This window comes from Trichosurus vulpecula, chromosome 5, assembly GCF_011100635.1.
Source record: "Trichosurus vulpecula isolate mTriVul1 chromosome 5, mTriVul1.pri, whole genome shotgun sequence".
NCBI lineage: Eukaryota > Metazoa > Chordata > Mammalia > Diprotodontia > Phalangeridae > Trichosurus > Trichosurus vulpecula.
This window is the reverse complement of record NC_050577.1, coordinates 127,951,975-128,096,153: the sequence shown is the minus strand read 5'-3', so window position 1 is coordinate 128,096,153 and position 144,179 is coordinate 127,951,975. Positions and strand designations below refer to the sequence as shown.

The following is a 144,179-nucleotide window of genomic DNA, read 5'->3' as shown; positions in this document are numbered from 1 at the left end:
GGTTTCATTTGTCAAAAAGAGGAGTTTGGATTTATCAGAGAGTCCATAGGGAACCACTGAAGATTTTGAGCCGAATAACATGGGCAGATTTGTGCTTGAGGAAAACCAATTTGGCAACCATTATAAAGGATGGACTGGAGACAAGAGAGACTGGAGCTCTGGGGACCAATTAGTTATTATAATAGTCCATGTGACAGTTGATGAGGGACTAAACTAGGCCTTATGAGTGATGAGGTAGATATGAGAGGTGTGGAATTATCATTGAACAGGATTTGGCAGTTGATTGGCTCTGGCAGGCAAAGATAGCAAAGAGCTGAGGGTTTCTTTAACTTTGCAACTTGGGTGACTGGAAGGGTTTTGATGATCTCAACAAAACTGAAGTGAGAGGAGTAGCTTTTATAGGGCAAAATAAAAAGTTCTCTTTTTTCTTTTGTTTTGTTTTTGGAGGGGGGAAGGCAGGGCAATTGGGGTTAAGTGACTTGCCCAAGGTCACACAGCTACTAAGTGTGTCAAGTGTCTGAGGCCAGATTTGAACTCAGGTCCTCCTGACTCCAGTGCTGGTGCTCTACTCACTGTGCCACCTAGCTGCCCAAAAAAGTTCTCTTTTGAGAAATCTAGCAGGTAGTTGTTGATGTAGATCTGGTACTTGAAAGAGAGATTAGAAAGCTTTATGTAGATATTTGGAGTCATTCACATAGAGATGATAATTGGACCCCTGACAGCTAATGAGATCCACTAATAAAAAAAATACAGATATATGAACCTCTTTTGAATGTGAAGTGTTCACACACAGTAAGTCCCAAGGCAGATTTGCTATAGAAATCCTTTTTTCCTTTTTTTACCCAGTAAAAGAAAGGTGATTTGGCCGTGCTACCGTTGGCTTTAATCCCTCACATCTAGTTTAATTAACTTTGTAAATGCTTTTCCTCAAATAAGGCTAGTGAGCTCATACTCAGTCAAAAGCCTTTTAAGGACTTTGATTACCTGTGGACCATACTATTCTTATATTGACTTCAGTCAGAATCGTTGTGCTTTTGGTCCAGACTTCAGATCCTGTCAGATTTAAATGTGAGGCAATATGTGCTTTTCTTGGTAGGTGTGAACTCTAAAGAAAGGGTTGTGCCATTTGAATTTCATAAAAAGGAACACCTCTCCTCTTTCTCTCTGCCAAGGGAGAGAGATAAAATCACTGATGTAAATAAAATACACTGACCTTACCTCCAGGCAAATTAGAGGGACTCCAGACTCTTTCTTTGTTCTTTGTTCTCAAAACGTTGGACAATAAGTTAGTATAAAAACTGAATTATCCGTGCTCAGTCAGTCTTGATTCTTGAACAAATATATCCTTGTTTCTGCCAAGGGTAGGTCAGTGGACTGTCCCATGGCACCACTCGTCATCCCTGGGACTCCCCAGACCAAAACAGCCTTCTCTATGTTTTCCTCTGTGTTTACTCCCCTCCATTAGAATGCAAGCTCCTTGCAGACAGGGATTGTCTTTTTTATTTTTGTATCTCTATTGTTTAGCGATGTATCTGTCATAGAAAGGCCTTAATAAATGCTTTTGATTGACTGACTGACTGATTCATTTATAATGTGGATTATTTTTCCATCTGTCATTTATTTTCTTTAGAAGAGGAAGAAGGGTTGCAAACAACGCTAGGCAGCTATTGTACTGTAATATGGCACCATTAGACTAATTTTCTATTGTATCTAAGTGAATTTTTAAATCATTTAAATGGAAGTCTTTCTTGGGCACAGTGTTATTTTCTCAGTCTTACATTTCTGTTTAATATTAATAGATTTACATGATTCAATATTGTGGAGAAGGACAGTTACATCTCTTCATCCAAATTATATCTAATTATGTTTTAAAGGGATTTTTTGGTTTGTTTTTAATGGGAAAAACACTTGGACATTGTTCACAAAATTAGAACATTGAGGAATTATATTACAGTATAAAGAAACTTGAACTTTTTCAGCTTAGTAGTGTGCTTTATTATCCTACAAGCCTTCTTTGAAATGTGTGGAATGATTTAATTAGGGCAGACATTGGATGCTTTTCTGTCTCATTTTTTTTTGTCTTGATAATCTTGAAGAAAGAATTGTAATTGCAAAAATTCCATTTGTGGACTGGGGATGTCTGGGATTTTTTTTTTTAAAGCTCTAGACAGTTACCCCTCTGTTTCTAAACAACTTCTCGGCTAAAAGCAAGCTTACTCATGGGCTTTACTTGAAGTTTATTTCAGTTTTGAAAGCAAATTGAGAGGAAAATGTTTTCAGTTTGGGGACTAGAAGAAGGGTACACACCAGTGTTGCACAATTATGAAATAAGGTCTAGGATTTTAAAATAGATTGGGAGGCAGAAGATGGGAAAGAGGGCATGACATTTAGGCAAAAATAGAAAGTCAACAAAGTGATTCATATATTCATATTTCTGGAAATAGACGGGATATCAGAGGATCATCTGGTCAAAATCCTTCATTTTACCGATGAAGAAAATGAGACCCAGGGAAGTTGTGACTTTAGAGGCAGCCAAGGTGGCCCAGTGGATAGAGTGCTGAACCTGCATTTTTTTTAATTGCATGTAAAGAAATAAAGTAGCAACAGGATTTATAACAGTTAATCACCACTCCTCCTTCCCCTACTCCCAGTCCTCTAGATAGGTAACCTTCTACCTGCTCCCCAGTTCATCACAGAAGGCCCATGCAACTCCATGGAATCAGTCAATCAAACATTTAAGCTAGAGAATAACAAATCCTTAGTTCATTTGAGAGAAATAAAGTGCTTTAATCTTTGGACAAAGATAGGTGAATCAGACACAACTTTGGACTGTATCTCAGAAGAGCAACTGCCCTCCTCCAGCATCTCTCTTAGGTAGAAATTGCTATCTTCCTTTGGACAGATTCAAGATCGGATAGGTCTCCAAATCACTTGTGGGCCAGCCAACCACACCTATCTGACAGCAGTTTTGAAGATAGAGTGACTGTTGACACTTCTAGCCTACAGTTTATCCTTAGCTGCTGATGATTAGAAGACAAAACCAGTGTTATGGTTTCAGTCACTCTATGGGCCAGAGAGGCAAGGTGCATAGATACTGGAAGATCTAGGTTCGGATTCCTCATGAGAAGCCAGTTGTGTGACAAGTAATAGTCACTTTAACCCCTCTGAACTGCAGATGACTCGTTAAGTTATATATACAGCAATACATACAAAATTCTATCAGTGTTCTCTCTAGAGCTGCTTGTTGGTGTGACCTTGCATACCTTAGGGATCTGGAACTTTGATCTTGTAGTCTATAAATGGTTGGTTGTCTAAAGTTGTTTGGAAAGGCAATGTTACCTAATGAAAAGCACCTGTGAAGAAGTGCGCTGGCAGAAGCTAGGTGGTACAGAGTGCAGGTTCCAGAGACAGGAGGACCTATGTTCAAATCCAGCCTCAGATGCTTATGATTTGTGTGACCCTGGGCAAGTCACTTAACCTGTTTGCCTCCCTCCCATTCCTCAACTGCAAAACGGGGATAATAACAGCACTTACTTTGCAGAGTTGTCGTAAAGATCAAATGAGATGATATTTGTAAAGCACTTAGCGCAGTACTATACACACAGACATATACAGGGGTATTGTGCTTTATTTTCATATATGTATGTATACACATGCATACATATGTATATATGTGCATGCATATATACATGTCTACAAAAGATTTGTCCCCATAAATGTTATTGCTTTCCCTTTTCCCCAGGTTCTAGCCCTAGCTAGCACATGTGGTCCTCTAGGTCCTCAAGTGTGGGCAAATTCTGTGATGTCTCTGAGCCTCAGTTTTCTTAAACTGTAAAATTTGCACTATCCCCTCCATGAGATTGCTGTGAATGCTTTGGAAACTGTGAAGTACCATACAAATGTGAGTAATTATTTGAAAATAAAAATATTGCCCTAAGCAAAATTATAAAATAAGCAAAGTCTCCAACCTCTTTCTGCCTACTTTTCTTTCCTCTTTGACACCCCTCGTTCCATTCCATTCCCTGTAAGTAGCTCAGTGCTCTTTCCTCGCCCCTCAGAACAAAGACTCATCTGACAGCTTCCATTTACACTTTATTGTGAATTTCACCTTTCAGGACTGGGGACTCACCTTTAGCTATCGTAAGTCTGCTCCCAGCAGCTGCTGGCATCAGAGAAGCACAAGCCTGGCTGTCACTGGCTTCTTCTAAATGAAGCTCAGGGATCTGACCCACCAAATCATGGTTTCTCTTGACCTTCCTCTCCAGCAAAAAATGGTTAAGAGAGATTATTGAGAAAGGGAATAGAATAATTAGAAGGGAAGTTTGAGGCTATGTATAGAAGGGGAGAGGTTCTCTGTAAAAGTATGCAACTCAGCCCTTCCTTTGTATGAATCTTTTTTGTTTCCCTCGTCTTCTTCTATCTTTTGTCTATCCCAAGGGTGGGGAACTTGTGGCCTTGACGACCTAGAAGGCCACATGTGGCCTCAAGGCCACAGGTACCCCACCCCTGGATCCTCATCCTCTGGCCCTCACAAGTATACTTCATCCACACATCCTATTCTGTCCATGTCTACTTCTAAACAACACTGTGGGTGTTGCAGGAACATAGTGTGCTAGGCTTGGAGTCAGGCAGGACTGAGTTCAATTCTCCCTTGCACATTTCTTAGCTGTGACCTTAGGCCAATCATTTAGCCTCTCTGAGGCTCGATTTCCTCATCTATAACATTAGGGAATTGAACTTGATGCCCTCAAAGCCCCCCTTTAGTGCTAAATCTATGATCCTATGACTGAAATCCTCAAACTCTCACCTTCGTGTGCCCCCTAAACCCTCTAAACATGTTAAATAGTTCCAGAAAACCCAACCTAAAGTTCAAATCTTAATGTTGGAAGAGATCTCACAGGTCTTCTAGGAAGTTCAACTCACACCTAAATAAAAATACCCTCTCTAAAAGTCCTGACAAGGAATTTACCTTTTATATTTAATGATTTACATTGACAGAAAATTCAGTGTTATCTCTTAGTGTAGCTCATTTTGGTTTCTTCATAAGTATTTCATCAATGATCAGAGAAAAGTAGATATTTCCCTTACCCTGCCCAATCTGGGTTTGAATCTCCTATGGCTGCTCACCCTGATTTCCAGTCTTGGGTCAACAATTGCTTATTTGACACGTGCATCTGGATGTCTTGAAGGGTATCTTAAATGTAACATGTCTACTACAGAACTCATTGTCTCCCACCCCAAGTCCTTTCTTCTTCCTAACTTTCCTATTTCTATTTGATACAATACCATCATTCCTGTCAACTGGGTTCCCAATTTAGGAGTCCTCGTTGACCCTTCATTTTTAATCATTTCCAAAGTCAGTCTCCACAACATATTTCAGATACAGCTCCTCTCTACTCAGCATCCACCACCCTGGTTCAGGCCCTCATCACCTCCAACCTCTCTTGTTGCAGTCACCTCCTAATTGGTCTCCTAGTCTCTAATCTCTCACCTGTCCAAGTCATCTTCCACACAGCAGCCAAGCATATAATCCCAGAAAACAGTTCTGACCGTGTCACTCCTGTGCTCACAGACTCCTTCATTTATTCCTTGTTACCTGTATCATCAAATGCAAATACCTCTGTTTAGATTTAAAGACCTTCATGAGATGACCTACTTTCCTGGTTTACTGCCTATCACTTTGTTCAACTTTCTCCCTCACTCCATAATCCTAATCACTCGCTAAACCTTTTTTGCCTCCACAGCATCTCTTGAAGTTGTCCCCTCTTCTCTATTCACATGGGCACTAGCCTAGTTCAGGCCCACATCACCTCTTAATTGGTTCCTGTTTCTCAAATTTGTCCCCTCTCTAATCTGCCCTCTACAGCAGCAAAAGAGATTTTCCTTACATGCAAGTGTGACCGTGTTGCTGTCCTATTTAATGTATTTCATGGCTCCCAGTTAACTTTTTTTTAGGAGGCAGTTAGGGTTAAGTGACTTGTCCAGGGTCACAAGCTAGTAAGTGTCTGAGGTCAAATTTGAAGTCTACTTGTCTTCAGGGCCACTATCAACTGTACCACCTAGCTGCTCCAAAAATTTATATAGAAAGGTGTGATCTTACTGAATAGATTAATTAGAGAATATATATGAATAGATTAATAGATGGTTCTTTTATATAGCTATATATTTAAATTTTATGCTTTTTTATCAGTTTTTATAAATTTTATCCATTTAAAATATTATTTAATTTATATGCATCTTGGCAGAGAAACATTTAATGCATGAGGCAAGTTAAGAGAGGAAGTGTAGCATGGGGAAGGTGGGGATGGCCTCAAAGACTATAGGATTCGGGTTAAAGCCCTGCCTCTGACATTTACAAGTCACCTGACCTCTCCGGGGATTGTCTGGTCAACTCTTTACAGCTCTGAGTCTTAGTGCTGGCCTACTTTGGTAGAATTCCTTTCCTGGGAACTCTCTATTCCAGCGAAATCACAGATCTAGAGCTTATCCCTATAAAGTCATGCATATAGATACGGTTCTTGCCCTTTGGAAATGTACATACTGAGACACATTAATGAAGAGATGATACAAGAGAAAAAGACATTAAGCCATTATTTCATTGAACAAATAAATAAAATAGACATGTAAATAAATCAGCACTAAAGTATAGGTCAAGAACAGGAATGTTTGAATAGGTACATAATTGAAGAAAGATTACTCACTCATTCACAGTCGACTGGAGAAGGAAATAGCAAGCTACTTCTGTATCTTTGCCAAGAAAACCCCGTGGGCCCTGAGGTCATGAAGAGTCAAACTCAAGTGAACAACTGAATAAAAACAGATATGCCAAGCACTGTGCTAAATGCTAGGGATACAAAAAGAGGCAAAAGACAGAGTTTAGACTGATTCTGCTTGGCCTCTGTGTAGAATTCAGAGCCACAGAAATAAATTGTAAAGAGGTCAATTTAGGCTTGATGTAAGATAAAACTTTCTACAATAAGAGCTATTTTAAAAATTGAATAGGTTGCCTTGAAGTAATTTGATCTCCCTCATTGGATATTTTCAAGTAAGATGATCACTCATCAGGCATAAGAAATTCTTAAGGTATTGGGGGTATTCTATGATGCACGTATCCATGGATATGGAAGATCCTTGTACCACATACATTTTTCTCCAGGTATATTTTTCATACTTTTTCTCTTGAGCAAGGGTTTTTGTTTGTTTGTGGTAATTTTTAAAAGTACTTATTCTAATGAAATAATAAATTTAAAACTTTGGTATGTTTTGTTGGATTGACGATTCCATTGTTTAAGTACTTCTATCAATAGAAATTCAGACCCCTTCAGTTTTCCTATCTTATTGAAGTGTTGCCCATTTTTACCCAGGAGTCATTAATAGAAAACCTATCCAGTATTCTAAAAGCCTTTTTCTTTTTCTTTTAATATGTTAATATTATCAGTATACCACTTGGGCAGCCCATTTTTTTTATTCCATTCTTACTACATGACCGATGTATATCCTTTTTAGTTCATATATTTCTTCAATAATTTCTCGACAGCAGGTAATCATTGCTAACATGCTGTAGCCTAGTTCTGTATTTCCATTGCCCTTTGAGTTATTTGTGATTTTGATATTTCTAAGACCATACTGTTTTGTGATTCACAAAAATCACTAGGAGAACATTGGTGTTAAAGAATGAGCTCCTGTGACAATGAGTGGTTTGGGGACATTGAGAGCATTGTGCAATTTTCACAATATAATTTAGAGCTCTCATTTCTTCCTAACTTCTGGGTTCAGCTTACTGTTCATTTAAATTACCTTCCTAGCATATAAGGCAATATGGTAAAGGAGAGTGAGAGAGACCTGAATTAGAGTCACAGAACCTCAGTTTGAATCCCAGCTCTTCTGCTGAACTTGTGTGATTTGTCAGAAGTCACTTAGCATTTCTGGGCCTCAGTTTATCTTTTCATTTATTTATCCATTCATTCATTCATTCATTCATTTTTAGTTTACAACATTCAATTCCACAAGCTCTTGAGTTTCAAATTTTCTCCCCCTCCCTTCCCTCCCCTCTCCCCAAAATGGCATGAAATCTGATATAGCCTGTACATATACATTCACATTAAACATATTTTCATATTAGTCATATTGCAAAGAAGAATTATGACCAATGAAATGAACCACAAGAAAAAAGAAACAAAGCAAAACAAAACAAAAAAGAGAGAGAGCTCACTCAGCATTAGTTCATGTAAGTCTTTGCAGGTTTTTCAGAAGTCTTGCCTGTTCATTTCTTACAGCACCATAGTATTCCATTACATTCACATACCACAACTTGTTCAGCCTTTCCCTAATTGATGGGCATCCCCTCAATTTCTAGTTCTTAGCCACCAGGAAAAGAGCTGCTATAAATATTTTTGTTCATGTGAGTTCTTTTCCCATTTGTATGATCTCTGGGATATAGCCTTAGAAGTGGTATCATAGGGTGAAAGGGTATGCACATTTTTATATGGGCCTCAGTTTATCTTAAAAAGATGGGATTGGATTAGATGCCCTTTAAGATTTTTTCCAACTCCTATCCAAATCCTTTTGTTACTTGTTCTGTGAAGTTTGGACTGAGTCAAAGGGCTGCACTTGAGGTACCCTAGAGGGCCACATGTGGCCAAAGTTTCTGCACCCCTACTGGTCAATCAAGGAGCCACTAGCCTTTCACCCCAAGCCCAGGGGAAATGGGGATAAGAATCATTCTGGCAGGACCTGGGAACATCAAATATTGACTACATTTTCCCCTTTCTGCTGTGGCCAGTGGTGAGCAGCTGGTTGATTCTGTAATTTAAGTTTTATCTGGCAAGAACAAAGCCTTTGCTGGCAGCAATTACTATTTTAAACCACGTTTTAAAAAATGTGGGGAGTGGAGGTGGGAAAAGAGAAGAATTGTACATGGAAAGTCATTTATATTAGGGTAAAAAAGGACATAGAAAGAGAAGAGGAAAAAGATGGGGAAAGAGAATATGGAGAATACATGAATAAACATGACAATAATAGTTCTGCCTTATCCCCATAGCCTTTTAATACAGTGAAGATACTTTCCTGACCATAAAAAATATTGCAATTTTGGTGGAATTACATAGAACAAAAACCATTATAAGATAAGGAATGTATATACACATGTAGGAAAATGTTATAACATTATTTTATACATATATGTGTACACATATATGTGAGTTTCTTTAAAGTTTGTTTATGCCATTTCTTTTTCAAACCAGAAGTATAGGAGGTCATTCATCCCACCCTCTCCCCAACAGTTCTAATCTGGGTAACTCTCTTCCCTGCCTTTCTCTCCTTCTTATGAGTGGTGATGAGGATCTTCCCTGCCATTTTCTCCATTTATTCTCCCAATTTATTTATTAATTTTTCTGTGGCTTGGATGCCCCCTTGTCTGTCATGGTGTAGTGATTCTTCTGATAGGGGTTAGACTTGATAATCTGGAAAGTTCCTTGCATTCCTTGAGACTGTCATTTTGATTCTAGAGTTACACCAGGAGAAGACTCAAGGAATCACTATTGCTGTCCCCAGAATTCTTAGTCCCCAGCAGTAGTTAGCGAACACCTAATCCATTGCTAATGCTGCCCCATGGAGAATTGGATTCCTGCATCCGTCAGCAGCTGGAGACCAAGAATGGCATTAATAGAGATCAACATCTTTCCCATCTACCTCCTATTCTTAAAGGTACAGACCTAGGCCTCTGTAGAGTCCAGATGCCCAAACCAAAAATCCTCTTCACAAAGACCCTCCCCAACTCCCAACTAATTCCCTCTCCAGTACCTATGTAGCCTCTCTCTGACCATGCCCACAGTGGGCAGAGACTTGGGGGAAGGGACTGACCTTAGAAGCACTGGGAGTCCCACTTTATAATACATTTCCGATCGTATCAAGAGGAAAAGAAGGGAAATGCCTGCACCCCCAGAGCTGAAAGTCTTTCAGTTAGAATTTCACAATATTTTCCCACTGAAATAATGTTATAAAAGCATATGGTTTCTATAGCACTGTTACTGAAAGACAGTAGTTTCTGGAATATGTATTAGAGTTAGGCTTTTGTGGGCTTGCCATGGGCTCAAACCATCCTTTCTATAGGAAAAGGTTTTCCCAAGTTCTAAATAACCAAATTACAAATAAGGCAGGGTGGCAAGATGGAAAAACCACTGGATTCAGACCTGGTTTAGAATTCTCTTTCCTGCTTACTTTCTGTATCACATTGGGCAAGTTATTTTAATCTCTTTAGACTTTATTCTTTGATCCGTAAAAAGAGAGAGTTTGGACTAAACAACTTAGAACATCCCTTGCAGCTTTAAATCCTGTTAAACTTTTAGAATACAACAGTCTGTGATTTTCTCTTGGTGGGTGAAGGACATTGTATTAATCTATATAAAAAGTAAATTGTTTCATCAAGTCTTAATTTAAACACAGATGGGATAGAAAGCATATGCCTTAATAATAGCATTTCTTTTCTTTAATGAACAACTCATTATCTTAGGCAAACTTTTGCAATTCTTTCTTCACATACAGTAAGTATGTGAAGGCTATTTTAGAAAAAAAAAAACCAGACCTTGATCTTTCACTCACATTTAACTTCCTGCCCAAGAAAAATTAAGATCTTCCTTAATGGTTTTATTGTTTCTAATAGCCAAGTACATGTAAATGGTACACATTCTTGGTTTTAAGGAAGCGTGGTCAAAACCCATTCTAATCTAATCACAGCTTCCTCTGCAAAGCTGCAACAGCAAAAGAAGTATTTCCACTCTACTTCCAAGCTTTCCTTGTTAATCATTTGCTGTCCAGGTTTGAAAAGGTTATGAATGCCTTTTCATGAGGCTACTGGATCAGGAGAGGTGTTTGCAAAACAACTGCATCATAATGGAGGCTTATTCAGGGCATATGTGGACCTGTCAATCAACAACTGTTGCAGAGGATAGGATAGGGATTGGACTTGTGATTTAATAACAATTAATAACAACTAATAATAATATAGTGTTTACTATGCACCAGTCACTGTGTTACGAGCTTTACAATTATTTTCTCACTTGTTCTTCACAACAACTCTGGGAGGTAAGTGCTATTATTATCCTTGTTTTTACAGATGGGAAAACTAGGGTCACATATAGTAAGTGTCTGAAGCTAGATTTGAACTCACATCTTCCTGACTCCAGCCCCAGCATTCTATCCACTGTATCACTCAGCAAACTCCATTTGTCAGTGCAGGTCAATGTCTTCTATGCAACTTAGAGTCTAAGAGAGGTAAAAAATTACTTCGTCAGAGTGAAACAGCCAGCATGGGTCAGAAACAGGGATTAAATTCGGGTTCCTGGTTTGCCATGTAGAGGATGAGGAGGTAGGAAAAAAAAAAACCTTCGAAGAGCTAGATAAGACCCTCCAAATTCAATTCAACATACATTTATTTAATCACATCAAAGGTCCTCATAAGGGAGGGTGGCAAAACATACGTAGAAAAATCAACACAAACTTCAGTAGTAAAATGTTTCTTAGCTGTTATGTGACTGGCACAAAACAGAGGCTTAAAAATTTTTATTGATTGATTTTATTTGACAAATGTCTATTACACTCCTACTATGTGCAAAGTTCTGTGCTAGGGATTAGAGATACAAAGACAAAAGCACCCTCCACCACCTTTTAGAACCTTATATTTTACCTGCATTGGGGAGAGGAAGGTGTTTAGGAGAAAAAAACATGTGATTTTGGAATGATGAGGGGAGATGACTGGCAGCTGGGGCATCAGGAAGAGCCTTGTTTAGGATGTAGCTGACCTTTGATGGGAGCTATGGTGAAAGTCCAAGGAGGAAAAGGGAGAAGAATCCTGGCGTGGAGCCTGCAGAAATGTCAAAGGCAGGAGATGAAATGTAATCAATAAGTAGACCAAGTGAAAAGGGCAGACACGGGTGTGGGTGTGGGTGTGTAATGCGAAACATCTAGAAAGGTAGGTTAGAGCCAGATTATGGTCTTTAAAATGCAAACAAAGAAATTATATTTCATCTTAGCGAAAATAGAGAGCAAAAGGCTTGTAGGATACACAGAAGCTGCACATCTCTATATCATGAATTTTATCTTAGAAGAGAGTCAGGACGCCTTGGATGCAATAAGTACCAATTAACATCAGATCAAATTAAATCGACTACATTTTAAGGGATAGGGAACAACTGGTACCTGATATGGGAATAATATCTAAATTAGTGGTCTTAGTCTAGTCAGGGTATTGGCTTGCTGGGGCAAAAAAATCAAAATCGATATCAACTTAAAGAAGGAAAACAATAAGATATAATAAGGCCAACTTCAATTGACCTCTTCAAGCAAAGTGCTGACGCCAAATAATAGTAAATGGCTTAAAGGACAGCGACACAGACTTACTCTATTTGCTAAGGAAATTTAACTGATGTTTACATTATGCCTAGAAACAAGCTTAGCCAGTAAGCATTTGATTTTCATGCCAAGCATAAGCTCATATATGATCATAGATTTGGCCTGAAGAAGACCTTTGAGGTCATTTCGTCTATACTCTTCATTTTACAGATGAGGAAACTGAAGTCCTGAGGTATTAAGTGACTTGCCTACAGCCATACAGGTATTATGTAACACACGGGTCAGCAAACTACTGCCAGAGGGCTGATCAGTTGTGTGTCTACAAGCTAAGAATGGTTTTTACATTTTTAAATAAACCCAAAAACCATCCTTAGCTGGGGACAAAAACAGACTTTGGGATCTGGACCAACAGAAGCACCAGTATAGAGTATAAACTCATTTGTAAAATCTTTTATATGAGCATAGAAATAGTATAGCCTCATAAAACCTAGGACAGGAAAAAGTAGTAGAGAGAAAAATGATTTTTTAGAAAACTTGATGAGAGATCCAATTAAGCCTGGTCATCCTGAGAGCTTTAAATTCTGAAACTATAAGGAGGACTACAAAAAGATAAAAAATGGAAAAGCTCTGTCAAGATTTCTATAACAAGTCTTTCCAGAACATACATTTGGACTGTCAAATCACAATCTGTGTACAGGGAAATAGAGGTGGCTCTAAAGAAAATGAATATGAGAACAACTTCTGGACTAGACCATTTTATACACAGAGGAAGTGTGAGATGACAAGAACAATTTTGAGGGCATTGAGAGGTTAATTTTCAAGACGTCTGAAAGAAGGGAAGTTACCAAATACAGTCAGTTCTGTTACAACTCATTTTGAAAATGAGACTTTGTTCCAATGTGATTGATATATTAAGGGAATGTTTTGAGAATAACTGGAAATTCAAATTTGTTTCTGCATGATCTCCTTGAGAAACAGTGAGAATTGCAGGATATTACCCTACTTCACAATAACCCACAAAGCAGCAAACCTTCCATGGCCCAATCCCACAAGCAAACTTTTGGTCTTTGTCAAGGTAAGTTGCCGTATTTATCATACAGGTTCTGGTGCAGTAGGAACTGTGAAGTGATAAGGTTTGGTTTTCACTATCCCTACCTCACCCTCACTCCTCCTCCTGAGGCCCAGAGTTGTCCAATTTACTACTGCATCCTGAGGGTTCAGGTCAAAGGGCAAGCCAGGCAGCAGTGAGAGGCCTTAGAGGCAGCCACTTTTTGCTGTAATATTTATGTATTTCTTAACCATGTAATGTTTTTACTACTTTTACTAACTTTTTTACTACTATTACTTTGCTACTTTACTACTACTACTTTTTTACTACTCTTACTAACATTTTTAATACTTTACTACTTTTACTACTACAGTTGCTACTGTTTTTCAGTAGGTTCCTTCTTTTCTTTTATTCTGTGATGAAGTTTTTGAGTGTTGTGCTCCTAATCCCATCTCTCCCATAGGCTCTGGGGTATTTATTGTGTAATTTTGCATGCTGTACAGTGCTTTTCAGTAAAGCATGTGTCCTGTAGCAGAACGGACTGTACTTGGAAAAGATTTGGGAACTTATTATAGAGAGACAGTGAAGATTTTCACGGGCAGAAGGTAGCACCAAAGTAGTAGGGCTTTGCCCCTGATCCATGTAGATTCTTATTAAAGTCGAGGGATGCAAATGGGTGGAGAACAATGACATTACTTCCTAAGTTTACTTTTCCTTCTGGCTGAAATTCATTTGCAGGAGAAACTATAAAGAATTTTGGGAATGCGTATTCTTATTTAGATAGTTATCCAGAACAGAGGGCCCCATTTCCCCACCAGAGAAATGATTTTAATCTTAGCCCGCAGTGTCCTTAGCCTGGCTTTTGTTAGATAGTGACCATAATTAAAGAGCTTATCAGGGCTTTCTACCCTAGCAGACTGGAACTGAGATGGCCAGTGAGTAGTCATGGAGAGATGGAATACAGGATCTCATAGCAGGGAGCAAATCCAGCAAAGACGACCACATCTAACAGCCACAACTGACCAATAAAGCGAGAGTCCATTGAGATGTGCTCAGTAGTCACCCAGAGATGAGCACACTAACTTTCCAGTTTGAAATGCCATATCCAGTGAGAAATAGACTCAGAGACAGCAGTGTGATGACATCATCAGGAGACGTTGGTGTTATCAGAGGCATGAGTTGTCCTTCTGTACATGCCCATACCCTATCATACAAGTGATATCATATGTTGTCTATATGTATATACCTTATGTGTGATTTCTGTGAACGTCTACTCTTCCCACAGGGAGTGTGTATTTGTAAGATAGTGTACTCTAGGTTTATGAGAAGAATGATTTACTTGAATCTTGGGCAGTTAGGTGGTGTTAGATAGAGCACTGGGCCTGACATCAGGAAGACCTGATCTAGCATCAGAGACTAGCTGCATGATCCTGCCCGAGTCATTTAGCTTCTGTTTGCCCCAGTTTCCTCATCTGGAAAAATGGTGCTAATAATAGCAACTGTTCTGCAGGGTCATTCTGAGGATCGAGTAAGATAATAATTATAAAGCATTTAGCATAATTCCTGGTACATAGTAAGCACTATGTAAATGTTAGCTAATATTATTATGTTATTTCATTCAGTGTGGTTGCTTTGACGAATCATGTCCTCTGGCTAAATAGGGAAAAAAATAAATACATTGTTGGGGCCTCTGTAACTGTGGCGGGGAGAAGATGTGAACCTATGGAATATCTTGATAGGGTGGTTATTCGGGGGTCTGTGTGTGGGAATGGAGTGTATCATGTGCTACGTATATTATTATTACTAAAAAAACAAACAGGAAAATATCAACAACTGTTGCCCACATACTTAATTTCTTATAGCTGTAAATTCTTTAGGAGTCTAATCTACATGCATATCAAGAACACCCTTGATGAAAGTATGAGAAGACTTTTACAAATGATATTTTACAGCAGAAAGCACAGAAAGTACAGGATCCCAGTGTAATTCCTGTTTGTTGACTATTAAAAAAAATCCAACCGTTTCAGAAAAATTTTTCCTTAAAAGTTTTCTTTCGGGGCAGCTAGGTGGTACAGTGAGTAGAGCACCGGCCCTGGAATCAGGAGGACCTGAGTTCAAATCCGACCTCTGACACTTGACACACTTACTAACGGTGTGACCTTGGGCAAGTCACTTAACCCCAATTGCCCTGCCTTCCCCCCTCAAAAAAAAACCCAAAAAAGTTTTCTTTCTAAAGTGTCAACATGCAAATGTTAAAGTCATTCAGGATTCCTTGAAAGATAAAACAACAGATAACTTTCTTCAATGATCTTCTGATTATTAATATCCACAGATCAACTGAGCCAGAAAAATGGGTAACATATGATTGCCCAAGATTTTTGTTTCCTTCATGGAAGATGTCCATCATGGAATCCAAAGAATACTTCTCTATAGATAGTGAAGTCCTCCAGACACCTTCATTGCAGATTACATTGTGCTAATGTAAGCCAGGCAGCTAGGTGTCACAATGTATGAGAGTGCTGGGTCTGGAGTCAGGAAGACTCATCTTCCTGAGTTCAAATCTGGCCTTAGACAGTTAATATCTATGTGACCCTGGGCAAGCCACTTAATAACCCTGTTTGCCTCAGTTTCCTAATCTGTTAAATGAGTTGAAGAAGGAAATGGCAAACCACTCTGGTATCCTTACCACGAAGACCCCAAAAGGGGTCACGGAGAGTTGGACATTACAGAAACAACTGAACAACAACAAACAAAAATGTCAGCCAGCTCTGGAACATTGTAAAATTTTCTAAAATCCATAGGCATTAAGAAGAGTTTGGCCCAACTAAGTACACTGGAAAAACCACCTGGATAAAGACTGCTAAATGTTCAGATTTTGAATTGCTGCTGAACAGACAGTCAATAGGGTTGAACATATACCTTGGACACAAAAAGTAGACCATTATTAGGACTCAGAATTAACTAGAATTAATTAATAACCAGAATTAACTAACAAGGAGGCAGCACTTGGAAAATTGTGCTTTTAATGACCTCCCAAGCTCCTCCTTGACACTAAAGTTCTATTTTTTTTAACTTTAATATTCTTCAGGTGATATTATACAGGTGCAAATCATAGAAGACTATGGTTCCCAAAAAATTAACACCATTAATTACTCAAAGGGTAATGGAAAGGAACATGGTGAGCTAGGCTAGAATATGAACTATTAACTATCAGAACAATTGTTCAGGAGAAGCAGTGTAAATGATATCATCACAGGATTATATGATTGCAAAAAAGAGGTAGGCCAGTCATGAAGCAGGAGCAAGGATTACTGTTGAACAGCCAGTATTCTTTATTGGTATCCGCACAATATCAATGGATCGAAAACAGCAGTTCTGAGGTCCATGAACTTGATTTTTTAAAAAAATATATATTTGATAATTGTATTTCAATATGATTTATTTCCTTTCTTGTCCTATATATTTTATTTTAGGTTTTTAAAAACTTTATTCTGGAAGGGATCCATGAACTTCACCAGACTTATACCATAACACAAAAACAGGTTAAGAACGCTTAAGGCCGAGCCTCAGCATATTTGGTGAACCCCTTAGGGAGGAATTACAGGAGTGAGTACTGGAGAAAAGTCACACAGGAAGAAAGGGCATAGATGGGAAACAATCCCCACTGACTGATACCTGTAGATCCATCAGAGTTCTAAAGTATGCACTTAATTATTTTCTAATTGGTGCTATAGTTAACATTCATATATATATATATATATATATATATATATATATATATATACACACACACACACACACACACACACACATACATACATACTATGTGTGTATACATATATGTATATACATTTCTCATCCCTCTAGATCAGCTGTGTCAAACTAAAATAGAAACAGGGCCACCAATCCATATATAAGAATCCCTGAAGGCCTGCTGCATATTCACTTAGTTTTAAAATGTAATGTTATCTATGTTTTATTGTATTTTTATTTACTTTTTGTTAAATATTACCCAGTTATATTTTAATTTGGTTCAGGGCACTGGGAAGTGTTGCCAACTTGGTTGTGTGTGTTTGACACCTCTACTCTAGACTGTAGCTTTCTTGAGGGGAAGGACTTTCTTATTTTTCAACTCTGTAAATGGCCCTTCCTCCTTCCCCTCCAGCTGCTAAAACAGCCCCTTGCACATGTTAGTTACTTCCCAAGTGTTTGTTGAACTGAATCAATCTATCTCTGTTTTTTCATAGCACACACTTCTATCCAAAAGAGTTTTATTGGGGATTAGCATAAAGCATCAGAACAAAAATTTTTAAAGTTCTAAGAGAAAAATCAGCATGGATTTCATGCAACTTTGTAAAGAAATTAAACCTTCAAGTTCCCATTATTTCTTGCTTCTGAATATTTCCCCAGACAGACATAAAATAAAATCGACATTTGTTGATTATTTCCGGTTTATGTCATGACTCTGCATGTTGGAATGGTTGCATAGCAGTTATTCAGGTTGGCAGTTATATTTGAAGTGTGGCAGAAGAAGAGGTATTAAAAGCTGGCAACTTCTCAAGCTACTGGTTGGAGATACTTGTGTGACCCAGAAGGGCAAGCTCAAAACCTAGACAATTCAAGGGCACAGACATAAAGGGAAACTAAACTGAGCCAAATGGAATACCCAGAAGAGAATACCAAGCTGGAACCAAGAACTTTGAATCCAAGTCATAGACAAATCACATGGAGATATGCAAAGCTAGGCAACTACAGACAGGTTGTCTTGTGACAAGTTTTGCTGGGCTGTAATCTCTTTTTAGCCAAGTGCTGTGGTACGGGGTCCCAATTGGGCCTGACCTATTAAGGGACTTCAATTGCTTGCCTTCTTGAGGAGGAGGAAAGGGAAGGAGAAAATAATTTGGAACTCAATATTAAAAAAAATTGTTAAAAAATATTTTTACATGTAATTGGAAAATAGTTAACAAAATAAATAAAAATAATTTTAAGAAAAAAGGGACTTCAACTTAGAAAACTAGGATTCTGACAGTGTATGCCTTAGAAAGGTCAGAGCTTCTTCTTGTGCTCCCCAGAAGAACAAGCATAACTTTAGCAGTGTTTTGCATTTTTACAAATAATATTTTTAATATATGTTTGAACACATTCACTTTGAAAATGTTTTGAGAAGAGAGACAGTAGCAAAATGAACTAAAAGAGAAAAACATAACTACAGAAAGGCAATGTGGGCACCGAGAAAGAAAGCAACTATAAAGTCAAACATACTCTTACAATTAAATCCATCAATTAAGGAATTATGACATTGGACAATTTTTCATCCAGAAAGGAAAAGAAAATGTATGTTTATATATTAATACTAAGGAAAAAAGTACACTCACTTTAAAAGTCTTCCACTAAAAGGAAAAGAAGAGCTATTCCCTGCTAACTTCTCTGCTGGATCGATCCACTAATTAATTCTGGCTTTCTGGATGCTTGAAAAACTCAACTCAGCAATACGTGAGTCCTAAAAATGTGGAATGAATTGAATTGAACTGGTCAAGTTTCACTTCATGGGTATCCTTAAATGTAGCCTCATTCTGCCAAGAAGCTTGTCTTTCATGGGTGAAGTGTTATACTGCCTTATGGTTTAGCACTACTGGTATGGGGTCTCCGTGAATGGTTGGAACCCAGTCTCTCCTTAGACTTTTGTTCTTTGCCAAATCACATTCACTGCCTATCTACCTACACTCTGATTTTGATGTTTATCCCATTTTGCTTTTTAAACAGCTCTTCAAAAACTTTACTGTTCTAGGCTAAGGGTTCTTTCTTGTCCCTATTAGCCTCAGGTCTTCTCTGCCTTGCCCCACCCCCTCACCTTTTGACCTTGCTACCCACCTCAAGCTTTCCCCTGTCTCTCTCATTACTTTCATTTTAATTATATTGTCAAACATCCAGAAACAGTAGGCTACATTGGGGCTTCTATTTCCTCATTGCCCAAGCCATTTTTCACCCTTTTTCTTCTGTTTTGTATGATCATTCTGCTACCATTCCACTGAAACTGTTCTCTCTGCAGTCATAAATACCATTCAAATCACTAAATGGCCTTTTCTCAGTTCTTATCATCTTTAACCTTTTTTTTATGCCATCAGATAAGACGGACTACTACCTCTTTGCTACTGCTTTCCTTTGACTTCTATGATTCTGTATTCTCAGGGAACTCCTGTCCCTCTGATCATTCCCTCTTAGTCCCCTCAGTTGGCTCCTCTTCTTCTCACCCCTTAAATGTAGATGTTGCTCCAAATTCTTCCACTGACTTTCTTCGTTGAAGGTCTGTGGCAGTCAGATAAGGTATTCAGCCAGGCTTTAGTGACTCCATCTGGTTGAGACTAGAGTCAAAGTGAAGCATAAAAACATACAGAACTTTCCTCATAATTACCCTATGAGGTAGGCATTCTAAAAATTAGTATTCCCATTATATAGATGAAGTAAAGTTTAGAGGACACCAAATGATTTTCTTACAGTTGCATACCTAGTTATTAAAGATCTAAACCTGGTCTCCTGACTTCCCATGCTAGCATACATTCTCTTCGCCAATGTTGCTTTAAAATTCTTTACTTACCATCTCCATGATGCTTCATAATTTTCTCCTGCAAGTATCCCTACCTTCTTCTCTATCCCCAATGCTACCAACCTTATCTAGGCAAATATGCCATGTTTGGATGACTACTTTGGAAGACTAATTCATTACTAGACTTTCAACTTATAATCCCTCCTTCCCTTCTCTGCCCTGTCTCAAGGCTAATCCAAAAACACTGACTTCATTAAGTCATTCTTCAATTCAAAAGCCTCCTCTAGCTCTCCATTATAAACTATATGTTTTTCAGACTTCTCATCCTGGCCTTCTAGGCCCATTATAATCTTATTTTTCACTTTCTCAGTATGAACCCCTCATTTTACCCAACCCACCCCCTTTACTGACCACCAAACATACCATAATTATATTCATATTCAAGTTATAGAATCATATTCAAGTTATAGTCATAGGTTCATAGATTTAGAGCTGGGAGTGACTTTAGGGATCATCTAGTCCAAGAATGGGGAACCTGAGGCCTCGAGGTAACATATGGCCTCAAATCTGCAGGTTCCTCACCCCTGATCTAGTCCAACCCCTCATTTAATGGATGAGGAAAACTGAAGGCCATTGAGGTTGAAGTGTCCTTCCCAAGGTCACAGAGGTAGTAACTGGCAGAAAGATACAAATTTCCCAATCAGATCATAAGTTCCTTGAGGGAATATGTCATATTCAGGTTTGAACACAGGTCCTTTGATAGGGCCAAAATTCTTTCTACCATAAATCCTTTGCTGCCTAAAATGTCCTTTCCCTTCCTTTCCGCCTATTCAAATCTTACTCATCTCTTAACGTCAAGCTCATGAACTATCCCTTCCACAAGGGTTTTTAATAATGATTCCAGTTCAAAGATTACTCACGCCTCTTAACTCTTTAAGTCAAAAATAATAGGAGTTAGTTCTGGACTTTTTCAGATCAACAAGTCTATACTTCTCACTTCCCTAATTTTACAGATAAGGAAAGGGAGATGGAAAGAAATTAAGTGATCTGCCCAAAGTCACACAAATATTAAATTGCATTGCTGAGAGTTGAACCTGGCTCTTCTGATTCTGAGACAGATGATCTTTCCATGATACCATATGGTGTAATAATAGCATATTATCAGGATATTTATTCATCTTTAAAATGCTTGGACCTTTAGATGAGTAGATTATAAAATGATTGAAGCTTTTGTACCCAAAGGAAAGAGCATTTAACATCACTATTAGAAAGATTCCTATATCACATGCCAAAAAGCCTATTATTTATACTGGGATCCTTGCATCATTTTCAGAAAATGAAAACATCTGAAATAAAATTATCATCTTAAAATATCCCCAGTATTTTGTATTGCAAATGTATGGTTTGCAGGCAAAGACAGTTTATCGGTGGTATCTTCTTCCCACTCAAAATCAGACTGACAGAGTATATTGCCTTCTGTTCAAGTATATACCTTTTTAAAAATGTATAATACTAGGGAGAACAGAAAACATGATGTTTCCATGTGGGAAGGTGTGGCTAGGTTGAACAATCCATGACAATTTTATTTTTAAATTTCTTTTATTCTCTAACTCTTAATCTAATTCCTTGAGATTGTCTTCTCAATTCATGACTAATCTTGCATAATACTTCTAAATCCAGGGAAAATGTTCATTAAATTTGCTGGATTAGGAAGACTTGGGCAAATGAAAAGAGTATAAGGAAAGAAGGATATCTAGTGTGAAAAAAGACTAGACAGCAAATGGGAAAGCTTTTGCCTTTAGATAGCAAATTTACTTGTGTAATAGAAGTCTGCTATAATTAGGTATAAAGTCAATTAGATTATTACTTATTACAAATATTACTATATTAACTAAATACTAATTACTAATACTATTAACTAAACTAATTACTATATTACTAAATAGTCTAGTGTGAAAGTTATAATGCTGGGAGGATACAACAAGAACTGTAATTTTGACAGATGAAAAAAGAGTTCCAGGGCCATCTTGAGATTCTAAGCCTCAGTAGCATTCCTTTTCAAACTAGAAAATTATACAGCGAAATTACATTTCAATTATTCAATTGTTTTTGCAGTGCTTATGCTTCCTTTGTCAATCAATCAACTAGCAAGCCCTTATTAAGTACCTAATATGTGCCAGGCATTATGCTAGGTACTGGGGATATGAAGGTACAAGGGAACAGTCCTTATCTTTAAGAATTTGCATTTTTCAGAGGAGACAAATACATACACAGATGTATAATCATACAAGATGATTTTTTTGTTTTTGAATGGAGGGAGGAAGACAATAGAAGCTGGAGCAGGTTCATCCAAGCTGGACTATTTAAATGTTCATTGAACACTAATCGAAAAGCCATACCTTCCGACATGGAAAGCTCATGTTTTCTGTTCTCCCTACAGAAGTATCTTTTTAAAGGTATGTACTTGAACTGAAAGCAATATACTATTAGTCTGATTTTGAGTGGGAAGAAGACACCATCAATAAAGTATCTTTGCCTGCAAACTGTACATTTTTTTAAAAATGCAAAGTGTAGAGAATATTTCAAAATGATAATTTTATTTCAGTTATTTTCATTTTCTGAAAAGGATGTAAGGATCTGAATATAAATGAGCTGCTTTATGGCATGTGATATAGGGATCTTTCTAATGGTGATGTTAGATGCTCTTTTCTTTGGGTACAAAACTTTCAAAATGTTCATCAATCATTGTATTTATTTTATAATCTACTCATCTAATGGTCTAAGCACTTTAAAGAGGAATACATATCCTGATACTATATGCTTATTTTATCATAAGAAATCATTGGAAAGAGTAATTACCTTAGAATCAGAAGTATCAGGTTCAACTCCCAGCAATACTGGGACTTCTTGTTGTTGTTGTTGCTGTCGTGTTTGTCCTTCATTGGCAAAAAGGACCATGATGTCAGGAAAATGATGACATCACTTGTAGTTGACTTTGATTTGAGTGAGGGAGGGCTGTGCAAAGTCACCAGCCTCACTTTCTCCTCCAGAGCCATCTGTGTCCTGTGACCTGATATTCACCAGAACTACTGGAGATGTCCCAGGATGCATTGTGAGACCCCTTTTCAGGCTAAGGTCTTTTCACATTCTCACTTTGAGTGAGGTAACACCCATTCAGTGCTGAATGGGTGTTACCTTACTCAAAGTTGGGACTTAATGAATATCTTGGAAGACTTTATGAACTGATTCAGAGTAAAACGAGAACCAGGAGAAGGATTAACAAAACCACATTTTAAAAACAAACTTTAGAAACAAAAAAGGGAGGTAAGAAGGGAGAAAGATTTGAAAGATTTAAGAACTTTAATTAGTATAGTGACTAGCAATGATTCCAGAGTTTTGAGGATGAAGCGTGCTACCCACCTCTTAAGAGAGAGGTGATTGACTCAGGGTGTAGAAGGAGACCTATACATTTTTTAATATGGCCAGTGGTGGGAATTGTTTTGTTTGACCACGCCATACCTTCCGACATGGAAAGCTCATGTTTTCTGTTCTCCCTACAGAAGTATCTTTTTAAAGGTATATACTTGAACTGAAGGCAATATACTATTAGTCTGATTTTGAGTGGGAAGAAGACACCATCAATAAAGTATCTTCGCCTGCAAACTATACATTTTTAAAAAAATGCAAAGTGTAGAGAATATTTCAAAATGATAATTTTATTTCAGTTATTTTCATTTTCTGAAAATGATGTAAAGATCTGAATATAAATGAGCTTGTTACAAAGGTTTTGTTCTCTCCCCCAGTACCCTTTGTCAGGGGGAAATGTGCACAGGGAGGTGGGAAGGAGAGAAAATAGATTCTTGTTAATTAAAATAAAATTTGCGTGTGTGTGTGTGTGTGCGTGTGTGTGTAAATCTATGTGTAGATAGAAAGATAGATAGATCCATCCATAGCTAATATGTTTTGTTCAGTTGTTTTTCAGTCATGTCTGACTCTTCATGACCCCATTTTGGTTTTATTGGCAGAGATACTGCTGTGTTTTGCCATTTCCTTTTCCAGTTCATTTTACAGATGAGGAAACTGAGGTAAATAGGTTTAAGTGACTTGCCTAGGGTCACACAGCTAGCAAGTGTCTGAGGAGAGATTTGTACTCAGGAAGATGAGTCTTCCTGACTTCAGGCCTAGCACTCTATCCACTGCATCTCCTAGCTGCCCAATATACATACATACATACATACATACATACATATGTATATATGTACATACATACATATGTATATATGTATGTATACATATATACACATACATACATATGTATATACGTACATATATATACATATATATGTATATATATAAAATATTGTTGGGATAGCACTAACAACTGGGAGAGGTGGGATCAGGAAAGTCCTCTTATAGGAAGGGGCATGTGAGCTGTGCTTTGACAAAAACCAAGGATTTTATTTTGGGGTTTTTTAATGAATTAATTTATTTTTAGTTTTCAACATTCACTTCCATAAATTTTAAATTTCCTCCACCACCCTTCCCTCCCTCCTCCCCAAGACAGCATGCAATCTGATATAGGCTCTACATATACATTCTTACTAAACATATTTTTACATTAGTCATGTTGTATAGAAGAATTAGAACGAATGGGAGGAACCATGAGAAAGAAAAAACAAAACAAAAAAAAGAGAGGAAATAGTGTTCTTCGATCTGCATTCAGACTCCATATTTATTTCTCTGGATATGGACACCATTTTCCATCAAGAGTCTTTTGGAGTTGAAAAACCAAAGATTTTAAGAAGCTGAGGTAAGATGGGAGAACATTCTAGGAATGGAGGATGAGCCTATGTAAAAAGGCAGGGAGGTGGGAAAAGGAATGTGAATGTCACATAGTCCAGTTTGGCTTAAATAGAAAGGGTGTCTGGGGAGGAGTATAAAATCATACTGGAAGCACAGATTGGAAAACTAGACTGTGAAAGATTTAAATACCAGAGGAGTTTGTATTTTATCCTAGAAGCAATAGGGAGCCAGTGAAGCTTCTTGAACAGGGGTTGACAAGGTCAGAGTGACCCGCTACTTTAGGAGTATCAGTTTGGTAGCTGTGTGGAAGATAGATCAGAGAGTGGAGAGATTGGAGGCAGGGAGACCAAGCAGGAGCAAATTGTAATAATCCAAATGACAGGTGATGAAGCCCAGAGCTACGGGTGTGGTCATGTGAGTGGAGAGAAGGAGACTGAGTCAAGAGATGTAGAGATACATTCAGTATGATCTGGTAACTGATTGAGTCTGGGAGAAGGAAGAGTCAAAGATGACACTGAGGTTGTAAACTTCATGACTGGAAAAATGGTGGTGCCTTTGACAGCAATACAGACATTAGGGAAAGGGGTGGATTTAACAAGGAATACAGTGAGTTCTGTTTTTGATATATTGAGTTTAAGGCATCTATGAGAAAAAGAGACTGGAAAAGAACAATCAGACAGGTAGGAGAAGAACACAGTGTCATAAAGACTCAAGCTGGAGATAGTACAAGGAGCCTTGGTGATGGCAGCAGAGAATGATCAACAGTGTCACAAGCAGCAGAAGAGTCAAAAAGGAAGGATGAGGACTAAAGAAAGGCCAATGGATTAAGCACAAGGTAGGCTTCTTGCTGTTAGGTAGAGGAGGGTAGGTTACACTAAAGAAGGGTCCAGTAAACAAAGCCACTCTGGGAAAAGATGAGTTAGTAAGATCTAGGCTCCTCCTTTTTGTCTTCTCTCTCCTTTCACCCTCTTCTTACTCAATAGTGTTTTGCTTTTGTCTAACACCTCCTCTGATCTGCCCTCCCTTCTGTCAGTCCCCTCCAACATTTATGTAATCTCCTCCCCTCCTACTTCCTTGTTTGGTAAAATAGATTTATATATTCAACTAATTATGTATCTTATTCCTTTTTTGAACCAATACTAAGGACAGTAAGGTTCAAGTGATGCCCATCATCTACCCTCCCATCTTCCTCTCCATTGTAATAAGTCTTTAGTGCCTCTTCATGTAAAATAATTTACCCCATTATACCTCTCTCTTCCTTCTGCACCCAGTGTACTCCTCTTTCTCATCCTTTAATTTTTTTTATTCTGTTATTCCCTCAAATTCACCTTATACCTATACCTTCTATCAATGTATATTCCTTCTAGCTGTACTATTAATGATACGATTTTTAAGAATTACAAGTATCATCTTCCCATGTAGGGATGTAAACAGTTTAGCTCTATTGAATCCATTATGTTTTCTTTTCCCTTTTTACCTATTTATGCTTCTCTTGTGTCTTAATATTAAAGACTAAATTTTTTGGTTTAATTCTGGTCTTTTCCTTACGAGAACTTGAAATCCTATTTCATTGAATGACCATTTTTTCCCTTGATGTATTATGCTTAATTTTTTTCTTTTAATTCTTGGTTGTAGTCCTAACTCCTTTGCCTTCTGGAATATCATGTTCCATAACCTCTGATTCTTTAATGTTGCAGCTGCCAAGTCTGGTTTAATACTGATTGTGGCTCCCCGATATTTGGATTATTTCTTTCTGGCCGCATGTACTATTTTTATTCCTGGCCACTTGTAGTATTTTTTCCTTGACCTGATGACTCTGAAATTTGGCATTTGGCTATAATGTTCCCTGGGCTTTTTATTTTAGGATCTCTTTCCTGAGGTTATGGGTGGATTCTTTCAATGCCTATTTTGCCCTCTGGTTGCAGGACATCAGGGCAATTTTCCTTGATAATTTCTTGAAAGATGCTATCCAGGTCCTCCTCTTGATTGTGGCTTTCAGGTAGTGCAGTTTATCTGATATTGTCTCTCCTAGATCTATTTTCTAGGTTAGTTGTTTTTTCTGTGAGGTATTTTACATTTTCATCCATTTTTTTTTCATTCTTTTTAATTGTTTGATTGATTCTTGATGTCTTCTAGAGTCATTGGCTTCTACTAGCCCAATTCTGTCTTTTAAGGCATTGTTTTCCTCAATTAGCTTTTGTACTTCCTTTTCCATTTGGCCAATTGTACTCATTAAGGAGTTGTTTTCTTCAGTGGATTTTTGTATCTCCTTTTCCATTTGGCCAATCCTACTTTGTAAGTAGTTGCTTTCTTTTTCCAAGCTGTTGACTCTTTTTTTCTTCCTAATTCTCTTGTGTCATTCTCATTTCTTTTCCTGTTTTTTCTTCTCTCTCTCTTATATGATTTTAAAGTTTTTTTCTGAGTTCTTCCATGAGTTCTTTCAGGGCTTGAGACCACTTTCTGTTTTTCTTTGTGGTTTTACCCATAGGTGTTTTCACATTGTTATCATCTTCTGAGTTTGAGTCTTGATCTTCCTTGTCACCATAACTTTCTATGGTCAGATTCTTTTTTTGTTGTTTTTTTGCTCATCTCTTTTGGTCTTTTTCCTTTCTTTTAAATTTGAGCTCTGCTCCCAGGGTGGAAGATGCAGTATCTCAGGCTTCTTGTGCCAGGGGCTGCAGGCTCTTTTTACTTGGTGCTGCACTGATGTTGCCCTGAGGCCCATGGGGTACCCTGGTGTCTGGTGCTGGGGCTGGGCTGGGTTCTGGCTGGCACTGCTGGAGGCCATAGGGGTCTGGAAGCTTATCTGGTACTGAGCTAGGGTCCTGTTAATGGTGTTTGGCATGTGTTGAGGCCAGTGGGGTGTTTCTGTGTTTCCCCAAGGCTACACAGAAGTATGTGGCAGTCTGTCTGCTGGCAGCTGCCTGTTTGCTTAGGCACCTATAGGGATGGTTTATGTGTTTGCCCAGGGCTACACTGAAGCACGTGGAGGTCTGGTTGCTGGAGTTTGCCTCTTTGCCTGGGGCTATGCTGAAGTATGTGGTAGTTCTCTGGCTATGCTAAGGCAAGTGGGGAGTTCTGGTGTTGTTATTTGCCTTCTGCCACCTCACTGGGGCTCAGAACCTACCACTGGTGTGCTGAGGTGGGACTTACTGCTGGCTTTCTGGGACAATTCCTGTCCTAGACTGTGCTCCCCTTTCATCCAAGTGAGACAGACCTTCCCCGCTGATCTTCCAAGTTTCTTGGGCTCAAAGATTGTTTCACCCTGTCTTTGCTGGTTCTGCTGTTCTAGGATTTGCTTTGGGGCACTATCTGATGGTTGTTTAGAGATGAATATGGGAGAGTTATGGCGAATTACTACTTACTCCACCATCTTGGCTCCCAGAAGTCCAATTAACCTGCTCAATTATTTTTTGATAATATGCAGCAGTCTGTTCATGGTCATCATACACCTATACAATACCCTTTGGATAGTCTGAAATTCATTGCAACTTTAATTTTTGAACCTGTAGCATTCTGTGATTCCTCCTCACTGATGGAAAATTGGTTTTTGTATCAGGGGAGAAATTTGGTTTTATTAAACACACTATGCAGTTTCCCAGTGATCATCTAGCTCCTCTCTTCCTTCTGTTCAATTATGGACCCAGCACATTGTCCATTTGCATTGTCCAAGATATATAGAACAGCTCTATGTACTTTCTAGCCAACTGTACAGCATAGATTGAATAATAGCCTTTTTTCATTCACTTGGTTCTTCTAGGCAAAGAGTTAGGCCAAATTCTTTTGAGTGATGATCAAATTCATACAAGAAGCTCTGCAGTCAGCACTATGTCATCTTCAAACAAGAGCATCTGGACCCTCACAGTCTACAAGAAATTCCTCTTGAATTTGGACTCTGTGCTAAGCATCCTCTATGAGGATATACAGTTTTTAAAAGTCTGAGCTTCAAAAAATGGGGCAATACTATACTATATAATTTCTGTGGTTAATATTTTTCTTTTTCCATATAATTTTTGTACCTAAAAAATAGTTAGTGACTGTATCCAAAGTAGTTTTTAATTTTTGGATGGAAATAAGTTTTTTTCTGAGGCTCATCTTGCCCATAGCTATACTGAAGTAGTTTTCTAAATGTTAATTTTCTCCTGTAATGAATATTTTTAGTTATGGAAGAGTTCTTATTTATTTCTAAAATTGTATCGATATCTTTAGAGTTTAAATAAGTCATACTTGGGTTAATAAATATCTTAGAAACTCTAGCCCAATTGATAGACCAGTCCTTAACAATCATAATAGCTCTCTGTCACTAAACCAGCTGGGTGACCTTGGGTAAAATCACTTTCTTGTGGTGAAACAGGATGAATGTTGGATTTTCATTGTGCCAGTTGCTACTTCTATGACCTTAGTCAAATCACTTCTTTCTGGGCTTTGGTTTTCTCATCTGTAAAATGAAAGGACCAGACTAGAATGTCTTCTGAGATCCCTCATAGCTCTTAATCTATGACCCCATGATTTTATTCTATAATGTTCAGATATTGTAAATAATGGTCAATAGGGGGCAGAGCCAAGATGGTGGAGAAAAGGAAGAGACTTGCCTGGGCTCTCCCCAAAACCCTTCCAGTCACCTTTAAGTAATGCCTCAAAACAAATTCTGGAGCCATAGAACCCATAGAAGATGGGTTGAAACAATTTTCCTACCCAAGACAACTTAGACAGTTGACAAGAAAGTTCTGTTGCACCAGGGTAAGAGTGGAGTGCAGTTCAGAGCTGAACCCCAGCAAACCAGCAGCAAACCTTGGGGGCAACTGAATCAGTGGCAATAGTGGTGGTTTTATGGACCTCTCAGCCCACAGACAGTAAGAGGGTCAGACAACAGATTTACAGTGGTCCCTGTGCTGGCACTGGGGTCAGGACTCTGTTGCATAGCCCATAGTTGGTTCTGGGTTGCAGTACTGGGTTTCAGTTCCAGGGTGAGGAGGAGCACTAGCACAGAAGAGCTTGCAGTGGTAGGGGAGCAGGGACCCTGGTCACAATTCCAAGAATGCTCACAGAAGAGATCATAGGCCAGGAGAGTAGAAAACATATGTCTCCTTAGATCATATCCCCTTAGAAGAACCAAAAACTTAAAGGTCCCCAAAATTATCTCTGAAAACAGCAGCACAAAAAACCTGAAGCTTGGGACAGGGCTTCTTCCACTCTGGCAGCAGAACCCCACTTTAGCGTAGAGTTAAAAGTCAAGAAATAGGCTAGAAAAATGAGCAAGCAGCAGAAAAAGATCTTGACTATAGAAAGTTACCATGGTGACAAATGACTGTATCTCAAAGAGATAAAAAAACAAAAAGGGAAAGGACCTCAATCTACAAATATATTTATGGCAGCTCTTTTAGTGGTGGCAAAGAACTGGAAACTGAGGGAATGCCCATCAACTGGGGAATGATTGAACTAGTTGTTGTATATGATTTTGATGGAATATTATTGTACTATAAGAAATGACAAGCATGGGGCAGCTAGGTGGCGCAGTGAGTAGAGCACCAGCCTTGGAGTCAGGAGGACCTGACAGACACTTGACACATATAGCTGTTTGACCTTGGGCAAGTCACTTAACTCCAATTGCCCTGCCTTCCCACCTCAAAAAAAAAAAAAAAAGAAATGACAAGCAAGATGCTCTCAGAAAAACCTGGAAAGAGTTACATGAACTGATATAAAGTGAAATGAGAAGAACCACAAGAACATGTATATGGTAACAGCAATATTGTATGATGATAAACTGTGAATGACATAGCTCTTCTGAGCAGTACAATGATCCGAGACAATTCTGATAGACTTATGATGAAAAAATGCTATACATCTCCAGAGAAAGAACTGATAGAATCTAAATGCAGATCAAAGAATATTTTTTATTTACTTTATTTTTCTTTATTGTTGTTTTTTTATCTGTTTTCTTTCACAACATGATTAACATGGATATATGTTTTGCCTGACTGCACATATATAATCTATATCGAATTGCTTGCCTTCTCAGTGATGGGGGGCAGGGAGGGGAGAGAGAAGGGAAATAATTTGGAACTCAAAAAAATTTTTTAAAGGATGTTAAAATTGTTTTTACATGTAATTAGGGGAAAAATAAAATATAAAATAAGTAAATAAATAATGGCCAACATTTCAAAGGGCTCCAAATGTAAAAGTTTTCTCTCTTTTTTCTTTTTTTTTTCTTTTTCTTCCCTTTTTTCCCAGATAACTTTTTTAAAAAAAAATTAATGATTCTATAGACATGTTATAATTTATAATTTTATATTGACAAATGACTTTTTTTTTTAAAACCCCAACTATCTTAAATTTGTCCTACTTTTGTATCTGAAACAGACTAAGTAATGGGATGTTAACATTTGAGAAAATACTGCAGACTTTATTAACCGTTTTTGACAAGTTGCAAGAACTGTGTGAACAATCACCTGAAAATCTTGTAAAGGCTCTTTTAGCAAAGTGGAAAGGAGGTAGTCTGAAAATCCAGAGACCCAAGAGTTTCAATATCTTATCTCATTACACAGATGGAAAGATGCTCGAGACATTGTTTATTTCCTCTGCAGCTCTGTTGCTAGGTATCTCTAATACCCTCTCTCATGGGAATACTGAGAAACATTATACCATTTGGGGAATCTAGCAGTTTGCCTCAAAGCTACTCAACTCCCTAAAGGTGCTTGATAGACATGATTTGGTTCCCAAGATCAGACTTGCTAAAATGGAACATTTTCAAGTTTGGCCATTGTTTGGGTTACAAAACCCTTGAAAAACTTCTTTTCTCACTGATTGCAAGGGTTATTTGAAACTGCTACTTCTGACAACTTCCCACAATCATTTTTTCCCTCTGTGACTCAGAAAGAAATGTGACAAAGAAAGAAATAAGAATCCAGAGATTCAAAATTAATTTTATTTCTTTTTAATTTAAGAAGAGTATAAGAGCCTAAAGTCTTCCATTTCCTAGTGATATCTAGTTGAGGTAGCAGAGTGGCATCTTTGTCAATCAGTGAACTTTTTCCTGTGGCTTTTTCTTCTTCATCTTTTATTTCATCATGGTTTTATTCAATAGCAATTTATTCAATAGCAACAAGTACAGTGGTTGCTACTGCTGTATAGAGTGAACCACTTAGGTCAGACAGAGCATTTAGGGAACATTTTTGTTTCATAGAAAAAATCATTTAAATTGGACAAGGAAGTTCAAATAATGAGTATGTCAGATGATTAGGTGTCTCAGAGGTCTGAGTTTTCTAAGCATTTTGTACAGAGGCAAGATAGGGAAAATAGAAGGGGATTTCAAGACTTCAGTGAAGTAATGGACTTTAAGAAGGGGTTAGAAAATGAAGAATGAAGAAGTTATTTCTGTTTCTGAGTCTGTACACTATATCATTTAATTTACCTAGTTTGTTGTTGTAAAACTCCTGAAAGAAGATAACATTATTAATAATATTTATATGTAAGTATGCTTATATGTTACCTTATTTAATTTCACTCAAAGATTTATATACACACATATACAGGGTATCCATAAAGTCCGTGTGCAATTTAAAATAGTTGCAACTTCGTAACTATATGTGATAGAAAGAATCTGTTAAAAGCAAAAGAAAGAAGAAACACTTAATTTTTTAATTGTTCTTGCTAATTTTCAACATGTCCACCATCATTAGTAATACAAAGGGTAATACAATTCTGTAGTTCCTGGAAAACATTTTCAAGCTGATTTTCAGTAATGCCAGCAATCACATCACGTGTTTTCATCCACTTGGATATGGAATTCCTGTGTGGTGCTTCTTTCTTGTACTGGATTCTAAACCTTCTTTGGACCGGGGTGGTAGATTTTAGTTCAGCCAAACAAAGAACACGGTTTACTTTCTCTTCTAGTAAAGCCATGTGTCAATAGTAATCCCGAAAAATAAGTATTTTTAAGTTGAATTTCTAAAACTAAACATAAAATTTTCTAAAGATAAAAATAAACTAGATACATCAAGCTTTCTAATCCTTGTTACAGATTCTTTCTGTCATATATAGTTACAAAATTACAACTATTTTAAATTGCACAGGGACTTTATGGACACCCTGCGTGTGTATGTATGTATGTGTATATATATATACACATACATACATACGTGTGTGTGTGTGTGTGTGTGTGTGTGTGTGTGTGTGTGTGTGTATGCTTGAGCTGATGTTTCAACAGTTCGGCTAGCAGCTACTGTGGTTGTGTAAAACCAACAACAACCAGCATGCAGAACGCTGCAAGCCCAGGTTCTTTTGATCTGATTTACTAAGGAAAGCAATGTTAACATCTTTGATGTTAACAATCTTTGATCCAACATACAAATATCATTCACTCAGCTCAGGGGGAAAAGCCAGCACCCTGAACTTCAGAACAAATACAAACAAACTACAAACATACATTTATGAACAGACCAAGTACAATTCATAGTTACCAAGGAACCATCAACGTCTGAGTTCGGCTGGGAGCTCGACAAGGCTGGCTCAGAGTCACGAGCCACTCCTGCTGCAGCTCAGAGCTCTGAAAGAGAAAGCCAATCTGTGTTTATATATCTTGTTCAGGGTCAAAGGTGAGTCACACATGCAACTCACCCATGTGACCTAAAATCGTCACAAAAATGCAACTTAAACCCACGTGATCTAAAAGCCTCTGTCACAAACATGTCACTCAAACCCATGTAAACTAGGCTTTCCCTTGAGGCAAGTAGGTCATTAAGGACTCCTAATTTAATCAAGGAAACAAAGGCCAAACTCTTCAAGGGCACTTGGTTGAAGTGCTAAGAACCCATCTTGATTCCCAATACAGTAGATCATGGTGATTCATTTCTATTATTAGTATTACTTTATTTGAGGAAGAATATTAGATTATTAACTCCAGACTAAAGCCTTTTATCTCCAAATTATTTTTAACTTAGGCAGAAATTTTCAAGACCCTTTGTGGAGGTAGGTAATTGCAAGTATTTTCTTTTTTTGTTTTTAATTCTGAACTTAAACACCAAAAAAAGAGAGGCATTTTCATACACACAGCAGACCACAAAAAGTGTATTATCTATGAAACAAGGTGAGGGTCTCCATTTCATATCACTTGCCTTAAAATTTGTGTGTTTGTGTATGTTATGATAATAAATTCTACACATTACTTTCAAGACTTTCTTGCTTCCTTCTGAACTTTCTTCTGTTTCCTTTTTTGCATTTCAAAAGTGTTTCCATGGCCCTTTTTTTTTTTCCATCAATAATGCTACTGCCACCTCTTCTCCTAACCTCTTTCTCCACCCCCTAATTAACTGAGGAAAGAAAGGGGGGTGAGAGGGAAAGCAGCATTATAACAAATAAGCATAGTCAAACAGAAAGAATCTACACAGTAACCATGTTCAAAAATGTATCAGGTTCCTATAATAACCCAGAACTCTACGTTAACAGAATATAGAAAAAAATGTATAACTATATAGGTTCATATATGTTGTTGCTCAGTTGTTTTCAGTTGTGACCTCATTTGGGGTTTTCTTGGCAAAGACAAATAGAAGTTAAGTGATTTACCCAGGGTCACACAGCTAGTAAATGTCTGAGGTAGGATTAGAATTCAGATTTTCCTGTCTCCAGGTCTATCACTTTGTTCATTTCACAGCCTAGCTGTACTTGAACTTCTTCTTTCTGAATTTTGCTATATTTTTTCCTTTGACAGGGGAGCTCTGGATTTTGGCTATTACATTCTTTTTTTTTTTTTTTGGAGTGGGGAAGGCAGGGCAATTGGGGTTAAGTGACTTGCCCAAGGTCACACAGCTAATGAGTGTGGCAAGTGTCTGAGGCCGGATTTGAGCTCGGGTCCTCCTGACTCCAGGGCCAGTGCTCTGCTCACTACACCACCTAGCTGCCCCTGGCTATTACATTCTTGAGCCTTTTTTTTTTTGGTTGTTCCTTTCAGGAGGTGATCAGTGGATTCTTTATGACTTTACTATGACCTCTGGTTCTAAGAGATCTTAGCAATTTTTATTTATGCTTTTTTGAAATATAGTATCCATGCCTTTTTTTTAAATCATATTTTTCAGGGAGTTCTGTGATTCTTAAATTGTCTCTCTTTGATCTATTCAGTTGTTTTGGATATCAGATATCATATATTTCCTTCTATTTCTTTCAGTTTTTAAAATATATGTGCATATCATATATATAAATATATATAAGCATATATGTGTGTGTATATATATGTATATATATACTTGCTGTTTCATGAAGATAGTAATTTCTATTTGGTTTATTTTAGTTTTTATGATTCCATTTCTTGGCTAAGGTTTATTCTTTCTCTTCTAAACTGCTTATTCTCCTAATTCATTCCTCAAGAACTTCTATTTCACTTTTAAAATTTCTTCCAGGTATTCATGTCATCCATATAGAAAATCCATTTTTATTCCTTTGAGTCTCTGCTTTTAGTTGTAATTGAGTTAGATTTATAATAATTTTTCATGCTGGTTGTTATCTTCTACAATCTACTAATTTCTCTAGCTTTAGTTGCTGAACTGGGGCTTTGTGACTGGTCTAGACTCTCCTGCTGCATTTATGAGTGTGGTGGTTGGTTGCCCTGGGTCCTCTGAGTTCTTGTGCTGACCCCTTCTTCCTGGGGTTAGGCCACCCTGGATTTTTAAGGCTGGTTCTTTATGGTCCTCCCTGGTAACTTAGAATAGTGTTAGGGACCTCAGAGCCCTTGGGCCTGGGCTATTCCTAACTGAATGCTATGGCACCATATTTTTTGACCACATTTTGAGTGGATTCTCTAAGTTTGCACGTCTCACATTTCTTTTGAGCTACTGCAATTCTGTTTTGCTCAAAGAGCACAGCACCTTCTTTGATGCAGGCATGCCATGCTTGGTGGTCCTTTGCCAGTGTCTCCCATATCAGGCAATTGATTCCAAAGTTCTTTAGAGAGGCCTTGAGAGTATCCTTGTATCATTTCTTGTAATCTCCGTGTGAACACTTGCCTTGTGTGAGTTCTCTGTAAAATAGTCTTTTAGGCAAATGTACATTTGGCATTTGAACAACATGGCCACACCCTTGGAGTTGTGCTCTCAGCAGTAGAGTTTGAATGTGTGACAGGTGATCTTGTCAGGTGATCTTCAGAATCTTCCTAAGATAGTTCAGATGGATGTTAGGATGTAGTGCATTCTAGACAAAGAAGACAGCCTGTGAAAAGATGGGAGATGGAATGTCAAATCCTGGCAACAGCATGTGGACCAGTTTGACTGAAACATAATGCTTAATGATAGTCTGTTAAAGGAAGCTAGGGAGAACCTGTTCTTTTTTATTTTATTCTAAACCTAACAAATTCCAAATAAAGTAAGCATTTCCATATGCATGGTAGAATAGAAGATTGAATGTGAAACTAAATACTTATTATTTAGACTTTGTTTCTATAAGTAATAAATTCAACATGTTAACTTGCAAAGTTACCTTGTTTGTGATTCCCTCAGGACTTCTTTTTATTATCTTCTGTCCATTTTAAAATACTTCAGGGACCCTCTTTTCTTGCACTTCTTTTTCATTCATTATTTTTGGGGTAGGTGCATCCTTAACTTTCCACCCCCTCCCAGATGCCCCTCTCCAAACTTAAAAAAAAATAGTGAAACAACACACTTGTGACAAATATGCATAAAAAATCAAAACAAATCCCCACAATGGCCACATCCAAAAATGTGTGTCTCATTCTGAATCTTGAGTCCATCAGTTCTTTTGCCAGGAGATGAACAGCATACTTTCTCACCTGTGCTCTGGAACGGTAGTGCACGGATTAGAGTTCTTAAGTCTTTTAAACTGTTTCTTTCCAGCATTTCTGTAGGGATGTTCTGTAAGATGTATTTCTAGGACTCTGAGTTTGGGATGTGATGCCCTCCTATAAAATACTCGTTGTACCACTGACACAAATAATGCACTGTGTTAATTTCATATTCCAGGTCTTATGTCCTTAAGTTGAATCAGTGACATCCAAAAGAATTTGCCTTGTAACAACCTTTTTTTATATGGGTGTTATGAGAGTACTGGTTCATGAGAGCCCAGTCCATACAGCATGCTTAGATTTGCCATTCCTGGTAAATTATACAAAGCAAGCACAGTATTGCCTCCTGGTTTTAATCCAGCATGTGGAGGGTTGGTGAGTGTTCTTCTGGACACGAGTACTAAGGGGCTGGTACTGTGAAGTGAAGAGTCTTTTGTTTGGCTGAGGAGCTGGAAGAACTGATGACTCAGGAGAGGCTGAGCTGGAACTTAGAGTGAATATAACAGGATTGAACAGATGTTATTTTTCTCCCCTGGCAACTTTGAAGTGAAGAGGATTGCTTTGAGCTCCTTGGTAGGGAAAGGACTTGTAGGTGGGGAAGGAACTTCTAAGTAGGAAGAGTAGTTGGCTATTTTCCTTCTCTTCCCCTGCCCCTCCCCAGTCTATGGTCCTCCTGTTTCTTTTGTGTTATTTTTTGAAAATTGACCTCAGGTGAATGAATACCTTAAGATGGGAGTGTCCAGGTGAGATCAGAAGATCCATCTAAGCCATTTGAGATCTCAGTAGGGGTTTAGACTGTGGGAACCCCTTTGAACTCCACCCTGAATCTTCTTGCTGGATCTGGCTTTTCATGCCCAAATAGCCTAGCCTAACTTTCCCTCCACACTGCCTTCTGGCCAGTTTCTACCCTTGATCCTATCAAAATATCTATAACCAAGACCCTTACCCTAGCCCTCTATTGTCTGTCATCTCCAGGTAGCCTTCAGGTATTTCCCATCTCCCAAGAGAGCCCAAGATGAAGTTAAATCCAACCACACCTCCACCAGCCTCAGTACCCCAGGTCATCTGAGTTCAGGTCCCAGCTAAGTATCTCCCCATTCCCAGGTGGTAGTTTTCACCAGGAGAAAGCAAACCCCTGCTCGCACTTGTGAGAAATGTGGTTTTGGGGATCACTGGACTTCCCCAAATTGTGAGAAAACACGGTTTTGGGGATCACTGGACTTCCTAGGTAGGGCCAAAGTCCTGAGGAAGAACCCTGTGATAATCCCTAAGGAAGGCTCTGCAGACAACAGGGTTTCCCCAAGGGAATCCAGAGTGGCAGCCCTCTTAACAACACCGCAGTGGGGATCACTGGACACCCCAAGGTATGTTCTGGGAATAAGCCCGAAATGAATTACTTCTCTTCACTTGACCTTAGGAAGATCCATGTGATTCACCTATTTTCACCCAAAGAACTCAGGACCAGAGTGGGCAGAGAAAGACATTCTATTATACCCCTCAAGAGAGTGAGTGTAGTGCTTTCTGAAACACGCACACTGCTATAGCTACAGGAGCAGGGGTAACCATTCCCTCCACTCCTGCTAGAGTTATGGTTAGTTTACAATCTTTATTTTTTACATAGTTTTCCTAGGTTATACAGTTTATATAGATAGGATAATAAGGATACAGAAGCAAAAGTGAAGTTAATTAGGTTTTCCTTGTCTTAGTTTAGGATTAAACTACATTCTTTTACTTCCTCTACCTTCGCTCTTTAACATATGCAAATTATGCAAATCAGTAGGCCTGGATTCTTGACCAAGACCAGACCCTAGATAAGCTTGAACTGGTTCAACCGGTTTGGCCTCTCTAATTCCCCTGACTGCTTTCTCAAAAAGCATGGGCATGCGTACAAGCCGCTGACCTCACCTGACCGACCTTGAGGCCTGGTTTCTGCTAAAGCTGGGGTGGGGGAGGGGAGGGAAGTACACCTTTAGTTCCAAAACTCCTCCTCCCATTTCTTACACACTACCCACACTTACACACATAGATACTTTTGAGAGGCAAGGCAACCCAGGGGCCAGCCTGGGGAAAATTTTCCTATAGAATCTTTTACTCAGGCCTCGTCTTGTAAATTAGGAGTTTAAGACAAGGAATGGGTTTGATTGTGGGGAAGTTCAGGTGCCTAAGCAAAGCCCTTCCGCCGTCACAGCCAGCCATCGGTGCTGTCCTCCCAGCAGATCAGTTCATCTGCGTGGAACCAGAGGGCAATCTCTTGGCGGGCACTCTCCCATTGAGTCACTGCCATGAATGACATTTTTGCCAGCTTCCATACAGAAATCTCCCCGGATGGTGCCCGGGGAAGAGTCCGCAGGGTAGTTGCTCCTATGAGGGCCTGAGAAGAGTACACCACATCCAGCCCCTGCCACACCATGGCAGCCATGGCCCGAGCTCCTGCACTTGACCAGGCAGCTGTAGAAGGGCCGGCCCCAGCTTCAGCCCCACCGGAAGTGCTGGATGATCTCGCCCACCAGGCACTGCTGGAAGCCGTCAGGCTTGATGGCCAGGAAGGTCCGCTCATTCAGGCGGGTCCAGGCGAAGACGGTCAGCACCAGGCAGATCATGATGGCGGCAGAAAGGAGTGCATTCAGCTAAGGAAGAGAGCAAGCTGTTCATCATTGCTTGAAGTAAACTCCGTGAGGACCCCTCTAAGGTAGAAAAGGAGCCAGGGTCATGAAGTATTCCGTACATATGTGCCTCATTACTTTTCTTTCTTTCTTTCTTTCTTTCTTTCTTTCTTTCTTTCTTTCTTTCTTTCTTTCTTTCTTTCTTTCTTTCTTTCCTTCCTTCCTTCCCTTCCTTCCTTCCTTCCTTCCTTCCTTCCTTCCTTCCTTCCTTCCTTCCTTCCTTCCTTTCTTTCTTTCTTTCTTTCTTTCTTTTTGAGGTAATCCAAGGTGAAGCAACTTGTTTAGGGTCACACAGCTAGTAAGTGTCTGAGGTCATATTTGAACTGAGGTCCTCGAGGGCCGATACTCTATCCACTGTGCCACCCAGCTGCCCCTTGCCTCATTACTTTTGTGCCTAAGTTTGAGTCTATTCTTTCCAGAGCCCATGTTGAAGAGGTTTGGGGTTGAGGGGTGCTCGACACCCCAAAGTACCCACACGCTGGGTCCTGCCGAAAGAATTCGACTCAAGCCTTCTCAGCCAAGGGAAAAGACAAAGTTTCTTAAGGGTTTGCCATAATGGGTTGTCTTAACAAATCCCACCCTTTGTGATGCCCGTTTTCACAAGTGGGCCAGATTCAATCTACTAAACTAGACTAAATTTGAGGGTCTTCCTGGAGGCAAGATGGAGATTATATAGACAAAGATTGCGGGAGGGATTGAGGGGTGGTCTGGGGTGACTAGAGGACGGGTTTAGGGAGGGACTTGAGGAGGAGTCTAAGGAGGAGCTTGATGGGACTGAGATGAGGTCAGACCCCAGGGTGGGAAATGCTGAAAGCTACATGGAGGTGACAGACAATAGAGGGCTAGGGTAACAGAGCTAGGGTAGAGATATTTTGATCAGGATTAAGTGTGGGAAACAGCTGGACAATAGAGGGCTAGGCTAGGCAGATACTTGGGCCCAATGATAATACAAGGCCCATGGCCTTAGGGGAAGGCCAGATCCAGTTCCAAGACTCAAGAAGAGTTCAAGGGGGCTCCCAGAGACTGTACTCTAGGTTCAAGGGGGTTCCCAGAGACTGTGCCCTCATCATTCCCCCCTCAAACAAATAGGACCCAAATTCTTTTGGGGTCCAAGGGGATTCCCACAGTCTGAACCCCATCAGTGTGTGTGCAGAGTGGAGAGTGCACCCTCAGTTTGAGGGAAGTGTTTTTTAAACTTTTTATCTTTTTTTAAACCTTCTCAATAAATATCCCATTTAAAAAAGCTTGTTGATGTCCGATGTCCGATATTGGGAAAAACCTCAAATAGGGGCTTGTGAACTAGAACTCCCAATACCTCATGGTGGTTGCTGGAATCCTGAAGGGAGAACTAAGCCACTCCCCTCTAGGAATCTAAACTTGCCCAGACCATTGTGAATTCAGGAATGTGAGCCCACAGCAGGGGCTACATACAGGGGTCAGGAACAGTGCTATTTTCATTTCCCCCATTGGCTATTACACACACCATTACAGCTAACTTCAGTCCGCAAACTGCTGGTAATTACATTTTGTGTCCTTTACATCCTTGCAATCAATCCCTTAACTTTTTATTTTTTAGGAGAGAAAGGAAAATACCTCTGCATAAGTATTGTTTGGCTGTATCCATTAATTAATACAAGTGTGAGTTGCTTGCAGCTTTTCCTCTTCTGCCTTTGTGGACACTCAGTTCGTCTAAAGACAACATTCATTTACACCTGTCAGCAGCTAAGACATTAATTTGTTTCCTTTTTTTTCCCCTTTTTTCTGACTCAGTACTACTATCTGGAGGAATGAAATTATCTTTAAACTGCCAATTATATCAGCCTCATTGGCCTTTTGAGATGAAAAGCCTGTAAAAATTTTGTTTCCCCCTTTTTGATGGATGGTGAATTTCGTACTTCAGGTTAGTCTTCATTTTTTATTCAGGAGTCAGGAGGTGCTTAATTACTTTACCAGCTGCCCTTTTTCTAAATCCCTCTGGATACTACAGAATCTTAACTTCTTCTGCTTTAAATTCCTTTAATCTGGTGGCAGTGCTTCTTTTTTTTAATCATTATTTATTTAATATCTTTAGTTTTCAGCATTAATTTTCACAAGAGTTTCAATTACAAATTTTCTCCCCATTTCTACCCTGCCCCTACTCCAAGATGGCATATATTCTGATTGCCCCATTCCCCAGTCAGCCCTCCTTTCTGTCATCCCAGTCCCTCCCATCCCCTTTTCCCTTACTTTCTTGTAGGGCAAGATAGATGTTTATGCCCCATTGCCTGTATATCTTATTTCCTAGTTGCATGCAAAAACTTTTTTTTAACATCTTCTTTTAAAACTTTGAGTTCCAAATTCTCTCCCCTCTTCCCTCCCCACCCACCCTCTCTAAGAAGACAAGCAATTCAACATAGGCCACATGTGTATCATTATGTAAAACCCTTCCACAATACTCGTGTTGTGAAAGACTAACTATATTTTGCTCCTTCCTAACCTATCCCCCTTTATCTAATTTTCTCCCTTAACCCTGTCCCTTTTCAAAAGTATTTGCTTTTGATTACCTCCTCCCCCTATCTGAACTCCCTTCTATCGTCCCCCCTTTTTTATCTTCTTCCTTCTTCTTTCCTGTGGGGTAAGAAACCTAATTGAGTGTGTATGTTATTCCCTCCTCAGGTCAAATCTGATGAGAGCAAGATTCACTCATTCCTCCTCACCTGCCCCCTCTTCCCTTCCAACAGAACTGATTTTTCTTGCCACTTTTATACGAGATAATTTACCCCATTCTGTCTCTCCCTTTTTCCCTCTCTCAATGTATTGCTCTCTCATCCCTTAATTTGATTTTATTTTTTTAGATATCATCCCTTCATATTCAACTCACCCTGTGCCCTCTTCATATATATGTATATATATATATGTATATATATATATATATATTTTTATATGTATATGTGTATATATTCCCTTCTGCCACCCTAATACTCAGGTCTCATGAATTACACACATCATCTTTCCATGTAGGAATGTAAACAAAACAGTTTAACTTTAGTAAGCCCCTTGTGATTTCTCTATCTTGTTTACCTTTTTATACTTCTCTTGATTCTTGTGTTTAAAAGTCAAATTTTCTATTCAGTTCTAGTCTTTTCACTGAGAAAGCTTGAAAGTCCTCTATTTTGTTGAAAATCTGTATTTTGCCTTGGTGCATGATACTCAGTTTTGCTGGGTAAGTGATTCTTGGTTTTAATGCTAGCTCCATTGACCTCCGGAATATCGTATTCCAAGCCCTTCAATCCCTTAATGTAGAAGCTGTTAGATCTTGGGTTATTCTGGTTATGTTTCCACAATACTCAAATTGTTTCTTTCTGGCTGCTTGCAATATTTTCTCCTTGATCTGGGAGCTCTGGAATTTGGCAACAATATTCCTAGGAGTATTCTTTTTGGGATCTTTTTGAGGAGGCAATCGATGGATTCTTTCAATTTCTATTTTACCCTCTGGCTCTAGAATATCAGGGCAGTTCTCCTTGATAATTTCTTGAAAGATGATATCTAGGCTCTTTTTTTGATCATGGCTTTCAGGTAGTCCAATAATTTTTAAATTATCTCTCCTGGATCTATTTTCCAGGTCAGTAGTTTTTCACATTGTCTTCCATTTTTTCATTCCTTTGGTTCTGTTTTATAATATCTTGATTTCTCACAAAATCACTAGCTTCCACTTGCTCCAATTTAATTTTTAAGGTAAAATTTTCTTCAGTGGTCTTTTGGACCTCCTTTTCCATTTGGCTAATTCTGCCTTTCAAGGTATTCTTCTCCTCATTGGCTTTTATGAGCTCTTCTGCCATTTGAGTTAGTCTATTTTTTAAGGTGTTATTTTCTTCAGTATTTTTTTGGATCTCCTTTAGCAATTCGTTGACTTGTTTTTCATGGTTTTCTCACATCCTTCTCATTTCTCTTCCCAATTTTTCCTCTGCTTCTATGACTTGCTTTTCCAAATCCTTTTTGAGCTCTTCCATGGCCTGAGACCAGTTCATGTTTTCCTTGGAGGCTTTTGATGTAGGCTCTTTGACTTTGTCGACTTATTCTGGCTGTATGTTTTGGTCTTCTTTGTCACCAAAGAAAGATTCCAAAGTCTGAGTCTAAATCTGCATCTGTTTTTGCTGCCTGGCCATGTTCCTAGCCAACTACTTTACCCTTGAGTTTTTAGTTGGGATATGACTGCTTGTAGAGTAGAGAGTACCTTGTTCCAAGCTTGAGGGGATGTGCTGTTGTTTTCAGAGCTATTTCTATACAGCCAGCTGTGACACAGCAGGGTTCCTCCTCCCCCAAGAACCACCAACCCGAACCAGACTCAGATCTTAAGCAGGTTGTGCACTTCTGCTCTGATCCGCCACTTAATTCCTCCCACCAGGTGGACCTGGGGCCAGAAGCAACTGCAGCTATAGTTCTATAGCTACACCACCCCCACCATCCCTGGGGTGGTGGCCGAACCTCGAACTCCTTTCACTCTGTCCCCTGCAGCTTTACCCACTAACCTTCTCTGTTGTCTTTGGTGTTTGTGGGTTGAGAAGTCTGGTAACTGCCACAGCTCACTGATTCAGGGCGCTAGGGCCTGTTCTGCCTGGCTCCCAGTCTGGTTGCTCCAGGCATGGCCCACGCTGGTCTCTGCTCTGCTCTACACCCAGCACAGTGCAGTAGACCTTACCCAGTAACCATCCACACTGTCCTGGGCTGGAGCCCTGCTTCACTCTGCTATTTCGTGGGTTCTGCAGTTCTAGAATTTGTTCAGTGCCATTTTTTATCAGTGTTTGGAGGGTCCTGGGGGAGAGCCCTAGGCAGGTCCCTGCTTTCCAGTTGCCATCTTGGCTCCACCCCCTGGCAGTGCTTCTTAATACCTATTCCTATTTCACACTCACATAGGTATCATAGAAAACAGGGAAAGAGAAGCCCAGAAAATCCCCTGCCTCCCATCCCACCTTTTCAGCTTATAATTAAGCTTTGATTGGAGAAAGGCAACCACACTGATTCTTTCTTGCTTTAAAGGATCTGATGGGGATGCACCAGGAAATCCAGCAAGGCTGAATAACACTGTTGACATCAAGCCAGTTTAAAAATCAGTTTGACCATTTGCTTCCATTTGTAGATAAATTGATTATCTGAATTTTTCGTTTTTTAACTGGTTCCCATAGAAACATCCTCCCTTCCCTCCCCTCCCCCTCTCCCTCCTTTTCTCTTCCCTTCCATCAAAATGAAACCTGTGGTCTTTGTGTCTAGGGGAGCTAGAGTTAGGACTTAACCTAGTTAGGACTTAGAAAACAATGGAATTAGGAAAATAATCAGGCTATTTAGAGTTAGGCAAGAGATGAACTGGGAAGAAAATAGATTGATTCTTAAGTACACCAAGTATCTGTAATTTTTTCTGTAGAATTCATAAATGTTTTCAGAGTCTCCTGCTATAGTAAAGTTCTATGTCTTCTACATAGATGACTGAGTATATTGTTGAAATACTGGGAAAAACAGGAGTGATGGAAGAGAATGAAACCATAAAATCATAGCCTAAAAAAAAGGTTCCCTCTCCCCACTCCCCATCCCCAGTAAACTCTAAGTTGGTGGCAGTAAAAACAACCGAGGGTGAATATAGAGAGTTTCTTGTCTGAGGAATTAGGAATGGATGGAGTGAGTATTTTATTCTAGAAAGTAAATCAGGTTTTCCCTCAAATGGCTTATAAATTAGATGACAGACTAAATACATATTAAAACAAAAACTGATAGAGGGGCTGGTAGTCAAATGCGTACCCCAGACAAAATGAAAACCAGTGTATTTGGAACTTCAAACATCTTTTATTTATCAGATATAGAACAAAGTCACCTATAGCATAAAAATTATCTCAGGAATTAGAGTTATATGTCAATATTCTCTGCATTTGGCTCCCCAAAGCTTCAGAATCTCTCATCTCATGCAGTTAGAAATGCTGCAGAAATAATAGGTGGAGGGTAGTCTCTATCCACACCACTACAAAAGCATCCCCAGTTCCTCCATCTGCCAAGCCATTATCCTTTCATTTATGTCAGTTAATCAATAAACATTTATTAAGTGCCTACTATGTACCAGGCACTGTGCTAAGCATCAGGGAGACAAAAAGAGTCAAAAGACAGCCCTCAAAGAGCTCATTATCTATTGGGGGAGACAATAAGCAAACAATTAAGAGAAAATTTGTCATATACAACTGCCGTAAATGTATATACAGTGAGAGCCTATTTAGTGCCTCAGTGTGTCCTGACAATTCAGCACCTAAGGGAATTACTTTCAGACCCCAGCTGTAGCAGAAAAGCATTAAATTGTTCCTCAGTGGCCTAAAATCTACTTCAAATGTTTAACTTAAACACTAGGGATTTGGGCAATAAGGAAAAGTATCATGTGACTGTGTTGTTATGTTGTCTCAGGTTAGTCTGTTTTATCTCTTGTTTCGGGTTACATACTTCTCTAGAGTAGAGAACATAGCTTCTCCTTACTATGTAGGTTCTGAAACAGTATCCTGAAGGGTTTTCAGAACTGTTAAATGCAGGGGGAAAGTATTTTAAGTAAAGAAAGAGCCTTGGGGGAAGAAAAAAGAAAATAAGACGTAACGATTATATGCAATATCTGACTACCCTATCCTCATATACAGAGACATCTAAGACTCCAAACCCATTTATTTAACTGTTAGCTTTGATTGATGTTCCAGTCACTTTGGGACTTAAAGAGGGGCAATGCAAAAGAATTAGACCAGTCGGTCTATGATACTGAAAGCAATATGCTTTTATTTTGTACATTTAAAGAAAGAATATGTTGTTTTATTGAAGATTTATGGACTGGGAGGCTGAGGTGGGAGGCAGAGACTAGGGAAAGGTGCTTCAACCTACCTACCTTTCCACTTATCTTACACATTATTCCTCTCCATGTACTCCATGGTCCAACCAAACTGTTCTTACTGTTTCTCACAAAGGACACCTCATTGCCTATCTCCATGCTTTTGTATTGGCTATTCTGCCTGTCTGTAACATCTTCCTATCTCACCTTTCCTTCTTTGAATCCAAGCCCCGGCTTCTTTCTAGAGTCAGCTCAAGTGATACCTTCTATAGGAAACCTTTTCTGGTTCCTCTAACCCACCCAGCTGCTAGTGTCTCCTCAGCCCCAACCCTCGAGGTTACCCTTATGTTATGCTTATTCTTTCCATATACCTATATACAGAAATGCTCTGATACTAATATACCAACTTCCACTTGCACTGACCAGTCATGTCTCTAGGTCCAAGGGACTCTGAGTGTCTGGTTGTCTCTTCTAGTGCTATAGCCCATGAGCCCTCATCAATGTGCTTATAATTGTCAGTTGATGGTAGGTCAGACAGCCAAACAAGTAGCTCTTAGAAAGGAGAATTTACTATGGCAAGTGCTAGTAAGAACAGTTGGCATAAAACATTTCCCACAAGCCTGTGACACACTCTCCCATGCTTGCATACAGAGTCTAAGAGAAAGTAGGCTCAAGCTTCAGGAACACATGGCAAAAGGGGCAACTCATTGCTTCTGAGAGTTATTTTGCTGGAGATCTCACTTCTAGATTTGATGTTGCTTGTCTGCTGGGCCCTTTGTAGAGCTACGAATCTGTGTCCTGTCTGTCCTTAGCTCTCAATGCAGACACTACTGTCACCTCATCTGAGGGAACATCTAGGATGCCAACGGGAAGATGAGAAATCTTCTGAGTCTCTGAGATTCATAAGGTGTTCTTTCGGTCAAGGGAAGAGAAGATTCCTACTAACATCAAGGTTAGAGGCTCTGCTCCTCCTTGCTAACTGATTCCTTCTCAGGGACTTAGCATTGGATGCACTCTCCTTCCAAGTTTTTAAAATTCCTCGGGATCTCAACTAATTCCCTGGTTTTATACAGGCTCCACATGGCCCTTCCGTTTCCTCAGCCGACCCAAGTGTCCCAGCACAGCCACATGGCTCCTGTACAACATCACTCCTGTTGACCAAAGACTTTTTCTGAACTTAGTCTAATGCCCATGACAGATAGAGATGTGTTTTCACCTGGTTAAGGTATAGCATTTTATCACTTACTTTAGAAGGGTTGGGGTGATGCAGTTGATTTGCTCAATTAACCCCACCTTTAATTCATGTATATGTTGCCCCCCTTTTAAAATATAAGCCCCTTGAGGCTTTTGTCTTTGTATCCCCAGAAGGTAGGTAGCACAGTGCTTTGATATAGCTGGCATTTAATAAATGCTTGTTAATTGATTGTTGATGAGCTCTTTTGAACCTCATAATAAGGTTAGTTCAAGTATCATTCATTCACTTAAAAAATATTTATTAAACACATACTGTGTTCAGTCCACTCTCTTAAATTATACATAGACTCTGCTGTCATGGAAATCATTCTCCTTTTACAAATAAAAAAAACAGAGGTCAAAGATATTGCTTAAATTCTACAAAGATACCAGGCCAGGCATAGCTAGGCCTTGAACTCAGATTTGTTGACTTAGAGTCCTGTGGTCTCCCCACACCATTGTGAAGGCATTGAGAGGAACTGATAAGCAGAATACAACAGAAGTGTTTCTTAGACTTTTAATTTATGGTTTCTTTATGAAGTTATTTGAAAAACAGATCATACCAGCTCTTTTTCCAGAGAACTTATTTCCGAACATGGTCTAGTCCCTGAAACTTTTTTTTTTCTTTACATATTAAGGAAATTGATTTATTTTTAGTAATGATTGATAACTTCCATTCTATCAGTAGCTGGTGCATAAATCACCTTTATATTTAAGCATAATAATAATCGATTTTTTATATGTTCTAATGTCTTCTGTTTTAATGATATGTTCTGTAGACTCCAAAAAAAAAAACACAACCCATTTGTCCAAAATATATTATAGTAGCGCTTTCAATAACAATAGCTCATCTTTGTTTGCCAAGTGCTTTACAAGTATTCTTTTATCCTTACAACTGCTAAAGGAAATAAGTTCTATTATTTTCCCCTTTTTTATAAATACAGAAACTGAGGCAGACAGAAGTTAAATAATTTGCTCAGGGTCCTACAACTAGGGTATGAGTCTGAATTTGAACTCAGATCTTTCTGATTCGGCAGAGCCAAGATGGAGACTGGAAAGCAGGGACTTGTGTGAGCTCCCCACCAGGTCCCTCCAAAAACCTATAAAAATGGCTTTGAACAAATTCTAGAACTGCAAAACCCACAAAATAGCAGAGGGAAGCAGGGATCCAGCCCAGGACAGCCTGGATGGTCGCTGGATGAGGTCTATCGTGCATGGAGTGGAGGGGAGCGGAGCCCAGCATGGGCGGTGGCAGGACCAACCAGACCAGGAGCTGGGTGGAACAGGCCCTAGTGCCCTGAATCAGTGAGCTGTGGCAGTTACTAGACTTCTCAACCCACAAACACCAAAAACAACAGAGAAGGTTAGTGGGAAAAGCTGCGGGGGACAGAGTGAAAGGAGTTCAAGGTTCGGCCACTGCCCCAGGGATAGCAGGGGAGGTGCAGCTACAGAACTACAGCTGCAGTTGCTTCCAGCCCCAGGTCCACCTGGTGGGAGGAATTAAGTGGCAGATCAGAGCAGGAGTGCAGAGCCTGCTTAAGATTTGCATCAGGTCCGAGTTGGCAGTTCTTGGGGAAGGAGGAGCACTGGTGTGGCACAGCTGGCTGTATAGAAATAGCTCTGAAATCAACGGTGCATCCCCTCAAGCTTGGAACAAAGTCCTCTTTACTCTACAGGCCGTCATACCCTGCTGAAAAACTCAAGGGTCAAGTAAGTTGGCTGGGAACATGGCCAGGCAGCAAAAACAAACTCAGATTCAGTCTCAGACTTTGGAATCTTTCTTTGATGACAAAGAAGACAAAAACATACAGCCGGAAGAAGTCAACAAAGTCAAAGAGCCTACATCAGAAGCCTCCAAGAAAAACATGAACTGTTCTCAGGCCATGGAAGACTCAAAAAGGATTTGGAAAAGCAAGTTAGAGAAGTAGAGGAGAAATTGGGAAGAGAAATGAGAATGATGCAAGAAAACCATGAAAACCAAGTCAATGAATTACTAAAGGAGACCCAAAAAAATACTGAAAAAAATATTGAAGAAAACAACACCTTAAAAAATAGACTAACTCAAATGGCAGAAGAGCTCCAAAAAGCCAATGAAGAGAAGAATACCTTGAAAGGCAGAATTAGCCAAATGGAAAAGGAGGTCCAAAAGACCACTGAAGAAAATACTACCTTAAAAATTAGATTGGAGCAAGTGGAACTAGTGATTTTGTGAGAAATCAAGATATTATAAAACAGAACCAAAGGAATGAAAAATTGGAAGACAATGTAAAATATCTCATTGGAAAAACCACTGACCTGGAAAATATATCCAGGAGAGATAATTTAAAAATTATTGGACTACCTGAAAGCCATGATCAAAAAAAAAAGCCTAGATATCATCTTTCAAGAAATTATCAAGCAGATCTTTTTGATTTTATGTCCAGTAACCTAATTCCACTGTGTCACCTATCTGCCCCACACTTAAATGTCACACATTTATCTCTTCCTTGCAGAGCACGAAGAAATACACAAATGGCAAAACAGAAACAAAAAGCCGTGAATTTTCTGATGGGCACCATTGTGCTTTTGTATCTGCCATAAAAACAATCTTTCAGAACTATAGACTAATCTGAGGATAGTGAAGCTATTTCTCTTGAATGATAATTATAGAGTTCCCTCTGAGGAGATGGTATCAGGTAATGTTTTGGCCTCTTCCTGCCTGACAGTTTTGCCTCATTGATTTCACTTGTGGAACAAAGTGTTGTTCAGAAAACGCTATTTCCAAAGAGATTTCATGAGAAAGTTGATCCATCATTCAAATACCAAATGGTCCTTTCAGTTTATAGCCTTAAAGATGCAAATGTTAATGTTGCTGGTGGTGGTGGGTATGGGTGTGAGAGAGTGTGTGTGTGTGTGTGTGTGTGTGCACGCGCGTGCACGCACGCGCATGTATAACTTTAAAAAATGTCAGACATCCAGGAGAGCTTGGAGGAATTTGTGGCCTCATATTAGGCTTGCAAGAAGTTCATTTTCTCATCATGAAATATGGAAGCTTTAAGGTAAGGTCTCCCCAAAATTTCTTAGTGCAATTTCTTGAACAGTGAGAGTTATTCCTTTTTCATACTTCATCAAAAAAACATAGTGCAAATAAGATGGAAGAGTAGTTGAAGCTGACAAGGAGGTTGCCATAATACATTGTGTTAATGATGCAAAAATATTAGATCATGTTTTGAATGCTGCTGGGAAGTCAGAGGACATTGATAATGACAGTTAAGATGATTTTCAGAAGGGCAAGAAATCCACTTGGAAGAAGATTGCCTTAGCCTTTAATTCATTAATTAATTTTTCAGAAAGGCAGCCATGTTCACTGCCATAGAGGTCATGGAGTCTTTTGATTCACTTGTTATAATAAATGACTAGACCAAAAAGCAAGTTGACATAAGGGACGTTTTTAAGAAAGCAAGTTTCAGAGTAATTTCTGGGGTCAGGAGGAGCCTTTCAGTCTTCTCTTCCCTCTGTCTACATCTACATTTTCATTGCTTTCTATAGCTGCAGCTATAACCTAGATCAGAGGAGGCTCAGAATTTTAGAGGTAGCAGGACCCTTAGCATTCAACAAACATTTATTAAGTACCTGTAATGTGCAAGCTAGGCTCTGGGGACAAAAAGACAAAAGAGGAAACAGTCCCCCTGTTCCTGGAACTTATACTGCGCCATTATTTGTTCCAAATAATTAATTAAGTTTAGCAGTCTCTATTTCTTAAGACATCTCAAATGCTTATGTGGTAAGTGCAATTTCTAAAGATTTTAATCAAAACCAGATAATTTAAAAATGTTCTGCCTGTGTAACATCACTAAGTCACCAGGAGTTCAGGGCTAGCTGGAGATACTGGCTAGGTTCCATCAAGTGCCTTGTTAGTCAAGATTAACGTAAGGGAGTATACATTTGATTATGTCTAGGATGTGTGTTGGACTCAGTATACGGTCAGTTATCAACACCTGGGAATCAAACTATAATTGGGCATAGCTGCTTACTAAGGAAGAAGCAGAGATAATTTGGGGGCACACTGCCCTTTAGCTAGAGAGGCTGCCTGGGAAAGAATGTGTTTGAGAACTAGACGTGTTCTGAAATTGGAATTCTGCCACAGGCACAGGCACCCAGGCAGAGGCTAAGGGGAAATGTGATGTTAGAATTAAGGTCCAAGCACAAGTACCCAAGTTGTTTGTTTTTTCAATAATTGCTATTATCATATAAATTACCCAGTTAAGCAAAATAGAACAACACATTGGCCGTACCTGAGATTTATGGCTGTCTGAACCAATAGTTCACCACTCCTGGTCTGACAGAAGGGAGCCATGCCTTACCATCAGTCCAATGAAACCATGATTAATCTGCCTTGATCAGTTTTCAAAAATTTGATAGTGATACTGTTTTGTGACGTATGCAGCTTGTTCTTTGCATTTTGTAGGAATCTTGGAGGGTTCCTGCTTATAAGGGAAGAGTCAGGCTGTCTATAGTGTTAGACTGACTTTTGAGTAGGAGTGAAATTTAAGGGAAAGATTTATCATGAAAGGTTTATTTTTGGTGTGTGTTTATGCTAAGAAATCTAGACATCTCGATGTATTGGCAAATAAAAAGCATGTTCTTTTAAAATTTTGTAAAATAGGTAAACTTTGAAATCCTGTGATTCTGTGATACTGTTTCAAACTGTAAAATGTTGGAGCTAAAGGGACGTTAGACATCTTTAAATGCAGGTATCATTTTTGTCTCCCCTCTCTTTCAACTCACTGTATCCAATCCATTGCCAAGTCCTACTGTTTTCTACCTTCCTAACATCCCGTAGATATGCCCCTCTTAATATCACTTGGATATGCCCCTCTTAACATCCCTTGGATATGCCCCTCTTTTTTCCTCTGGCACTGCCACCACTCTGGTGGGGCCCTTCATCACCTCAACCCTGGAGGATTGCAATAAAAATAGCCTGTTGGTTTGTTTCTCTATGTCCAATATCTTCCCTCTCTATCCTTCACTCCACTGTCAAATTGATGTTCCTAAAACACAAGTCTGGCCATGTTAAACCCCACCCCCATACTCCGCATTCAACTTCAGTGGCTCCCTGTCACCTCCAGTATCAAATATAAACTCCTTTTTAAGCCTTTCATAACCTGGCCTCTTCCTATGTTTCCAGTCTTCTTACACCTTAGTCCTGTGTGTGTACTCTGTGATCCAGTAATACTCCTTGCTATTCTTCCCACTACACTCCATCTCCCAGTACCAGGCACTTTCACTTCTTGCCCCCCATGCCCAGAACTCCCTCCCTAATCTCTATCTCCTCGCTTCTCTGGATACCTTCAAGTCTCAGCCAAAGTCCTACTTTTTGCAAAAAAACTTTCCCAATCCTCCTTAATACTAGTTCCTTCCCTCAGCTGATTACCTCTCATTTGTCCTGACTATTTTGTCTGTACATAGTTGTTTTCATTGTGAACTCCTTGAGAACAAAGGCAGTCTTTTGCCTTTCTTTGTATTCCTAGCACTTAGCACTGTGCCTGACAAATAGTAGGTGCTTAATTAATACCTGTTGGCTGACTGCTGACTAAAGACTCTTTGATAGACTCCCTGCTCCCAGTGATAATAGCCCTACTTTAATATCCCCAGATTCAGAAAATATGGGATGATAAAAAGCTACAACTAATTCAAGAATGTTTTAAAATTTGTATTTTATTGAAGGTCTTTTGGAGGTTCAAAATGACAGTACTTTGTGCACATATAGAATTAGAGACTCCTTGCAGTAACTCTATGGCTACTTAGGTTCAGAAAGGTGCAATAAATTGCCTAAGGTCACACATTATCATGGCACCCAAGTGAGGACTAGGAACCCACTTTCCATGCTCTTAGTTAAGTTTTCTTTCCTCTACAATGTTGCTTCGTTAAAAGAAGAATGTTTCATAAAAAATGGAATTAGGAAACTTACCCTAGAAAAATACTTGCAAGAGCCCCAGACTTGAAGATTCTGTTCGTTTTAATATAGATGTTTTATTTAGACTAACGATTTATTGACAAAACATTTATTAAGCACTTACCATGCTTAATGTTTGGCAGACTCTGCCCTGAGCATAGGGCATACACATATGAGACAGTCCGAAGTAGAGCTAAGGGCTGGGAAGCCAGGGTGTTGGGGTGGGACAAGGCTGCTGTTGAAGAGGTAGAGCAGTAGAGAGTGAGTTGAGCTGGAGTCCCTCAGGAAATGGTGATCCTTGCCAGACACTCACCAATCAGGAGAGCAGCACCCAGGGCAGATTCATACATTTGTTAATGTACATTTCTTAAGTTACTCTTATGTACTAGGCACCAAGAATACACAGACAAAAACTCTCCTTCAAAGAACTTACTTTCCTTTGGAGTTTATCTTATGTAAATAGATTGTTAAATACAAAACAGTTTGGAGAGGATGAGAACATGATCAACTAGAAGGATAAGGAAAGGTTTCTTGCAGGAGATGATACCTGAACTATGCATTGAAGAAAGCTAAGTATTCTAAGAAGTGGAGCTAAGGAGGAAGTCCATTCCAGGTTGGGGCAGGGGAGGGACACTTACACAAAGGAAAAGGTGAGACATAAAAGACTGAGTTTGGAGAACAGCCAGTTAGGCCAGTTTGTCCAGAATGTGGAGTATATGAATTTACGAGAGTAGTACAGGAAGATAGACCAGATTCTTTAAATTCTACTGTGGGTGAAATTTTGAGCACCCAACAATTCATGTGAAAGAGGTTTAGCAGAAATTTAATATATTGCAAGCTCTACATGAGTTCAGTCTGGCAGGGAGTTTCCCCCACCCCCACCCCAATGTAATATTAGACTGCATTGAGAGGCATAATGTCCAGAATTCAGGAAGTGTTAAATACTACTGAACTTTGCACTTTTGAGTCCACTTCTGGAATACTGTGTTCACTCCTGGAATCACGTTTTAGGAAGGACATTGGCATGCTGGAGAAGTCAACTAAGGGCCAGAATCAGTTGAGTTAAATAGGAATATGTAGCTTGGCAAAGAGAATATTTGAGGGGAGGACAGGATATTGTATTTATCTGCAAGTATTGAAGGGCTAACATGTGGAATGGAGATTAGACCACAGAGAGCATGACTAGAAGTAGGAACTGAAGAGATGAAGATTTAGGCTAGGAGAAGCTTCCTGTCAATCAGCAAGTATTTATTAAATGCATATTTTATGTGCCAAGCACTGTATTAACCACTGGGGATACATGTACAAAGAATTAAACAATCCCAACTCAAAATGAGCTCAAATTCTAATGGGGGGGGAGGGTTAGAAGTAAATATAAAAATATATACAGCATAAATATCCATTAATAAATACAAATATATAAAAAGTAGTTAAATAAGGGTATATTAGAAGGGAAAACATTAGCCATTAGGGGAAATTAAAAAAGGTTTCATGTAGAAAATGATGCTAAATTGGCATTCATTTTTTAAAAAATTATTTTGTTTTTTAAATTTTTTTTGTTTTTTAAATTTATTTTATTTTATTTTATTTTTTTAAATTGGCATTCACTGAGGAAGAGGTGAGAGGTAATGTATTCTAGGCATGAAGAATGGTCAGTGCAAAGGCAGGGAGACAGTGTCATGTGTGAGGAACAAAGAAAAGGCCAGTTTGGTGGTGGAACCAAGGTGGTAAAGAAAAGGCAGGAACTTGCCTGAGCTCTCCCAAATTCCTCTTCAAGCAACTTTAAATCATGCCTCAAAATGAATTCTGGAGTGAACAGAACCCAAAAAAGGACAGGGTCAAACAATTTTCTAGCCCAAGACAACTTAGAAGGACTGCAGGGAAGGTCTGTCTCACTTGAGTCAAAGGGGAGTGCAGCCCAATGCAGGTGGTATTCGGGCAAACCAACAGGGGATCCATAGCCCCAGCACAGGTCAGAAAATCAGGCCCTGAGGCCCTGGCACAGCAGGCTAGCAGCATAGCTGACCAGCTGTGAGGCCTCCAGCCCCTGGAACAGCTGGTGAATGACCAGGTCCAGAGGTCCCAGTGCAGCAAGCAAACTGCCAGCCCCAGAGGCCCCCCAGAACAGCACACTAGTATTTAGGCCCAGAGACACCCCTTCCACTTGCCCCAAAGCAGGCTAGTGGCCAGGCCTCTGGTATCTTGGCACAAGAGGTTTGGGACAGTGACCCTTTTATCCCATGAACAGACTTAAATCTTAAAAGTCATGAAATTGGCTGGAAAATGAACAAAACACAAAACCAAAAACCCTTACCATAGAAAGCTACTATTGCAACAGGGAAGATCAAAACACAAACTCAGAAGAGGACAACAATGTCAAAACACCTTCATGCAAAGTCTCAAAGAGAGATATGAAGCAGTCACAGGCCTAAAAAGAACTCCTGCATGGAGTTCAAAAAGGATTTCAAAAATCAAATAAAAGAGGTAGAAAAAATTGGGAAAAGAAATGAGAGTTATGCAAGAAAATCATGAAAAAAAGTCAATAGCTTGGTAAAGGAAGCACAAAAAAAATGGAAAAAAGATGTACAAAAATTCACTGAGGAAAACAACTGCTTAAAAAGTAAAGTTGGCTGCTTGGAAAAGAAGGCACAAAAGCTAACTAAAGAAAATAATTCCTTAAAAATTAGAGTTGAGCAAGTGAAAGCTAATGACTCCAAGAAACATCAAGAATCAATTTTTAAAAATCAAAAGAATGAAAAAATAGAAGAAAATGTTAAATATTTCATTGGAAAAACAACTGACATGGAAAATAGATTCAGGAGAGATAATTTAAGAATTAGTGGACTTCTTGAAAGCCAGGATCAAAAAAAGAACCTAGCCAGCATCTTTCAAGAAATTATCAAAGAAAACTCCCCTGATATTCTAGAACCAGAAGGTAAAATAGTCATTGAAAGGATCCACTAATTACCTCCTGAAAGAGATCCAAAATGAAAACTCCCAAAATATTATAGCCAAATTCCAGAATTCTAGGTCAAAGAGAAAATACTGCAGGCAGCCAGAAAAAACAATTCAAATATTGAGGAGCCACAGTCAAGATTACACAGGATTTAATGGCTTCTACATTAAAGGATCGGAGGGCATGGAATATGATATTCCAGAAGGCAAAGGAGCTTGGATTACAACCAAGAATCATCTACCCACCCAGCAAAACTGAGTATAATCCTTCAGGGTAAAAATAAATGGAAATTCAGTGAAATAGGAGACTTTCAAACATTCCTCATGAAAAGTCCAGAGCTAAACAGAAAATTCAATTTTCAAATACAAGACTTGAGAAGCATAAAAGGATAAACAGGAAAGACCTTTTAGGTATCCTTTTCAGATCATGATTCAATAAAAATTACATTTAATACAAGGCCATGGAAAGATAGATTAAAAATAATTTTGAAACTAAATAATCTAATCCTAAAGAAAAAGTGAGTCAAAGAATAAATCATAGAAATAATCAATAATTCTATTAAAGAGAATTACAACAATGAGAAAACATACCAAAGTTTATAGGATGCAGCCAAAGCGGTACATAGGGGATATTTTCTATCTCTAAATGCTTATAGCAACAAAATAGAGAAAGAGCAGATCAATGAATTGGACATGCAACTAAAAAACTAGAAAATTAAAAATTGACAATTAAGCACCAAATTGGAAATCTTGAAAATCAAGGGAGGATTAATAAAATTTAAAGTAAGAAAACCATTGAACTAATAACACCAGGAGCTGGTTTTATGAAAAATAAAAAGAGAGATAAACCATTGGTTAATTTGATTTTTTTAAAAAAGAAGAAAACCAAATTACCAATATCAAAAGTGAAAAGGGTGAATTTACCACTAATAAAGAAGAAATCAAAGCAATAATTAGGAGCTATTTTGCTCAATTGTGTTCCAATAAACCTGACAATCTAAATGAAACAGATGAATATTTACAAAAGTATAAATTGCCCAGATTAAGAACAGGAAATAGACTATTTAAGTAACCCTATCTTAGATAAAGAAATTGAACAAGCTCCCTAAAAATGAATTCCCTAAGAAAAATTTCCAGGACCAGATGGATTCACAAGTGAATTCTACCAAACAGTTAACAATTAATTCCAATACTACATAAACTATTTGGGAAAATAGATGAAGAAGGATCCCTACCAAATTCCTTTTACAACACAAATATAGGGCTGATACCTAAACCAGGAAGAACCAAAACAGAGAAAGAAAATTATAGACCAATTTCCCTAATGAATGTTGATGCAAAAATTTTAAATAAAAATATTAGCAAGGATATCACAGCAACAGATCACAAGGATCATACACTATGACCAGAAGGGATTTATACCAGGAATGCAGTGTTGGTTCAATATTAGGAAAACTATCAGCATAATTGACCATATCAATAATGAAACCAACAGAGATCATATGATTATCTCAGTAGATACAGGAAAAGCTTTTGATAAAATACAACAACCATTCCTATTAAAAACACTAGAGAGCATACGAATAAATGGAGCTTACCTTAAAATGATAAGTAGTATCTACCTAAAACCCTCAACAAACACTATCTTTAATGGGGGTAAGCTAAAAACCTTCCCAACCAGATCAGGAGTGAAGCAAAGATGCTCATTATCATCACTATTATTCACTATTGTACTAGAAATGTAAGCTATAGAAATGAGAAGAAAAAGAAATTGAAGGAATTAGAATATGCAATGAGAAATGAAACTATCACTCTTTGCAGATGATATAATGGCATACTTAGAGAATCCTAAACAGTCAACTAAAAAACTGCTTGAAATTATTAACGACTTTAGCAAAGTTGCGGGATATAAAATAATCCCACATAAATCATTAGCATTTCTAAATTTTATCAACAAATAACTGTAGACAAGTAGTATAAAGTACTTGAAAGTCTACTTGCCAAGACAAACCCAAGAACCATATGAACACAATTAAAACACTTTTCACACAAATAAAATCAGATCTAAACAACTGGCAATATATTAATTGCTCATGGATAGGTTGAGCCAATATAATAAAGATAAAAATTCTACCTAAACTAATTTACTTATTCAGTGCCACACTAATCAAATTGCCAAAAACTTGTTTTATAGAGCTAGAAAAAATAATAACAAAATTCTTCTATAAGAAAAAAAAATATCAAGTATATCAAGAGAATTAATGAAAACAAATGCAGAAGAAGGTGGACTAGCTGTACCAGATCTCAAACTGTATAACAAAGTGGTAATCATCAAAACTATCTGGTACTGGCTAAGATATAGGGTGGTGGATCAGTAGAATACATTAGGCACACAAGGCTCAGAAGTAAATGACCATAGTTACCTAGTATTTGATAAATCCGAAGACCTCAGCGTCTGGGATAGGAACACACTGTTTGACAAAAACTTCTGGGAAAACTGGAAAACAGATGGCAGAAATTAGGTATAGAGCAACATCTTACACAGTATACCAAAATAAAACCAAATGGGTACATGATTTAAACATAAAGGGTGATACAATATGAAAATTAGGAGAGCAAGGAATAGTCAGATCTATGGAGAAGGGAACAACTTATGACCAAACAAGAAATAGAGAACATTACTACATGTAAAATGGACAGTTTTGATTATATTAAAAAGGTTTTGCACAGACCAAAAGCAATGCAACCAAGATTAGAAGGAAAACAGAAAGCTGGGAAATGATTTTTATAGTAAGTGTCTCTGATAAAGGCCTCATTTCTCAAATATATGGAGAACTGATTCAAATTTATAAGAATACAAGTCATTCCCCAAGTGATAAATGGTCAAAGGATATGAAAAAGCAGTTTTCATATGAATAAAAGCTCTCTATAGTCATGTGAAAAAATGCTCTATAAATTATTATTGATTAGAGAAATGCAAATTAAAACAACTCTGAGGTACTACTTCACATATATCAGATTAGCTAATGACAGAAAAAGAAAATAATAAATATTGTATAGGGGATGTGGGAAAATTGCACTATTGCACTGTTGGTGGAATTATGAACTGATCCAACCATTCTGGAGAGCATTTTGGAACTATGCCCAAAGGGTTATAAAACTGTGCATACCCTTTAATCCAGCAATACAACTACTAGATCCATGTCCCAAAGAGATTTTTAAAAAGGGAGTGGGGGGCTGATAGGGGAAACGACCTATTTGTACAAAAATATAGAAATTTCTTTTTGTAGTGGCAAAGAATTAGAAATTGAGGGGCTATTCATCATTTAGGGAATGGCTGAACAAGTTGTCATATATGATTGTAATAAAATATTACTATGCTATAAAAAATGATGAGCAGGCTGATTTCAGAAAAACCTAGAAACTCATATGAACTGATACAAAGAGAAATGAGCAGAATCAGGAGAACATTGTACACAGTAACAGCAATTACTGTATGATAATCAACTGTGAATGACTTAGCTATTCTCAGCAATACAGTGATCCAAGACAATTCCAAAGGACTCATGATAAAAAGTGCTCTCCACCTCCAGAGAAAGAACTGATGGAGTCTGAATGTAGATTGAAACATACTATTTTTCACTTTCTGCACTTTTTTCATGGTTTTTCCCCCTCTAGGTCTGTGTCTTTTTTCATAACATGACTAATATGGTTTTTAAAAAAAAGAAATAAAAGAAAAAGAAACACAAAAGGACAGTTTGGCTATATCACCAAATCTAATTCTAACGATTCTTGAGCCGAGGGTAAAGGACTGCCTTTGGAGGTAGTCAAAGATAACTAATGGGGTCTTTGAGAAAGGCTGGTTGACCACTTGTTGGGCATGTTGGACTAGATCTGGCTTTTAAAATCCTTTCCAAGTCTGAGGTTTTCTCTTTCTGTGAGGTCACATCAATTCGGAGCCAGGGATAACTCAACTCTTTGCCCGAAATCACCAGTTTGTAAAACTATTCCAATTCTCCAACTCAACACTTAGAGAAATATATGATACGTAAAACCATAGACCTGGAATGGCCCAGGGAGAGGTATGAAAGTGATTGCTCAAGGATACACACTAATGATAGAGTACAGACTAGAACTCAGATCTCCTGATTTCCATGCTTTCCATTATGTAGCCTGGCAGTCTTCCCCTAAAGGGGAAGGCAGTTAAGAAACCTATTCATATTTCCCTTTCGAAGTTCTCATTTTTCTTCTTGCATTTTTTCTCCTCCCACGCTATGGGAAGTATTTGGATTAAATATATAATTTTTTTTTTTTGTATAGAGAACTCCTGATGAGCTAATACTCTCTACTCATACAGATCAGCACTTGCTCAATAAATCAGTCTTAAGAAGGAAGCAAGCATTTATTAAGCAGAGCTATGTGCCAGGCACTGTGCTAAGTGCTTTACAAATATCATTTCATTTTGTGCTCAGTGTTTATTATCCTCATTTTACAGTTGAGGCAAACAAGTTAATTGACTTGCCTTGGGTCATACAGCTAGTAAATGTCTAAAGCTAGATCTGAACTTAGCTCTTCTGACATTAGGTCAGAAACTCTATATCCACTGGCCATCTAGCTGTCTCTTTGAGAGTTGCCTGAGAAATTGAAAAGTCAAGTGATTTTCCCAGGATCACACAGTAAGAATATGTCAGAGATAGGATTTGAACCCATGTCGTCCTGACTCTGAGGCCAGCTTTCTATCCTTACACTATTTTTCTGCATATATTAAGTGAATAATAAATATTTGTTAAATGAACAATTATACACAAACATAAACTGCTAATAAATATCCCCAGACCAGCTTACAGAGGAACCTGAAGAATTATATGAAGCGACAGGCAAAATGTAAAATGGCATGGATTAATTTGCAGATTTAACAAATGATAGCTCCCTACTTTGTGCAAGGCACCATTTCTGGAGATACAAAGGCATAGATGAAACAGCCCCTGGCCTCAGGAAGCTTACATGCAACATGCACATAGATGAATAAATATAAGGAAATTTGAGGAGGACAAGATCACTTAACAACTAGGGCATTCCAGAAGGCCAGGCTTTTAAGGAAGCAGCAGATTCTAGGAGGCGGAAGTAAACAATATATTAAATGCATAAAAGATAGTCTGTTCCCAAACATGCATGTAGGATATGGAAAGCCTAAGTCAGAGAGCAGGTAATAAGCTAGTTTTCACCAGAATGGAGAAAAAGTTATGGAAAGTAATATGAAATAAGACTAGAAAGGTAGGATGGAGCCAAATTTTCAAGAATTTTAAATTCTGGGTTGAGAATTTAGAACCATGCCCCCAAATTACTGAACTATACAAATCCTTTGACCCAACAATATCACTACTACACCTGTTACCCAAGAAATCAAAGAAGGAGGAAAAGGACCCAAATATGTGAAAGTATTTATCGCATCTATTTTGTGCTGGCAAAAAAACTGGAAACTAAGGAGGTCTCCAACATTTGGATATGACTGAACAAATTATGGTATATGAATATAATGGAATATTATCATGCTATAAGAAATGATGAAAAGATAATTTCAAAGATACCTGGGAGTACTTGTATGAACTGATATAGAATGAAGTGAGAAGAGTGATTTTAAAAATAACAACATTGTCAAGGCAGTTTTGAAAGACCTCAGAACGTTGGTCAAGACTAGCCATAATTTCTTTTTTTTTCTTTTTGGGGGGGAGGGCCAGGCAATTGGGATTAAGTGACTTGCCCAAAGTTACACAGCTAGTACGTGTCAAGTATCTGAAGCTGAATTTGGTCCTCCTGACTCCAGGGCTGGTGCTCTATTCACTGGGCCATCTAGCTGCCCCAAGAATAGCTATAATTTCACTGGACAAATGAAGAAGAATGCTGTCCAACTCCTGACAGAGAGGTGACGGACTCAGGATGGAGAATGAGACATACTTTTGGACATGGCCAATGTGGGGATTTGTTTTGCTTAACTATTCAAGTTTGTCACAAGGATTTTTTTTTTAATTTTTCCCTCAGTGGTGGAGGAAATGGAAATGAAAAAATAAATTTTTTTATTTGAAAAAAATTAATTTAAAAAATACTGTGTTGAGAAGTTTGCATTTTATTGCAGAGGCAATAGCGAGTTGCAAAAGATTTTTGAGCAAGGCCAAGGCATGGTGAATTACCACATGGAAGCTAGCTAAGCTGGTGTGTATCATCATAGCTTACAAAGTAATTCACAATGCTTTGAGGTTGCTTGCTGGCTTCTATCTTGGGGCTGGACAGGACTTCTAGAAGAGACACTTGGGAAAGGCAAAGACATCTTCCTGCCCACCGGACACTAGACACTTTCCAGTAGAGACCATGGAAATAATTTTAGTGTCATGGAATGATTATGAGAATTGCGAAGCTGTCCCTTTAAATCTGTTTTAAAACTTTGTCATATTACTTAAATATTTTCAAAATATTGCATTCTGTGGGAACATTGATTTCAAAGAGGGCTATTTATGTTAGTAGCCAGGGTGTAAAAAAAAGAAAGCAATCAACCTCTTCAAAACTCCAGGGGCCCTGTAAGCTTTGGTAGGGAGCCCAATTTTCTGAGTCAGTTTGAGAGTGGGTTGGGCACTAGGTTAACAGAGTCACAAGGGCCTCCCCCAGATGATGTTAATATTTACAATGCAATGTGTAATATAAATTTAAGATTTGACGCTCCTACAACAACTGTTTCTTTTTCCATTATACTAATTTGGTACTAATTTTGCTGTTATACTAATCTGATACTAATATTATACTAAGTCCAACCTTAGGAGGCATAGCTCAGCAGTGGATGTTTTGGAACACAGACTCTGGGAAAGCTGTGTGTGAAGGGATCTGGGAGGGGTTTGTGGAGAGTTCTGACAGATGACAGAATGAGAAGGAAGAAGAAGCAGTTTTGTTAGGTGGGTGTCCTTGGGAATGGGTAGGGAGATGCTGATGCCCACATTCATCCCAGCTCTTTTATTCAGAGAGACTGACTACTGGTCCATTTCTGCTATGGTATGGTTGGTGCTGAGGCAAAGATATGAACATCTGTGGTATTAAATGGACCTGGTTCAATGAGACTGTACCCTCAGAGATGTTTTCCCTTCCTGTCCCTCTCCCTTGCCCTCCAATGGTGGGCAGAAAGCCATGGCATTAATGGTTCCTTCATCATCTAAGTAGGAAAGACTTTTCTTGTCTTTGAAGTCAGAAACTAAGAACAGTTGTCATATCTCCAGTGGACATTTCTGGTTAGCACTTCTTATTTCTGTGTTCTCTCTCTCTCTCTCTCTCTCTCTCTCTCTCTCTCTCTCTCTCTCTCTCTCTCTCTCACACACACACACGCACACACACACACACACACACACACACACACACACACACACACACAATCCATTCTTTTTAATATTGGATATCCCACTGCTAGATAAAAGAAAAACAACATGCTGACCTGAGTTGTTATTTGGGGACAATAGAGTTAGGGGGATGGGATGGTTAATATATGAATCTGGAATAAAAAATTGTCAACTTGAAAAAAAAGAAGCTCAAGTACTATCCAAGACCAAGTATGAAGCTGGAAAATGAAAAGACTGCTGACCAATGGGTATAGTCAGAGTCATTTTCCACCTGGGACAATTCCATAGCTTTAACCAGCTTAAGGTGATAAGCTGAGAAAGAAATAAGGAGCAGAGAAAGAGAGAAATCTTAAGTGGAACCTTCATCCTTTACACAACACATATAAGCTTGTGTCTGTGTGTCTACACACACATACACATACACATGCATAACACACTTTTTTTTGCAAGTGCCCCAGAAAGGACAGAAGGAGAGGAGAGGAGAGGGACATCCTGAGTTCTTCTACCTCTAAGCGATTGAGCCTAGACTACAAGTACATAAATATGAGTTAATTGAGAAACATTTAAATAGCTGATGGAAAGAGAAATCTGATTGGAAAAAAAAAGATAATTGCATGGTTTTCCCACAGATTAGCGCTGTCATTCTCTTTCTTCACCAGGAGTCGAGAAGAAGGAAGGGAGTCAGATGGAAAATGTCAGAAATTTTTAGTGCTCAGAGAATTAACTGGGAATTCCAAGAGCAATTTAATGCTTTCTCTCCGATTAAATTAAAAGTAGTTCTTTCTCCAGAGAAAAGATAAAAGACTTGAGGGGAGCCATCTATAAGGGATTTTGACACAAAGCTAATAAGAGATCTTAGTTTCAGTAGAGCTGTAGTTTAATATTAGATACCAAGAAAAGTTCAGAGCAAAGGTGAGAAAGCCACTGTGTAGTAATTTGTGTTCAAAATAAGTTAAAAACACTAAGAAGCAAACAAAACAAGGCCTAGTAGGAACTTAGATTTTTTTAAAATAATTTAAAGTACCACAGTTATAAAATGTATATAACATTCATCAAAAAAAGGATGGGAGAAGACATTTGTAGTGAATATAATAAGTGACATCTAACAGTCAGAACAATCTCTTGACCGGAAAAAAAAAAAGATAGTTACAAAGAAAAGAAACACAATAGGAAATGTCAGGTTTTTTTCAAACTTATTTTTGTCCAGTCACAAGGGAAGAAGGCCTGTAGATACACACACGCGCACACACACACACACACACAGAGTACATGAATGTATATATGTTTGTATGTGCATATGCATATGTATATACATATATGCACACATATATGTATATATATTTTTCTGTTCGTACCATTACAGGAAAAGACAGCTGCCACTATCATCTATGTCATTATAACATCTACTCAAATTTATATAAAACTTTAAGGTTTTTTTTTTTTCAACTAAAGCCCTCAAATCACAACAATGTGAGGTAGATAGGGCAAGTATCATTATCTCCCTTTTGCAGATGAGAGAACTGGACTCCAGTGAAGTGATGGTCACATGATTAGTAAATATGAGAAGTGGGATTTAAACTTAGGTCTGACTTATGCTGACTCAAAGTTTAGTGACTTTTCCTCCACCACTGAGCTGCCTTATTCTGAGAACTGAGAATAAAAGATGTTATATTTCTGTTCTGGCAAAGATGGGTTGTGGAGTTATGGGATGTAACATTCTTCTTGTAGTCCATAACCGTATTATTCTTTTCCCACCAGAAATCTTGTCTCAATTTTCCAGTAGACACCACTTCCCTTGGGGTTCCCCAGTTGCCAGATACCCTGAAAGGGCAGAATATAGGCGTTTACTTCGTCCCTCCTGCTTCCTTGCTGACTAATGACCAGAAACTGAATTTTTAGAGGCCTGAAAGCACTATAGGAAGTTATATAATGGTGGGGAGGAGGGCATAGTAACAGATGAAAATGTTAATATTTAGTCTTGTTTCTACTTCCACAGCTTTTCTCCTATATGTAAGGAGGAGGTTAAAACCTCCCCACCCTATTTTCGCTGTGATTACCATAGTTAGATGAGAATACTGTTTCAATCAAAAGACTAAGTACTAAAAAGTTTTTGAAAGCCATCTGATGAAGTGAAGTGATGCCATATAGGTCTGTTTCAATTGGACATGGCATTCTTTTCCCCACCTTCTTGGTCATGTATAAAAAACATTAAGTTAGCTAGGATGGGAAGCTTTCCCAGAAATTTGACCGTATCGCTTTCCAGTGTATCCCTGAGAAGGAATTTGTGTGTAAGGGGAGGGGGGCAGAGAGGCCAGATGGCCTTTCCCATCACCTCCTCCCTTGACTGAAAGAAGGTCTGGATGATGTTTGATTCTCCTTTAATGTCTTAACATTGGGAACAGCCCAGCTTCCATCTTCTCACTGATTTTCCAAATGGCATCTCCAGATTGGTTGATTGCAGTGTCTTCATTACGAGGAATCAATCAAAGAACCACTGGGCTCATGGCTCTACATTAAAACCAGCAAAAAGACTACTTACTCTGCCCAAGAGGAACATCTCAAGCCCTTCTCCACCAAGAATGGAAGAAAATAACTTCTAGCAACCAGGATCTCTGTTACCCCTTTGTCATACATGCTCTGTAAGCTTGTGCCTACTCTCTCCTAGACTGTTCTTTAGTGCAAATGTGTCACAGACTTTTGGGGAGATGTTTTGTATCAATTCTCCTCAGTGCACCACCTTTCTAAAAGCTATTTAAGGCTGGCTGATTAAATTCTCAACAGATAATACTAGAGGATTAACACATGGGGGTTTGAGTCAATAGCATTAAAGTGCTTAATAATATGAGTTGATTTACAAATAACTATATTTCATTGCATAATTGTCACAGATTTTATGCCAATTTTTTGCGGAATAGATGGGGTGTGACCATTATGTGAAGCTTTTAAAAATTGTGTTGGTATTACTTAAAAGCCATTTATTACTAAACTGTCCTGGGTGCAAGATTAGGATGCACAGAATACTCATGAATGTACGTTAAAATTGAATACTGACGATGTGTGTGTACTGAGAATTCTATGCTTGCAGCTCACAGTGCACAAGAGATAAATGCACATCCATATGCCACTGGTGAATACATTGCCGCTCTGTTTACCTTTTAAGTGGTGTGATGAACAGAATTATATCATGCGACAATTATGTGATAAAAAGTTATAAACCAGTTTTTGGACTGCAGAAAACAGGGTGCAATGATTATGCAGAGGTGACGATTATGTGGTGAAATACAGTATTCCTACAGTCAAATATGAATCCTCAACACCATTTGTAGGACATTTGCTTACTCTATTTAGCTCCCCCTGGAAAATGTTCTTCTTAGTTTAGGCATCTATATTAACTAATTCTAATTCTGTTACCATAGAAATGGCTGACAAGTATTCACTCAATTACTCAGATAGAAATGTGATTTCTTTGACTTGGATATGCCTTCCAGCCTATTTATACCTGCCTGTCTTATGCTATTCTTCTCTGCATCCTCCCAGAAGTTCACCAAAGAGAGTCTACCCAACACGCTAGAGGCCTTCTGCAATTTGTTTTTTCTGCCAAATAGGATGCCTATAGCTTAGGAAGAGACTTCTTTCTTTCTTTGAATTCTACTCTACTTCAGTCCACTCAAGCGAATCTCACCTGAATTCCCACTGTTTTTCCTGGCTAGAGAGGAAAACAAAAACAAAACAAAAATCAAAATCTTTAACCACACTCACAGGCAGCCTTACTATTTAGATCATAGAGAAAGAATGAAGGCACCACAGTCCAGCCATGGGGTTCATATCTTAAACCAATTTGATCTAAACAAACATTTGTTTAATATCTACTATGTATAAGATGCAATGTTACATGCAGATAAAAAAATAAGAGTTCCTGCCCTTGAGGATTTTATAACCTAGTAGTGGGGATAGTGCCTTATGGAAAATTAACTTCTGGAGTACCAGAAATCACAAGCCTATAAAATGATGGTGTGTATCATATTGGTATTTGTCTTAAGTACTTAAGTTTATCTATGGGTGTGCCCTTTTCCCAATTCTAGACCACGACCCCTCACATCTATTCCTTTCATTCAACTCTTTTTCACGCTTTTCTTAAATCTTTTATTGAGGATCCAAGCAATGTGTTGGAGATTTTCTTTTTTTTTTATTTCATTCATTCATTTGCTTGGTTTTGTAAAACTAATACATGGGCAACTGGGTGGCACAGTAGATTCATCTTCCTGAGTTCAAATCTGGCCTTAGACACTTATTAGCTGTGTGACCCTGAACAAATCATTTAATTTTATTTGACTTGGTTTCCTTGTCTGTAAAATGAGCTGGAGAAGGAAATGGTAAACCACTTTAGCATCTTTGCCAAGAAAGCCCCACATGGGGTCATGAAGAATCAGACATGACTGAAATGACTGAACAACAACAGCAGATCAACACTTCAACTATCTTGGGGGACAGAGCCAAGATGGCAGCATGAAAACACTTCAACTATCTTATCCTAGCGTAGAACTGTTAACTAGAGTTGGGTGACTAGGGCTTTCTTCTAGTGTGTTAAAATTTAGAGGGTACAAATATTTAATGCTGTAGACTCTGAAACCAGAAATTCTTATTTACTGGGTGCTTATCACCTAATTGAAGCAGGTAGATCTGTGGATAAAGTGCTGGGTCTGGAGTCAGCAAGACCTAAATTCATTGAAACTCAGACCCTGAGCAAGTCACTTAATCTCTGTCTGCCTTAATCCAATGGAGAAGAAAATTGCAAACCACTCCAGTATCTTCACCAAGAAAACCCCATGGACAGTATGATCCATGGGGTCATGAAATGTTGGACATGACTAAATTCACTGAACAACAATAAATAGCACCTAGTTAGATAAATTAATTTGTTAATGTAAGAAATTACCAGATAAGTTGATAGTTAATAACAGCCGTCTGTGAGCCATTGTTTTCTAGTTACCCTTCCAGCTCAACTAAATTACCTCTTGTATTATTTTTATATCACGAATTACAAAGTTGATTTGAGGGTGCAGTTTGCAGAGCTTGACCTGGGTGCCAGAATTGCTGGTTTACATCTCTGATCCTCCCTCTCAATATATGACCAGTCTGCCTCCTTCTCTGGTCTTATGTGTCCTTGGTAATGTATTTTGTGCCACTCATCACATGCAACCTATCATTAGTAATATGCTGCAGTCTCCCTATCTCCACCATACATTTCTTCACTGCCTTGAGATTGTTGAGTTCCATGATTTATAATTATTGAGCATCACTGGGAGAATATTGTTGTTAAAAAAAGATGATCTCTTGCCACATCGAGTTGCTGGAGAGCATTGGAAGTGCTATACAATTTCCCAAGTGAATTTTTGCTGTATGAAATTGATGATATTATCTGGAAAACATATTTAGCACAGAACATTACCAAATATTTAAAACAAGTTTTAACTTGCTGAAAATAACTGACCAGTTATTTAGAGGGACTGCTATGGCCTCTATATCAGGCAGATTTGAAATGACAACCGAGATTTTTGTTTAAAATGGTAGCCTAGGAAAATGTGCATCCTTCTCTACTTTTAACCGATAAAAGTTAGTTATATTATCGCACATACCATTACAATGAAATCTTATATAAAAAGTGGTTTCCAAGCCCCAACCACTAATCCAGTTAAGCAATGTTCTATAAACAAATTTGTATTGCACTGAAAGTAATCTGGCCAGTTGCTTAGAGGTCATTGTAATCATAGTAACCTGTAACGATCTATTCCTGTACAAACAAGAAAAATAAACTAAATTTTGCACCCATTTGGAGAAAGCATCAGAAATTTGGGACTTAATGGGGACTTATGGGAAATCTAATCCGGTTCTCTCATTTTACAGATAAGAAAACAGGCTTTTTTTTTTAAAGTGAGGTTAAATGATTTTCCCAAGGTCCCATAAGTAGAGACCGAAGCCATACTTGAACCCTGGTCTCCTGTATCCCAATTCCATTTTATGTATAACAATTCATTTCTCCTTTTTCTCAAGTAAGGTGAGGGCAATATAAGACAGCTAGGTGGTACAGTGGATAGAGCACTGGGCTTGGAATCAGGAAGACTCATCTTCACCAGTGTGACCCTGGGCAAGTCACTTGACCTCATTTGCCTCAGTTTCCTTATCTGTAAAATGAGCTGGAAAAGGAAATGGCAAACCACTCCAGCATCCTTGCCAAGAAGACTCCGAATGGAGTCACTCAGAGTCGGACATGACTGAAAGATGACTTAACAACAAAGATGAGGGCAGCAGTCCCATTGCCCTTATCGGAAAGGAACAAACGTTATTTGTTGTTGTTGCTGTTGTTGTCAATGGCACTTCTTTTTCAGGGAATGGCTATTTGGATGGTCTTTTCAACCCCTAAAGTAAATGTGGTGGTAACCCAAGCATTAATAGACATTTGTACAAAACGACATTGTGTTCTTTCTTGATTCTGGCCTCAAATTGCTTTTCTGGCTTGATCCTTCCTGCTCTGTGGGTGTAACAGCTACACTCCCTCTTAATTCACTTTGAGCTAGCCACACTCAATCCTGAATGTCTGGGCCAAATTGGCTGAGCATTGTTAAGATAATACCAGCAAATCAATGCTCATGTCCAAAGAGTGTTTTGTTGTCTTTTAAAATTAAACACACTCTTGTGGCTTTCTGATGTGGCTTTAGGATCTGCTTTAAGGCTGAAACATTTAAAATTCCATTTTAAGAAAATGGACTTTAATTTCTTCAGTTTAAGAAGTTTCCAGTGAAGAAACTCTCTACCAACACATATCAGCAACTGTTCCGAACTTTTAGTCTTAAGAGAGTTGCTTGGCAGCGTTCAAAAGTTAAATGACTTGATCAGGGTCCCATAACCAGTAAATGTCAGAAACAGGTCTTGACTTTAAGTATTTCTGATTTAAGAACAGTCTGCTTCTCAAACACTACAGTAAATATTCACTATACCTTTTTCTTTTAATGATATAATGTCCCTATTATCCCAAGCCAGAAAATAATATCAGAAGACAGTCCAAGGGGACATTCGACAATAAGCAGTAAGTATGTTGACTCATACTAAACAAAGGTATCAGTGGGCCACTGATATACAAAGAAGCAAAGTCTCAGGTAGTCATACATCTCATACACAGAAGCCACTGCTTCAGACGAGGGCAGTCCAGAAAGCATGGTGAAGTTTGTTCTCACTCTTGTCTTCCCTATCAACAGAGAAATTTTCCAATAAAAAGAGCAGCAATTTGTTCACATCACCCTCTTGCAGTAACCCCGTTTATATTTTTTCCTTTTTTCAAATTAATTAATTCAATAATTTTTTTTAGTTTATAACAGTTCCACAAGTTTTTGGGTAACCCCATTTTCAAGGTCATAACAAGTGGGAAATTAATTTAACATGACGAAAAAGCATGAATTAGTATAATGAAGTCATTCATTTAGGTTTTCCCCAAAGTTTCTAGTAACAGTTAATAGTTATTTTACTGGAGTCAGAAGACCTGGTTCTGAGACCCAGCTTTGGAACCCATTGTGTAAATCACTAAATTTGTTTGAGCTTTCAGACTTCTCATCCATAAATCAACCTTAAAAACACCTGTAGTATCTTTTTCAGAGGATTATTATGTAAAGAGATATGCAAAGGTAAACTCTTAATTACCCCCATTGCTAGTAGGGGAAAAAGAATGCTGCTACTTATTACCTATAGAACTTTGACAGAATCACTGAATCTTTATGAGCTTCAGTTTCCTAATCAATGAAGTGCAGGGAATGAGGAGCTGGACTGGATGGTCTCTAAGTTCTGTTTGGACTCTTAACATTCTGTGAACTTGTAGGCTTTCCTTTCCCGCACAAATATCAATCGACCGATCAGTCAATAAGCATTTATTAAACAACTACAGTCTACCTGGCCCTGTGCCAGGTGCTCAGGGTAACAGAGACAAAGAGGGAAGAATCCCTATCCTCAGAGAATTTAACTTCACTGTTAGGCCTCTAAAATTAAGGAGGGTCATAGACCTAGCGATGGAAGTGACCTTACAAGTCATCCAGTGAAACCTCATTTCATAATTGAGGAAAACAAAGCCCAAAGAGGTTAAGTGATTTGACCAGAGCCTCAGAGCCAGGATCTGAAGCCAGGTTCCTAGATTCCAAACCCATCACTCTTTCCACTGCAGCATCTGGCTTCACGATAGTTGGGGGGTGGGTAGTATTGGGAGGTGGCTTAGTAGAGTAGACAGAAAGAGAGCAGTAGAATCAGGCAAGACTTGCATTTAAGTCCTGCATTTGACCCATCCCGGCTGTGATCCCCCGGACAATCTGCCCTTAGGGAAGCCCAACATTACACATTTCAGATCTGCATTAGTGGAGGGAGTTTTCTCATTCCTTTCCATAAGGAAGTTACAGATTTGGATCCTCCCCCCACCCAAAACAAAACAAAACTAAGTCAGATTTAATTGTGACAATGATTTAGTAGGTGACAAAGCACTCACTGACTGCAACTATTGCCCCCTCTCTTTGGCATTGTTATGCCAATTCCTTTTCTGCTGTCACTCTTGATCTTCCTCTCCATTTGGCCCTTCGTGATGCTTTTCCCATCCCTGTTCTCCTCTCTTGTAGGAAGAAAAGAGATCGACCCAAGAAGCAGGCAGGATTGAGAGAAAAGGGTTTTTAGAGCACTTTTTTCAAGACTAGAGGAGACCTGAGCATGTTTGTAGGAAGGATTCAGTGAAGAGGGACAAAGGCTTCTTTAGGGAATAAAGGATGAGGAGCAGATGTAGTTAAAAAAAAATAGGTGGATGGGTAGCCGTGGCAAGGAGAAAAGGAGACAAAGGAAGATTGTGATAGGGAAAGGCTATAGTGGTCGAAGGAGATAATATGTACCCTGTGGACTGGGAGGCTGGAGTGGGGAGTCAGATTCCAGAGACTTGTAGATTCTTCAGTATGCCTTGCAGATATTTCCATGCCTCTAGGCACACAGACAACCTATACATAGTGGGAACTAAAACTGTTGCCATCCTGAATCCTGATGGCTTCTCAGGGCGGCTTAAATGGAGCAACCACACCAGGATGGGTCTAGTTGCAGTAACTAGCTACCTCATTAAACAGCTATAATTCCTGGGGAGGCTTCGTTTGCACAGCTCATGAAAAGCTACATGCTATTATTATTAATCCAGGGATAATAGTCTAGAGCTACCATAAAAGGGGTTGGGAAGTCAGTCAGTCAAAAAACATTTATTAAATGCTTATTATGTGTCCGGAACTGTGCTAAGTGCTAGGCAGGGGTTAATTCAGCTACTGAGAATTTTCCCTTTGGCTTCCTTTTATTTTTTTCTTTCTTTCTTTCTCTCTCTTTTCTTTTTTTCTTTCTCTCTTTCTTTCTTTCTTCCTTCCTTCCTTCCATCCATCCTTCCTTCCTCTTTTCTTTCTCTTTCTTTTTTCTTTCTCTTTCTTTTTTCTTTTTCTTTCTTCCTTCCTTCCTATCTTTCTTCCTATCTTTCTTTCTTTCTTTCTTTCCTTCTTTCTTCCTTCCTTCTTTTCTTTCTTTCTTTCTTTCTTTCTTTCTTTCTTTCTTTCTTTCTTTCTTTCTTTCTTTCTTTCTTTCTTTCTTTCTTCCTTCCTTCCTTCCTTCCTTCCTTCCTTCCTTCCTTCCTTCCTTTCTTCCTTCCTTCGTTCCTTCCTTCCTTTCTTTCTTTCTTTCTTTCAAATATTACAAGTATTTATTTTCTCTCCTTCCCCCTTTCACCAGAGTCAGGCAAACAAATTCTCACATTGGCCATGTACAAAAATGTATGTCTCATGCTACATTTTGTAGCCATTACTTCTTTGTCAGGAGGTAGTATGCATGATCATTTATCCCCTGGAATCATGATTAGTCATTACATTGATCAGAGTTTTTGAGTTTTTCAAAGTTTTTTGTTTTGCCAGTATTGTTATTGTATAAACGATTCTCCTAGTTTTGTTCACTCTATTCTGCATCAGTTCACTCAAGTCTTCCCAGGTTTCTCTGAAACTACCCCTTTCATCATTTCTTATAGTCAGTTTTTTTTTTTCTAATGTTAGCTCATTTTTCCAGCCTGTTACTTGACTTCTAACTCTTATTAAAGTAGGGCTTTGCTTCCAGGGTGAAGGGTGCACTGTCCTGAGCTTCAGGAATTTTGTGCAGTTGTTTTCAGAGATTCTTCTATGGACCTTTAAATTTTTAGTTCTTCCAAGGTGGTATGATCTAAGGAGAGGTGTTTACTACTCTTCTGGCCTGTGCTCTGGTCTGTGAGTGACCACAAGCACTCTTTGCTGCCCTGGAACAGTGAAGAGGATCCCCTGCTCCACTGTGGCCAAAAGCTCTGGTGCACTAGTGTTCCTCCTTACCCTAGGACTGCCACCCTGACCAGGATCTGAATATGGGCAAAGCAACAGAGTCCTGTCTCAGTGCTAGCAAAAAGATCCCTATAATCTCTTTCTGACCAGTTGTTTGACCCCTTACTGTCTGTGGGCTGAGAGCTCTGGAAACCACTGCTGCTGCCACTGATTCAGTCGCCCCCAAACATACTCCTGGTTTACTGAGGCTGGGACTGGACTGGTAAGGCCTGAGCTGGAATGCACTCTGCTCCCATCCTGGTACAATAGACCTTTCCCGATGACCTAAGTTGTCTTGCCCTGGAAAACTGTTTCACTCCATCTTTTTGAGGTTTCTGCTACTCTAGAATTTGTTTAGAGTCATTATTTAAAGGTATTTGAAGGGACTTGAGGGAGAACTCAGGTGAGTCCCTGCCTTTACTCCACCATGCTGGCTCTGCCTCCTTTTCATCAATTCTTAAAGAGCAAAAGTATTCTATTATATTCATATACCATAATTTGTTCAGCTATTCCCCACATGATGAATACCACCTCAGTTTCTAGTTCTTTACCTCTACAAAAATAACTACTATAAATACTTTTGAACTTGGGTACTTTTCTTCTTTTTTCAGATAGGTCTACTAGTGTTATTGCTGAGTCAAAGGGTATGCACAGTTTAGTGCCTTTTTATACATAGTGCCACAAATTGCTTTCCAGAACAGCTGGACCAATTCACAGTTAATAGGCATTAATGCGCTTCTTTTCCTCCAGCCCCTCTAATATTTATCATCTTCCTTTTTTGTCAACATTGCTAATCTGATAAGTATGAAATAGACCCATAAGAGTTGCTTTAATTTGCTTTTCTCTAATTATTAATGTTTTGGAGCATTTTTTTCATGTGATTGTTGATAGTTTTGAGTTCATCTTTTGAAAAATGCCTGTTCATATTCTTTGACTATATATCAGTTAAGAAGTTTTTTGACCAAAGTTCTGCTCCCTCACCCAGAAGAAGTGTGATATATCTTGCTTTCCTCCTCCAGGCCTCTGCCCTTCTCTTAGCTCAGACAAGGTTGACTACCCCACTTATCAATTACGTAAGTCCTGTAAGCAGTGGGTGGTTCTCTTGGCCTTAACCTTGGGACCTTCTACTGAGCTATAATTACTAATCACTTGTCAGCTGACACTGCCTGACTTGGTACAACAATAATTTCTCAGAAATCTCCACCCAGTTAAATCTAACTTCCTTAGTGTATTCTGCACGAGCAAGATCTTTAGGAGTGAAGGAAACATAGGAAGTATAGAGTTCATAATTAGGGCATTTTGAAAGATTAGTATCTTGATAGTAGAGCAGTTACAAGTGAAGAAATCTCAGGTGTGGCATGATCAGTGGGTGAATGACAATGGAGTGGATGCAGGGTGTGCTAGGGTTTGCTCTAGCCTGTTGGAGAGCTGATTCGGTGTGAGCATTTATACCTTAGCTGTAAATGAGAAGGCAAATAAGGATGCTTCAGATAAGTTCCTGATTTATTATTTTTGATTATTTAGACTTAAGAAAGGTAATCATTCAGATTAAATAAAAGTGTTCCCTTCATACCAGGAAAGCCTGTTGTTGAACATTTACCAGCACGTTTGTGATAATGTTGTTGAGAATTATTAGAGTTGATATGTTGAAGGACTATGAGGTCAAAATGTTAGAAAGGTCATCAAATTGGATTTTAAAGTTGCTGAATATAATGACAGGGAAGAGGTTGGAGAAAAGGACAATGAACAAGGTGTCTTCCATTAATTTAATTCTGTAAGCTAAAATATTATTTGTCATCTAAAGTAAAATAAAGTGTTTTTACTGTGATGTATGATTAAATTAATAGCCTTACTGTCAAACAGATACCATTTTGTTTGGTTCATTATAAGGAAACATTTTCAAACGCCCAATTGGGTCTGTGATCTCATCAAGTTGAATATTTCCTCCAATAATTTTACGAATCAAAATCTATCCATGCCTTCAAGACTCTTGTGCATTCCATTCTAGAAATTCACCACATTGGGGTCCACCCAATATGCTAGAGGCCTTCCTTGATTTTTCCTGACATTTGGGGGATAATAGTGCAGCCCTTTGACTGTCCACTTATCATCCCTTGGAAGACAATATAATAAAGAATGAAATAGCCTGTATCATGAATCATTGTACATTCGAAACATGCACATTTCTCAGAATTAATGTCATGGATTTCTAACAACTGTCCTCTTAACTATTTTTTTCAAAAGCATATTATTACTGTCTAGTCAACTGAATTTGGTTTATTGGCATGCACCTAGCCACTACAGATATTTAACCTTGGGAAAATATAGAGAGTTTGGACTTCAAAGCTTTTATGAAATTTAGGTATTCATAACAAAATTGTATGAATGCATTTGAGGTATACAAGTTATTTTGGGGAAATATAGTCTTAGTTTCAATTATGTTGATTTAATTCATTTTGGCAAGCTATAAAATGGTACAGATGGTGATGGGCAGCCGTATCTATTCACACCAAACAGTCCACATTTTTAACCTTATGTTTTCATCATCATTTCTACCTTTGGTTACCTAATTTCATCTTGAGGTGAATATACCAGGCATAAGCCTTCTGACTGGCTGCCAAATGCATACTCCTCTAAGGTTTAAAGACTATAAAGCGTTCTGCTCCTGTTCCCAGGCTGCTCCATGTCAGTAGAGAATGGCTTGAAGTGAAGTTGATTTTACCTCCAACAAATTTATGGCACATAACTGTAGCAGGGAACTCAGTGCTGCTCAGCCATCCTATTCCTTCCAGCAACTATTCTAAACCTTTTTCCCTCTTCACAAGTCCTCATCTCTGCCAGATTCTCCACCCCCACTCCCCACACACTTCCAGCAGATGATTTAGCCTCCTATTTCAACTGAAACCATCTGACAGGAATCCCCTTAGCTCTCTTTCTCAAAACTCCTCATCGTTATCCCCCCACTATCTCTTTCTCTCCTATTACAGTGGAATAAGTATCCCTAATTCTTTCTGAGAATTCTGTACTGTCCATTCTCTCGCACTTTTCCCCCAGCCTTATTCCAGAAAAAAGTGTCATCTCTTTCACATATATTAAGTCTCTCTGACTTTACTGTCTCTTTGTCTGACTATAAACATGCTCATGTCTCCCTAGTTCTTAAAAAAAAGAAAAGAAAAAAATATCCCCTTGGTTCTATGTCATCCAGATTTTCTCCTATCCCTGTCCGCCCATTTACTGCCAAACTTCTTGAAAAAGTTGCTGTACCAGATGTCTCCACTTTCTCACCATCCACTTGCTCCCGAACCCCTTGCAATCAGATTTCTGTTCCCACTGACATACTCAAATTTCTCTCTGTCCAAAAAAAAAATCTCCTAATTGCCAAATGCTATGGTCTCGCCCATCACTGTCCTTCCCCCATGCTGTTCTACTTGATTTATCTGCAGTATTTTACACTTTTAACCTCTTCTTGGATATTTTTCTCCTTTGGCTTCCAAGACAATATATTATCTTTCAAACTATCTCCTTTGTTCCTCCAATTTGGAGAAAAGGCAAGTATTTCCATTTCTACTCTTTTCTCTCTCCAAACCATGCTTCATATAAATGCCAGACATTTTCATTATTCACAGATAATGTTATTCCTTGCCTCAGAATCTATCAGTGGATAACATACTGTACTTAGAATCAGAAATCCTAAGTTCAAATCTGGCCTCAGATATTTACTAGCTGTGTGATGTGGACAAGTCACTTAATTTTTTCAAGCCTTAGTTTCCTTATCTGCACAATAGAGATAATAACAGCACCTACCTCCCTGTGATGTTGTGAGGATTAAATGAGATATATGTCAAGCACTTAGCACAGGAACTGGCATATAGTAGGCATTTAGTGTTTGTTGCGTTCCTTCCTAAGGGAATAACAGGTGTACAAATCAATAGCTGCCTTTAGACTATAATGCCTTTGGGGACATCATTATGCCTTACCTAAATTCTCTATCTCACTGAGCACCTGAGTCAGGTCCTAGAACAACTTGGGCAGTAAACACTTAATAAATGTTTGATAAAATAAATTGAATTGAATTAGTGAGAGAAATTATTATCAATAATCAATGATTCAGGGAGATCCAGAGTTCCCCCCTTTTCTAAGGTACTGATTTTAAAAGTTCAGTCTCTTGAAGGACATTACTGATAATGAGATTGGGTTAACATTCTTGTTCAGACCCCACCCATGTGAGGAAGCCATTGTACTTTACAGGTTTGGCTAGGGATAAATTCTTTGAATAGATTACCCAAGGCTGGGGGTAACCTAAGAAGTAAATGACAATCAAAGTTCAGGTCCAGCCCCTTATTGTTTTTTTTTGTTTTTTTGGTTTTTTTTTGCAGGGGGGAAGGCAGGGCAGTTGGGGTTAAGTGACTTACCCAAGGTCACACAGCTAGTAAGTATGTCAAGTGTCTGAGGCCAGATTTGAACTCAGGTCCTCCTGACTCCAGGGCTGGTGCTCTACTCACTTCGCCACCTAGCTGCCCCACAGCCCCTTACTGTAATATTCATTCTCTCATTAATTGTTAACCAATAAGAGTTAATTGCCACCCCAGAGATACTTACTGCAAAATCCCACCCCCAGCCCCCCAGTTTTCTGCCTTCCTTCTAATCATGGTTGAATTCATTTTGTTTGTACAAAATCTTTTTAATTTTACATAATCAAAATTATCTATCTTACATTTTGTAATGCTGTCCATATATCTTATTTGGTCCTAAATTCTTCCCTTATCTATTAATCTGATACATAAACCATTCTATGCTCTCTTAATTGGCTTTTGGATCACCTTTTAGGTGTAAATCCTGTATCCATTTTGATCTTATCTTGGTATATAGTGTGAGATGTTAGCCTAGTTTCTTCTATACTGCTTTCCAGTTTTTCTAGCATTTTTTGCCAAATAATGTTTTTGTTTCAAAAGCTTGGCTCTTTGGGTTTATCATATACTAGATTACTATGGTCATTTACTATAATGTAATTTGTACTTAATCCATTCTACTGATCCGCCATTCTGTTTCTTAGCCAGTACCAGATTGTTCTGACAATAACCACTTTATAATACATTTTGAGATCTGATACAGCTAGACTACCTTCTTTCATATTTTTTTCATTGATTCCCTTGATATTCTTGAGTTTCTGTTCTTCCAGAGGAATTTTGTTAAAATTTTTTCTAGCTCTATAAAGTAATTTTTTTGAAAGTTTGATTGGCATGGTACTGAATAAATAGATTAATTTAGGTAAAATTGTCATTTTTATTATACTGGCTCAGCCTACCCATGAGCAATGAATATTTTTCCAGTTCTTTAGATCTGACTTTATTTGAGTGAAAAGTGTTTTATAGTTGTGTGCATATAGTTCCTGGGTTTGTTTTGGCAGGTAGACTCCCAAGTATTTTATGTTGTCTACAGTTACTTTAAATGGAATTTCTCTATCTCTTGCTGCTGGAATTTGTTGGTAATATTTAGAAATGCCAATGATTTATATGGGTTTATTTTGTATCCTGCAACTTTGCTAAAGTTGTTAATAATTTCAAGTAGTTTTTTTAGTTGATTCTCTAGGACTTTCTAAGTATAACATCATATCATCTGCAAAGAGTGATAGTTTTGTTTCCTCATTGCCTGTTCTAATTCCTTCTATTTCTCTCTCTTCTCTTCTTGCTATAGCTAACATTTCTAGTACAGTATTAAATAACATAGGTGATAATGGGCATCTTTGCTTCATCCTTGATTCTATGGCTTGAGGATGGGTGTTTCCATTTCATTGTCTTGAATGAGCCTTTATGACTGTACCTCATTGTTTTCTTCTATGTGTAACAACTGGCAAATCTACCAATTTTCTTTGTAAATTAAATGATGTTCTCTAGAGAGAGTGAGGGAAAGGGGAAGAATAGGAGACTTGAAGAGAAAAGGAAAAGGTTTGGAATAAATTCTGTGAGGAGTGAGATAAAAAATCATTTAGGGAGGGAAAAGAATTGCTTGGCTGCAGTGAAGTCTTTTTTTATTATTTCAATCAGTGCTTTTTGGAAAAAGACTTTCCCAGGATAATATCCAGAGTATATATACTTTAGTGTCAGAATGATTGAATTGCTGAAACCACAAAGATGGTATCACAGTACCAAATTTGACGAAGAACATAAGCATGTAATCAATTAAAGGGGAAATTATGTTGGATTTCTTAAGAACCAGATTCTGTCTATCCATGTCTCATCAGAAATTCAAATTACAGGATCATTGATTTAGAGCTGGGAGGGACATTAGAGGTCATCTTGTCCAACACTCTCACTTCACAGATGAGGAAACTAGTCCATAGAGGTTAAATGCCTTGTCGAAGGTCACAGGTAGTAAATGGTAGAAGCAGGATTTGAACTCATTCCCTCTGACTTTCTATCCAGCATTCTTTCTAAAGTACTTTGCTGCCAAACTAAGGCCATAGTTTCCTCATATGTAATTGGAAGAACTAAATAACGTCTAAAGCCCCTACCAGGCTTAAAATGTTGCAGATCCATACCTATGACTTAGCGTTATGAATTTTCTTGGGGGCTTGTGAAGTCCTGGCCCTCAAAAATGAATTTATATTGATGTGTCATTTGTTCCAAAGGTCCAGAAGGTGGCTAAAGCAGGCTCTGTGGAGCACTTAGAGCTTAGTTAACATGGAAGATGCCCAGGTCATCCTCTGCATCCTGGGCTATTATTTTGTCTTGCCAGTGGACTTTGATGACTCTGGAAGAGAGAATGAGGCAAATGACTTTGTACAATTCTGCGTCACTTAAATTCAGTTCATGCCCAAGTCAAGACATCACTCCGTGATGTCACTGATTCTCTTAGAAAACCAAGGGTGAACAACAAGAAGGTAGGAAACTAGACTGACAGAAATCAAGGAGTGACATAGAGGTAGGGAAATAAAGGCAGTGAGTATAGAAGCTTTTCTCTGGGAATTTGGCTGAGAAAGAGAGTAGAGTTGTAGGATGATAGCTTGAGGGGCTGGTGGGATCTAGTGATAGTTTTTTAAAGAATGGATAAGACTGGGCAATATATGAAGGCAGTAGGAAAAGAACCAGTAGATAGAGATAAAATCAAGGAGAAGGACGGGATGATTGAGGCAACAATCTGCTGGAGATGAAAGGAGGGGATGGAATCAAGGGCACACATAGAGAAATTGGCCTTGGCAAGGAGGAAGGCCGCCTCATTATTAGAGACTAGAGGAAAAGAGGAGACAGTGAGGGGTGAAAAGGAGTTTTTCAGATGAAGAGGGGAAGAGAAGTCACCATAAATGGTTTCAATTTTCTTTGTAAATTAAATGATGTTCTCTGTAGAGAGAGTGAGGGAATGGGGAAGTATAGGAGACTTGAAGAGAAAAGGAAAAAGTTTGGAATAAATTCTGTGAGGAGTGAGATAAGAAATCATTTAGGGAGGGAAAAGAATTGCTTGGCTACAGTGAAGTTCCAGTTGATATTCAATAAGATTAATTTATAGTTTGCCTAGTTAGCCCAATTGCATGACTTCTTCCAGCTTAGTTCAATGAATAGGAGTAGAGGAGGTGGATAGTAGGAATAATCTAGGCTAGGGTATAAGGATTCAAGATTAGAAGATGGTGTGGAGTTGAACTGGTTAACTATAGAGTCAAGATAAATATATAAATATATGTATATATGTATATATGTGTGCATGTATTTATATGCGTGTGCGTGTGTTTGTGTATGTGTGTAAGGAGAGAGAGAGAGAGAGAGAGAGAGAAAGAAGTCAGAGGAAAAAATGGCCTGACACGTTAATTAACTGTTAATGTGTTGGTACATCTATTTTGGAAAGCAATTTGAAACTGTATCCCAAAGTTACAAATTGTGCATGTCTTTTGACCCAGAATAAGGCTGTTAAGCCTATGCCACTGAAGAGATCAAAGAAAGAGGACATCAGGCTGAGGCTCATGAAAAAGTAACTAACTGGATAACACCCTAACAACCAGATGAGAAAATTTATTTCCCAAATGTTCCTTACGTTAAACAAGAATTATCTGAAGTCTGACTCATCCTAATCACCCACTAAAAACCTTTAAAATGCATGTGACTATCAGGCAAGATGATTCTTTACTGAGAAAATGCTAATTATTTGCAAATTAGGTCCTAAATATTTCACATATATAAATAATACAAAGTAACATGCAGAACTCCATTAGATTAAAATAAAGTCAGTGGTGGGAGTTGTTTAATAGAGAATAAGATGAAGAAGGAGAAGAGAAAAATCACATGCCTTAGGAACAGTGAATAAAAAGCATGCCCCTCACCTCATTTTTAGCTCAGCAATGCCCTCCCTCTGCTCTTGTTTTTTAGTATATAAAAGATTACTTATACTCTCTGCCCCATTTGTGAGTTAATACAATGAGGAAAATTGTGCTCTTCTTAATTTTTCTTGAGTTTTGATGGCTATGGCAGCCTCTCTGTGTTTAGGTCAGAACGTATTTTAAAGAGTACACATTCATAGCCATTTCACTCTTTCAGCCCTGCATCCTTCAGATCCTCAGAAAGAAATATAACAGACATGCTGTGAGTATGCCTGCATAATACTCTTCCCTGGGGGAATGTAAGGGATTTTTTTTCATGGTTGTGAAATCTTCAAAGTGGAAAAGAGTTGGAAAATGAAAGACAAGGAAGAGCAGAAGTTAGGTTTAGATCAACATGTTACACTATGTATCACAATAAGTATGAAATGTGTTTCATCTGAACGTAAAAAGTGACACCAAAAAAAACTCTGAAAAGAATAACATCAGATACTTTTCACATGTAACAGGAGACTAACCAATGAAAGGCCAATTTATGAGTATACATAGTGGGCTTTGCCTGAAACCATCCTTCATGTGAACTTTGGAACATGTGTAGGTGTTCAGTAATTGTCTTCTATCTCTTTACTAGGTGATGAAGAAAAGGAATCTTGATCACCTGATAAGCCAGAACTGGGTGTGCATTCAAAAAGCATTGACTGCCTAAAATGGACTCCCCCTTAAGTGGTGAGGTTGATGAAGATTGCTGTAAGCCTTAGAGTAGAGAGAATATTAGTAGTAGTGATGACAGAGACCTGCTGCCTCCAGCTTTTTATCTCCTTACTAGCCTTAACAAATGACTTGGAACATAGTAGTTCTCTTTCTTTGCCTCTTTTAATTCTCTTAGTAGAACAGACTAGTCCAAAACCTTGTGAGGTCTCAATAGGCCCAGGTATGGGAATCCTATTGCAGAGTTTGCCACCAGTATAACCTCAAGATGTTGCCTGTTGGCCCAGCAATAAATCATATTTATCTGCAGAGATTTCAGTTTCTGGAGCAAATTTTATCCATCAGTTATGCTACATTTGAAAATGAATTTAGTTGGTCTAAATGCTTTGTAGCAAATGCTTTCAGTTTGAGCTCACAATCCCAGCACCAAAGTACTATAGTGTGTCCGTGGTTTGGAGGGATGTGTTTGTACTTATTTTCTTGCTATGTTTTTCTCAGTAAATATTACTTCGTAAAAAAACTAAGTGATGTTAATACTTAAAGGATCAATAAATGAGTCAATAATTGATAATAAGGAATATACTAACTGACATTAGGAAGAACACAAGAGAACATGGGCTCAAGTCAATGCTATTAAAAAAGATTCCCCCACCCTGGGACACTTTGGTAATATAAACATTATATATGCATATATGTATATATATGTATATATTTATTTTAAAAAACATTTATTAAAAATTTGATTAAAAAAGACCTCCTTCAACTTCTTACAAGTGCCCCAAGGACCCTGAGATGGAAAAGTAACTATTCTCCTGGACAGCTGACTCATCGGTCAAGTAGGATTTGAGATCAGGCAAGAAGGATATGAGATCAGGAGTCTCAGAGTTTATAAAGGCTACACCAAAATATAGCTATGAGAAGAATTCTAAACTAAACAAAGACTAGAGGAAATCATAAAATATAAAATGCACTATTTTAATTACATAAAATCATTTATACAAACACAATCAACAAAAATAGAATAAGAGAAACTGTAGAGAAAGAAAGATTTTTGCATCAAATCAATAAAAATCTGGTAGCTAAAATATATAGAAAATTAACGCAAACAGAAAAGCACCGAGTCAATCTCCAATAGATAAGTAAAGTATAATGCGGCAAGCCCTCCAAGTCTTTTTGGTTGGTGCACATCTGATGGCGTACTCACCAGTCCCCAGAAAGGGTGGCAGAGGTGGTGGCATCAGTGGTCGCCCCATCTTCCCCTGGGACCCAAGTATGCTTATCCGTAGGTCTCATTCTTGCTCTGGTTCCACTTTCTTGAGTCTTACTGCTCTAGAGAGACTTCTTCCTCTCTTGGATAAAATAGAGGCTAAGGTTTCAGTCTTGGTCTGTAAAACTCCCCAGGCCTTAAATAAATAAATAACAGGAAATTTATGTCTAACAGTAGATCTCCAAAATCCTTTTATAAAAGGATATGAAAAAAGTTTTCAGAAGAAATCGTAAACCATATGTGATCATTTGAAAATGTGCTCCAAAGAACTCATATTAAGAGAAATGCAAGTTAAAACAACTTTAAGGATTCACTTCATAATCTCCAGATTGACAAAGATGACAAAAAGTGGAACCAGTCATGGAAGGCCTGTGGGAAGACAGGCACAGTAATACACTATCCGTGGAAATGCAAATTGGCCCAACTGTTCTGGAGATCAGTCTGGAATTCTGAAGTTGAAGCGACTAAACTTGGCATCTAGGTGGTTGAGTGGATAGAGAGCTGTTCCTGGAAATCCTGAGTTCAAATTCTGCCTCAGACATTTACTAGCTGTGTGACCTGGAGCAAGTCACTTAACTTCCGTTTGCCTCAGTTTCTTCAACTGTAAAATGGGGATAACAATAGTCTTTTTCTTGAAAGGTTGTGGTTAGGATAAAATTAGATAATAAGCATAAAGCACTTAGGCCAGTGCCTGGCACATATAGGTGCTGTATAACTGCTAGCTAGGAAAATAATAATCATTACAACTTCTCCTACTAACCCGTCTATACTCTTTGTCCAGGTATCCCACTACTGCACTCATATTCCCAGGAAGTCAAAGATGCCAAAATATTCAGGTCAGCACCGGTATGTGCGCGCGTGTGTGTGTGTGTGTGTGTGTGTGTGTGTGTGTGTGGTGTGTGTTAGCAAAGGCCTGCAAACAAAGTGGGTGATTGGTGAGTGATTGAAAAAACTATGGCTTTTGAATAGAATAGAATATTATTGTATAGTAAAAACCAGTCCACAAGATTTTTGTTAAGTACTAGATGCTGAGAACACAAAGAAATGACAGATGTGAGGAATTTGTTGAAATGCAGGAAGAGTTGTATAAACTGATGCAGAGTGAAAAAAGCAGAACACAAAAGACAATGAACATGATAAACCGCAGCAATAAAATGAAAAATCATTAAAAATACCGAATTCTGAATAAGTAAAAAAACTAATGATGGTACCTACTAGCTGTGTGACCCTGGGTAAGTCACTTAATCCCAAATACCTCAAAAAATATAAAAAGTAATGATGGTCTTAGACAGAAAAGATAATAGAACACATCTCCCTTCTTGTGACAGAGAGGCCACAACCTAATAGGGAAGAATATTACATACATTGTCACATTCAGTGACTATATTGGGTGTTTTTGCTCATTTTTGTTATTACTATTATTGTTATAATGGAAGGTCCCATCTGAAGAAGGGCTGTGTAGGGGATGTTTTTCCAGGAGCTAATGTGATGCAAAGGTATGAAGCACCTGTAAAATGTATTATATATTAAAAAAGAATTACGAAGAAGAGATGAAATGACACCCAACCTATAATACTTCCTCTTGCCATATTGGACATGGTAGGGATAGACTGACGCCTACCAGAGTTTCAGATCTTGAACGAGCAGAAGAAATAGGTTGATACTGAGCCAAGCCAAAGAAAGTTTCATTGTGGGAACAGGTTACTTGACATTCTTAGAACAATGAACTGAGAGATCTGACTGCACATGATGAATGAAATAACCTCCCATTTAGATCCTGGTGAGGGTTGAACTGAGAAGTGAATTTTCAGTTTAGCTCTCATCTTCAAGAAGGTAAAGAGAGTGAGAAAGACAAAGATCAGCCCAGAAAGCTTTGGAGAGGGTTAAGCCCGGGTATCAAATGGAATGTGTGGAAAACATATATACATATATATATATGTATACATATACATATATATATATATATATATATATATATATACGTGTGTATGTTACATGCTGACTAATACTTCTACTTTTATAATCATTAATTTAACTCCATTAAATACTTATTCTAACATGTCTTTAAAAAAGGAGTAAGTCAATGAAGCACAGCCAGTGATATAATGAAGAGGAAGAATTTTCCTAGGGGCTACTTTGTGATCTGTTACCTAGGCCAATGAAACAAAGCAATACCATAATTTATGTACTCATAAAAGAGTACAACTAAGGAAAAAAGAGGTAGTTATTTTTCTGAAAGTCAGAGAGCTTTGGGGTTAGCTCTAGAGGGCTCTGGTGCTAGGTCATGTGCATGATATTTTTTTTTCAAAAATTTTTTTATTTAATATATTTAGTTTTCAGCATTGATTTTCACAAGAGTTTGAATTACAAATTTTCTCCCCATTTCTACCCTCCCCCCCACTCCAAGATGGCATATATTCTGGTTAACCTGTTCCCCGGTCAGCCCTCCCTTCTGTCACCCCACTCACCTCCCATCCCCTTTTCCCTTTCTTTCTTGTAGGGCAAGATAAATTCTTAAGCCCCATTGCCTGTGTATCTTATTTTCTAGTTGCATGCAAAAACTTTTTTTTTGAACATCTGTTTTTAAAACTTTGAGTTCTAAATTCTCTCCCCTCTTCCCTTCCCACCCACCCTCCCTAAGAAGTCAAGCAATTCAACATAGGCCACATGTGTATCATTATGTATAACCCTTCCACAATACTCAACACAACACAACACACAGTGAAAGACTCACTATATTTTGCTCCTTCCTAACCTATCTCCCTTTATTGAATTTTTCTCCCTTGACCCTGTCCCCTTTCGAAAGTGTTTGTTTTTGATTACCTCCACCCCCATCTGCCCTCCCTTCTATCATCCCCCCTTTTTTTTATCTTCTTCCTCCTTTTTTCGTGTGGGGTAAGTTACCCAATTGAGTATGTATGGTATTCCCTCCTCAGGTCAAATCTGATGACAGCAAGATTCACTCATTCCCCCTCACCTGCCTTCTCTTCTCTTCCTACGGAACTGCTTTTTCTTGCCACTTTTGTGCAAGATAATTTACCCCATTCTCTCTCTCCCTATCTCCCTCTCTCAATGTATTCCTCTCTCATCCCTTAATTTGATTTTATTTCTTTTAGATATCTTCCCTTCATCTTCAACTCACCCTGTGTCCACTCTCTCTCTCTCTCTCTCTCTCTCTATATATATATATATATACGTACATATATACATACATACACACTCACATATACATATATATATACATAAACATATACATATATATATACATAAACATATATATATATATATATATATATATATATATATATATATAATATATATATATATATGTGAATATTCCTTTCAGCTACCATAATACTGAGGTCTCATGAATCATACACATCATCTTTCCATGTAGGAATGTAAACAAAACAGTTCAACTTTAGTAAGTCCCTTGTAATTTCTTTTTCTTGATTACCTTTTCATGATTCTCTTGATTCTTGTGTTTGAAAGTCAAATTTTCTATTCAGTTCTGGTCTTTTCACTGAGAAAGCTTGAAAATCCTCTATTTTCTTGAAAGTCCATATTTTGCCTTGGAGCATGATACTCAGCTTTGCTGGGTAGGTGATTCTTGGTTTTAATCCTAGCTCCATTGACCTCCGGAATATCATATTCCAAACCCTTTGATCTCTTAACGTAGAAGCTGCTAGATCTTGGGTTATTCTGATTATGTTTCTACAATACTCAAATTGTTTCTTTCTGGCTGCTTGCAGTATCTTCTCCTTGATCTGGGAGCTCTGGAATTTGGTGACAACATTCCTAGGAGATTTCTTTTTGGGGTCTATTTGAGGAGGCAATCAGTGGATTCTTTCAATTTCTATTTTACCCTGTGGCTCTAGAATATCAGGGAAGTTCTCCTTGATGATTTCTTGAAAGATGATTTCTAGGCTCTTTTTTTGATCATGGCTTTCAGGTAGTCCAATAATTTTTAAACTATCTCTCCTGGATCTATTTTCCAGGTCAGTGGTTTTTCCAATGAGATATTTGACATTGTCTTCCATTTCTTCATTCCTTTGGTTCTGTTTTATAATATCTTAATTTCTCATCAAGTCACTAGTTTCCACTTGCTCCAATCTAATTTTTAAGGTAGTATTTTCTTCAGTGGTGTTTTGCACCTCCTTTTCCGTTTGGCTAATTCTGCCTTTCAGGGTATTCTTCTCCTCATTGGCTTTTTGGAGCTCTTTTGCCTTTCGAGTTAGTCTATTTTTTAAGGTGTTGTTTTCTTTAGTGTATTTTTCAGCATTTTTTGGGTCTCCTTTAGCAAGTCATTGACTTGTTTTTCATGGTTTTCTCGTATCCTTCTCATTTCTCTTCCCAATTTTTCCTCTACTTCTCTAACTTGCTTTTCCAAATCCTTTTTGAGCTCTTCCATGGCCTGAGACCAGTTCAGGTTTTTCTTGGAGGGTTTTGTTGTAGGCTCTTTGACTTTGTTGACTTCTTCTGGCTGTATGTTTTGGTCTTCTTTGTCACCAAAGTAAGATTCCAGAGTCTGAGACTGAATCTGGGTGCGTTTTTGCTGCCTGGCCATATTCCCAACCAACTAACTTGACCCTTGAGTTTTTCAGCGGGGTATGACTGCTTGTAGACTAAAGAGTTCTATGTTCCAAGTTGGGGGGATGCGCCAACTCTGCCACACCAGCACTCCTCCTTCCCCGAGAACCCCCAACCCGGACTGGACTTAGATCTTCAGCAGGGTCTTCACTCCTGCTCTGATTCGCCACTTAATTCCTCCCACCAGGTGGGCCTGGGGCTGCAAGCAACTGCAGCTGTAGTTCTGTAGCTGCCCCACCTCTGCTGCCCTGGGGGCAGTTGCCGAACTGGGAACTCCTTCCACTCCAGCAGCTTTTCCCACTAACCTTCTCTGTTGTCCTTGGTGTTTGTGGATTGAGAAGTCTGGTAACTGCTGCAGCTCACTGATTCAGGGTGCTAGGGCATGCTCTGCCTGGCTCCTGGTCTGGTTGGTCCGCACTGCCCATGCTGGGCTCTGCTCCACTCTGCTCTGCTCCTCCCAGCTCCGAGTGGGATATACCTTACCCAGAGATCATCCAGGTTGTCCTGGGCTGGAACCCTGCTTCCCTCTGCTGTTTTGTGGGTTCTGCAGTTCTAGAATTGGTTCAGAGCCATTTTTTATAGGTTTTTGGAGGGACTCGGCAGGGAGCTCACAATTGTCCCTGCTTTTCAGCTGCCATCTTGGCTCCACCCCCATGTGCATGATATTTTGAAATGTGTATTTGATAGAACCTGTCTTTGCTATTGGATAGGGTCTGGTACCAGTTATAGCATTCCCTGGCTGCTGAAAGAAAAGGAGGGAGGGAAGAAAGAAAGAAAGAAGGAGAAAGAAAGAGAGAGAGAGAAAGAAAGGGAAGGAGAAAGAGAAAGAAAGAGAGAAAGAAAGGAAAGAAGGAGGAAAGAAAGGGAAGAGAAAAGGGAGAAAAAGAGGAAGAAGGAAAGAAATAATGAATGAAAGAAAGAAAGAGAAAGAAAACATGTTTCTTCTTTGCCTGTATTGATAAAAGGGGGAAACATTCTTCTATGCCATACCCTACCTCCATAAAACTGGAGGTAAGATTCTTTCCTTGGGTTTCTACAAACTTGACTTCTAATGTATGTGTTGAGAAATTATTCTGATTATTTTGTAGTTTCAGTTACTGGGTTGTAGTTGTGTAATATTTATCATGACTGTACAATGAAACACGGTTCAAATTCTAGCTCTGACTCTTACTGTTTGCATGATTTGGGGTGAGTCATCTCACCTCTCTAGGCTTGTTTTCACTATAAATTGAGTGAATTGAATCTCTAAATTTATGATCCCCTAATCTTACAGAGATCATCACCTCTAACACAGTTTCTGTTCCCTCGGAGTTTACATTTCTTAAATACCAGGTGGCATTGGCTACCATTCACACAATCCTACTTGGCTGTAAGAATCTGGGTCTTTGGGAATCTCACATTCATCCTAGTCATTTGGGCATGCCTTGCTGGGTAGAAATACTGAGTAAGTGCTATGCTACTTGTTTCTCAGAGACTTCTTGACCTTCTGTTCCTTAGCTCTGCCTCTCATCAGGGAGCAGCATCAACTTGTTTTCAAGGGCACTGTAGATTTCTTCTCAATCATAATTTAGCTTTGAGCCCACACCTACTGGACCAGTCCTACCTCTTTCTTTGGACTTACTCTTTCAGTGAGTCCTAATCACATGGATTTTGCATAATTGAGTTTTCTCTTATTGAAGCATACACTCATACACTAATATTATAAGCAACACTTAGTGTTAGCACAGAATTGATAATCAAATGGATAGTACGTACAAACAAAAATCAAAGAATAATTAATGTTTTCAAAGCAACTGCATTAGTGTCTCCTAGACCTCAAGCACCCCTAAATAAGAGCACAGACACAGGAGTTCCAGGAAGTGCACAATGTGTCCTACTTTTAAGAGACAAAGGAGTGTAAACAACATAGTTTACGCAGCATATTTGACTCACACTTCTAGTAGGATTAGGTATCAGATGCAAATACAGATACAAATGCAGAAACTCTGATAGAATTTTAAACCCGTAACTCATGGCATGGGGAATGGTCTTGGGATCTGGGTGGACTCAGGAGAAGACAGAAGCGCTTCTTGGTTGGGACTGTCCTGTTCCTGGCAGCATCCTTCAAACTTTTCTGACAATAAGCAGCTAATTGCCTGTGGAGGGTGGTGAATGATCAACCAAAACAAAGGAAAAGCCTGATTCTATAGCCTGGTTACTTCTCTGATCCTTCATCTGTGTCATGACACTTTCTCTCTTACCCCCCAAACTTCAAACCCCACCAAGCGTTGGGGACAGATTGTAAACAGTGAAAAGCTGGCACTACATGACAATTGATTATAGGATTTAAAGCTAGAAGTAACCTATTCAAATCTTTTCTCTATATAGATGAGTAAACAGAGGTCCAGACAAGAGGTAAAAATATTGCTAATGATTGAAGTAGAGACCATTGCTATTCTGCCTGATGGAACCTTAAGAACATAGTCTCATTTGTCTTTCTATATGCCCCAAGGGACAGAAAGTACATGAGTCAGGAGTGATTAACAATAGAAACTAGAAATCAGTTCAGTGGGTTTGTTTTTTTCCTATTACATAATGTTCCTTGACTGATGGCAGTGCAATGGAACAGGTGAACTGAATTGTACATTCTATGAGAGCAAAGAGCATGTTACATTTTTCTTTCCTGATCCCAAAGAGCTTATCATAGTATCTTCCACTCTTTTTTTAAAAAAGTTTTTACCGATGTTTTGTTTTTACTTTACATTTACAGATTACTCCTAGTTTGAGACCAGTTTCAAAAAGGTTTCTCGTAATAAAATAATACTAATAATATCATGATCTCATCTAAAAACTCATGCAACATTTCTTATGAGTGCATCTCTTCCTCTCTATTTAAATAAAAAATGACAAATCTACCTCTCCCTTCTACTCTTCTACTCTTTTTTTGAAAAAATAAGAAGAGAACAAATTAGTTATAACAAATGTGCATAGTCAAACAAAACAAATTACCTCGATAGCTGAATCAAAAAAATCATCTCTCTCTCTCTCTCTCTCCATATATATATACATATATATGTATATTACATATATACATATATATGTATATATATACACATATATATATAATATATAGAGAGAGATAGAGATAGAGAGGTAGATAGATATGTGTATATATCTCTGTGCCCAGCTCCATCACCTTTCTGTAATGGGATAACATGTTTCATCATTGATTTTCTGGAATCATGCATAGTCATTGTATTGACATAAGTTCTTCTAGTTTTCGAGATTCGTTTTTATCGTGTTATTATCAAATAAATTGTTTTTCCTGTCTCTCCCCATTTCATTCTTCATCAGTTTGCAAAAACTTCTTAGAATTGCTCATTTTTATAATGTTTATATTACAGTATAAAATAAATCAGGTGTGGGGAACCTGTGGCCTGAAGGCCACATGTGGCCCTTCTAGGTCCTCAAGTGCAGCCCTTTGACTGAATTCAAACTTCTTTTATTAAGAGGATTTGTTCTGTGAAGTTTGAATTCAGTCAAATGGCCACACTTAAGGACTGGAGGGACACGTGGCCTCGAGGCCATAGGTTCCCCACCCCTGGAAAATTGTTCTATTTCACTCCACATCAGTTCATAGAAGTCTTTCTGTCTTTTTGGTTTCACCTATTTTTTCATTTCTTACAGCACAACAGTACTACATCACCATTCAAGCATTCCTTAATTGATGGGAATTCCCTTAGTTTCCAATGGTTGTGTGTGTGCGTGTGCGCGCGCGCGCGCGCGCGCGTGTGTGTGTGTGTGTGTGTGTGTGTTGCTCATGTAGGTTCTTTGTATCTAGATGTGGATCATAGGGAGGCTCAAATAGATACATCTAACGGTCTCCCCTGACCATCCTTCTCCAAGGAGGTCTTTGATTCTTGTCAGGAGAGGAAGCAGAAGGCCAGGGAACATGACACTAGCCACTTTGCTCTCCTCAGAGAAAGGTACTAGGATAGAATTATATCTATTTGTCCCTTAAATAATGTTAATGGAAGGGAAATAATTTTTAGATTCAAGGTAATATACTGATTGCTATCCCTTAAGAGTGGAAGAGTGCTCCAAGCATGATATCCAAAGCTTGACATCCTTCCCCACAAACACTATTCCCACAAAGAACATGTGTGTAGTAAATAGCAAATATACCCATTTATCCAAGCCAACAGCAAACAGAAATCAAAGAAATTGTAGAGATGAAAAATATCAGGCAAAGCACAGAGTGAATAAGCTCTCCCTTGGTGAACAAGATATCTCAAGTTAACCAGTAGAGTCCCAAGAGAAAACTCTCTGAAGTCTCTACTGTGATAAGCTAGGGATAGGGACGGGACGGAGATTTTAGATCCTTTGTATCTTGACTTCTTCTCAGAGTCCTCGTTCCCCACCCCGCGTATCCCCTTCAGTGAGCTCCAGAGAACCTGGAACTACATTTGTCTTCCTTCTCGAAATTTGAAACCAGAAGACCAGGAAATACCTTCTTCCAAACTTTTACCAACTCTACCTCTCATGTGGGTGTGGAGCATTGATCAAAGTAATCAGTGAAGAGTCTTATGCAAATGGACTTTGAACCATGAGTTAAACTTTATTGTTGGGGTTTTTTTTATTTTTTTCAACACAAAAAGAGCTGCTGTATATGTTTTACTACATATAGTTCCATTAACTTTTTAAAACCTATGGGTTACACAGATCTAGTAATGGTATTGCTGGGTCAAAAGGTATGCATAGTTTTATAGTCCTTTGGCATCATTCCAAATGGCCCTCCAGAATGGTTAGATCAGTTCACAACTCTACCAACAATGCATTAGTGTTCCAATTTTCCCATATCCCCTCCAACATTTGTCATTTTTCTTTTCTTATAATAGTAATTCTTGATTGAGTCATTGTTGACTTAAACTCATATAGATGTATGTGTGTGTTTTTAAGTCAGTGGATAAATCAATAGAGGAGAAATAGAGAATTTCTTTGGAAATACATCTGAAACACGGACTGTCTTATTGTCATCTATAATTTTGTGCAAGCAGAATAAGATTCAGGATGACTTGGGAGGAAGATCAAAGGTCAGAGAAACTTAGTAAGCTGGAATGTGTGCGAGCGTACCCATAAATTGTGTTATGTAGGTGACTTAAAACCCATGACATCTAAAAATACTAATGCTCTTCACTTTAGTCATTGGCAATATTTTAAAATTAACACATAGCTGGGTTAGGAAAAGGATGGGACTAGAAGTAAGAAGAGCCCTTCCTTCTTTTCTGGTCTAGACAAGCAGCAAAATGGAACCAGGGTGGACAGAGCAATAGCATTGGTGGCAGTGGCTGAGTAAGAGGCAGGAGCTGGGGTGCAACCTTCTGGCCCAAAAAGGCAATGACAGAAGACTTCTCTAAGTTAACAACAAAAAGCCGAGGATCTAACAAAATCTGGATACTTAACAATAATGTATGAACTACAACCAAATAAAATGACAGAATCTTCAGGAGACATAGATGGTACTGGAGCTGGTGTCAGAAACCCTGGGCTTGGATCCAGTCTGACTCAGCCATTTGCTAGCAATTTCTGCCTCTGATAGTGGCAGTGTGGGTATAAACAAGTCACTTCCCTGAGGATGGACTATCTGTAAGTACCTAAATCAGGTGGCCCAATGGATAGAGTTCTAGGCCCAATGTCAGAAAAATCTGAGTTCAAATCTAGCCTCAGACACTTACTAGCCGTGTGACTCTGGGTGAGTCACTTAACTTGTGCTTGCTTCAGTTTCCTTATCTGTAAAACAGGGATCTTAGTACCTACCTCCCAGGATTGTTTTGAGATTCAATTGAGATAACCTTTGAAAAGTGATTAGCGTAGTGCTTGGCACATATTAGGCACTACAAGAATGTTAGCTATTGTTAGCAAGCATTTATTAAGCACCTACTATGTGTCATAAATTGTTGTTGTTAAGTTGAAATGAGGCAATACAGGGTGTCCTAAAAGTCTTTGTGCAATTTTAAACGTTAATAGTTACTAAAGATTATAATAATTACATTATTATAAAATTATATTAATTATACTAATAGTTATTAACTTAATGGTTATTATACCAGTAGTTGTTAAAATTTTGAACTGCCGTAAAACTTTTGGGACACCCTGTAAATGTAACACTTTTTGCAAGCTTTAAAGTACTATGTAAATGTTAGCTAGTATTATTATTATTAATTATTATTATTATTGCTATTATTATCATTTGCAAACTCTTTGAATTTGAGTTTCCTCATCTCTTTAATGGGGTTAAGAATATTAGCTGGATTTATCTCACTGTGTTATTGTGAGGAAAGAATTTTGAAAATCTTAAAGCAGTATGAGTTATTGTTAATTAGTTGAATGCTTCCTTTTCTCTCCCTCCTCCTCTCCATTTATCTGGCTACCATGTCTGCCCTTATCACTTTTCACCAGCACTACTGCAAAAGCTTCCTAATTCTTCTTCCTACTTGAAGTCTCTCCGTCTCTCCAAATCCATCCTCCATGTAGCTTCCCAATATCCTTCCAAAAGCACAATTTCACTACTGCCTCAAGGACAATATAGAACCTCCTATCCTTGGCATTTAAGACATTTCACAATCTGCCTCCAGCCTCCCTTTCGAGACTTATTTTATAGTACTTTCCTCCCTGCCTCCCCTTCCCCTACATTTCAATCTGCCCTGCTTGCCTTTCCCTATAAGCGGCCTTCCTACTTCCATCTCCATACCTTGGTAGAGCCTAAAACCTCCTTCCTCACTTCCATCTCTGAGAATTTCAAGCTCCCTTTAAGAATCCGTTTAGAGCCTCCCAGTTGTTGGTGTTCCTCCCCACTCCCTCAACTCCAATTTACTTTATGTGTATATCTCTATCTATCTATCTATCTATCTACACACTCGCAATTTTATATGTAAATGTATGTGTATCTTGAGGGTGTGTGTGTGTGTGTGTGTGTGTGTGTGTGTGTATGTATGTCTTTTTTTTTTCCTCTCTTTGTATCCTCAGTACTCAGCACAGAGTCTGGCACATAGAAGGTACTTAACAAATGCTAGGTGACTGACTTTTGGTTTTATCTTTGCATCTAAATTGCCTAGCACAGTGGTGGTACCCATAAATGCTTAACAAATGCTTACCACCGAATTGAATCAGGCATAGATTTTGAAACTATATTCTTATTGCCCCATCCTTATTTTCAAAAGATCAGAATGAAATAGTAAACACCAATAAAAATATATTTAACTTAACCATTCTTAGGGGTGAGATTGGAGTCTTTTCGAGTTGTAGGGGTAGAATGTTGCTCTACTAAAATCACACTTTCAAGGATTTCTGGTACAAAGATTCAAGCAGTGAAAGACCAAATCATTGAGTTAGAAAGATTCAAGAAGCAGCCTACTCTAGCTCTCTGAGTGAACTCCTACAGACCCAATTCTTAGAATTTCCCATCTAGGCAGCATTACCTGAGATTGTGTCTTTGCAAAGGTAGGAGAACAGGATGACAATGAAATTCTCTTGTATCTGCAGCCTCTGATTTCCTGGGGAATCCCATTTTTCTACATTTGAAAGGGGTCTTTCTATTTTAATTTTTTTACTGTGAATTTGGGGTCCGGCCAAAAGCAACACAAATGATTAAATAAATGAATAAAACAATTCCAAGAACAGAAGAAAGGGATTTGACCAACTGGTTGTGTGACCTTAAGCAAGTAATTTGACCTCTCTAGACAGTGGTTTCTTTATGTATAAAATGGATTAGGGTGGAGGAAGGGTTGAACTAGTACTTGGACTAGTTCTCAAAGTCTACAGAACCCATTTGGGGTTTTCTTGGCAAAGGCACTGGCATGGTTTGCCATTTCTTTCTCCAGCTCATTTTACAAATGAGGAAACTGAGGCAAACAGGGTTAAATGACTTGCCCAGGGTCACACAGATAGTAAGTGTCTGAAGCAGGGACTTGAACCCAAGAAGATAAGTCTTTCTTCTGCAGGCTCAGCACTCTAAACGTTGCCCCATCTAACTGCCAAAAAGATCAGTATCTTAAACTCGAATTTCAAATGGGCACACACTTTCCTGGCAATCATGTTGGGGGTAGGAAGATAATCATAACATCCAGATAAGAGTTAAGTTTAGTTATCACCCTTACTCCATTTAAAATGAAGGCCTTAGGGAGATGATTCTGGGAAGATGGCGTAGTAGGTAAGAAAACTTTTGGCTGTCCAAATTTCCTGCACAAAATAAAAACAGAACATAGCCTCAGAGCAGCAGAAATAAACACAGGGAAAAGCAGTTGTCTGCCTAAGACAATTTGAGAAAACTCCAGGAAAGTTCCAACCTTCAGGGGCAGAGGTTTGGCATGAATGAAGTGCAAACATCTCCAGGTCTACTCTGCAGAAACAATAAGACCTGGGAGCAGCTGGGTTAGGAGGCTGTCTTAGTCTAAGAAACTTTCACCTCAAGGACAGAGTCGGGGTCTGATGACTGAGTAGAAGACTGAAGGACCTTCTACTGTGAGGATGCCAAGCACCAGAGGCATCCCGGGCTGTGGATCCCAGGAGAGGGAGGTAGCAGACACCCAGTGAGTGCAGTAGCAGAGGGGCAGGGACCCTGCTGGCTTTGGACACTTGCAGGAGAGCAGAGTCCCTGGTTTCAGTTCCAGGGCAGAAAAGACAGCTGTAATTTGTAGCCACTGGAGGGACTTCAAGTAATAAGATCATTTGCGGGACAGTGTGGCTGGAGGTCCTTATTGTGGCTTAGGAGTGGAGAGGAGAGCCCAAGGCTGGGCCTTGGGGCAGACCTCAGAAAATAACAGTAATTGATTACCCTAATAGCTGCTAGAAACAAAATAAAACATTAAATAAATAAAAAAGAGTAGGCAAAGGAGAAAGAGCCCAAACATTGATAGTTACTATGGGGATAGAGATGATTTGGGTTCATATTCAGAGGAAGATAATGCAGCTAAAAAAAAAAAGCCACTCCTTTTTCAAAGAGAAATGTCAAATGGTCTCAAGCACAAAAAATATTCTTGGAAGAACTTAAAAAGGCCTTTAAAAATCAAATAAGACAGATTCTGGGAAAATGGCCAAGTAGGTCAGAAAATTCCAAGCTCTCCATATTTCCCTTATAAACAAGACAAAATAACGCCTCACAGCAAACACAGAGCAGGTAAAAATAAACAAGAGTTGGGGCAGAACAGTAGTCTTCCCAGGACAAGTGGAGGAGAATTGAAGGAAAATCCCAGGACACTTGCAGGAGGGTGGAGTTCTTGGTTTGGGTTCTAGGCCACAGGGGAGTACTGAAGGAGGACCTGAGGCCAGAGCCACCATCTCCTATATCTCAGGACTAGAGGTGATTAAAAAAAATCGCTATTAAAAAATGAGGAGGCAAAGGAGAAAGAACCCAACCATAGAAAATGACTATGAGAATAGAAAGACCAGTATTCGTCTTCGGAGGAGGATACTGAAGCAAAAAAAAAAAGCCTCTCCTACCCAAAAAGTAATGTCAAATAGTTACCTGCCCAAAAAGAATTCATAGAAAAACTTTTAAAAGATTTTAAAAATCAAATGAGAGAGATTGAGGAAAATTTAAAAAAATAAGAACAATCCAAGAAAAACAAGATTATGAAAAGAAAATAAACCAACTAAAAAAGAAGATCCAGAATCTTAAGGAAGAAAATGACTCCTCAAAAATTAGAATTGGGCAAAGAGAAGCCAGCAAACTTATGAGACCAAGAAATAATAAAATAACATATAAAGAATGAAAACAGAAAAGAATGTGAAATATAAGAAAAAACAACTGATCTAGAGAACAGATCAGGAAGAAAAAACATGAGAATAATTGGACTACCTGAAAGCTATGATCAAAAAAAGAATCTTGATACAATAATACAAAAAATAATTAAAGAAAATTGTCCTGAAGTGTTAGAACAAGAGGGGAAATTAGAAATAGTAAAAATCCACTAATTACCACCTAAAATAGATCCTACAAGGACAACCTACAGAAATATCATAGCTAAATTCTGACACCCCCCAGCTCAAGGAGAAAATATGAGAAACAAGAAAAAAACGATTCAAATATGGCAGAGTCACTATTAGAATCACACAAGACCTAGCAGCAGCAACACTATAAGACCACAGATATTAGAACACTGTATATCCAAGAGCAAAAGAATTGGAGTTGCAGCTGAAAATATCATATCCAGCAAAGTTAAGCATAATACTGAATGAAAAAAAATAGATATTCGGTGAATTGCTAGACTTTCAGGATTTTATTTCAAAAAGACTTGAACTTAATAGAAAATTTGACGCATAAGATCCAAGAGAAATACAAACATCAAAGACCAATTACAAGGGACTCAATAAGGACAGACTGTTTACTTTTTATATGAGGAAATGTAGACTGTATGTCCAAGATTGTAATTTGTCATCAGATTTGTAATTTGAAAGAAAGATTGGCATAGAGCTGAGCTTGATGTGATTCTAAAAAGTAATACTGTCTAAGGAAAATAAAAAGAGTAGTTATAAAAAATGATGTGCAAGAGGAAGAACTGACACAGAGGAATTAGATGGGGGAGGAAGGCTGGTAGTTCTGGAACCTGCTCCCATCAGGAATGGGTTAAAGAGGGAACAATACATATATATCTAGAAGGGTATAAAAGTCTTCTAATTTCAGAAAGAAAGAAAAGGCCAAGGGGACAGGGACATGGGAGGGATTTTTAGAGGGAACTCTACTCTTATCAGATCTAGGTTAAAGAGAGAACAATATATACATTTAGAAGGGAATAAAAGTCTTCTAAATTTATAAAGAAATAACAGGGTGAGGGAATAGGATAAGGGGGGTACAGAAGGGTATTTAGATTAATGGAAATGGGATAATGAGGGAACGACATATATTTGGAAAACTATAAAGCTTATAAATTCAGATAGAAACAAGAGGGGAAGGGGGAAGAGGGTGAGGGAGAAGGATAAAGGAGGAATCCTTGGAGGTGGGGTAGATTAAGTAATAAGGGAGCAAGGTAGCAGGTAGAAGTAAAGTATAGGAGGCAGGAGGAGTAGGAAATAAGAGATACACAAACAAAATAAAGATCAGGAATACAATTTATTGATAGAAAAAAGCAGGGGTAATAATCATGATCTCAGAAAAAGTTAAAACTAAAATAGATTTAATCAAAAGAGAAAAATAGGGAAACTACATCATGTCAGTCACATGAATCATTATTGTTTTAGACTATTTAAATTAATTAGTATAAGGTTAGAATATTGCTGTGGTGTAGAAAATGGTGAGTTGGCAGATTTAGAAAAATATGGAAAGACTCAGGCTTATGAAGGAAGATGTTATCCGCCTTCAGAGAAACAGAGCACAAAGTATGGTACAGTCTCATATAGATGCATATGAATGTATATGTGTATATATTTATATGATTATAGATATCTGTGCATATGTATGTGTATATAAGTGTATGTATGCATGTCTATATGTATGTCTATATGTGTTTGTGTATATATGTGTATGTATACATATATATACACACACATATATGTGAATGTGTGTATGTGTATATATCCACACTTCCTTATAGCCTTCTTGTAGGGGGTGTGGAGAGGAAAGAGGAAAGAACAAAGTAAATAGTACACAGCAGGGAACAAAATAAAAGCTGTAAGGAAGTAAAGAAAAGATGGACAGCTCTGAATGTAATGTGTAGTATTTATTATATAGACCTTCTTGAAATGGAAATTTATTGCTTTATATTTTGGATCCTCTTATGTTCTGTTCTGCACATGGCAATGTTTTTTTTCTTTTCTTATTTTGTATTTACATTTTATTATTTAAGTTTGTTTCTTTTTTTCTTTTATTATTTTGTATTTAGGTTTAAAATTTTAAAATTTTACCAAAAAAAATCAAATAAGAAAGATCAAGGAAAAATTAGGAAAAAAAAACAACAATTCAAGAAAATCAAGAAAATTGTGAAAAGAAAGTCAACCAACTGGAAATAGAGAATCAAAAACTTAATGAAGAAAACAATTCCTTGAAAACTAGAATTGGGCAAGGAGAAACCAAAAACATTCTAAGACACCAAGAAATCATAAAACAAAATCAAAAGAATGAAAAAATAGAAGAGAAAGTAAAATACCTCATCAGAAAAACAACTTATTTGGGGAAGAGATAGAGGAGAAATAATATAAGGATAGTCAGATTACCTAAAAATTATGATAAAAAAGAATCATGATACAATATTACAAGAAATTATCAAGGAAAATTGCCCTGAAATTCTAGAACAATAAGGCAAAGCAGAAATAGAAAAAAAATCCATCAATCACCACCTGAAAGAGATCCCAGGAGGAAAACTTAACAGGAATATCATAGCCAAGTTTCAAAGTTGTCAGGTTAAGGAGAAAATATTGGAAGCATCAAGAAAATAAACAATTTAAATATCATGGAGCTACACTAAGGATTACACAAGACCTAGCAGCCACTATGTCGAAGGACTGTAGGTCTTCAAATGCTATATTCCATAGAGCAAAAGTGCTGGGGTTATGACCAAGGGTAGCTTAGCCCAGTAAAGTTAAATATAATCCTGAATGGAAAAAATGGACATTTAATAAACTCAAAGACGTTCAGGTTTTTGTGACAAAAACCTTAGAACTTAAGGGAAAATTCAACATATAACATCCAGAAGAAATATAAGGTAAACATTAAAGACCAATTATAAGGGATTCAATAAAGTCAAATCGTTTATTTCGTATATGTGAAAGTATTAGCAGTACTCTTATGATTGTCATCATTATTTGGGTAGTTTGAAAGAAAGGTGTAGGTTGAGCTCAGTATGATGGAGGTTCTAAAAACCTAAAACTGAGTGGGGAGAGATAAAAAGGAAGGATTGTCTCACACAAATGAAGCATAAAAGAAAAAATTGATACAGAAGAAGCCAGTAGAGGGGAAGGCAGGTAGTGCTGGAAACTTACTGTTATCAGAAATGGGTTAAAGAGGGAGCAACACACACACACACACACACACACACGCACACACACATATGGTTGAGGAGAAAATAAGTAAGGGAGGGACTTTTAGAGAGGTGGGTAGGTTAAAGAATAGAAGGGCAAGGTAGTGGGTAGAAGTAAAGCAGAAGAGTGAGGAGGGATAGGGTAAATAGGACAAGAAGAATAGTTAGGAAAACTAGGAAGGAGGAAAATACACAAGTAATTGTAGTTTAGAATGTGAATGGGACAAATTTAGACAAATAACTTTCTATAATGATAAACAAACAAATATATCACTTTTGTAAAGTGTTTTAAAATTTGCTGGGCACTTTGAGGGCAGCAAATCTTATAGCAAACTGAGTAAACTGAGGCTCAGAGAGGTTAAATTTCTGGTCCAAGAACACACAATGCATGAGCCAGAATTTAATCACAACTTTCTCTGGACTCCAAATTCAACTTTCACTTGTGTAATTCCCATGTGTATAGGAATGAATAATAAACAAATATAACATTTGCAAACACATGGGCTTTGTCCTTCAGTGTTTAATGACACCGCAGGATAACACTATCATTCTTGAATAAAAAGCCTGACCAATTGTCCTTTCCTCCCCTCTGTGAATAGACCTTTGAAGGCTAAGTTTCAGAAGTTGGGAGCCAGGAGCTATAAAGACTGAGCATATGTGAACACACTTTAATTAGTGTCTTGGGGAGAAAACAGCTATTCTCAAAGCACTGCTCCTCTGATCTCAGTCTAGCTCCTGAGAGATTCACACCTGGGTCATTAAACCCTCATCAATCTTGGAGGAGCTACTGCTCCAGATGACTTTTCCTTGGTTAATCATCTGAGAGAAGGCCTGGTGCCTCACCTAGGGCAATAATCTGGAGTAAAGAAACTGAAGAGCCACAACAAAAGTAAGGGAGAGGGCTGGGGGGTGGGGGAGGGAGGTAAAGAAAGGGAAGTATGGCAGTGAGAAGGGAACGGCATTCAATTTAACTAACATTCACTGAGTGCCTACTATGGCTAGTCACTAGTGTACTAAGAGCTGAGAGTATAAAGATAAAAACTAAACAGTACCTGTCCTCAGGCAACTTGTATTTTACCAGGGGATTTGTGGTTGTTCAAACATTCAGGTATGTCTGTCTCTACATGAGCTCCTGGACTTTTGTCCATGGGGTTTCTTGGCAAAGATACTGGAATGGTTTGTCATTTCCTTCTCCAGCGTGCCTCCACTTTACAGATGAGGAAACTGAGGCAAATAGGGGTTAAGTGACTTGCCCAGAGTCACACGGCTAATAAGTATAATTCAGCTAATAAGGCCAGATTTTATGCAGATAAATAAATACAAGGTCATCTGAGGAAAGAGAAAGCATTAACAATGAGGTGAGGGGGGAAGAGTCACAGAAGGCTTTTTTTTATTTGGTAAGAGGTGGCACCTGAGTTTGACCTTGAAGTAGGGTAAGTGGTCAGAGAAACACGGTTGAGGAGGTTGACAATTCCTGGTCTGTGCAAACATATAAAGGTTAGATGTGGAATGCTGAGTTCAGGGGACAGGTCCGGGTTAGCTGTTCCACAGAACAGGAAATATATATAAAACAAATACAAAGTAATTTGGCAAAGGAGTATTAGCATCTGGGGTTATCAAGAAAGGTCTCTTGTAAGAAGTGACATCTGAGCTGAGCTTTGAGCAAAGGTATGGATTCTGAGAGATGTGAGGAAGTTATGGGGAATTGCCTGTGGAAACACATGGTGGAAAGAGAGGGAATGTCATGTCCCAAGAAAAACAAGTAGCCCAAACTGGCCACACCATGGACTGTGTGAGGGAGAGTGGTATGTAATGGGCCTGGAAAGGTTGATTGGAGTTTAATATGAAGGGATTTAAAAGTCAAACAGAAGAGTCTCTATTTGATTTCTAGAGACAAGAGGAGTAACACGCTCCATCCTGTGCTATAGGAATAGTATTTTAGTACCTTGTGGAGGATAGACTGGAGATGAGAGAGAGGAGACTGCAAGTTAGAAGAACAGCCAGGAGCTTATTAATGAGGACTATTTGAAAAGAGAGAAGGACAAAGAACGTGAGTGATGTGGAATTAGATTGAAGAGGCTTGGACACTGGACATGGAGGGTGAGAGAGAATGATGATGTTAGGGTGCCTAAATTTGTGAACCTGGAGACTGGAAGGTTTGTTGTTTGATAAAATGAAAGTCCAGGAGTCATCTTCATAGTGATGAAAATTGAGGCCTTGGGATCTGATTGGGGGAGAGAGAGGGAAGAAGGGAGGGGGAGAGAGAGAGAGAGATAGACAGACAGAGAGAGAGAGACAGACAGAGAGAGAGAGAGAGAGAGAGAGAGAGAGAGAGAGAGAGAGAGAGAGAGAGAGAGGGAATAGAAGAAGTCCATAAAATTAAGGGATCTTGGGAGGCCATGCGGTTCACAGTCGTACCAGCCCTGCTCCACCATTTTATAAATGAGGACCTGAAGCCCAGAGTGAACTGACCACGGCCACATATATACAGCAAATGGTAGAGATGGGAATCAAACTCAGATCCTCTCCCTCCAAATTCTACATTCTTTCTACATTATGCTACCTTTCTAGCATCAAATCAGGCCTGGGCAAATATTCAAGATGTGGGAGCTGGGAGGGAAGGCCATGAGAAGAGGAAGCACCCAAAGTGAAGAGTTGGTGAGATCATCTTCTGCTTGTAATTTTTTTTTCTGTAAGAATTATCTTGTGTCAGGTTCTTTCCCTTTTCTTTTTGTTTACTTTTCCGAATTTTCAGGCTTATTACTTGTATTATTTGGTATGGTAGGAGGAAGCTGCTCCTAGTAAACGTCTCTGTGATCTTCCCGGGGTTTCCCCTAATATTAAATCTTACCGTTTAACCCCTAGGTCGGGAGCTGAGATAACAGTATTTTGTCTCAGACAACTATTGACCTTAGGGTTCTAAGTTCCTAAGCTCCTCTCTCTCACTTTGCATGGAAATTAATTCGAGCCAAAATAAAAGGTAAGTGAACAAGGCAAGATGATTTTTTTTCACCAAATGGTCCCAAGTTCCTGATACACACACATATGTATGTGTACATAGTTATGAAGAGAGACAGAAAGAGATCTATATCAGAGGAACAGAGATAGAGACAGAAACAAAGACAAAGGCAGAAAGAGACAGAAAAAGATAGCTATCTATCTGTCTGTCTGTCTATCTATCAATTATCTCATTTTTCTCAGTCATTCTGTTAGTCTATGTAATCTGTCATTTCTCTTATCTGTTAACATCAAAACTCCCTAGTTTGGGGGATGTATTTTGGACAGGGAACATTTCCCTTTCTCCTTAACACTTTGATCTTTGCCATTTTCAATAGCCAATGAACATTTATTAAATGCTAAGCATTGAGCATGCAAACCGAGGCAAAGGGGCTCACAGTCTAATGGGGGAGACACCAAGTAAACAAATATCTACAAACAAGCTCTTTATAGGATAAATAGGAAATAATTCAAAAAGGCAAGGAACTGTGAGTCAATAAATGTTTCTTAATTGCCTACTATGTGCCAGGCACTGTGCTAAACACCAGGGATGCAAAAGGAGACAAAAGATAGTCCCTGCCCTCAAGGAGCTCACAGTCTAATGGGACTAAAATTAAGAGGCATGGGGGAAGGTGGAAGATGGGAAGTTAGTTGTGATTTAAAGGAAGCCAGCTCAAAGTTGTTTTTATTTAAATGACAATAACAGCCATTTCTGGACCCAGGAAGTGTTGGAGCACTCATGCTCTCTCATTCCACTGAGGGGTTCCTTTTAGCCCTGGACTTACAAATAAAGATAACTTTCAGTCCCAGAGGAGCCTGGACTAGGCTTTTAGTTTCTCACCCTCTTTGGACATTTCCACTCACATCCCCAAACCCCGGTGAAAATTACTTAAAGCTTTAGACTTGGCTCTTGTCTAAGGTCTCTTTAGATGGGAGAAGTATAAAGGTACTCAGATTAGATATAGGGTATGTATTTATTTCCTGCCTCCAAACAAAATACTTAACACAAGAGTCTCACAAAAGACTTGAACAAGTAGCAGAAGGAATAAAAACTTCTGTTGTGCTCTGCTGAGAGGTTGAACTTCAACATAAGAACATGAAACAGTTATGGAATTAATGAATAGACATTTTACAATTCACCTCAGTTCTGCCCTGTCCAAATAATTACCTACTGGTTCATATTTTCTGGCAAACCAGAGGAGAACCTGAAGCTCTCCTTTCTGTCCATGGTCATTTTCTCCCAGAAAGGCATAGTTGTAAAACAGTCTTCCTGCTGCAGACCCCTTAGACTTACGGATGTAGGATCTCAAGACCACTTTAACTCACAAAGTTGACTTCTGGGCAAGAAACGTCCATCTGAAGACCTATAATCAGAGACAGAAGAGACAACCAAGACCCTGCCTCATGCTTGCCTGGAAAGAGATAGGGACTATACTTGTGACTTCATTTGTATAGAGAATTCACAGGTGAAGAAACTTTTTCTTTTTTTCTTTTCTTTTCTTTTCTTTTCTTTTCTTTTCTTTTCTTTTCTTTTTTTTTTTGGAGTGGGGAAGGCAGGGCAGTTGGGGTTAAGTGACTTGCCCAAGGTCACACAGCTAGTAAGTTGTATCAGGAGGGCCGAGTTTATAATCTCAAAGAAGATCATAAACATGTCTGAAAGGTTCGGAATCGCCGGATAGAAGAAACTCTCAAAGTAGAAGGCAGAAGAATCAAAACATTTATTTAGGCTCCACAGTAACCAACCCATGAACCAGAAGCCCCATTTTGATATGTTGGTCATAATCTTCCAGGCCCAATAGGTACGCCTTGAAAGAGTAACCAGGAGGCTACAGAGAAACATGATTGCGTAAAGCAAAATCATGTTTCCCCCTTGATGGTAATAAGATTACCCACTGGACTGAAGTCTTTGTTCAGCTTCCTCCCGTAGATCAGCTCTGCTGCTGGCAGCTCCTGCCTCAGCTGTGTCTGTTTCTGAAACTGAAGCTGCAACTGAAACTGACGATGTAACGGTCGTAACTGCCTCTGTAACGGTCGTTGTAACTGCCTCTGGCTCCAACCGGAAAAGGAAAGAGAGGAAGAGAACTCTCCGAGCTGTCCTCTCCCCTCTTATAGGGTCTCTGACATCATTAAGCTCCGCCCAAATGACCAGGGCCGATTGGTTCTTGAGTTGGCCCCTCCCCCTAGCATAGACATCAACACCTCCCCTCAGCCAGCCCCATGACTCCTCACACAGGAAGCTGTCTGCTTCCCGGCATGCTCCCCGGGCCTCCTGCCCCGGAAGAGCAAGCCACAGTGTCCAGAGGCTCAATGAGGCAAGCTGAGCCATTCAAAGAAAACAAAAGCCATTATGGCTACATTCCACCCCTTGTTATAGGATACATAATCTAATCAGCCATGTATCCTAGAACATACATTGTGATTCAATTACAAAGGAAACTAAAACATATCATTCATTATAAAGCAAAACATATCATTTGGTGACATTCCTAAACATTGGTTTAACGATTCAAATACGATCCACCCCTAGGTCCCAACAAGATAATCTCTTCAATCAATCATCCCCAAAATAATTATTAATAATTCAAATGTCCACCCCTAAATCCTTGTATCCATTACATAGGATCAATAATATCATAACAATAAAACAACACAGCAAGGATAACACAAAATAAGTAAACAGAACACTATCATCATTTCCACCCCCCCCCTTGAACGATTGGGGCTCAAAATTTTGGGGTGAGGGGTGAAGGTCTCATTTTCCATAGCTTCTTCATGCTGAAATTGGATGTAGAGATGGCCCTGCCCCCAAAAAGTCCCATTCCAGAGGTCATTTCTTTAACGAGCTGGCAGGAATTCCAAGAATGCTACATGCTTAGGCAGTCACCGGAAAGTGCAGGGTGCTTAAGCCTGAAGGAAACAAAACTAGCAACAAGGTTAGCCAAAACAAAGGACAAAAGAATAGACAAGTATGGACTATAATTCTTCAAATAAAATCATCTCAAGTTTGGTTGAGATTTCAGTTATGCAAAGATCCAACATCAGAGCCAAACTCAGGTGGGAAATGTTTCTTTTCAAAAGGAACATAATGAGGAAGCCAAGAGGATCCCACCCTAGATATAGACTAAGATTGTCCTCCCAGCCTTTCCCCAAATGTACAAGTTTTCATCCGTTAATCACACAAGGTCACCTTCAGTCTGAGTGGCTTGTGGGCTTGCAGGAGCAGTTCTTATTTCCCTATTTCTCGTGTTATCAAGTCCTCTATACATTCTGTATAATTCATTGGTTGGAATTCCATCTATCATTTCAAAACCTACCCCTGCTCTCAATAAAGTAGTAAACATTTCTTTCCTTGTTACTCTCCTTTGGCGCCAAGTTTGCTGGTTATTCACCCTTCTCTCTTGAGGAGATCTATCCCTTCCCCAGTCACCTAAGTCATATAACTGTAAAATCTTATTTATCACTGTTGTAAGACGGCTCCCTACTTCTCCAAGTAATAAATTCAAAATTAGTTGTTTATAAGCAGGGGGAGCTGTCCTAATTATTAAATTCCTATGAGGCAGTTCCATTGAATCATTGTAATATTTGTCTGCAGTTCCTGTCATAATGGCAGTCTTCATTACCTCCTCCTTTAGTCTCATGATACAATCTCTAAGTGAATACCAGGGTCTGTGCTCAGTGGGCCACATAGAATCAGTAGCATATCTCTTATTGCATCCCACAGCGGCTAATGCCAACAGAGTAGTCTTGCTATCACCATCTCCTTGCTGATGATGTTCCCTAAAAGCTTGTTGAACTAGAGGATCATGGCTGATACCTATGAATCTCATGCAGTCTGTCCCATCTACTGATATTCCACCGGCCCCTTGATCACTGAGTCTTACCATCCAAGATATCAATGGTTCTCCTATTCTTTGGCTGAATCTACTCAAAATATCTGTGACCTCTTGCGGTGAGAAATCTTCCTGAATTTCCCTTGTAACTGAATCTTCACCTCGGGTTTCTGTCTTCCTCCTTTGTATGGGTCGAGCCCTTGTCTGATCATTTAACCATCTCCTATTCTCTGTGTGAGGCACATCCTGAACCCCAGTAGTGTTTTGTGCCTCAGCCCCTAACATTGTCTCATTCTCTCCCCACTCACTTCCTCTGCCACCATGGCTAGGACGAAGCAGGCAGTCAGGCTCTTTCTGGGCTGGGTTGAAATGCACTCTGGGCTTTTTTGGTCTCCTGTTGCTCTTAGCCACATTAATAGAAAAGTTCTCATTTGAGTCAGTTTGGTCTCCTGCTATCTGAGATTCCTCTTCTTCCTGTGGGGTAGGAGTGCCCCCATGTCTTTCACTTAATCTCAATCTTTCGTATACTAGCCGGTAGGCTGATAACACTATCCAGCTTTGCCTAGATAGTGATGCCCCTGACTGAATCCCAACTTCTCGTAAACACTTTTCCAAATCCCTAGGATCTCCTCTCCGTAGCCTTGGTTCCCAGTTTTCACAGGGTCCAGCTTTTTTAGCCAATTCTTTTGCTAGGGAGGAATAAAATGGATCCTCCCATCCTGGGATATTCATCTCTTCCTCTGAAATTGTTCTGCTTCTAAATAGAGATCTTATACCTAGCGATCCTGTTCGTGACGCCAAATGTATCAGGAGGGCCGAGTTTATAATCTCAAAGAAGATCATAAACATGTCTGAAAGGTTCGGAATCGCCGGATAGAAGAAACTCTCAAAGTAGAAGGCAGAAGAATCAAAACATTTATTTAGGCTCCACAGTAACCAACCCATGAACCAGAAGCCCCATTTTGATATGTTGGTCATAATCTTCCAGGCCCAATAGGTACGCCTTGAAAGAGTAACCAGGAGGCTACAGAGAAACATGATTGCGTAAAGCAAAATCATGTTTCCCCCTTGATGGTAATAAGATTACCCACTGGACTGAAGTCTTTGTTCAGCTTCCTCCCGTAGATCAGCTCTGCTGCTGGCAGCTCCTGCCTCAGCTGTGTCTGTTTCTGAAACTGAAGCTGCAACTGAACCTGACGATGTAACGGTCGTAACTGCCTCTGTAACGGTCGTTGTAACTGCCTCTGGCTCCAACCGGAAAAGGAAAGAGAGGAAGAGAACTCTCCGAGCTGTCCTCTCCCCTCTTATAGGGTCTCTGACATCATTAAGCTCCGCCCAAATGACCAGGGCCGATTGGTTCTTGAGTTGGCCCCTCCCCCTAGCATAGACATCAACACCTCCCCTCAGCCAGCCCCATGACTCCTCACACAGGAAGCTGTCTGCTTCCCGGCATGCTCCCCGGGCCTCCTGCCCCGGAAGAGCAAGCCACAGTGTCCAGAGGCTCAATGAGGCAAGCTGAGCCATTCAAAGAAAACAAAAGCCATTATGGCTACATAAGTGTGTCAAGTGTCTGAGGCCAGATTTGTACTCAGTTCCTCCTGACTCCAGAACCTTTGCTCTACTCACTGAGCCACCTAGCTACCCCGAAGAAATTTTTTCTACCAGTGCTAGTCAGTACCTTTTCTAAAACTTAAAATCTTGCAGAGTTGCCTAAAACCATGGTGTCAAACTCAGATAAAAACAGGTCCTTGCTTAGTGACTGATTTTGAAAACCACATATTAACGTTATCTATATTATATTGTGTTTTTCTTTATTTTGTTAAACATTTCCCAATTACATTTTAATCTGCTTCTCCTTGAGTTTACACCGCTGCCTAGAGGTTATACATCATATGCATCAGAAGGGGCCCGGCGTCAGGAAGGCCTGAGTTCAAATCTGGCTTCAGACACATACTTTGCTGTGTGACTCTGAGCAAGTCGCTCAACCCTTTTTGCCTTAGTTTCCTCACCCATAACATGAGCTGGAGAAGGAAATGTCAAACCACTCCAGTATCTTTGCTAAGAAAAACCCAGATGGGGCCACGAAGAGTCAGACACGACTGAAATGGCTCAACAACAAGAAAATCAGAGGGGGCTCGAGTCCAGGTTTTTCTGACTTTAGGACCAGCTATCTATCTACTCCATTATACCACCTTTCCTATTCTAAGCAGGAATTGTGGTTTAGCTTCTATGTGTTTATAGACAACATGATTCCAGGATGGGGGAAGGTTTTCAATCATCCCTCCCAGAGAGAGGTCTGAAGGGTCTTGATTCTCTAGGCAGACCGAAGAAAGAGCAAGCCAGAGGGCAGTCATTCCCTTTTTAAAGTACATAAAGCAAGTAGCTCTTTCTGCTCAGTCATCAATAGGGGCATTTCTTTGTCATGCTAAAAGGGAAGTCTTCCAGTAGGGATCCATTAAAGGTGCATCCCATGCAAGCTCCATGGGGTACAACCCGTTACAGCAGGGGTATTTTGATTATTAGTGATGTAGAATATTTTTTCTACATAGTTGTTGATCATTAAGGTTATCCTTTTCCACTGATAATGGAGCGTAGCTAAAGATATAGAATGGTTTCGGGGGTGTGGAACAGGAGAGATAAGTGACTTCATGATGGATGGTCTTTATTTTCTCATTAAAGTCCCCACTGAGATAAGGCCATTTTCTCAGGGGGATTAAGATGAAATTGGGAACTTTAAAAGACTTCTAGAACAGATTGTTTAGAACATTCATTTCTGGGACAAGGAGTTAGTCAAGGAAGAGGAAAATGATTGACATGTATCAATGAGATTAGATACCAGGGTTTTTACTGGAGCTCTTCAGCGCGTTTGTGTGACTTTCTCTAGCAAGATCCAGCAGCTCAGGAGTAGGAACACAGAAGGTAGACGGTGAGATTTAGGATTGAAGATTGATAAGGTATGAATGTTGGAAGGACATCAGGAAAAGGGAACAAAGGAGAGCGGAGAACAGTATGTAGTTGAACTGGATAATCATACAGTCAAAATTGCGAAGGGAAAAAAAGATATACCCAGAATACAGATGAAAACAGGGGAGGGTGGCTGGAAGGGAAGAGAATAAATAAGCATTTATAGAGGGCCTGCTATGTGCAGAATGTGTGCTAAACACTTTACAAATATTAGCTCATTTGAGTCTCACAACAACTCTGCAAGAGGTGCTGTTATTAATCCCCATTTTACAGTTGAGGAAACTGAGTCAAATAGAGATTAAGTGACTTGCCCAGAGTCAGATAGCTAGTAAGATGTGTGAGGATGGACTTTAACTCAGTCCCATTAACTCCAGGCCCAGTACATTATCCACTGGGCCGTCTAGTTTTGGGTTAATATGAAATGCAGATTGACAGAGGACAGAGGATGAGGAAGAGAGGGATGGGAAGGAGATGACTATCATGGAGGTAATTTCAGAATTCAGGGTCGTGGAAGCAGAACCATTTGAAGTAATGGTAAGGTTAATGGTATGCCCAATCCTGTGGGCAACTGAGTGACAATGGAGAGGGAAGCCAGGAAAGTTGAGAAAGTTGATGTGCTGGCATCCCAGGTTGTTTTTAGGGATCCTCAATATTAATGTTGAACTCAACTTGGGGGCAATGTGAAGAGAAAGACTGTGAGCCAGGTTCTGGACTATTTTGAGTCAGGCAAGTGACCATGGGATTGACAGATGATAGAAAAAAGGACCTGGAAAGAATGATAGAGCTGGATGGAGTAAACTTCACAGCAAGAAAGGTTCTGAGTAATGGTAGCACAGGGATGTCTAGAAGAGGCAGTATGGAGAAAGTAGTATATCTACCCATTTCCACCAGCCTGGGATGTTGGTGGGCAGGAAAGAAGGAACAACTAATGTTTGAGAGGAAGGCCAAGGCAGTTTGGTGGCATAGTGGATAGAGTGCTGGGCCTTAGACGCTTCCTAGCTGTGTGACCCTGGGCAAGTTACTCAACCTTTGTCTGCCTCCGTTTCTTCATCTGTAGAGAGGTGATAAAATAGCACGTACCTCCCAGTGTTGCTGTGAAGGTCAAATGAGACAGTAATTGTAAAATGCTTAGTTCAGTGCCTGGCACATAGTAAACACTATATAAATATTAGTTATTATCATCCAGAGAAAGCCAAGTTCTTCTCAGCACAAGATAGAAGGAACATGATAAAAGGTTCTTTCCAATTCAGCCAACATTTATTTGACACTTAATCTTGCAATGCACTACAAACAATACAAAGACAAGAGGAAAATAGTCCCTTAACTTAAGGAGACTACATTCTTCTAGAGATGCAACATGTATATTCAAATAGTAAATGGAAACTATATTCAGGTAGCAGCCCCTACTTTTATTCACAGGTTCGGCCAAAAGGCAGCTTCTTCCTCAGGTTCTAGGGATAACTCCCTGGAGGTTATCCTCTAATAGACTGGTGTACAAGTCTTTACCCATATGATTTCCATTAATAATCAGCCACTAGACACAATTAACTTTTAGGAAAGGCATTTACTCAAATACCATCACAAGGATAGTTGTAATGAGACATCTCCTCTGCCCCGTTAACCTAGGGCATATTGTCTCACAAATCAGCATGATATTCCTGGGAAGAGTGGTCTCAAATATGGCATTGAAGAATATTAAAGGATTCAGATGGGGCAAACACAGCTAACAACTCTTATTGCTGTAGGGCTTGAAAATTCTTTCTTTGTACAGTCCTTTGGAAGCTCCTCTTGGGTGCAGTATCTATATTTGTTGAGTTGTCCAGCTGGGTACCCAGGGACTGCTTCTCTCGATGTCAGTGTCTTTTTAGAATGAATCTGTGTTGCTCGCTGGGTATTTCCTTATGGCCCACAATCAGGCTCTTTATAGAATGCCTCTCTGTTCTTTGCTGGGTATTTATTTCCTTATGGCCCACTAACTTTGCATTGAAAGTCCCATGGCTTTGGTAGGAGGGTAAGAGAGAAATTCCCTTCTCCCTTCATCAGTGATCTCCTATACAAGCAGCTTCCTGCTTGAAATCTCTCCCAGTCTCAACCTCGTAAATTCAGTCAGAAATTTTGAGTAGGGGACTGACATTGTCAGAACTGTGTTTTAAAACCATCAGTTTGTCCATTGTGTGGAAAATAGAGAGGTGAGAGAAGGAAGGCAGTAAGACCAGTTAAGAAACTACAGCAATATTTCAGGCAAAATTCAATGAGGAACTGAAGGAGGGTAGAGATTACGTAAGTGAAGAGGAAGGTAAAATTATGTTCTAAATGTTATAGAGATCTAGGCAAAGGGGAGTTTGCTTGTGATAGTGGGAGAATTCCATAGCACATGGTGGAAAGGGAGTGAAGAGGAAGACAGGAAATTGGGAAAGCATATTGATGAGTAAAATAGGGCTGAGACTATTAAGAGAGATAGCAGGGAAACAGGGTTTCACAACTCTGAATCACAGGGATCAGGGGAGCAGAAGGTAAGAAGATGGGGGAAATAACAATGGACTGGGTATTCAGTTGATAAGAACTTGGCAGGGAAGGTTAATGATGTAAGATGCCCTCTGCAGCTTCCCCTCCCCCTGCTGTTTTGAACAATGGGAGCTTTTGGCAGAGGAGCCTGAGAGAAGGTGCTGGTCATAGGAAGTGATGTGATACAGCCATGGGAGAGGGATGCTGTGATCCAGGAGGGACACTTTCATCCTCTTTTGGCTCTTTCTTGGCAGGGTTGTCTGTTGAACTCACTCACCCTAATTTACCCACGGTGAGCTAGCTGTGGGCAGAGGAGATTGGAAGTTCCTGCCCAAGACGGGGCAGAGTTCAGACAGAAAACAACTTCTATCAGTTCTTCCAAATCATTCTCCTGAATCACAGGCATTAGTCACAGGTCAAGAGTACTCCCAGAGTTTGTGCCTATTTATCTAAACTAAAGGCTGGCTCTATTAGAACCGTACTCCAGATGAATGGTCGCTCCTTTGCTCACTCACAGAGTTCACAGTCATGAAGCTCTAGATTCCAATTATATATTTCTTAAAACTCCTGAGTTTGAACTGATTTTCTGTCTGGGTGAATTCAAAGTGCAGGAGAGTGGTGAGCTTCTAGCTGTCTGGTAGATGTTCTATTATGCATTTAGTTTTTATTGATATGTAGTATTGACTTATTGATTATATGTTAACAATAAATGCTGTATACAGTAGGGAAGCATGCTTTCTGCTTCTGTGTACACTCAGTTACATTTTAACAATGTTACGTGACTAGCATTCACTGAAATACAGTAAAGTCAGAAAGGGGGCAAGTTTTGCTAGTGGGTGGGAGCTCAGAGTCAATTCCTGATTGGGTTTAAAAAAATTAGAAGCGTGTGTGTGTGTGTGTGTGTGTGTGTGTGTGTGTGTGTGTGTGTAGAAAAAACAAAATCAGTGTCACAGAAAAAGAAAAAAATGTTTCAGGTGAGTTTTTGATATATTTATTTTACTTTCCGCCCTCTGTTTGCTTAACCATGAGTCACATTGTTCCAACGGAGGCTAGCTCAGCAAAGAGAATGTTGAAAAGAATCAAAAATCTATTTTTCACCTACTAGTCTGGGAGAAAATGAATAGATTAGGGACATAATTGACATAAGGGACAGTTTTACTTAAAAAAAACTAATTCCTAAGGAAAAATTAACAGCTGTAAAAAAAAGGTACAGAATATTAAAGGTTGACTTTTCTTTTTAACTGTACAGCTCCCATTGACACAAATGAAAGCTTCTCAACTGGATTGACTAAGATTATGCTCTATTAAAGACATATTGGATGTTTTGAGGGGAAAAAAGAAGAATAAAGAGTTTCTGGCAATTGAGGTCTAGGAAGTATGGTGATTCAGAAAGGCTTCTGGTAATACGCCAGCTTAAAAAAAAACCTCAGGGAAATTTACCAAAGCCACAGAGAATAATAGTTATTTATCACAGTCACTTTGAAAATTGCAGCTATTTCTTTTAAAGTACAGAAGTAAATATACATTTGGGGAAAATGTTGTCAAGACTACTGGGGGCAGACTTTTTTTATTTCTTTCCTCATTTATGTGTTTGTAAAGCCTATTTCTTATTTTTTGTGTTTGTTCAACACTAGTTCTTCCCCTCCTTGAAAGACAAAAATGAAAGTTTCAAGGGATGATTAGGACCATCCCCTCCCTCTCCCAACACACACACACTCACTTCTCAGAGGAGAAAGCAAGTTGAAGGTGAAACTGTCACACTCATGTCACCACCTTCCATTCAGCTTTGGTTTTTAAGACCTTCCCACTCAATATAAATTCCTGGCTGAGAAAAAAAAAAGATCTTGATAAAGGTTTTCACTTTTTATATTCTCAAGGACTTTCCTTATTTAAATTATATTTGAATCCATTAAAATATCAAGGACATTTCCTTAAAATTTTAGGGAATTCTAACATTTTGAACAATTATTTTATCATCTTCAAGACTGCTAACCCAATTATTTACCAGTGTCAAGATTTTCCCTGAGACATATCAGATATTCCTTGAAGGCGTTTTGATAGATTTAGAACTGGAAGGAATCTTGGAGGTTGTGGAGTATTTCATTTTACAGATGAGAAGCCTGAGATCTGGAGTTATTAAGTGGCTTGCCTAAAGCCCAAAGGTAGTAAATGTTAGAAGAGAAATTTGAACTCACATCCTCCAAATTCACAGCTAGCTCATTTTTCTACTATAACACATTACTTTTGTAAGGAAAATGATTCAGAATGCCAAAGCTTACTATCTGGGGTCTTCCTTCTTATTTATTGTAATTGTGCTTAATTAATGATATTTTGATCATTGTCCTTATGAGATCCAACATTTACATCCCATCCTTATATCTTTAAAAGCAGAAAATATTAAATTTTCTTTGTGTTGTATTTGTTCAGTTGTTTTTAGTCGTACTCAATGCTTCGTGACTCCATTTGGGATTTTTTTGGCAGAGATACTGGAGTGGTTTGCCATTTCCTTCTCCAGGTTATTTTCCAGATGAGGAAACTGAGGCAAACAGGATTAAATGACTTACCCGGGGTCACACAGCTAGTAAGTTTCTGAGGTTGGATTTAAACTCAAAAAGATGAATCTTGCTGACTCCAGGCCCAGTGCTCTATCCACTGTGCCATCTAACTGTCCCAAAGTTTCTTTAAGTGTTTGTAAATTCTCCTGCTTTCATACAAGCCCACAATTCTCTCTCTCTCTCTCTCTCTCTCTCTCTCTCTCTCTCTCTCTCTCTCTCTCTCTCGGGTCTCTCTCTCTCTCTCTCCTCCCCCCTCTCTCTCTTTCTCTCTCTCTCTTCTCTCTCTCTTTCTCTCTCTCTCTCTGTCTCTCTCTCTCTCACACACACACCCACATACACACAAACACACACACACAGAGTTAAGAATTATGTTAGATGATGAGATGGTGAGGTTTTTTTAGCTGTTCTTATTTGTGGATAGTACAAATAGGACATACTTAGCAAGATCAGCATCCATTCCAAAGAGACCAGCTTAATCAAAACATAGGAAAACTGAGTAGATAAAGAATTTATACTGCCAAATGATCACATGCAGTTGGATGGGCAGCTCATTGAGTTGGTCCTTCAGGGTATTTTCTTAAAAAGGCACGGAAGATTAACAATGAACTGGACCCAGAACTGAAGAGGTAGGGGGATAGCTATATTGCATTTAGAAAGCTGCAAAGTACTTCCAGTTTTTCCCAACTGGAATTTAATTAATAAAATTTAATTAATGAAATTAATTCCTATGGCAGAATCCCATCATGGTAATGCACAAGTTCTCCTGGCAATACTCTATGGTTGTGAATTATGGAACATCAACATATCAGGGAAATCACAACTGCAGTTACCTGGACAGGCAAAGCAGAGATTCGTGGTCGGTTCAAGTAAGTTGAACTATTTCATATTAACAAAGATGGCTTACTTTGACCATGCAAATTGGTGTAATAAACATCATTGAGAAAATAAATATCAATGGAAAACAGGGTAAGTCAATTAAGCCACAGCATTAGTGAAGCATAACAGATGGATGTACTGAGTGCCACACTGGCATCAACAAAATATTAAAAGAAGCAGAGAAAGGCCTGTAGCACATTGAATATATTGGACAAGTATCACATAGAATGGGAAGGCATGGAGGAGCTGCAATATGTCCTGTTGGAAGGAAAAGAGAAAGGAAGAGAGGGAGGGGAAGGGAATAAGCATTTATATAGTACCTATTATGTAGCAGGCACTGAGCTATATGCTTTCTAAAAATATTATTTCATTCGATCCCACAACAACTCTGCAAGGTAAGTGCCATTATCTCCATTTAATGGTGGAAGAAACTGAAACAAACAGAGCTGAACTGACTTGCTGTGCCTCTACGATGATTAGACCATGAATCCATTGGTGACACTTTTAGACATGAAATTCAACTTTTAACGTTAGAATGCCTGAGTTCCAATCCTTATTCTTCTGTTTACTAGCTGTGTGACCCTATGTAAGGCTTTTGGGAATCCTAGGATTTGGGAGTTGGAAGGATCTTTAGGGATCATGTCAAACCCTCTTGTTTGAAGCCCAAAAAAGATAAATGACTTGTCCAAAGTCACACAGATTTTGAACCAAGTTCTTTGACGTCCATATCCAGTGTTCTTCTCACTAGGCAGCAAAGAAACAAATCGAATGCTGGATTTTAAGTCATGAAGATGAAGGTAAAAATTCACCTCTGACGCTCATGAGCTACATGACCATGAATAAGTTCCTTAATAGAAGAGTTCAAGTTTCCTTATCCATAGATGAAGATAATGACCTGTAGTACACACCTCCCACGATTGTTGAGATGATCAAATAACGAATGCAGCATAATTAGAAAAATTTAACTGCTCTATAAATAGCGGTTGTTACTACTCTGAGTCCAATTTTCTTCTCTTTAAAATAGGGATAGCAATACCTGCTGTACTTAGCTCACAGAATTATGATGATTTAGATAAATTATATATATAGAAAATTACATAAATGGCAAATTAGCATTGTTGTTGTTGTCGAGTTATGCCTACAGTAAAAGAAAACAGTCCCACTTAGGGGTTCAAAAATACCTGTAGCTGGGTGATTTTTTTAATGGCAGCCAGATTTAATATTTGTAGCTAGAGGATCTAGATAGAGAAAGGGATTTGATTGGTTACATGGCTGTACCTAAGCAAAGTTATATAGTCATTGAACTTTATCTTTTGAAACTGCTGCCATTTCTGAATACTGATTTTCCATATAAAATCCCTCCCTCTTTCCTTCTTTACTTCCCTTCTTTCATTACTTCCTTCTGTCCTTCCTTTTTCCTTCTATCCTTTCCTTTCTTCCTTTTCTCCTTCCTTTCTTCCTTCCTTCCTTCCTTCCTTCCTTCCTTCCTTCCTTCCTTCCTTCTTCCCTCTTTCCCTTTCTCCCTTCCTTGTTCCATTCCTCCTTCCCTCCCTTTCTCTTTCCCTTTTTCTTTCCTTCCTTCCTTCCTTTCTTCCTTCTTTCCTTCCTTTCCTCCTTCCATAGGAAATTCCCTCTGTCTCCCCTGAACACCTCCCCTCAAAACCCTAAAAACAAACCTCTCCATTCAGAAATTTAATCTGTGATATTTGATAAATTAATTCACATTAAGGTGTTAGGGATTTAATGTTGTCTCAGGAGTAATTGCATTACAAAAAGGAACTATTTAATATAAAGAAATGATTATGCCAATTGTGGAATTCTAGATTTAGATGGAAAAGATGTTATTGGACTGGGCCAGCAATGGAGCAATATGTAGAAATTCTGCATTAGTGTGACCCCAGAAATGATTATGGAAGACATAAAAACTATAGGTGAAAGGATAGAAGGTGGCACAAATGGGTCTCTAAATGAAGTAATGTCTCAGTTGTCCCAAGGTGTTTATGTCAAATAATGCCTTGTGTTAGTAACATTGCCCTCATTTGGGGGCACTTTTCATTTTATTTTATTTGGGGGGGGCAGGGCAATTGGGGTTAAGTGACTTGCCCAAGGTCACACAGCTAGTACATGTGTCAAGTGTCTGAGGCTGGATTTGAACTCAGGTCCTCCTGACTCCAGGGCTGGTGCTCTACTCACTGTACCACCTAGTTGCCCCCATTTTATTTTTTGGTCTGGACTTGCAATTTCATTGATATAGGAAGCTCCTGGCAAAGAAATGCCCTAAGATAATTTGATCTGGGCCTTTTTTGTAACTCACATTCTTAAAGTCACTTTGGAGAACAGAGATTAAGTGATGAGTCATTCAGCCAGAATCAGGACTTGAACTTATTTCTTCTTGACACCAAGAATGGATCAATTCTCTGAATCCATCCCCTTCATCATTTCTAACAGTACACTAGTAGTCCATCACATTCATATGCCATAGTTTGTTTACTCATTCTCCAGTTGGTGGGCTTCCCCTTAGTTTCTTGTCCTTTGCTACCACAACGAGAATTGCTATGAATGTTTTTGTATATATAGGTCTTTCTTTCTATGATCTCTTTGGGATGTCGATCTAGTAGTGTTAGCACTGGATCAAAGGATTCATATTTGTAGTTTAGTAATTTTGGTAGAATGGTTCCAAGTTGCTTTACAGAAGAACTGGGCCAGTTTACAATTCCACCAACAGTATATTAACGTAACACTTTTTCTACAGCCCCTCCAAGATTTGTCATTTTCCATTATTGTCAACGTTGCCAATCTGATGAATATGTGGTGGTACCTCAGATTTGTTTTAATTTGCCTCTAATTATTAGTGATTTGGAGTATTTATATGGCTACTAGCAGGTTGGATCTCTTCCCCTGAGAACTGCGTATTCAAATCCTTTGATCATTTTCATTTGGGAAATGGCTTGTACTCTTATAAATTTGAATCAGTTCTCTACATATCTTAGAAATGAGAGCTTTATCAGAGAAATTTGTTAAAGATTTTTCTCAGTTACTTGCTTCCCTTATAATATGCATTGGTTTTGTTTGTACAAAAAGTTTTTAAACTTATATAATAAAAATTATCCATTTTATCTTCTATGATCTTCTCTATCCTTTGGTCATGAATTCTTCCTCTGTCCATAGATATGAAAGGTATTTTTTTCTTCCTTCCTGCTCTAATTTGTTTATGATGTCACTCTTTATTTCTAAATCATGTAAGCCAGTTAAGTGAGTCATCTAGCATTCATTTACTGCGTGCTGTATGCCAGGCATTATTCTAAGTAGTGGGGATACCAAGAAAGGCAAAAGATTGTCTCTGCTCTCAAGGAACTCATAGCCTAATGGAGGAGACAACATAGAAACCACTATCTACAAACAATTTATTCTGAAGGAGGACAGGAAAGATAGATGGATAGAGAAAATGTGCTCCTACAAGATAAAAATTCAAATGTGAAACCATTTGGCCTGATTTTGTAATTCATGTATTGGAGGGTATTAGCATCATATAAGAAAAAAGGGCACCTATATTCTCTAGTAGCAGGAGAGGATGTACTGGCTATCCCCCTATAATAATGATGGTAGGGAGGGAGTAGAGACAGCTAGTGTCCAGAGGCTTTCACTTTATGTATTCAGTTAACAAGCCATCCAGTGGAAACAAATAATTTTCTCTAGAAAAGCAAAGTATTAATTATCTCCCTTTTCTCTCTGCCCATTTTCTCCCATAGTGCCACGACTCCTATTATGTACAACCATTATGTGAGGTTAGAGATCCTTTTCACTGATACAAAGATGCTGAAAATATCAGGACCTATGGATGTCAGGTCTCTATCCCACTCACTCTGAAATGAAGGGACCAAGCTCAAAAATATGTGGCTTACTTGGGGACATAAAGATAAATGTATATTATTAATCCCTTTCCAAAGTCACTAGAAAGAACAAAAAAGGAATGAATGAATGAAGCACTTATTTTGCACTTACTGTGTGCCCTAGCACACACTGTGTGCTAACACTGTGTTAAGCACTGGTGTTACTAATACAAAAATGAGACAATCCCTACCCTCAAGGAACTGGTAACTCAGGGTACCAGGTTCAACATGGGGAGTCAAAGGAATGGAGAATGCATCCCTAATACTGATAATTGACAACCACTTTCCAAAAGAAACGGTACTATTAATTTGATTACTGCGCCCAGAATACAAGATTGAAAGTTGCAGTTGTGGTTTGTCCTTCATTCTTGAAGAGGACCATGACATCAGGAAGATGATGCCCTGACATGCAAGTAAACTGGATTTAAGTGAGGGAGGGCTGGGCAAAGTCACCAGCCTCACTTTCTCCTCCAGAGACATCTGGGTCCAGGGACCAGATATAGATCAGGATGATTGGAGATGGCCCAGAAAAGGTTGAAAGTAGAGGGAGAGAGTACATATCCTGGGGCAGGCTAGATGGCCTGTGTGGATGACTGGAGGGGATGGGATGCAGAGTCTGGTCTTGTCTGAGGTTGTCTAGGCTAGGAAAGTATACACTCAGCCAATCACCAATCAGGACGGCTCAGCTCCAGGGTTAATTTCCCTTAGTGACAGAGGCATGGATTCTGGAGGTCTGGCGTGCAGGATGCTAGGCCGGGTGATAAATCCGTCTCTCTGTTGCAGACTGTGCTGCATGGCATCCAAATCCTGATTTTGAGGATATTTATATACAATGGGGGCTGACAGTCCCGTTCTGGATCCAGTTCTGATTGGCTCCCTAGACAAATGTTAAATTTTTAGTGTGAACATTTACACCTCAGAAATAGGCAAACACTGCAAATCAGGACTCGATTTATTGTTTTGTTGATTGTCTAGACTTCAGAAAGTGATGGAGAAACTTATAATAATGCAGATTAAACTTAAAAGTGTGTCATGAGTACATTTGTTTTGGAGACACACTTGTTTAAAACGTATCAGCACACCCCTAGGCCTAAGAAACAAGGGTTTCTGTGCTGAGGATTTTATAATAGTCTTTTTCTTCAAAGCTATGACTAGGCAGGGCAACTGAGGCTTTTCTTTAGGAAACCAAAATTTAAAGTCTTGACTGTAATTACTCCTTCAGCAGGTAGAAACAAGTGAGTTTGGCTGTGATGATCCGAAGAGAACCAGGCTTGAATCCTTGCTCTGCCACCCGTGAAATCTTGGACAAATCACTTAGCCTCTCTTGGCTTCAGTTTCTTCATCCATAAAATGCTGGATGAAATGACTGCTAATAGTTCTTCCATTTTATAAATTTATGGCCTTATAATCCTTTCATTTTATATCCTACTTAGCAAAAATAATTACATAAAATAGGAATGCCTCCTACCTCCAAAACATAGTAGTTTCTTCACAGTTATTTTCAGGATAATTATTGGCACTTTGCCCTCAGCAGGTGCTAATACCACCCTGAGATAATAGGTACCCCACCCCACCAAGGTCATTGAATTAATGCCATCTTTGTGTTAATTGTAAGAAACTGTCTAGAATTTCCAGTGCTTTGTCCTGTGCTTAGCACACAGTAAGTGCTTAATAAATGCTTATTGATCGATGACAGTGTAGACCTCTTTTTTCGATAACAGCCCACCTGTGTCTTAGGCTGCTGACAATGTTGACTGTGTGCCAAGCCTCTATTGCTCAAAAAATCAATCAGAATTTCAAAATGATACAAAAAGGGGGCAGCTAGGTGGCTCAGTGAGTAGAGCACCAGCCCTGGAGTCAGGAGGATCTGAGTTCAAATCCAGCCTCAGACACTTGACACACTTACTAGCTGTGTGACCTTGGGCAAGTCACTTAACCCTAATTGCCTTGCCTACCCCCTCAAAAAATTAATAAAGTTCAAAATGATAATTCATGAGCTCAGCCACATGGAAGCTGTGTGGTACAGCAGGAAGAATGCCTGTTGGATCCATAATAATCAACCTATTCCATTTACCATCTGTGTTACCTTAGGCAAGTTACTTAACCTCTATGGTCCTCAGTTTCCTTCTCTGAAAAAATGAAGGAAGTTAACTAAACAATGTCTAAGGTCGCTTGTAGATCTAAATCATTCTACAATTCCTTGATTCTACCCTAGTCAATCAGTATTCTTCAAAACATCCAGGCCTATCAGAAAGCAATACTTTATAGATCAATAGCATCAGAACAATCACATTCCCCGCAGTCTATTCCTTCAGTTAACCCAGAAGGAACATAGAGGAATCATACATCTATAGAATGATAGACCTGGAGCTAGAAAGAACCTTGTAAGTTACCTTCTCTGATCCCCCTGATTTTATATAAGAAGACCGAGGCCCAGAGTGGTTGTGACTTGTCCAAGTTTTCACAGGTAAATAACTAACAGCTGGGATTGGAATCCAGGTCCTCAGACTCCAAATCTAGTGCTCTTTCTTTTAGATACCACACTTAACTCCTTTTTTGCCTTCAGCTCTCAGTAGTATGGCAGTAACACTTGCCACATCTATGCCCATTTAGAAAGTATTTGCTGCTACATGACAGGGAGGAGGCAGGAGAGACTCATCATTTCTCCAGCTTTTGGATTTAGCTCCTCTAACCTAGCATACTTATTCTAGGACCAGAATCACTTATTTTGGCTCTGTGTATCTATGCCCTTATGTCCTTTGGGATTATTGTGGAGGGTCAGAAAACCATGGCTCACTACATGGTTAAATACTTAATTTATAGATGGGGGTAGAAGCAAAAGTTAAGGAGACCCTGGAGGACATGATGAAATCTATGTCAGCCCTGCCCCCAGTGAGTGGGTTGATAAACTTGGTGTTTGACAGAGGAAAGAGCACTGGACTGAGAGTCAGTCCTGGCTAGCCATGTGAGTTTGAGCAAGTCACTTAAGGTATTGAGCCTCAGTTTCCTCATTTGTAGAAATTGAGGGAAAGGAGGGAAGTTGGTCTAGGTGGTCTAAGGTCTTTTCTACTCTGACATTCTGATTCTGAGAGCCAGTGAATAATATGTGGTTAAAAGGTTTGATGGATCCAACTTACTGTGGACGATGTACAACATCTCTAAAATAGTAGGAAACCCAGAAATCTCAATCTCTGCCATTCACTAGAAAGTCTTCCCAAGTAATGGTGAATTCTTTGGCCTAAATATCATGGGAATCTCCGATTTCCTGCTCTTCTGTAAACACTGCCACAGATGAGTAGTATGTCTGAAGTATTGTAACAGCAACCACACTGGCATACCCAGGATGGCTGCTAATGCAGGTTCTTAGATTTGTTTTACTAAGGAAAGCAACTTAAAAGGGGTCAATGATCTTCTTTAATTACATAAAAAAATACAAAGAGAAATAAAGTCCAACAGACAGGGCTCTACTGCCTGAATCAAAGCTTTATATCTACCACTGAATCGAGAGTGCCTCTACCTCTGAAGAATCAGGAGATTCTGAACATATGGCCACTCAGAGTCTCAACCAGGGAATCGCAACATCTTTCTTGTAAGCAAGCCCCAAAAGCAAAAACTCACCTCTCACAATATATACTCTTTCAGCTAATAGGTTCAGAGCCAGAAGGCATTACAACCTGACTCATTGCCTAATTAGCTTATTAACAAAAGTTGTGCAAGCCTTCCTACAAGCAAGCAAGCTTCCCTTAATGGACTCCACATGAGGCCTATTAATGGGCAGGGAAGATCTTATACCCTCCACTAACATTACAAGTATAAAAATTAGAACTAAAAGTCAACATGTGCTCATGTCAGTAAAAAGAGAATAAACATTGGAAAATATATTCATTAAATATATTTTCATTCAATTCATTAAAAAATATATTCATGTTTACAGGTCTATTGTCAACTAAAATTTTCTGTTTATTTCAATAATAGGTCTTAGTTTTAACAGGTTCAACACTGCTTCTTGGTAGGAATACAGTATTTAGAATTTCATGTGTATATATGAATTGTGCCAGTCTTATGTTTCACAGCACGATACAGCCCTTGGTCAATACTTTTAGGATGACAGTTCATAGGAAGACCTAGAATCTCACTTAAAGTCAATAAATGATTATCCCTCTCCACATGAGAAAAGAGGGAATCAATAAATTTATGACTAGGTATGAAAATTCAATAGATTGAATTCTTTTATAGTCAAAACCTCAACCCTGGAATACATTGTCTTCAAATAAGTAAAGGACAGATTCTCCTTGAATCCATTAGGAAGTAGGGTGGTAGGGTAGATATAATACCAGGTTTGGAGGAAAGATAGGCCGAGGTTCAATACCCACTTCTGGCACTTAATGATCATTGATTCTCGGTAGGTTACTTAACTCTATAGGTGGATATGATATCATAAGATCCTCTTCTTACTTTTTTCATTGTTTTCCTTGATATTCTTGAAATTTTGTTCCTCTAGATGAATTTATTTATTATTTTTTTCTAGCACTATAAAGGAATCTTTTGGCATTTTGATTGGTATGGCACTGAAAAAGTGAGTCAATTAAAGTGCTATGGTTATTTTTGTTATATTGGTCTAGTCTGCCCATGAGCAATTAGCATTTCTCTGATTATTTAGGTTTGTCTTTATTTCTGTAGAGTGTTCTGTTATATTCAAAATAGTTCCTTTAGTTGCCCAAATATCTTATTCATTGTGAAATGATTTTAAATGGAATTTCCATTTCTAGTTCTTCCTGCTGGGTTTTGTTGATGATAACAGACAGACATGCTGATGATTTACATGGATTTATTTTATATCCTGCAAATTTGCTGAAAACATTATTTCAATTAATTTTTAGTTGACTCAGAGGTTCTGTAGATAGACTATAAATTGTCATTAGAAAAAAAGATAGCTTTGTTTCCTCTTTGCCCATATTTTATTCCTTCAATTTCTTTTTCTTTTTTCTTGTTGTAGTTAGCATTTCTAGAACTGTGTTAAATAATAGCATATTTAACCTATCTATATGTGCCACATGCAGATCCCTAAGAGTTACCTCAAAAGTCACAGAGTAGTTGTGGCTGTACTAGTAGATGGAATTTTGGTGTAGGGGAAAGCTGAAAAAATAATAAATTTTCCATGTATTGGTATATGAATACCTGTTCCCTGGATGCTAGAAGTCAGTGTCAATCTTAGGAAAAAATTTGAAAAAATGAAAAGCTTAGAGATACGGTACCACCTGTTTGAGCTTCTTCCAGCTTTCATAATACTCCCATCATTTCTTCCCCTCTGAGGCCCGGTTTCTTCTCTTCATCTCACATCAAAATATTCTGTCAGGAAAGTATCTCATACCATTCGTTTAAAACTTAGCATGAATTTGTCCCTGTTACCTCTCCCAGGTGATTTTGCTTTTTAAATAAAGCTTTCTCATCCTTTAAAGTTTGTTTCAGTTTGGCCTATGGAGAATTTTTTTTTTTTAACAAGGAAACTTTCTAGATCCAGACAACCACTTAGATCACTTCCCCATATGCCTGACCTTGCTGACACACTTGCCCAAGTTCTATCTTTAGCTGTGCCATAAATGCATACACCCTGATTAAGAAGTTAAGAAGATAACTTTACAATCACATAGAATATGCAGTCTGAGATTTGGTCTTTGCTTATCATATCTAATAGCTCCATTTCTGGAAAGCATTTTGCTGTTATCAGATTTATTATTCATTATTCATTCTGGCCATTTCCCCTAAGGTTTAACAATATACATCCATTTATTGGGAGGGGAAAGCCAAAAATGTACCATAAATACCATGTTATTGAAACATGAAACAGATTGCAGTAGATTATGCAAATCAAGTCAGACCTTTTGTCGCCAAATAAAAACCTGATTTTATAGCAAAGAGAAAATATATCATGAGATTGAGTTTATCCCTACAAAGATTTCAAAAATAAATTTTGCTGATTTAGAACAAAAATGAATTTTCTTAAATAGTTAAGTAGAAAATGAGAACATCATTTCCCCCTAAAGCGGCAGCTAGTGGTTCAACGGGTAGAGCTTTACAATTTAGCATGATTTTTCCTGGCTACCTCTCCCAGATGATTTTGCTTTTTTTAAATATTATCTCTAATTAAAAAGCAGGGACTCTGATGGGAAGAAAAAGAAGTGGGCATTGTGGAAGGTAAAAGAAGCTCAGTTTCTTTAACTGTGGAGTGGAGATAATAATAATACCCGTTTTTCAGGGTTGTTATGAGGATTAAATGAGGTAATATTTTTAAAAGTTGCTTATCACCATGCCTGGAACATAGTGATGGAATAGTAATAAAGCTGCTCCCAGCCCCAATATTCTAGCTTCCTTATGGGCCTCACTGAACAGCAGTCATGTCCTGATTAAATCACACAATCTGACTTTAACCACACCATAGGCCCCCGGACTCAATCATAGGCCTCACTGAACAGCAGGCCTACCTAGTTACTCTCCCCACCCCCCACTCAATATCCTAACTTCCTCATATATGCCTCACTGCCCCACTAGAACAGCAGGCATGTCCAAGTGATGGGATCCCAGTCACTGTCCCCAGACCCATTCCTTCTGTTTCCCACAGAAACAGCAGGTGTGTCCATGCACCCAACCACAACCACATCCATCTAATCTCATTCAGGACTGCAATAGCCAGCCAATCAGAAAACATCATCACCAGGATGCCTGAGCAGGATGTGGACCCCAAAGCAATAGAAGGGACTTTCCCCAAGTAGGCACCTGTGCAGTGTATCCTTAAGGAGAGACATGCAGCTGCTTTAACTATTTTCTTAGGATCGGATTGCACAGTATAATGACTACTCTCCACACCAAATTGGAATCAGCATGATATTTATTCTGCACATAAGGACAATATAAGGCAGTCTTAAAGAAATGTAGAAAGATAAAGATAAAGCTTAACAGAGTAATAGAAATATTTATATATATCACCAAACTGGGGAAGCACCAACAGCTGGGTTCACCTGCTGGGGAGTCCCTTGAATTCAGCCCCCAGAGTTCCAGCTAGGAAGAATCCCAGGGTGGGGGACTCCAAAGAATATAGCAATTTTTCCAGATTATATCCAGTTTCAAACAAATAAGAAATTGGCATGGTGTGATTTAGCAACTGATAGGCCAAAGCCTACCTACGTGATATAGCACCTGATTGGCTTGGCACCAGAGCCTACGTGACCTTTGACTCAGTGCCAGGGCTCTCTGTGACTCAGCACAGGATGTGTGCTGGGCTGGGCCAGAGTTCAAAGGACTATCTGTCTATCTGTGATTGATACGGCAAAATGTCTGTGTTCAAAGGGACACAGGATTGATTTCATATATTCCTAGAAAGGTAGCCAACTCTTCCAGGAGGAGGAATCGGCCAGGTATAAGCTGACCTTTCAGTCCTGGGATTGCAGCACCTGTTCCAAAGAGAAAGGACAACATATGTAGTCACGTAGGCCTATAAATGTACAGGGAAGATCTTTATATTTCATTAACCCTTCACGCAGGAATAGCAAAAGCTGTCCCTAGGTGAATTTATGACATAGAGAAGCTTATTATAATATCATTATCATATGTATATGCCCCCCCCATGGGTTTTTCTGTTTGCATTGTGGGTAATCACATGCACAGCTCCACTGAGGCTGGATCCCTCCCCCATAACCTAATTCCTTAACAAACCCTTCCCCTATTACCTAATCCCTTAACAAGCCCCTCCTGCCTTTTTAATATTCATAATTCCTGTTGTGTGATCAGCTATCACTATAAAATTGCCTGTCTTGTCCTACTGAAGTTGCTGGTTCCTCTTGGAACCCTGCCCGTTGGAGAACATAATCCTCAATAAATGCCTTCACTTGGATTAGGGGTGGTCTGAATCTGAATTCCGTGAGACAACCCTACACGCACCATGAAACCACAACAATAGTAGGGACTATTTAAATGTTCATTCCCTTCCCATAGTGTGTGTTCAACAGATTATTTGTTGATTGACTGGATAACACTAATAAGAGCTTATTTTCCTTGTTTTAGTGGAAAAGTCCAATTATATAGACAAGGGTAAAAAAAGGTATTCCTGCATATCTGCATAAAAGGCATTTCATTAACCATGTTAGGGTAATACAGTGGCCTTTGCCCATGATTGTAGGAAGCAGAGGAACTCTTAAGGTCATTTTCTAGCCCTGGTCTAGCCCCAATTTGATGCAGGAGGTTGGCTTTTTGCTGGATTCATTTCTTCAGTTATAAAAAGAGGAAAATAAAAAATAAGTGATTTTTAGTGGACTTTATGGTCAACATAAGTCAACAGTGCTTTGTATATATTTGGTTGCCTGTTGTTTCCTCCATTAGATTGCAAGCTCCTTAAGAGCTTATTCAGTAATTCAGTCATGTCTGACTCTTTTGTGACCTTGTTTGGGGTTTTCTTGGCAAATGTACTAGAGTGGTTTGCCATTTCCTTCTTCAGTGAATTAAGGCAAACGGAAGTTAAATAACTTGCCCAGGGTCACACAGCTAGTGAGTATCTGAGGTCACATTTGAACTCAGGTCTTCCTGACTCCAGGCCCAGGGCTCTATCCACTGAGCCACATAGCTACCTCCTCCTTGAGGGGAGGAACTGTCTTTTCCATCTTTTTGCATACCCATTGCCTTGCACACAGTAGGAGCCTAATAAATGTTTATTGATTGATTGAAGAAAAGCAAATGCGGGCTAAGGTGGGGTGGCAAACAATAGTAATGTTTTGGTATTGGAAGGCTATTATGTGGAAAAAGATTTATTCCACTTGGCCTAGAAGAGAGAACAAGGAGTAATGGGTAGAAGGCATAGGGAAATGCATTTCAACTCCATGTAAGGAAATCTTCCTCCCAGTGAGAGTAATTTCAAGTTAGAACAGGCTGCCTTTGCTGGTAGTGAGTTCCTTTTCATCTAAGGTTTTCAAGTAAAGGCTGGATACCATTTGTTGGGGATGTTGTAGAAGCAAGTCCTGTTGAGATTCAGGTTATGCCTGATGGCCTCTGAGGTGCCTTCAACTCTTAGATTCTGTAATTCTTGATCTACCAGAGAGTATCTACGCATAGACTGGTGACATTTTGTCAGATTTGGTAGCAATTTTGGCTCTAAACATATCAAATGGAAAATAATTTGTGATTTTTTTTGGTAATCAGTATAATGTTCCTGCCACTGTAACTTTTTGCAGAAGAATTTACAGGAGCAGAGTTATCCCTCATTGCCTCAAAGCACTCAACTATAAATCCACCTTGACATTTACCACCAGGAATTTTTCAATCCTTGTTTATTCAAGGAAATCACTTCCAGATGCACTGTGCTGCCTGTCCCATTCCTTTTTTTCCTCCTTTACCAGAAAATGAAGAGGTAGAAGGAATCTATGAGGAACTTGTCAAAATCTCTGGACCAAGTTGACTTCTTCTTTTACACTTGGTAACTTCAGTGTAAAGGTAGACCCAGAATATGTTGGAAAATACGACTCAGGCTTAAGAAACAGAAGAGACCAAAGGTGAGTAGGATACTCACAAGCCTCCTGCCTATGTGTCCAGAATACTTTCTTTTAAAATAGATTGAAAGTTTCTGGAAATGGTGAGAGCACCAAACAACATCACAAGAAATGAGACTATATATTAACAGAGATGAAATGATTGATTATGGGTATGGGAATCATATCAGGATAGGCTGGTTGTGTGCGGTCAGGCCATTGACCTGTAAATGTCAAAATCAGTAGAAAGTTAGAAAAGATAAAGGCAAGAAGGCACTGAAAGGTAAAAATCTCTCTATCCCCCCCCCCCCGCCAAAGACTGAGGCACAATCTCCCCTATACCACTTTGTTCTCCAAATCTCCAACTTTTTATTCAATTTTCTACTACCATAGTTCAGCTGCTCATCACCTGTCTTGGGGATTATTGCCGAATAGACTTTTTTAATGTTTTGTTTTTGTTTTTGTTTTTTTTGGAGAGGGGAAGGCAGGGCAATTGGGGTTAAGTGACTTGCCCAAGGTCACACAGCTAGTAAGTGTGTCAAGTGTCTGAGGCCAGATTTGAACTCAGGTCCTCCTGACTCCAGGGCCGGTGCTCTACTCACTGTGCCACCTAGCTACCCCCAGAATAGGCTTTTAACTGTTCTCCCCCTTCCAGTCTCTCTCCAATTCAGTCCATATTTTATAACAATGACAAAATGATATTCCTAATGTGCCCATCTAAATGTGCACAGCACTCCCAAGCTCAAGAACTTCAATGTTTGCTGTATAAAATATAAATTATTTAGTTTGGCATTCAAAACTCTCTTGAATCTGGCTCCAACCTAGATTTTCAAACTTCTTTCATACTTCTTCTCCTTAGGGACTCCATATTCTTACCAGCCTAGAAGATTAGCTGTCCTTTGCCTTTATCTGTCTTCTCAATTTGATTGCATTTGACAAGCATTTATTAAACATCATTTATGTGCTAGATAGATGTGGGGGGATAGAAAGACAAAATGAAATACTTCAAGTCTTCAATGATCTTACATTCTATTGGCATCTCTCCTACTTCTGTGCCTTTGTGAATACTGCCCACCTCCCATCTCTGCCTATTCATTAAGCACATACTCTATGCAATTCACTCTACTGGAGACATAAAGACATAGGAATCACCTCTGAGGTCCCACTCAGATCTAAATCTAAGATCCTAAAATCACCTAGTCCAGCTCCCTCATTTTAGAGATGAAGAAACCAAGACCAAGAGGAATTATGTGATTTTTTTCCAAGGTCACAAAAGTAGTAATAATAGAGCAGGGATTTGAACCCTTGTTCTCTGAAACTAACTTGAGTGCTCTTTCCTTACTATAGGTCATAAGCTCCTTGGATGCAGTATCATATCTAGTTCAACCTCCTCCCCTAGTTTTGCATGTGAAGAAACTGAGGTCCAGAGAATGATTTCCCCAGGGTCAAAGTGGTAAGCAGCAAAGATGGGATTTGAACCCTGGTCCTCCGATACCAAATCTAGCACTTGTTTCACTAAACCACATCGTTTCACTTTTAAGGTTCATTCCAGCTCCGGATCCTATGAGTAACATGGGGACAGTGTAAAATAATGGAGAGTTTTGGTTTTTTATTTTTTTCATATTATTAATTGGTGACTGATTGGTTACTGTAATGCCATTTAACCACAACAATCTCAAATGACTCACCAGTTAAATCTACAAAGATGGAGGGGAGACACCAAACCAATCAGTTGTCTAGGTTCTCTTGGTTTAGGCACTAATTCACTATTTTGTGAGGCGCCTTCTTTCCCAAATGGCAGAACCAACAGAAGCAAAGCAAATGTTTTGCTGTACAACTACAAAGCATATCTGTCCCCCTGCTGCCTCTATGAGCAGCGGTTCTCACCATACTGCAGAGCAGCTCAAAAAGAGGCCACTTGTTGGCCAGAAGCCAGGGAACATAAAGCATGGAAACATTGAACCCCATATCTCCAACTCCCTATCGCCAACCTAATATCCTGTTCTACATATCTTCCTATTAACATGTGACTTACAGCTTCAAACTTGGAATGGATTTAGCTCAAATCATTTTCAGATTCCATTTCCTTTCTTGTGGACTGACTCCTTCCTCTGTATTCAAATTTTTTCTCTTTATCAATAACAGGTGATAAACCTTCTTACAACTAACCAGTGACCTGATTTAGAGGTCAAGAAAATACTTTATTAGAAAACGAAGACTCTTAAGGGCACAAATTTTTAAAAGGAGACAAATTACAAGCATACAACAATCCTAGAATCTGACTTGCCCCATTTTAGAAGCTGTCTTACATAAAAATTTCCTTTTCTGATTCCCTATTAGTGCCTTTACTCCTAACTTACCTTATATTTAAAGTTTTGTATACATTAGCTTTATTTTTATGCTGATTATGTTACTAGTAGAATATGAAATTAGAATATTCTCATTAGAATACAAGCTCCTTGCCAGTAGGACTTATTTCATTCTTTATACTTGTATCCCCAACAACTACCTGTCACATAGTAGGTACTTAAATATTTGTTGAATGACTAATGGAACTTTGCCAGTGGAATAAACAGAAAGTGTCAGGAAAGTTATAATATAGGTAAGGGTATGTGATATAGTAGAAAGTACACTGTATTTAGATTCAGAAGATCTGCTTTTTGAAATTTGCCTTTGTTAAGTTCCTCTCTGTTACCTTGGGTAACTTGTTTTCTCTCTTTGGGGTGGTTCAAGAGCCACAAGCATTCTGGAGCATCCGATACTTCATATTATAAAGCAACCACAACAAACAAATCAATTTGACTGAACATGACCACGAATCTGGAGGGCAGAGAAGCAGAGCCAAGGAAGAAGACTCAATGGATAAGTCCATGTGTCTCTGAAAGGGCATGGGGGCATGTCTAGAGAGGGAGGGTTGGCTTAGGCTCTTGAGACCTGGGGTAGGAGGAGTACAGACTAGGCAGACTGTGTATTCTGTTATTTCCATAGGGCAGTGACTGATGCCAGTGCTGACCCAATCTCCTTGGATAGAGTGCCAGGCCTGGAGTCAGGAAGACCTGAGTTCAGATCTGGCCTCAGTCACTTGTGTGACCCTGGGCAAGTCATTTAACCCTGTTTGCCTCAGTTTACTCATCTGTAAAATGATCTGGAGGAGGAAATGGCAACCATGCCAATATCTTTAACAAGAAAACCCCAGTGGGGGTCACAAAGAGCTGGACACGACATAAAAGACTGAACAGCAACAATCTCCTTGCCTTTGGTCAAATTTAGTGGTTCACCAAATGGGGAGTTCTAGGGAAATTTCCCTAAGGGTGTGGTTGTATTGTCTAGGCACAGCTGGCATGGAAATATTCCATGATATAGACATATCTTTGTGCATTTTCCAGGATGCTCTGCCCCATAACTGTGTGTTATATCCATGTTTTTCCCTCTTGAGCATCTTGTGTGCTATGCTTACCCTTGGCCAATTTTCAGTTCACAACGAAGCCATTGAGATACAGCCCTGGCTGCGTTAGCTGTTGCTGCCATGGCTGAGTGCTTCAGTGGATAGAATGCAGGACCCAGAGTCAGAAAGACCTGAGTTTGAATCCTGCCTCAGATATGTACTGCTCTGTAAGTCACAACTTCTTTTAGCCTCAGTCCACTCACTTGTAAAAAGAAATTAGACTCAATGGTCTCTAAGGCCTCAGCTCTAAATCTGAAATCCTTTGATTATTCTGAGATTTTCCCTGTCACCCCACATGTCCTCATTTGTACTTTCTCCTCTCCATCCCATTCTTACCTTCAAGGGAAAAATATTGTATGTTGGGAAAGGAGGAGGGTATCTGTCTATCTGATATACTCATGTGTCAGAGGACACAAAGATGATTTCATCTGCGTGTCTGAAGGATCAACTGACTAAAATGCTTTCTATTTATGAAGACTCAGCTTCTGGAGTCTTATGATTATTTCCTTTACCTAAAAAAAACTCCCATTTCACTCTCCGCACCCCATCCTTTTTCAGTCTGCAGAATAAACAGAACATTGAATATATTCATTTTCACTGTCTGATGTTTTTTTGTATCACTAACAAAATGCCTGAGGCAAATTCCAAGTTACAAGGTCATAGATTTCTTAATCATGACCAACACTGCCTTTAACAGAGTTTCAACAAGAACTATAAATGGCAAAGCAGTGCCATCTGCCTCACATACGATTGTGTCAGTAGAAAGAGAAGCAAAGTTGTCAAGAGTCATGGTCTCATGGTTTCTTCAAGATGAATACTTCTAGAAGCCTGTGTGAATTCATTATCCTGGTTTCTCAGTATTCCTTTGAATTGACATTCCTTGTGTACCTGGTTCTGATCTAAACTCTTATTCAGAAGTCATTTATGAAGGCTTTGAAGTTTCATCATTGGTCTTTTTTTTTTGACTGAATCTGGAGATCTCATTAGAGAGGGTACTCCCAGTGAAGAATTTCTTCCACCAATGCAGATTGGCGACTACCCTGCAACTTATCTAGTCTTACAGAATTTCCCAGGACACTGAGAGGTTAAGTGACTTGCCTAGAATCACCAGCCAGTATGTGTCAGAGACAGGACTTGAACCTAGGTCTTCCTGACTGAAGGTCAGCTCTCTATCCACTATGCCATTGTTTTTCTATCAGTGTTGTGCTCAGCAATCTCTCTGCCTTTCTGTGGCACCAAGAAATACAGGCAGTCCCTGAATTATAAATGGGCCATGTCCAAAGGTTTGCAGATCAGTTGTTTGGAACTAGCAACAAATAGGAAACCATAGAAACCATATGATAAATGGTGGTCTGGATTCCAGGCCAGCCCACAAAAGCCTCTTCAACCCATAATGAACCTAAAGCATGGTACTTAGGGGATCATAGAACCATAATTAGTGACTGTGATTCAATGGGACAATGTGTGCTGAGTTCCAATTTGGCATGCCAGGGATACATGGTCCCCCGGTGTAGGCCCTGGCAGCTGAAACCATGACTTTTTGATGTCCAAGCCACTGGCAACTCCCAAGGCTGTGGTAGGAATTCCATCTGGAGAGAGGTGTTGAGGAGCTGAGACAGGGACTCTGACGTTACCGGGGCATTATGACTTTGGGCATAGTGAGTAAGAGGAAGAGGAGGAAGAGAAGGAGAAGGAAGAGGAGGACAGAGGCTGGGGCCCCTGAGGAGTGTCTGCGGTTCAGGGTTTTCCCTTCCTCCCATTCACATTTTATGACACTACTTGTATTTTCTTTTCACATCATTCTCTTTCCAAGGGACCCCATAAAGAATGGGATCTGAGACTCCAGTCAGGTAGGCAAGAGTAATAGCTTCCATACAGTTCTCTCTTTCTTCCCTCCCTGTCAGTGCCATAAAACACACTACTGACTGTGCTTTGTTGTGGGTGTAGGGAACTATAGAGAGGACCCCAGAATGGAGAATGGAAGCTATACCTCACGACAAGATGGGGTGTGGCCTCTCTTTCTCTTTCTACTTCCCCTTCACCATCAGTCCTTTCTGACCACTGCTGAGCATAGATCTGAACAGCACTGGGGCAAAGTGAGAATCAGGGACTGGGGCTGGTATGATCAGAATCAGTAGTGGGACTCTCTAGCCTCGTAGTGCAAAGCACATGAGATTTGGAGGCTGAGGACCAGGTTTCAAATCCCAGCTTTACCACTTTCTGTGTGAAGTCTTCGAGTTGGACAAATTACTTGGCTCCCTGGATCCCAGAATCTTTGCTGGTTAAATGAAAGAATCACACAAGATGGTTTTCTAAGGTCTGTTCCAGATCAAAATCTATGATTCTTTTATCCTCATCACAGGGTTAAGCATGGGGGGCTGATGTCAGAGAGAAAACCCAAGGGAGAGTGATGAAGACAAGGGAGTAGAATCCTATTGTACATAATTCTCCTTCTGTATCCCTCTAACTGTAATTCTGCTCATGCCTTATGTTCTCTGTCCTAACAAATATGTTTATTATTCTATCACTGCTACTATGCACCCTTCTGTCCCTTCATTGCTTTGTTTATACCACCCTTACCTGTTTTTAGTGAATCTGAACACTCCAGTAAACCACCTCATCTTTCCTCATCTCCTACTTACTTAGCCTACATGAACATGTGTACTTTGGCACTTTGGTCAACAAATGATTGCATCTTTGGTGAACCTGAATACTCTCCACCAATGCAAATCATATTAATTATAAGTCTTTTCGTCCTATATGATTCTTGTCCATGTTTCCTTGTAAATCCTCCAAAAGAGATCTATACATGATGGAGACCTTCGTTTTCTTCTTTTATTATCCCAAGAGTACCAGTGTACTACTTGGGCTGACCATTTGTTGGTTCCCATTCTAGTCATATGACTAGTTGACTTCCTTTTCCAGTAATAGATGTCTTCACTAATGCCTATTTTGCCTTTTTTGCATTCAAGTTCTAGTTGCTAACATCATGCTTATTATGCCCACCATGCAGTTTTCTATCATTGTTTGGATTTTTAAAAATAATTTTAATTCTCCCAAGTTTTCAAATATTTCATGACTCACTACTACATAGCATCATTGAGAGAATATTGTTATAAAAGAGAAGAGTTTTCAGACAGCTAGCAGGTTGGGATCGTCGAACAGTGTTGCACAATTTCCCAAAGGTGATGCCAGATGATCTACTCAATTCTGCACCCAGCTCATTGCCCGTCCAATAGACCCAGACAGGTTGTTTGTCCAGTTACTTGTCATACTTTGGGACAATATACATTTTTCATCTACTTTGTTTTACTGGTGTGGATGATTAGATGTTTGTTTTTTCTTGAATTGCTATGGATTTATTAGAAAAGTCCGTAGTATTTTAGAACTCAATGCATGATACAGTATTACCTTTAAATTGTAGTGTAACATTTGTGGCACCCCCTTCTGTCATCTGGGACATCTACCATAGCTTCAGGATATTTTGTGGGTTCACATCCACTCAGTTTGTGAGCACCTATGAATGTATTTACTTTCACTTGTCGGACAGAGGACACAATTAATTTGAAGCAAAGGCATTAATGAAATAGCATAGTACAAAAAGTAACAACAGGACATTTCCCTCCTAAACCTGGGGCATACTGCTGAAAAAAACATACATACTATCTGTAGGAAAAGTAGATGAATGCATATTGGAATCATTCATAGAGTTTATTTCTAGGGAAGGTGTGTCCAGAACCCATACCTGGAAGGGACTAACTCATACTTTTGACACTGTGAGGCCACTGATGTTGTCTAGTAATGTCATTGCACTGTAATTTCTTGACCTATTCCCACTGCTTTTCTATGCTGGGCTTGCACCAGGGTAGAGGGTTGCTTTCCTCTTCCTCCTTCTTTTCCTCCTCCTTCTCTTCCTCCTCTTCTCTCTCTTTCCCTCCCTCTCTCACTGCTTGTGTCTACTTCTCCGTCCCTGTCTCTGTCTCTGTCTCTGTCTCTATCTCTGTCTCTGTCTCTGTCTCACTCTCTGTCTCTGTCTCTCTATGTTTCTCATTCTGTATCTCCTTGGCATTATCTAATGTCTTCATCTGAGGTACAACCTCTTCTCCTCTAAATGGAGAGAGTGCTGTCATTTCTTTTAGCTTATTACCCAAAGATAAAGTTTCAGTTCATTTAGAAAGACAAAACTGTCAAACTCATTCATGTAGTAAAGAAAAGTTAGCTGTTTTCACTTCATAAGGAATGATATCTGTCAGTTCCCAGAATCTTCATCTTCGGGGGGTCAAGCTTTTGGGGAACACAGATCAGACAGCTTGCTAATCAAAATATACAAAATTTTGTCTGTCATATTTTGAACTTCTTCCTACCAGCAGGATCAGTTTATCTGTCCTAAACCTGTATCTGACTTGAGGTTAGAAATTCTCCATCTTCCTCTGATCATTTCTAGACTGACAAACCACATCCTCCTCCATTAATTTCAGGGAATGCATTTTGTCCTTGCTAAGAGCTGTTTGGGAATTCTCAGCTTCTTTAAAACCTTTGGGCTTTGAGGTACAAATGAATTCTATGCTCCTGTACTTGCTAAACTGAGCCAGCTAGATCATTGTTTTCCTCGCTTTTATTATGTATATGTGATTGGCAATGAGCCTATAAGGCTTTCTGTTTCTCTTTAGAAACATTTAGAGACCCTCAGCATCAAAGAAAGATCTTTTTATTTTGCTTGAATAACACCAGCAAATACCTTGGTACACAATTGATAGTACACATGTCTAAATTTATGTCAATAACTACATAATTATTAATATGAATTTGCCCGGATTACTACATTCAGCATTTGTCATGGCTTAAGAAGGTAAAACAATTCTCCCGAATTCTTTTAAAACTTTCTTTTTAAACAACATAAGCTTTTTCAACTTTTCTTTGACAAGATGGAAGATGACAGATGGCACCTTGTTAAATGTAATCACCCCTGGTTCTTTTTTTAACCGTGAAAAAGACCCAGGCTCAGAATTCTATTGAAAGAAAGTGGTTTCTGGACACCCTGGTGAGAAGCAGTTAAGTTGCAAAGATCTTTTCTTAAAAGCTGTGACTTTTTGTTCTAAAATAAGAAGACATATTTGTGGCAACTTGCAACCTAAATCATTTTTGTTTTTGTTTTTCAAGCAGGTGGAGCACTTTCCAGATATTCTGGTTCAACAGTCAGAAGTGAGAACATCTATTTATCTCTGAAGCAGTCATATGGGGAGTCTTTCCGTATGTTTCAGATTTTCTTGAAGAGGGAACTTCCAAAGGGAAGAGCTTATGTTCCAAAGCTGGTTTACAGCCAAAGTGTGAATAGATGAAGCTTGTTTCTAGCTTCATCCTATCTCCCCTTTCAAGACCTGTTTGTTCTCCCTTTCAGTCTGACAGGGCTTGGCTCTCAGCTAATGATCACAGATGGAAGATGAGCTGATAGACTAATGCCTGCCAAGATTTTAACTGACGGAAATTGAAGGTGTTACTACTCCCAGGGGTATTTGTATTCTAATTCATTGAATATGAAGACTGAAAACCCCTATGAGTTCAAATAAATCAATCTCTAAAAAGTGTGATTTCAGGCATCATGACAATCAGTATTAAGGGATATATTTGGTACTTGTGGAGAGAGTGGCTTTCCTATTATAATACAGAAGCAGTTGCTTAGTGTACTATGCTTTAACAAATTAAATGCCTATAACACATCAGTAAATCAAAAAAAAAGTTGTGATCAACCTGGGGATACAAAGACAGAAAAGAAATAGTCCCTGCCCTCAAGGAGTTCACATTCTATTGGGGGAAACAAATATGTGTATGTATGTATGTATGTATGTATATATATATATATTCCTATCCAAGGTTACTTCATGTCTGTTTTGGGTATCTCAAACATACTACATTTCATCATATGTAAATAAATTAATAATTATATTTCATCATACACAAATATATATAAACCGAAATATGTAAATATGAAAAATTTATAATTGCCATATTTGCATATACATCATATTTAAGATATTCAAAGCAGACACAAAGTAATCTTGGATGTGTGTGTGTAAACATACACACACACACACACACACACACACACACACACACACACACGACCAGCAAAGGCTTCCTGCTGAAAGTAATGTTTGATCTGACTCTTAAAGGAAGCCATTCCTCTTCTCAAGGAGCTCACAATTTGTACCTTGGTAAGTCAGGATATAGTAGTAAGTTCAGTACCCTGGTCCATGAAATCCTTGTACCTACAGTGAGATTGTTAGGGATTTTGTTTTGTCGTTTCTTTCCCTCAACAACAAATTCTTATTCTCATATTTTGTTACTTAAGCTAACTCTATAGTAATCTACAAGGGATTTGACCAAAGCCCCAAGCAACTGTACCTCATATCTGTTCACCCTGTCCTGTAGTTAGATTTGCAAGGGTTGACTTAAAAACAAAGGGCTACATCTTCAATTACCAGCCTCTCTTATTACTATTATCACTATTATTTTTAAAGGGAATTCCTTGTGTGGAAACTCCTCTTACTGAAGTAGATGAACAACTTGGCTCAAACTTAGAGCATTGCTTGGGGCACTGAGAGGGTGTGTGGCTTGTTCACAGGTCTAACTAAAATGTTTTCAAAGGCTGCATTTTAACCCTGAAATTCCTGATTCCAAGGTCATCCCTTCTAGCGGTAACATGATGGAGTGGAAGTGCTAGACGTAAAGTTAGGAAGACTTGGATTGAAAGGGAGAACCTGAGCTAATAACTTAACCTCCCTGAATTTTAATTGACTCTCCTGTGAAATCAGGGTGATAGCATCCATCTCACAGGTTTGTTGTGAGGTTCAAATGAGATGATGTATATAAAGTGCTTTATACTTTTTTCCCTTTTTTGGAGCAGATCTGTGATTTCACTGGCAAATGAAGACACTCCCTTTGCCAATGAATATTGGCACCCGATCAGCAACTTAATAGTCTTAGAGAGTTAGCCAGAGTATTATAAAGTTAACTAAGTTACCCAGATCACTGAGTCAAGTATCAGTCAGAGGCGGGACTTAAACCCTCATGTTCTGCCTCAGGTCAGCTCTCTATCCACTATGTGAAAGCTGCCTTAAAGCCCTGTGATAAATATTAGTTGTTAATAATACTAATAATTGTTGTTGAAGAACCATTCTTTTTCACCTTGTTAAATGGAGTCCAAATGAAATTGGTCCTGGGACAAATTACTCTTTTACTTTTGTTTATATTTAGCGTCTTGTGGACTATGATTGTGCCAATGAACAAATAATGGCGTTTTGTACAGAAATAAAAGTATTAGGTTGTCAGCTCATTCTCTCTAGACTCCCTAAAACCAATCTCCATACGATACCAGTAGCAGACAGGATTCCAGGGATGATGGGGATGATAAGTACTTTATTCTTGAATGATTTTTAATCTCCTCTGCTAGGTCTTCATAAAGTTTTCATTCTGTGGTAGCTTGGAGATTATGAGTAATTGGTGTGGTGACAGCTATTATAAACATTATTCTGAAATCTCTGTGTATCAAAGCACAAGCTTTCCACTTCTCATTTGATCCAGTTTGTGTTTTTGTTGTGCTGGACTTCTCGCAACTGGATAGAGGACCAGACATTTTCCACACCTTTTTCTTTGGGAAGGGGGGTCTCTTTCACCTTTGCTTTCTTCTCAAGCCTCTTAGTAACTTTTTTGATTGATGCCAAATCATTTATTTTGTTTTTTTATGATCCTTTGACTCCTGTATGAACTTAACTTTTCACCTTTTGCCTTCATGTATTGAAGGAAAAACAAAATCTAGAATTCTGATATACTTTTGTTTTCTGGAGTCCTTTCCAGATACTTTTTCCTTCCTTCCTTCCTTCCTTCCTTCCTTCCTTCCTTCCTTCCTTCCTTCCTTCCTTCCTTCCTTCCTTCCTTCCTTCCTTCCTTCTTCCCTCCCTCCTTCTCTTTTTTTCTTTCTTTCTTCCTTTCTTTCTTTCTCTTTCTTTCTTCCTTTCTTTTTTCTTTCTTCTTTTCTTCTTTCCTTTTTCTCATTTCTTCCTTCTTTTGTTTTCTTTTTTTTCCTTTCATCCATATGTCATTCAAGTTTTCTACTGTATGTACCTTCTGATTATTTATAAAATCTGCCAGTGCCTTTCCTCTGCTCTTCAGCATCTCTCTCAAATGGTTTCTATGCTTCTGGTGTTTGGCATCTGGCCTTGGTGGTATTTCTTGATAACTCTCCCTTTCATCCGCGGGATTTTATTATGGCAAGAGGTGTGTATAATATAAAGCTCCATGAGCAGGTGCTGAAGTATTTTCAACTTTCTATTTAATACTAAGGGATAATATGTTTGTTTATAATTATTTTAGCAGATCTTAGTCTTTTAAAAATTCCTGTCTTGTTGTAATTGGTCTGCCAGTTAGATTATTATGATCAAACTCAAAAAGAACTTTTCAGAATCCCAGTCCAAATAAGCCCCATCTCTTTTTCAAAATCTATATGTCATATATCAGTGCTTCATTTCTCACAAGTGTCTTAAATAGGGATGATTTCTAGAGTCTTCATAGAGTAAGAGTTTCCAATGACATCAGGTTCTTCCACTTTTCCCTCTTCAGATATTAGTGGTAGTTCCCTTTCTTCTCTTATTTAATCTAATTTAGGTTTAGGGTTAAGTTTTTTCTAATAATTGCCTTGAAATGGTCAGTAATGAACTGTTGTGTGTTAAAGCTAATAGTACTGTTGACAGAAAGCAATAAGAAGCCCTTGCCTATACCTGGAAAGTACCATTTTCAGGTATTTTTGTTTTGTTTTGTTTTGTTTCATAATGTTGCACTGGTGTAAAATCAAAGTATAACGACTGTAATGTAGTTCATGTACACTTGCAGTTTTCCTGCTTTGGTGGTCAGTGCTACCAATCAATAAAAAGCATTTATTAAGTGCTTACTGTGTGCCAAACAGCATTCAAAGCCCTGGGGATACAAAGAAAGACCAAAACATTTCCTTTCCTTAACTAGTTTACATACCAGTGAAGGAGACAACATATAAGTAAATAGGTCCAAAATATATATACGACTAGAAATAAGGTAACCTTGGAGGGGAAGGCTCAAGTGGATGGAGGTGGGATGGGGACTGAAAACTGCAAAAAGGCAACTGCAAACAGTTAAATGTAAGCTGAACTTACTAGCTTTGTGACCTTGGACAAGTCACTTAACCCTAAATGCCCTGCCTTCCCCCCTCAAAAAAAAAAACCCAAATCAAATGTAAGCTGAATCTTGAGGGAAGCCAGTTATGTCCAAAAATAGAGGTGAAGAAAGAAAGTTAAAGCATTTCTAGCATTTGGAGTATTGGTATTTTTTATTTGTTCCAATGTATCTTATGGTACTAAAACATAAAGGACCACCACTCATTCTGCTGTCCTCTGTGTCAAGCTGATCAATATGACAGATTTGTGTAGGACCCTGTGCCACCTTACCTAATTCTTTAGTTCATAGCATTAGTTTCAACACATTCATTGGAGTACTAACTCAATCAGAGGTATTGTTAAAACACAATCGGCCAGATCAGAGATCCTACTAGGCCTCCACAGGTACTTTAGTGATCCCAGGGCACAGGGAGTCCTTTTTATATACATCACAAAGGCTGTCATTACCCTGCTTTGCAATTGGCTCTCCCACCCTCCCTCACCATGATGTAAAATGATTAGTTGGTCTTCAATTACTGTTTTGTAAGGTACATAAAAAGGAGCATGACCAGATGTTCCCCTGTGAACTAAGAAAAAAAGATAATGATGCATTTAGATTAAAATTTTCCTTTTTCTTATGGGTCATTTTCTCTATTAAATTAAGAGCTT

The 144,179-nt window shown here is 38.8% G+C and overlaps 1 pseudogene; it reads right to left on the bottom strand.

Annotated features, from left to right (window-relative positions):
• Window positions 1–38,710: 38,710 nt before the first annotated feature.
• LOC118852364 lies at window positions 38,711–39,128 on the bottom strand (annotated as a pseudogene).
• Window positions 39,129–144,179: the final 105,051 nt, after the last annotated feature.